The sequence below is a fragment of the Podarcis cretensis genome (assembly GCF_951804945.1).
Source record: "Podarcis cretensis genome assembly, chromosome: 11".
Classification (NCBI taxonomy): domain Eukaryota; kingdom Metazoa; phylum Chordata; class Lepidosauria; order Squamata; family Lacertidae; genus Podarcis; species Podarcis cretensis.
Window position 1 is genome coordinate 46943869 of NC_137180.1, and position 127912 is coordinate 47071780.

At 44.0% G+C, this 127912-nt stretch overlaps 4 protein-coding genes across 4 annotated transcripts; 3 read left to right on the forward strand and 1 right to left on the reverse strand.

The window, feature by feature from the left end:
* Positions 1 to 9769: 9769 nt before the first annotated feature.
* Positions 9770 to 46182, forward strand: LOC307226203 (complement component C6-like). The gene is made up of 18 exons (XM_079994768.1): positions 9770 to 9821; positions 11773 to 11960; positions 14229 to 14385; positions 17451 to 17595; positions 18832 to 18973; positions 21604 to 21742; positions 22328 to 22528; positions 25959 to 26199; positions 27992 to 28114; positions 29732 to 29898; positions 31276 to 31501; positions 32250 to 32421; positions 33551 to 33662; positions 38946 to 39078; positions 39368 to 39559; positions 40708 to 40798; positions 41963 to 42204; positions 43812 to 46182. Exons 2-18 carry the CDS (start codon positions 11809 to 11811, stop codon positions 43985 to 43987), a joined length of 2811 nt encoding a protein of 936 aa, XP_079850894.1. The 5' UTR covers positions 9770 to 9821; positions 11773 to 11808; the 3' UTR covers positions 43988 to 46182.
* Positions 46183 to 48109: 1927 nt separating this feature from the next.
* LOC307226202 (complement component C6-like) lies at positions 48110 to 71225 on the forward strand. The gene is made up of 17 exons (XM_079994767.1): positions 48110 to 48255; positions 49942 to 50098; positions 50619 to 50763; positions 52233 to 52374; positions 53297 to 53435; positions 53858 to 54058; positions 54794 to 55034; positions 55867 to 55992; positions 57134 to 57300; positions 57691 to 57916; positions 60237 to 60408; positions 61082 to 61193; positions 61955 to 62087; positions 62676 to 62867; positions 63301 to 63391; positions 65320 to 65561; positions 70946 to 71225. Exons 1-17 carry the CDS (start codon positions 48113 to 48115, stop codon positions 71125 to 71127), a joined length of 2811 nt encoding a protein of 936 aa, XP_079850893.1. The 5' UTR covers positions 48110 to 48112; the 3' UTR covers positions 71128 to 71225.
* A 664-nt stretch (positions 71226 to 71889) lies between these two features.
* On the reverse strand, positions 71890 to 113786 carry C7 (complement C7). Its single transcript, XM_079994800.1, has 18 exons — positions 113547 to 113786; positions 113131 to 113186; positions 110314 to 110386; positions 107301 to 107442; positions 106419 to 106572; positions 104299 to 104437; positions 102311 to 102445; positions 101198 to 101441; positions 99378 to 99491; positions 98343 to 98509; positions 89159 to 89387; positions 86235 to 86406; positions 85075 to 85162; positions 84154 to 84286; positions 81879 to 82070; positions 77113 to 77209; positions 75710 to 75894; positions 71890 to 73237 (listed from the first exon to the last, which is right to left on the reverse strand). The coding sequence occupies exons 1-18, from the start codon at positions 113550 to 113552 to the stop codon at positions 73050 to 73052; spliced, it is 2514 nt and encodes an 837-aa protein (XP_079850926.1). The 5' UTR covers positions 113553 to 113786; the 3' UTR covers positions 71890 to 73049.
* A 6296-nt stretch (positions 113787 to 120082) lies between these two features.
* Positions 120083 to 123977, forward strand: RPL37 (ribosomal protein L37). Its single transcript, XM_079995175.1, has 4 exons — positions 120083 to 120230; positions 122114 to 122249; positions 122925 to 123009; positions 123872 to 123977. The coding sequence occupies exons 1-4, from the start codon at positions 120228 to 120230 to the stop codon at positions 123939 to 123941; spliced, it is 294 nt and encodes a 97-aa protein (XP_079851301.1). The 5' UTR covers positions 120083 to 120227; the 3' UTR covers positions 123942 to 123977.
* Positions 123978 to 127912: the final 3935 nt, after the last annotated feature.

Genomic DNA, 127912 nt, shown 5'->3' on the forward strand with positions numbered 1-127912 from the left:
AGCCCCCCTTCTTTACCTCTGAGCAAGACCCATTGAATTCAATATGATTTACCTCTGAGTAGGCAGGATTGAGATTACACTATCAGTTCATGGCCCCTGGCAGATTGACCATGAGTCAACTGTGGCCCTCAGCTGGAAAAGCTGAGTCATCTTGAGATATCTAGATATAGATAGTAAATGTGTAAGTAGATAAGGTCAATACCAGCAGGGAAACAGGTAATGTGGAAGTATCCTATATTGCATTCATTCATTTCAGGATGTAATCCATGAGTTTCAATGCCTTTTTTTATTAAACCAGTTGGACGATTCAGGAATATGTGGCATATTGATTATGGTGTCAGTTTCCTTAAAATCAATGGGGCAAAGCTCGCTGAGCTGCTTGCCTGATGGAAGCTTGAAGCTACCTGAGTATATTGACTTTAAACTATTCCAATGGGTATTTGTGTTTGTTGCTTTTGATAGAAGAAGACCTCCTGAATATCTAGTATGCTGGTGCTCCCTAGTGGTGGAGTTTGCTTTGAAGTGTAGGATATTAATTTTTCTCACAGTTATGCAACCAAATATGTATAAGTAGGCAATTATGCATTTTTAAAAACATGACATGAATTTTGCATATTTGCAGATCTGATGCCTCACTATATAGCAACCAGAAGACCTTAGATTTCAAACAGTAGATAGCATTCTGTCTTCCCCCATCAGCAAAGTGTTACCAGCCTTCTTTTTTTTTTTTTTTTTTTTTGCTATTCCTGAACTTATATCCCCTACAACAGAAATTGCCAGTCAAGCAGTTTTTCCAGGTATGGAGGTAAACAATGAGGAATGCTTAAATTTCTGTGTGTCAGGGTGCTGTTAAAAATACAGAGCAAGTTTTTAAAACCTGGAAACCTTATAACTGAATGAAGAAACTATTATTTTTGTTTTCTCATTTAGACCTGCATGATACACAGAGATGGTGTTAAATTATTAAAGCCTTATCTATACATAATGTATACATTGATGATTAAGGATGGGGGAACCTGTGACCCTTTAGATGTTGCTAGACTAGACGTCACATTGTCCCTGACTATTGCCCATGCTGGGTGGAGCTGATGAGAGTTGGGAATCTTTAGAGCTCAGTCTTTAGATGTCAGTGAAGGGGATGTATTTCGTAGAATCATAGAACTGTAGAGAGTTTTTTGCTATTCCTGAACTTATATCCCCTACAACAGGAATCTCAACATGTGGGGAGGAATGCAGGAATCTCAACATGTGGGGAGGTCCTATCCAATTTGAAATCATATTGGACCCTGCTTAGCTTTTTTGCATGCAACACTGTTACTGTTCCGCTGCAGTTCACCTTCTGCAAAAAACTACCAATACTTTGTTTATCTCTGTCTGCTGTGGCAAAATTATGTAATTTAATTACGTAATATATTTTTAAATTTGTTTCATACAATTTATATAAGTGATGGCACATGTAAACATTCTGTGTATCAGGGTAAAGATAAAGGGACCCCTGACCATCAGGTCCAGTCGTGGCCGACTCTGGGGTTGCGGTGCTCATCTCGCTTTATTGGCCAAGGGAGCCGGCGTACAGCTTCTGGGTCATGTGGCCAGCATGACTAAGCCGTTTCTGGTGAAACAGAGCAGCGCACGGAAACGCCGTTTACCTTCCCACCGGAGCAGTACCTATTTATCTACTTGCACTTTGATGTGCTTTCGAACTGCTAGGTTGGCAAGGGACCGAGCAACTGGAGCTCACCTCGTCATGGAGATTCGAACCGCCAACCTTCTGATTGGCTAGCCCTAGGCTCTGTGGTTTAACCCACAGCGCCACCCACGTCCCTCGTGTATCAACTTAGGCTGGCCTAAATAAAAATGTTTTTAACAGGTACTGACATAAGTTGCATACATTATCTTTTGTTACAGTGGTGCCTCGCAAGACGAAAAGAATCCGTTCCGCGATTCTCTTCGTCTAGCGGTTTTTTTGTCTTGCGAAGCAAGCCCATTGACGGCTTAGTGGATTAGCGCTATTAGCGGTTTAGCGGCTTTTAGCGGTTTATCAGCTTAGCGGATAAGCGGCTTAGCGGCTTAGAAAAAGCGGGGGGAAGGGGGAAAAAGTCGGAAAAACTCGCAAGACATTTCGTCTTGCGAAGCAAGCCCATAGGGAAATTCGTTTTGCCAAGCGCCTCCAAAACGGAAAACCCTTTCGTCTAGCGGGTTTTTCATCTTGCAAGGCATTTGTCTTGCGGGGCACCACTGTATATTATTCCACACCATAGAGGCAGATGGGGCTCATCAATCTGGGAAGATGACCCATCTAGGAGAAGGGAAACTCTGGTCCTAAACCTCCACTCCCTTGCGGGATATCTTTTGGAGAAGAAAAGACTAAGGATAAACACTACACAAATCTGGAGCGGAGTCCCTAAGGTGGTTGGATGGTGTCTTGCATGCCTCCTTCCAGCAACTCCTGCTGCCAAGGGGAGGTTGCTTTGATGCTGCAAACGCAGCGGTTAGGCTTCACCCCCAGAGGTGCACTCCATTGTCTCTTGAGACAGACAGATGCCAACAACAACAATTCAACCCCATTCTTTACAATGCAAAGGAAATGCAATGCAAATGGCAGGGGGGCATAACCTATTATGTACCATTTTCAGACTGAAAGCAACAGTGAATAATGATAATAGTTGCTAGATTGATGTACATTCTGCATGTGGGACAAATGCGCAAACACTGGCAATTTATTCTCCTGTTTTCATTTTTCTGTTGGAATTCTCCGACATCTCTAGTCTAAGTCTAATTCTCAGTCTACTGCACCTCCTTGGCTCACAACCTCAAGCTCACTTTAGAGAGGGTAGTGGTGTGTTAACTCCCTGGATTAGCTGCAAAATGAAACAAAAGTTAGATGTCCTTCCTGATTTCAGCAAAGCCAACTGCAGTTTCCAGTCCCTTGTGGAATCATCAAAACCTGCAGAAATGGGCAAATCCATGAAGAGAGAAGCTCCATCAGTTCAACTCTAAAGCTCCCAAACATTGCGTTTTAAACACCAGTCAGTCTCAATCATACGTATTATTTCAATGCCTGTGATTCATATTTGGCTGAGCCAATATGGCTCGTAAGATTTTTATCTTGCAAGCCCAGGAAATGTTTGGCTGTAATGAAAGGCTTCGGTTATTCTGAATTGGTTTTTCTTCAGCATTATATTAAACTGACGGACTTAAGCACAGGAAAATGCTAATATGTCTCTTTCATTTGGCAGCAGTAGATCTTTAAGCAAAGACTGGTTTCCTTTTTTGAGTGCAAAACCTTGGTTTTTGCTTGGTTACTATAGCAAGTTGTCATAGTAACAGTCACTATTAAAATCCTTTAAACTATTTATTAAAGCGGGGGGGGGGGGAGAGGAGGCGAACAGACTTCTAAGAAATGCCATTTTCTCACTAAGTACAATGTACTTTATTTCCTTTTAGACAACCTCCCCAAATTTGGCCCAAATCTAGTGTGGCCATAAAAAAGGACCAAAGAAGATAGAGATGTGTATGAAATCTGTGTCTGCTAATCTTCTGTATATTTTACTTGGGTGTCTTAAAGAGGTTTTAAAAAGGAAGCATCTAGAGTTAGCAGGAAGCCTTTTAACAGCAGCAAAAATAGTTATAGCTACTAAATAGAGATTATTAACCCATTGCTTTAAGGTGGGAACGCTCAAAGTGTGGTAAATATAGCTTCAGCGATCACCTTTGTGGTTCCCTTCCAACTCTACAATTCCATGATTCTATGATTCTAATTAGACCATGAACTGTCCTACGGAAGAAAAAACATCAGTGGAAAAAACATCAGAAAAACATCACCCCAAATTCTAGCAGGTATTCCATATAGAGGTCATGCTTGCAACAGAAATGGTTCCTTTAGAAACTATAGATTATGAGTAGACACATTATTGTAGCTCCTGACTACATATACAAATTGCGGGAGGCAGAAGCGGCAGCTTCTCAGGGTGATCAAGGAGATTCGATGTTCTGACATCTTGTGCACGACGTCGCCAGGAGCCAGCGGCTGGAGCTGAATGCCCTCTGAACATTGAGGGGGCCTGACCCCCTTGGGGAAAAAAACTATTGCCCCCCAAGTGCTTCAGCCTCTGGGAGCCAGCACCTACAGTGGGAAGCAGCCACAGTTTAATACAGTGGTACCTCGGGTTACAGACGCTTCAGGTTACAGATGCTTCAGGTTACAGACTCCACTAACCCAGAAATAGTACCTCAGGTTAAGAACTTTGCTTCAGGGTGAGAACAGAAATCGCATGGCGGCAGCAGCAAGAGGCCCCATTAGGTAAAGTGGTGCTTCAGGTTAAGAACGGACCTCCAGAACGAATTAAGTTCTTAACCCAAGGTACCACTGTATGATGCTAAATACAGTATGTGTAGGGACCCACAGGAAGCTGCCTTAATATACTTGACTCTGGACAGCTGTGATCAGTCAGGGCAGCGCAGATAATACAGAGATAATACCATGGTCTGAACTTTTAATGTCCCTCTGTTCACTCATAAGTACAAGAAGCAGCCCTTAGGCTGCAATCCTAAACACACTTTCTAAGCACAGCGTTCTGAGTAAACATCTATAGGACTGCATAGTTGCATGTTTATATTCTGAAGATGTCTGCAAACGAGACATGAAGGCAGGCAGCATTAACCCTGCCATGGGGGAATCCCTGCCAGACGACCGCAGTGCCTGGAGACAATCAGTCAGGTTGTGCATCCATAGCAGTGACCAGGGGAGGAATGACCACTGGAAGGAGCAGGGAAAGAAGAAATGCCTGCAGCAGCACAATCAGATGCCTTCATCTGCCCCAGCTGCAGCAAAACATGTCTCTACAGCCACAGCAAGTGCTGGAACCTTCCAAAAGTTTGACTTCACCCCCAAAGGCACACTCCTCCATTGTCTCCCAAGACAGATGGATGTCAACCAGGCTTTGAATGGTCAGGACTTATTTCTAAGTCCACCTTAGGTAGACGCCAGGTGGGGATGGCAAGTCCTTTAGGAACAAGCTTTTACAATTCTGATTAAAAGCAAGGTTCTCCAAACTATGCAGTAAATGAATTAAGAGTCCTAATGACAAAAAAAGAGAGACTGGAGTCTTAGCAGTCCTGTAGAATTCAGCAAGCCCAAAAAATTCACTCAGTGGCTGTCCAGAATGTTTTTGACTTCCTGTGGTCGAAATGCAATTAAATTCTTATTGAGAAAATATATGAACTCCTTTCTTCAGAGTCGCAAGTATGGAAATGTCACTCATACAGGATATTTTCATCTAGGGAAGGTTGATTTTTTTGGTTATCAATGTTTTATTGAGGATCGTTCACCATGGCAGACAGAAACATTGACAATGTAATATAACGTGTTCACCAGATCTTTACATAAGTTGATTCAGTTCAAATGGCCTGAAAACATCCATTAACACAATCATGAATACGTCCACAATCTTGAAACCCTGTTATTCCCTGGAATTAGCGATTGCAGTAATAAATAAGTAATCTACCTGAGTGTACCTTTAAACATCACATAATAAGCAGTGAGAAAAAACAGACGAAAAGGGAAAGCGCAGTGGAGTCAAGAAAATATGCTTTATCATCCCCATTTGACCATGAGCCTTTCCTGAAGGCATTCTCTACCTAAATGCACCCCCTATTTCAAGAATGGGGTAGTGGCACCCGCCCTGTGGAATGCCCTCCCACCAGATGTCCAAGAGAACAACAACTACCAAACTTTTAGAAGGCAGCCCTGTTTAGGGAAGCTTTTAATGTTTGATGTACAGTATTACAGTGGTACCTCAGGTTAAGTACTTAATTCGTTCTGGAGGTCCGTACTTAACCTGAAACTGTTCTTAACCTGAAGCACCACTTTAGCTAATGGGGCCTCCTGCTGCCGCCGTGCCGCCGGAGCATGATTTCTGTTCTCATCCTGAAGCAAAGTTCTTAACCTGAAGCACTATTTCTGGGTTAGCGGAGTCTGTAACCTGAAGTGTATGTAACCCAAGGTACCACTGTATTGTATTTTAATATTTGGTTGGAAGCGGCCCAGAGTGGCTGGGGAAGCCCAGCCAGATGGGCGGGGTATAAATAATAAATTATTATTATTATTATTATAATGGGGGACCTTTGGCCTTGCAGATGCTGCTTGAAATATACTTGGAGTCGAGAGTGGATTCAACTCAGTACATAACACTGCTGAACTACCACTCCCATCAGCCTTAGCTGTGGGGGGCAGCCAGCACAGAACAGGACCAAGTAAACACTGAAACTACCCTCTGATGGTTAAATAAATGAAACAACATTGTCTGATGGAATCTGATCTCAGTCCTTACTGGCACATTTGAGAGAACATCACAGGGAGCAAAGGGGAAGTCGCACCCTGAGTCTGGCAGAGCACCAAAGAACATGGACTTCATGAATATTTTGATACTCAATCAGGAAGTGATTGCCTTACTTTGCATTAGAAATGAAAGAGGAAAGGCTGAGTATTTCCCCATCAGGGAGAAATTTTACTGCCTGGACTAATCCTTAAGCAATAGTAAACATTAAAGATACATGGGGAAGACTGAAGTGGTTCCCAGCCCGTGCAACTCTACCTCTAAACCATCAGTTGGTTAATCAATAACAAATTTTAAGAGCCTTAGGAAATTGGGGGGAAGGGGAAACTTTTCCCATTTGATGTTTTGTTGAATGATCAATCTAACTTTCTAACCTTTGAGCTTGAACTGATGCTGAAAGTTTAGTTTCGCACGACTGCAGTCACCAGAAAAATGAATTAGCAGCACATGTCAAGAAAGTTAGAAAATAAGTTAGTGCAGAAGTTGGGCAATGAACACGTTCTTGTTCTTGTGTTGCGTTGGTTGATTGACACAAGAGGCAGGAGTGATGCCAGCGTCGACCTGTAGGAACTTCTGTAGCAAAAGGATCCTGCCTCCGTTGCCTGTTGAACTCCTTGACTGCTCCTTTAGAAGCACCCTGGTAATGTAACAGATGTCAACCATGCTTTGAATGGTCAGGACTTATTTCCAAGCCCACCTTAGGAAGATCCCAAGTGGGGATGGCAAGTTCGAAAGCACGTCAAAGTGCAAATAGATAAATAGGTACCGCTCCGGCAGGAAGGTAAACGGCATTTCCATGCACTGCTCTGGTTTGCCAGAAGTGGCTCAATCATGCTGGCCACATGACCCGGAAGCTGTCTGCGGCTCCCTCAGCCTATAGAGTGAGATGAGCGCGCAACCCCAGAGTAGTCTGTAACTGGACTTAACGGTCAGGGGTCCCTTTACCTTTTAAGGAAAAGCAGAGACATCAGCTTGTCGACAAAGATCTGTATAGTTAAAGCTTTGGTTTTCCCAGTAGTTATGTATGGAAGTGAGAGCTAGACCACAAAGAAGGCTGATCTGCAGCTCTTCCCCTGTGGTCCAAAAGCGTGTGTTTGAAACGAACAATGACCATGCATTACCAGACAGCAACCCTGCTATTGGTACTGCATGCTGCTTATATGATGACACCAACATGTGCTGATACTGCAACACTAACACAGCGGAATGAATTTGGATGCTACTGAGAGGTCACAGAACAGAGGGCTTATTCAAGTGCATGGCAGTTTGCCATGCTCTGACTGTCTATAACCTAGGGAGTGTGAGATTGACAGGTGAAAAAGGAACTTTAATAAACACCAGGTGTCATCATGTCATTATACAAATCCAAGGTGCGCCTTCTCCCCACCTGCTGCCCTGTTACTATAGCAGATGGGCATTTGCCTGTGAGCTTGCCTAAACTGGCAAGCTAATTCTGTCTTTGTGTTCATGGCTTTTCACAGAAGATACTACATTTAAGCAAAGAATGGCAAGCATGTCTGCATCTGTTGCAAACATTCCTTTCCACCTAATTCATTTTTGTATGTTCTTTTCATTAATATAATTTGCAAGTACGCATTTTATGCACACGTGACCTTAGTATATGCATTTTTGTGCATATTACTTGACACTGCAAAATTCAGAAAAGTGCACGTTTTGAAGGATGCCTATAGAATCATAGAATTCTAGAGCTGGAATCTATATTTTTGGTTCACAAATTGTTTGGGAAAGTGTGATTTAGGTAGATTCACCTTGAATTGTGAACCACTCTAAATTTCTTTATCTATTCAAAATGTTAGACTTTTCGGAACCCACCTTTCAGCTTTCCTGAAAAGCAGCTTTATAAATTTCACCTGACAGCACCTCTTTCAGAATTGAAGAGCAGTGTCACACACAAACTCTGCATCCCTTCTCCTAATGAAAGGAAAGAAGGCAGACTGAATCTGCTGAAATCCTTGGATCTGCTGAAGTCCTTTCAGGCAAAGTTTCTTGAAAGTTTGAAGAAGAAATTGAAGAAAAAATGGAAGAAAAAATAATGAGCTCTCAATATACATATACTGTATATATATTTAACTTCAGTGAATCTGTGGCTTAATTATTTAAGGCGTGAGGCTCTGTGTGTGCCTATATCTATAGCAGCTGTTGTAACATTAAGCTCTCCAGATCTAGCTGAACTACACACAAACAAAAACACAAGTTTGCAAGCGCGCGTGCGCACACACACACACACACACACAAAAACCCACACATATTGGCTTCCAGTAATGGATTTAGAAATGTTACAGGAAGTGGTTGTGGTTGCAAGAAACATGTTCCGGGAAAGTGTAGCATTCCAGGTGTTCTTTATTTAATGAACAAACAACCCTGGAACTATGCAAAACCTGCCCTGAGAAATTGCACCGACTCATCAAGGTTTTATTTATATGCAGTTTTGTTTTCCCTCAAAGTGCCTGCAAAGTCTGTTTTCTCCATAGCAAAATAGCATTCTACTTACATAGCTTCTTAATGAAATTTTATATCCCACCCTTCCTCCCCCAAGGAGCCCAAGGCAGCAAACACAGTTGTGATAAAACATGTTCATTAGAAATAAAAGAAAAACATATATGGAACAATTTTATTTTATTTTTAAATTGAAAGCACATAAAAACATTTGATAACATTGCAAGGCAAAAGTTGGGGTTGTGGGCAGTATCCAGCGAAACAGATCTACACAAAGGAACTTCTCCTCTCTCTCCTGATCCCATGCACCCCACTGTGTCACCCTAAATCTGTTCTGGGGTTTTCCCCAACCTTCTGGAGCAGATCTAGAGATGGCACTGGGGCATTTGGAGAAAGGAAGAGCAAGAGGAACTTTGTATTCTATCAAAAGTTATAGCCAAATAACCAGAAAAGGGGAGCACAACTTGCTTAGGTTGATAGGCAGTAGCTTTCCTTCATTTGAATGTAGCCAATGAGCATGAGCGTTTAGAGAGCCAATCAGGTGTTATGAGCCATCAAACCTTGGAAATACACTTTCCCCAAAAGGTTTCCACAATTTTAGCCACTAGTGTATTTAGAATCTATTGGCATATGAACTCATAGCAAGAAAGGTAAGGTACACATCCGGCAAGTAAATAAATTCCACTGGTTTACTTATTCATTGTTGTTGTTGTTTTGTTATGGAAGCTACAGACACATATGCTACTGTTGTAAGTACAAGTTGCAACTATGTCTACTCATGAGTCATGATACAGCACAATGTCAATGAGACTTGCTCCCATAGTTAAGCAGGTTTAGGATTGGATCCCTGGGTTACATTTTAATTGAATGCAAACAAAACCTATGAGTTGCACCACCGCTGTATAAAGACTCCTGTTCTGATGGGCTAATGTCCACATTGCATTTAGGTTAACAGATGCCGCCAAAGGGATTCACGTTGCATGCAGAAGCCTTCTGTGAATTATTATTTTCACACAAATTGCACAGGTAAGTTTTTGCTGTATTTGTATGCAAGGTGACTCGTGGTTACTGTGAATAAACCTACACAGCAGATCTCCAGTTTGGGTGTCTCTTCTTGAAGATCCAATTGCTTTCCTCCTAGTAAAACAAGGAATGCACCAAAAATGCTTTATGGGGGTGTGGCAAACCCCTTCAGGTCTCAGAGCTGAAAAAACCTCTAGGGAATAAGATATGTTGTTAATCTGGTTCAGCTGCTAATGAGGTGTGATTTCTGCTTCCTGCAGGGAATGCTTTGTCACAGAGGAGAACTTTGAGAATTATTTTTTGATCCCAAGGACTGCAATTACGAGCTCTGTAGGAACTGATTTATAATGCTATTTGTTGAGTATGTGAAATAGGGGCTTAGTTAAAAGGAGTGAAGCAAGTATCTTGAATGATAGATTTGAAATTCGATGGCAGTCCTTTAGCAACTTTTGGAAGAACAGTGGTGTTATTCATGGCACTGATAATGTTGTTCTTTGGGTTGTGACCTTTTTATTTCCCTGTTCTGCTCCTGCACCTTTAAAAGAGTCCTGATTAATGAAAATTAAGCCGGTAAAACTGTTCTAGCATTGAGGCAGGTCTGGAGCTTTGCTGTTTTTTCTGGTCGATGAAGAAATAGGTAGCAATTCTAACAGATATGGACAAAATGTTTTGAAATGTTGTAAACGGGGATAAAAATGGTTAGAAAATTCTGTCACATCATGTGAAAGCTAAATATATAAAGGATCAGGGGGTTGTTTTAAAAATGAGGTGAATATTATCATGAATTGGGAAGTTTAATGATGAGAGGAACTGTTGCAATGTAATTGTGAAAATGTTTATAAGGTTCACAACTGTTTTGATACTTTGTGCGCTGCTTATGGGCTGTATTCAAGAGGAATTAGAATTGCAGAGATATTTCTTGAGGAGGCTAATTATTCTCGGATGTGAAAGAACATTGAAAGCTCTTTTATTATTCCTTTAAGAGTCCGTAAAAGATTCCTGGTTCCCAGAAAGTCATGTGCTTTAAATGTGATGACTGAATGTTAGTATCAGGGGGGAAATGAAAAAATGAGGGGCTGTATGGCTCCTTTTTCAGCTTGGGAAAGGTGGATGTCTGAGTGGAAATAATGTGTGCACGAGAAGGGTGGGGCAGAGCTTGCATGCAGCTGCTGCCCCCATCCACACTTTGCTCATAAATATGCCTTTGTGGAACAATCCTAGGCATGTCTACTCAGAAGTAAGTCCCATTGAGTTCAGGCAAGATGGTTTAGGATTGCAGCCTGAGTTCTTCTCACTGCTTGTTCACAGTGGCAGGGGTGGAGCAAGGTGAGTGCGGTGGATGGGGATCGCCCCGGTGTCATTTCTGAGGGGGGTGACATTCAGCCCGCCGCCTGCCTGCGACTCCCCATCTGTCTGGGGAAGGGGGGGGGGAGCTGCAGCGTTCCTTCCTTCCCCCTTCGTTTTGACAGCCCCGCACTCCTGGGCTGCTGGAGGAGGCATACTGGCATGTAGGGAGAGGACGCGAAGGAGGCAGGTGAGCAAACAAGCCGAGGGTGGAGGGAACTCTGGACCCAAACCCTGGAATCCCAAAAAAGTTCAACAACTTTTGCCAACCCCCCCCCCCAAAGCAATGGGTAGATCACAGGCAGTCTTTTTATACTGTGAGTAAATCGCAGTCTCTTGGGAGTCCAACTAGATTTCATGGGGGGGGGGTGACAAGAAATTCTCTGCACCAGGTACCACAAGACCTTGCTACGCCACTGCACAGTGGTATGTATTAAAGGCTTTGGGGTCCCATCCTGCTTTCACCATACACTTCCAGTGATTATCACAGTTTGATTCGGCTTTTGTCATTCACTGCAGGGCACCGCACAGTAGATTAGCTATTAAGCTGCCATATTATAGCGCCGGATGTTGAGCTGCTCTAATGACAACTTCTTTTTCTGCATTGCAAACTTTGCTGACTTTTGCTAACTCCCTGCCTATAGCTATGGAGAGAAAAATGAATTTCATCCCCCTCCTCCTCCTACTCCTCCATGCCACAATTGACAGCTGCGTGGGATGCTACTGTGACCATTACCCATGGTCTCACTGGTCTAGCTGCTCAAGGACTTGTAATTATGGAACTCAAAGTAGGCAAAGGTAGGAGAGACACAACACCTCTGACTTCACAAACTGATACCTTTTTATCTTTCAAGTTGTCTGTTAGGAATATGCCTAGACGAAAATGTTTTCAGCAGGCATTGAGAAAGGATAGAGGGAAGGTGTTTGCCTGATGTCTGTAGACAGGGATGTGGTGATCACACAGGGTCCCCGGACGTTTCACCGTCTATTGATCCCTGTGCCACCACTTTATTTCTCGCTGCCACCACCCAGGCCCTACCTGGTACAATACTGAGTCCAGTCAGGGTTAAATTGGAACATAAACTTCTGTTTATTTATTGCAGTTTAACAAGCGTGTGGTTTCATAAACAGTATCGGTCAATTACAATCATGGGGTGCCTGTCCAGACCTATAACTTCCACTACCTGCTCTCACTCACTAAACTACTCTCGGATATTTATTTGTCTTTCTAGCCCCTAACTGTTCCTGACACAGCTTATTTAGCTACACTAACTCAACCTACCCACAGACTCTCCCCAATTCACTCCCACTCCAACCAACCATCCCACTTCCAACGAACTCCTCCCTTCACCCCTCCCAGAGCTGGTTTTATAGTCCCTCTGACTCCACCCCCCTGGGTTGATTGGGTAACCTGTTTAACAATTTCACCTCCAGCACTCTAATATGTTAATGTGACAAGGGAGTTCCAGACTAGATGACACTCATGGTTGCTTCCAACTCAACGATTCTATGATTCAGTCTAAGAGTGGGTGTTGCCACACTGCAGAATCAATTTCTTGCAAATGTAGAACGAGTATAGGCAATGACCAGTTGATGTGCTACTGGACACCTGTGCATCGGGGTGACCCGGAAGTGTAATGGGGGGCATGCGTGATGGGGGCAGGGGAGTAACAGGGCATAATGGGGCATAATGGGGGGGGGGTTGGCTTATGTGCCACCAATGGGAGCCGGTGTCATTGCCTGTATTATGTGGCACTTGTAACAGTGCCAGTTCCACAAATCAAAGTGGTCAAGTGGGTGTATATGGCTGTCAGAGCTGCCCGAGGTCCCAGCTCACAAAGGACCAACGCCAGTTCGTTGCTATATACAAAAGTTTTTATTGAAGTTCAGTTTCGATTTCAAAGCCGCGGCACGCAGCTCTACGTCTCAAACTCTAGACCGCTGAAGCTCCGTCTGAATCTCCTCCCCCCAGACACCAGTTTAAGACTCTAGCCTTGCTCCACCTCTTCCTTTGCTCTTTCCTCCTCTGGGTCCGCCTGTCCGCTGGGGTCTTGCCCTTTCTAGACTCTTCTGACGCTGAGTCCCCTGAGTCTTCCCCCTGCCTTCGGCGGGCTTTAGGACCTGGTTCCCAATCTGGGTTTTCTGCTGTCCCGCGCGCCTGTACATTCGAACTTGGCGCGCGCGCCCAGACGGCAACCTTTCTCCTGACCGTTACACTGCTCCTGTCACTGCTTCCCCCTTCGGGGAGGCTAGCTGGACCTGACTTCCCCTCCGTTCCCTCACTCTCCGATAGAGGCGTGGTCAGTCCTGACTCATCTTCTCTCCCTGCTGGAGGAGACGCTGGCCCTGATACATGGGACTCTTCCCCCCCACTACGCTCTGGTGGGGGAGCTGGTCCTGATCTCCCGCTGCTGCTTTGGGAGTCCCCGCTGGCCCCTTGCTTCTGGTGTGTCCCCCCTGGGACCCCCCTTGCCCTGGCCATCGGCGCCCCCCTCTGGGAATCTTCTGAATCGCTGGAGAAGCTCATGGAATCTCTCGGGCCACTGTCATACTCCCCTACGCTGCCCTCAGATTCTTCCCCTTCGCTCTCCATTTCCTCTCTCCCCTGTGCCTCTGCTCCTGAGTCCCTGACAATGGTGTAAGGAGATATTGCAGGTAAACTGCCCCCAAGCTGTTAAGAGCTTTATATACTAACAGTAACACATGTTGTTTCCCCTTTATCTGCCAATTCCTGCCCCTGAGACTCACTGCTAATCCTCCTCCCCAAAGTTTTGGAAAACCTGAACTGCTTCAAATATTTTTTTTTCTTTTAGTTTTTATCAGCCCTCTGTCAGACAAGGCAGGCATCTCAATCCCCCATCCCTTGTGGCAGAGGCAGTGTGACTTGCAGCATTCCAGGTCCATTCAGGCGTCCTTGAGACAAAAGGCTTCCTTGCAGCAACTAATTGCACATTAATTCATCTTCATTTGTCCCCTTTGGCCGGCAGGTTCCAAGGTGGGAATTATTTTGCTTCCCTTGACAGGAACCCTTTGCCACGAACATGTTTTTTTCCCTCTGTATTCTAGGCAAATCAGGATGGATGACTATTATATCAAAAACCTCTGTGGCCAACTCTGCACAACTCAGGAATCTAGGGCCTGCAACCAGCAGATGTGCCCTATTAATTGCCAGCTTGGAAACTTTGGTCCCTGGTCAGAATGTGACCCCTGTGTTAGAAAACAAGTAAGTGCAAAAATGGAAGGGAGGTGGGCATGAAAGGAAGGCAATGTCAGGGACAGTGCTGAGGAGGGCTGCACTGAGGAGGAATGGTGGGAGCCTCCCCCTCCTCCATCAGGATCTTGAATAGATTTGGAACAGTGGTTTGCAGAGGGACATAGTTCAGAAGGCAGAAGCTGGGAAGTACTGGGTGAGGAACAGCTAGGAGGAGGAGAACTGGGAGAGAGAGAGTTAACAGACTCACTGTCATTGGAAAGCTTCCAGCCCAGGCATAGGCAAACTCAGCCCTCCAGATGTTTTGAGACTACAATTCCCATCATCACTGACCACTGGTTCTGTTAACTAGGGGTGATGGGTGTTGTAGTCCCAAAACATCTGGAGGGCTGAGTTTGCCTGTGCCTAGTCCAGCCACTCAGCCCAAGGTCAAGGAGAGCAGATAAGGTGGCAGCACAGTGGTTGCGAGATCAGGATGCAAGATGTGGAAGTCACCGGGGGGGGGGGGGGACTAGGGAGGAAGTGGGTGGAACCCTTACTTGGGAGCACCTTCATTCCTTGGAAATGGATTCTTTGTTCTCTAGCTGTGATCATTAAAGTTCTAACTGGTAAGAGACTCCTTTCTCTTTGTTCTGCTTGTCTTACGAGCAAAGGGGGGCGGGAAGGAAACTGAGTCCCTGAAGCCTGACAGGCAATGAGAAATGCAAGTGAGCCTTTTGTATTATTTTGATTCATTCAAAGTACAGCTCACTATCCATTCTGAAAGTTCCAGTTTCAAGGCTCAGCATTTCCAGGTAAGGCTGGGAAAGATTCTCCTTCTGAAACCCTGCAGAGCCTCTGCCAGTCATTGTAAGCAATAATGAGCTAGACTCAGTCTAAGGCTCCTTCCTATCTTCCCACTAGCTATTCAACACAAAGCTAGCACTGTTATTTCTTTAAATTTGTCTGGAGAGGGGAGGCAAAATCTCACTGCCCTCTCCTCATACTCTATTTTCACTAGTGGCACCAGTGTTACGGAATGCTCTCCCTGCTGAACTACAATAGACCCCCATCAGTATTGGCATGCTACCGGCTTATAAAGACACTGCTGTTATACAAGCAGTCCTCTGATCTCCTGGCCTAAAGCTCCTGTTGTAACTGTTAATTGCTGTTCTATTTTAATGGGCTTTTTATTTATTTATTTTTATAATTTTTTTATTAAGGGTTTTTTCTTTAAAATACAAAAAAAAAAGAAACAACATATGCAAATAACAAGAACAAACATAATAATTAGCATCATGTAATAACCAACTTTTCTTCATCTTTGGACTTCCTCACATCTCCCGCTCCTGCATTCCATATTTAATAAAACTTTAATCAGCAATTTGTCACCTTATTTCCATTCTTATTATACACCTTTTCAATAGTTTGTCCCTAACTTTGAATATAATCTAAGTCTTAAATACCTAATTTTAACATATTATTTGTTCAAAATTTATTATTCTCATAGAATCCACTCATTCTCATACTCTTTTCGACTAACTTTATGGTGCCTTGTTGTTTTCAAATCTCTCATCCTTATTAACATTCATATAGTTTACAGTGTCTTTGTAAATAGTCCTTAAATTTCTTCCAATCCTCCTCCACTGTTTCTTCTCCCAGGTCTCGGATTCTGCCAGTCATTTCTGCCAGCTCCATGTAGTCCATCAGTTGCATCTGCCATTCTTCCAGCGTGGGCAAATCTTGAGTTTTCCAATATTTCGCTTCAAGTATCCTTGCTGCTGTTGTTGCATACATAAAAAATGTTCGATCATTCTTTAGCACCCTCTGGCCGACAATGCCCAAAAGGAAGGCCTCTGGTTTCTTGGGGAAGGTATACTTAAATACCTTTTTCAGCTCATTATATATCATTTCCCAGAAGGCCTTAACCTTAGGGCAAGTCCACCAGAGGTGAAAGAACGTTCCTTCAGTTTCCTTACATTTCCAACACTTATTATCTGACAGGTGGTATATTTTTGCTAGCTTGACTGGGGTCATGTACCACCTATATATCATTTTCATAATATTTTCTTTCAAGGCATTACATGCCGTAAACTTCATACCGGTGGTCCATAACTTTTCCCAGTCAGCAAACATGATATTATACCCAATGTCCTGTGCCCACTTTATCATAGCTGATTTAACCGTTTCATCCTGTGTATTCCACCTCAGCAGCAAGTTATACATTCTTGAAAGTAATTTAGTCTTAGGTTCTAACAGTTCTGTTTCCAATTTCGATTTTTCCACCTGGAATCCTAACTTTTTATCCAGTTTAAAAGCCTCTTTAATCTGAGCATAATGTAGCCAATCTCGCACTTTATCTTTTAGTTTCTCCATACTCTGCAATCTCCAGTTGTCTCCATCTCTTTCTAATATTTCCCAATACTTTGGCCATTTGACCTCCATATTAGGTCTTTTCACTGCTTTAGCTTCCATAGGTGATAACCACCTCGGGGTCTTATTTTCTAATAAGTCTTTATATTTTGTCCGGACATTAAACACTGCTTTCCTTACAATATGGTTCTTGAAATTCTTGTGAATCTTAACCTTGTCATACCACAAATATGCATGCCATCCAAAAGCATTGTTAAATCCTTCCAAATCTAAAACATCTGTGTTTTCAAGAAGCAGCCAATCTTTCAGCCAGCAAAAAGCTGCTGATTCATAGTACAACCTTAAGTCTGGCAGGGCAAACCCCCCTCTTTCTTTAGCATCAATTAGTATTTTAAACTTAATTCTGGGCTTTTTGCCCTGCCAGACAAATTTAGAGATATCTCTTTGCCACTTCCGGAAACACTCCATTTTGTCCACAATCTGTAAAGTCTGAAAAAGCCCTATTTTAATGGGCTTTTTAATTGCACATTTGTATTGGGGGTGTTTATTTTAATGTTTTGGTGGAATGGCTTTCTGTGTATTTTAATAATGTGTGTTTATATTTTTTGGTCATGGGTTTTATACTCGTAAATGACTTAGAAGCCATTTTGGCAATTAAGCAGAATATAAATTACGGTACTTGACGGTGGTGATGATGATGGTGATGTCCTTGTTCTGCCTTTCAGTTTCGTGTCAGATCCATTATCACACCTTCTCAGTTTAAGGGGCAACCCTGCAACGAGCCACTGGTAGATTCCCGGAGGTGCTACCCAACCAAACAATGCAACATAGAGGAAGTAAACTGCGAGAATAAATTCCAGTGTGAAAATGGTAACCCATATTTGTATCTTGGTTCCTCCAATCTAGATGCGCCATAATTTTTTTTACAACCATTTAAATATTGAAGCAAGTTCCAGGTGTGCAGCTGACTGTCTCCTTCCCCCATGCACCCCTGCACTCCTTTCCTTTAGGAGTATAGCATCTAGATCAAGGGAAGTAATAGTGCCACTGTATTCTGCTCTGGTCAGACCTCACCTGGAGTACTGTGTCCAGTTCTGGGCACCACAGTTCAAGAAGGACACTGACAAACTAGAACGTGTCCAGAGGAGGGCAACCAAAATGGTCAAAGGCCTGGAAACGATGCCTTATGAGGAATGGCTAAGGGAGCTGGGCATGTTTAGCCTGGAGAAGAGGAGGTTAAGGGGTGATATGATAGCCATGTTCAAATATATAAAAGGATGTCACATAGAGGAGGGAGAAAGGTTGTTTTCTGCTGCTCCAGAGAAGTGGACATGGAGCAATGGTTCCTAGCTACAAGAAAGAAGATTCCACCTAAACATTAGGAAGAACTTCCTGACAGTAAGAGCTGTTCGACAGTGGAATTTGCTGCCAAGGAGTGTGGTGGAGTCTCCTTCTTTGGAGGTCTTTAAGCAGAGGCTTGACAACCATATGTCAGGAGTGCTCTGATGGTGTTTCCTGCTTGGCAGAGGGTTGGACTCAATGGCCCTTGTGGTCTCTTCCGACTCTATGATTCTATGATTCTATGACTCCAATCTGCTGGGGGAACACACAGTGAATTTGGAGGGTGTGGGGGAAACAGAAGGAACAGAAGGAGGGGAAGTTCCATTGCATGAGTTGAAGCTGCTCCACTTGTGCAATAACTTTGTTGGATACAGCCCTATTTATTTATTTATTTAGGCTCTGACACCATATTGGCAAAGCGAACCTCTCCAAGCAGTTTTCCATTCCAGATTAGTATCTGTATCTGGAGGGCCATGCAGATGTTCCCCATCCTTGACTTAGTGAAATAATACATTCTTGGTGTGTGTGTTTAATAGTCTAAAACAATAGCTTCTAACTCTTAAAACTATGGTGTGAAAGGCAGGGCCCATGCCTACCAAATCTATCTTGGCAGGCATCTTGATGGGCTGGAGGGCCACTAATGTGGATAGCTTTAAAAGTGAACTAGATAAATTTGTGGCCAGTCACTGTGTGAGAACAGAGTACTGGCCTAGATGGGTCTTTAGCCCTGATACAACAGGTCTTTTCTTATGTTCCTGACAACAGGTCGGTGCATCGGCCGAAACTTGGAATGCAATGGTGAAAATGACTGTGGGGACAATTCAGATGAAAGGAACTGTCGACGTGTGAAGGCTGTGTGCAACAGAAGGCACGAGAGCATTCCTAGCGTGCAGTTAATAGGCCATGGGTAAGGAAGGTCCCTGCTCCTGCCAACCTAGCAGTTTGATAGCACATCAAAGTGCAAGTAGATAAATAGGGACCACTCCGGCGGGAAGGTAAATGGTGTTTCCGTGTACTGCTCTGGTTCGCCAGAAGCGGCTTAGTCATGCTGGCCACATGACCTGGAAGCTGCCTGCGGACAAACGCCAGCTCCCTTGGCCTATAGAGCGAGATGAGCACGCAACCCCAGAGTCGGTCACGACTGGACCTAATGGTCAGGGGTCCTTTACCTTTACTTTTAAGGAAGCTATTCTTAGATGCCTTTTGCTTGCTCTATTAAATAAGTTAAATAAGTTAAAAAGAACACCTTACAAACAGAATATAAATATACCATCCATGTATGGTTTCTGCATGCACTATTATCACTGTGGTTTCTTAAAAATTGTTGTAAACAGAAAAATATATTGATTACCATAACATGACTGATAATTTAACTTGTTTTAACTGATTTTAATATTGTATTTTTACAATTTTTACTGGACAGGCAGAGAAAGGATTAATCCCTCCCTCTTCTACAAATTGCATCCTCTTGCAGTTGTTAAGCAGTGACTGGATTTCCCAAATGTCTAGTTCAACTGCAGCAGACATCCTTACTGCCCCCCCCCCCCCCCCGGTATAATGAAGGCACTTGCCTTCACACTTTCCACACCACAAGGTGGAGCAGAGCAAACTGAAAAATCTTGCTAATCCCATTTAAATTATTTTTAAGATGTCTCAAAATTCCTACAAAAGTTTCACTTGATCAGAATAACCCACGATCTAAAACCCAGGCTTCACAGCAGTTACCATACTATTTTAAACAATTGTTGCGTGCGCGCGCACACACACACCCCAGAATCCAGGGAACTGTAGTTTGTTAAGGGCACTAAGAGCTGTTAGAAGACCCCCTATTCCACTCACAGAGCTACAATTCCTAGAGTTCCCTGGAAAGAGGAGTTGATTTTTAAACAACTCCAAAAGCTGTGGTTAACTTTCATGCCAATGAATTGTGTTAACTCTGAGAAAGACAGAAGGAGCTGATTGGAATGATGGTAAGGCTGGTTTCCGATTAGCTGGACATGGGTGGTGCTGTGGTCTAAACCACCAAGCCTCTTGGGCTTGTTGATTGGAAGGTCGGCGGTTTGGATCCCCACAATGGGATGAGCTCCTGTTGCTCTGTCCCAGCTCCTGCCAACCTAGCAGTTCAAAATTACACCAGTGCAAGTACATCTGAAGTACAGTCCAGTATATCTGAAGGAGTGTCTCCACCCCCATCGTTCTACCCGGACACTGAGGTCCATCACCGAGGGCCTTCTGGCGGTTCCCTCACTGCGAGAAGCCAAGTTATAGGGAACCAGGCAGAGGGCCTTCTCAGTAGTGGCGCCTTCCCTGTGGAACGCCCTCCCACCAGATGTCAAAGAGAACAACAACTACCAGACTTTTAGAAGACATCTGAAGGCAGCCCTGTTTAGGGAAGCTTTTAATGTTTGATGTATTATAGTATTTTAATATTTTTTTGGAATCCGCCCAGAGTGGCTGGGGAAGCCCAGCCAGATGGGTGGGGTATAAATAATAAATTATTATTATTATTATTATTATTATTATTATTATTATTATTATTATTATCATTATTATTATTATTACTACTACTACTACTACTACTATTACATAAATAGGTACCGCTGCAGCAGGAAGGTAAATGGTGTTTCCGTGCTCTCTGGCTTCTGTCATGATGTTCCATTGTGCCAGAAGCAGTTTGGTCATGCTGGCCACATGACCCGGAAAGCTGTCTGTGGACAAACACCGGCTCCCTTGGCCTGAAAAGCGCGATGAGTGCCGCAACCCCAGAGTCGCCTTTAACTGGACTTTACCTTTACTTCTGCTTAGCTATGAAGGAGCAGGTTCTGCTTTTATAAACAGGCATTCTTAATACATGGGAAAGGTCGGACTAGGGGTGGATGAACCTAGTCGGTTTCAGTTTCTCTTGGTTTCTCATTTTTCCAATATTATGCTCAGTTTGCCCCATTCCCACTTCAGTCTGTGATTTATTTTTTGTCTCCATGCAAAATTGTATGGATTTTCATATTCTGTTCTCCTAATATAATCATTTTTGTACACAAGTTTGCCTAATAGAAACATTTTTGTAAGCAGTCTTCCTTGATATATTGCATTTTTTACATTATTTTCACAAATGTACGCATCTTTGTGCACATTTCTCACATTTCCCTATGCTTCTCCTTCTTTGGTTGAAGAACTGCATTGCTAAATTTGCAAAAGCTTGAATTTTGAAAGATAGTTTGTGTTTTTGTTCCTGTATTGGTTTGGGAGGTACACATTATGTAGATTCACATTACAATGTGAACTAAACAATTCTCTCCCCCGTCCCTAGCTAGGATAGACATGAGCAGTGGACAAGTTGAGAGGGATAAATTTATACTCCAGCGTAGCTACTCAGAATTAAGTCCCATTGGTTTTCAGGCTATTCCTCCCAGTAAGTATGCATAGGCACACAGTGTTATTTATTCAGTCAAGTCATTTATCCATCTTATTTGACTGACAAGTTGGCCCTTGGTGCTTTTTGTGACCAACCAAACTTTCTGAAATCTTCCCTTTCTCCAGATTTCATATTATGGCACAGGAGAACAGAGGAGAAGTCCTTGGCAATTCTTTCAATGGAGGCAAATGTACACTTGTGAAAAATAATGATACACGGAAGACATTTCGGGTTCCTGCAAACTTAGAGATGGTCAGCTTTCAGGTATCAGTCACAAAATACAAAGCACCAGATCTTGTATACAGAAGCTCTACAAATTATATCATTCTTTAGCAACAGAGGACTGGACGTTTTCCAGAAATCTATGTATCTTTGAGCAATATTCATCTTGTTCTATTGGGATTTGAGGCTTGCTGGGTAAGTGGAAGCAGGCAGAGCAGGTAAATCAGGATCCTGGACAGTTCCCCACTGTTTGAGCTATGGTAGATGTTGTCGCAGCAAAGGATCTGATCATCTGAAGGTATTTTGTGGTTCTACCCTCTCTGGGAGCTGTGCAATTTTTTCCTGCAGTTTCGTGTGGCTGCGGAATTGCAGACACTACAGTGGAGTCATCCCCAGTGTCCAAAGATGAAGGGGAAACCATGTTTTTAGGCCAAAATGATGGAGAAAGTGCTGCTGAAGGCTCCCTACCCCCCAAGTGGGGTAACTTTTGGGACATCTGAACCTGAGTCCTTCTTGGTGACATGCTGATCTGGATGTAGTAGACATAATTTTTGAATAGAACTATGCCTTATATTAATTGTGGGTGCATATCATTAAAAAGGGTGTCTCTGTTTTCCCTCTCCACAGACAGAGAATGAAGAGGACGATGTGGCATCTGATTTTTACAGTGATTTAATTCCTCTAGAGTCTTCTTCCTCTGGAAGCAGCTCTTCTTCTAGCTCAGGCAGACGATCTTCTGGAATCCCATTGCTCTTTTCCAGAAAGACTAAAGTGAAGGTCACATCTTCATCCTCCTTCAGAGAGGCTGTGCAAGCTTCATATAAAAAGGTACTCATGTTTTTGTTCTCTCCTTTTTTTCAGTCTCTGTCCACCAGTGCTGAATTCAAGTCTTGACCAGCAGAAGCGGAAAAGGATATGGTTTATTTTCCAGGGAACACAAAACCTTTCCTCTACTGAAGTATCTGTATTGTGAGAGAGCAGAAAATTGTATCATAGGTCTGAAAGTGTTGATCAAAGCAGATTAGTTTAGAGTAGTCCATTCAGATCATTGAAAGGGAATACAGAGACATTATATTTCATATACAGCTTATATGTTTTTCTTTTTAAATGTCTCCTGATGGGTGAAATTAGACTTTTTCTAAGCCCAATGAAACCACTACAACACAACTGGAATAAAAGTGATGTTTTCTTGTTTATCAATGTCTGGTGGTGCAGGAAAGACAGATAATATTAGATACATTGCAATCAGCGCTGGGGGAGAAACACTACCATAAAGTTTAAGGCGTGTCTTTTGAGAATGTATCTGTACTGAGATTAAGGATAGTAGACCTGATTGCATGAATAGACTTCGGTTCTATTCATTTGTGTTTGAACAGAGACAATGCTTTTCCTGTTTCACTACAGCTGTTAGTTTATGCAGCGATGCTGAGATGAATCTATTTTTATCAGGGAAGATCACCACGCTCATTTTGCATACATTTATGCAATTAACCGCAGACTGAGCTTTTGCATTCCATTGCTATTTAATACCAACTTTTACACACCCACCCTTTCAACAACCATGTGTATTAAACCTGACCACCAAAGACCACTGGAGCAAGTGAGGCTTGCAACAAAATGTTGTGATGTATCCTCACTTCCTAGCAGTGGTGTTCCTGTTCAGGGTTCCTGACACCCAGCCATACCCATCTCCAGGATAATATAAATGTAAGGAACCCAGGAAGATGTATTGCATTTACCTGCAATACCAGTTTTCTGTTTCCCATCTGACCATCAATGTTCTGTGGCTGCTGAAAATACTCAGCCCTCACTGGACTGTAATTTTGATGTGTGTGTGTGTTACTGTTTGTTTTAGGTTTTGTGTACCTCTGCCAAAACTGAAGTCCCCCTGAGAATGCTAATATTCTTGTCTCTGCGACTCCATTTTTGTTGGCAGTCACCGCCTGAGGTTGCTATTGAAGGCTGTGATGCTGGTTTAGACTTTTGATCTGATCAAGCAAGGCAATTCTTTTCATGTCTTGACAAAAAAACGAAGGGAATTTACTTCCAGACCAATTATATTTATTCTGCACTAGGGGAAAGGGGAGAATTTAGATCTGAGTTGCATTTAAAAGCAAACATCCATACTTTTTGAAGCAATACAAACAGAGCCATTTTTTGAAATTTGCACTTGTCTGAATTTTGCAATGCACTTCCCCAGTCAAGGAATGTGAACAAAACTGCATATACTAGGATAAAGTGTGCATATATTGGTGGAAAATAGCAGACTAATATGCATCATAGCAAGGGAGATTGTCCAGTAAAAATATGTATCTTTTTAGAATTTTACACTAAAATGCAGATAAGTTTTCAAGATTATATATTTTTTTAAATGGCAGACTGCTGTGGAAATGTGGAGAACTAGATAAGGATAGGAAAAAATGGCAGAAACCAAAAATGACAGATTCACCCATACCTATTCTGCACAGATATCACTGGTGCTAAATCTAGATGCCTTTTTGCAGTAATATCTCTGGCAACAGTTAAGATGAGACCTAGTGTGGTTCAGGGACTAAAGTGTTGAAGTAGATTTCAGGCAACCTGGTTTTAACTTGCCACTTGACCAGGAAGTTCACTAGATGACCTTGGGCAAATCATGACATCTCAACCTAGCCTACCTCTCAGGGTTGTCATGAGTATAAAATGGGAGGGAGGATCTTTTGTACTGTGGCTTGAATTCTTTAAAGGAAAAGTGCCATATAAATGGAATGAACAAATCTCTATTTTTTTCTGGAAAGCGTATTCTGCATGGTGAGTTGTTGTTTTTTTATCATGGTGCAACATTTGTCCTTTCTTTCTAATGTACACTTGTAAATTCTAAATGAATTCATAATAGTCTATGTTTCAGTAAAAGTGTGGGTGTTATGGGGTATAATATTTATTTTTTAAAATAATGTTCTTGGTAGCATATGATTAATAAGTAAAAAAATTCTTTTCCCAAGTGAAACAAATATGAACATAATTACTTTAGTGTCTGCAGTGTAGAGATATGCTTTTCTCTTAAACCAGTTTATTTATTTATTTATATACTGTATAAAACATCACAGTAGAAACAGTGGCCAGGGATTGTAAATGGGAAAAGATTTTAGAAATAAATAAATTGTTGGTGCCGGAGCTAGTGATTTGTCCATTTACTGATAACATGTAATAAATAGAACATTCTGGACAGAATTGTTGTAATTTGCAATTAAAGGAACCAAAAACCAAGAAAGAACTAAAGTTTCTCACCAACAAATTCATCACCATAAGATGTGGCGCAGGTGGCTGGTTTTATTGGTCTTCAAAGGTGAAGAGACATAATCATGGAGGGAGAGTACTTTTGGCGGCTATTAGCCATCACTCCCACTTATGGTGAACTCAGATGTTGAGTGCTGACACAGATTCAACCAGAATTGGGCAACTGATAAACTAGAGGTATTAGGGTGTCTCTGTGTGTGTTGGTATGTAGGTATTCACCTGTAACTGCTCCACTGTATTCACATACCCTCCACCTCTTTGAAGCCCAAGTCCTGGACACTATCTTACTGGATGCCATCTTCCCCATTTTTTATCATGAGAGCACGGCGGCCATTTTGGTTGCCATGATCTTGCACAATTTCACACCACAGTTCCCCCCAGGCAAAAAAAATTGCTTTTTTCAAGCATGGCACCCAAAAATGTGTGTTTGGGGGCACCACATGATATCATGGCCCTCCCAAAAGTGTTAATTATGGGGGCATTGCACTGTAAGATCGCAGCAAGCAAAATGGCTGCTGTTCTCTTGTGATAAAAAAATGGGATGTCCAAGTTTTTGGGGGGACACATGGGGTATGTATTCAGCCCTGAGAAACACTACAATTCAAGTGACAGCAGCACATGAGATGGTTTTCTCTGTGGTGGCTCCAAGGTGTTCTGGAATGCCCATCCATTTCCAGGTATATCTTGTGGCAATTGATATACTTTTTTGGCCTTCGATCAAGGTGCTGTCCTAGGCATTTGGATGAGTAGCAGTTTCCCCTCCTGCTATTTTATGTTGCTGCACTCCTGTTTTGCCGCTCATGTGATCTTGTTGAGCTTTGTGCTTTTAATTCATGGTTTTAATGAATTTTATGTTGTTTTAAAGCCATTGTCATTTTATGTAACCTGCCCTGGGAGCATTTGGTGAAGAATGGCCATAAAAATAAAATAAGTGTCTTATTAGCAACTGGAACAGACTCTAACTTTAATTCTTCCATTTTAGAACTCCAACTTTATTAGAGTCCATAAGGTGATTGCTGTGTCGAATTTCACAGTGAAACAGTCAGGCTTGTACCTCTCTGGAGTTTTCCTACAGGCCCTCAACAGCCTGCCTCTGGAGTACAACTATGCCCTTTACAGCCGGATATTTGATGACTTTGGGACTCATTACTATACTTCTGGTTCAATGGGGGGCACATATGACCTCCTCTATCAATACAGTGCTGAAGAGCTGAGAAATTCAGGTATGTGGCAGTTAGCTAGGGAAGATAAGCCCACATCACCATTTTAACAGCAGTAAATGGCCCTGTTTGGGGGGGGGATGGGAGAGTACAGTGGTGCCCCGCAAGATGAATGCCTCACAAGATGAAAAACCCGCTAGACGAAAGGGTTTTCCGTTTTTCGAGGCGCTTCGCAAGACGAATTTCCCTATGGGCTTGCTTTGCAAGACGAAAACGTCTTGCGAGTCTTGTGAGTTTTTTTGCTTCCCCCCCCTTTTTCTAAGCTGCTAATAGTCACTTAGCCGCTAAGCCGCTAATAGCCGCTAATAGTGCTAATCCGCTAAGCCGCTAATAGGGATGCTTCGCAAGACGAAAAAAACGCAAGACGAAGAGACTCGCGGAACGAATTATTTTCGTCTTGCGAGGCACCACTGTATATGCAACAATTTCTTTTTAAAAAACCAAACTTTTCCAGAAGTCTCTTTAGTGATATAATGAAATAGGATATGCATGAGGGAATATTGTACCAAATGTTTGGGGCAGGGGACCTGATAATAATAATAATAATAATAATAATAATAATAATAATAATAATAATTTATTTATACCCCACTCATCTGGCTGGGTTTCCCCAGCCACTCTGGGCGGCTTCCAACACAATATTAAAATACAGTAAAGCATCAAACATTAAAAGCTTCCCTAAACATGGCTGTCTTCAGATGTCGTCTGAAGGAATGTTTAGATTATGGACAGTGCAGTTCATCTCTTATGCTTACTCTGACCAATGACATCTTGGGTAACTGAGTAAATTTGGTTGTGTGTGTGTTTGTGTGACATTTCCTTGGTTCCATGCTCTCTGCCCCAACAACATCTCCCTATAACTCCCAGTGTTCCTACCACAGACCTGTAAATCTTGCCCTTGCAGGAACACCATGGCAGCTAGGTTTCTGAACTCTGGCATGCTTCATCCTCTCACATCCAGTTCTGGCAATATAGAAATGAAAAATGTATAGACTTTTCCTTTGTTTGAAAAAACATACTTTAAAGTTTGCTGCACAAGACTCCTGTGGATTTATCTGCCTAGATTAGAATTTGGCAAGCAATCCATTCTGGATGGGCTGCTGTACCTACAAATTTCATCCTCTCTGCCAATTTCATCCTCGTCTAGAAAAAGGCAGGTGGGGGCATTTTTACATCATCCATTGTAGCTAATTGGGTGGATCCAATTTGGTTCTAAGTGATTTGCTTTGGAAAGACAGAGAGCACCATTGAAACAGATCCTACTGCTCCCTAAAGCTGCACATACAGATGCAAGTTGAATCTTGTGGTCAAAGCATACCCCTAGAACTCATTAGGGGCTCAGCTAGATTGGTAAAGAAAAAGCGTTTTATATGCGTTTTATATGCATTTATAACACTGTGACACCAATACGATTTCTCATACAAAGTTCACAGTGAATTTTCCTGAAACACTTATTTGATGTGTCTAGAACCAGCCTAGGTTTGTGTTATTTTGTATTATTTAAGATTTTGGAATTCTGATTCCAAACCAGGCACATATTGTTATTTTTCTGTAATAGCAGAATGCTGCCAGACATGCGACTTAGGAGCTGCTCCTTTCTGCTTACTCACTAAGATGCACTGACCAGTTTCAGCCAGTTCTGATGAACAACATTTGCTCTCCACTTCGGAAAGAGACAGTGAGCTATTCCCACAGTGTTGTTTGCAAGGCAGAACAATAAGTAAAAATAACATGAATACTAAGTTGCTTTGCGAATTTTAAAGTACTGGGGAAATGATTTATCTCCCCGCTATAGGTTTAACAGAGCAAGAAGCAAATGAGTGTGTCCGGACAGAGACAACGAGGCGTGTCTTTTTCAGGAAGAAAAAGAAAGTGCGTACAGATTGCATCAACAACAGAATGAGTGAGAAGCATGAAGGTAGCTATAAAGGATAGTGGATTTCTAGCGATCCTATTGTCTCAGAGTGTGTCGTGGTGAAGAATAAGCAATAATCTCAATATCCTTTGTTTTTCCGATGGCAAATACTTGCAGGGAGTGCATCATGTTGATATCCAGGGATTCAGCTGTTTTCATTCTTTAAAAAATAACCTTCATTAAATTCTGCACTAGAATAGTCCAAATGTTCATGATTTCAAAGCACTGTAAGGGACTATGTGGCGCTGTGGGTTAAACCACAGAGCCTAGGACTTGCTGATCAGAAGGTCGGCAGTTCAAATCCCCGTGATGGGGTGAGCTCCCGTTGCTTGGTCCCTGCTCCTGCCAACCTAGCAGTTTGAAAGCATGCCAAAAAGTGCAAGTAGATAAATAGGTACCACTCTGGCGGGAAGGTAAACAGCATTTCCATGAGCTGCTCTGGTTCGCCAGAAGTGGCTTAGTCATGCTGGCTACATGACCCAGAAGCTGTACGCCGGCTCCCTCAGCCAATAAAGCGAGATGAGCGCCACAACCCCAGAGTCGGCCATGACTGGACCTAAAGGTCAGGGGTCCCTTTAACTGAAGCAGACATGGTCAAGGAATTTAGCCCTTTCTCTGCTGCTGTCCTTGGAAATCTCATTTTTTCTGTAGCTGCTATTTGCATTAGGAGGAAATACCTCCCTTAGCAGATGCTATTTGCATATTTATTTATTTATTTATTTAAAAAGTGTCAGGTGCATTTTAACTCTAGTTTGATCTCGACAGTTTCAGCTGACAAGTGGCTAATAAAGGAAGAAACATAAGTAAAGAAATGAAATGTATCGTGGAAAGCTCCATCCTGCATCTTGCATACACTATGTAAATTAAATGAACTTACATCTCCGCTACCCAGTGACCTTCCTTGGTGAATAAGTCTCTTTTCTTCTGGTGCACTGATGTAATACTGCAGTCTGCACTGCTCCTGTTCAGGACAAGCTTATTCCATTCCCCCTCCCACCCAGTTTTCTGATTACTTCGCCTCCAACAGTCGGTCAGCATTCCGCAGCCACTGACCTCACTGGACTACTTAGTGGGTTTTTCTCTTATTCTCTAAGGTGGTATTCAGTGATGTTAGGTAACCCATTTTTCTCTGCTCGCAAAGTTTGGGATTAAACTGTGGGGGCAAAGAAACAGCATTTCTGCAAACAACGACAATCAACTGGCAAGTTGCAGGGCATGGCACTTGTCAATGTTCAGATGATAGTTGGTGCATGCAAAGCCCTGTGTCATCACAAGTGCCAATAATCATGCCAGCACTTGCTATGTAGCTCAAGCACTGACCATCAGAGTTGCCTTCAAAACAAACCTCATTTTCAGCTAAGCTGACTCACGCTTGACATAATATATGATGACAGAAACAAGCAGGTGGGAATGGCTTGGTCAAAATGGCTTCATGGACCAAATAGAGAGACCTAATAGACCTAATTATGCCCATGGGCTGGAGGTTTGTCGTAGCCGGTATATCATTCATTCTTTCAGGTGGTTTTCTGCAAACCACCGTCTGTGTCGATTTTGAATAGATGCTGTGAATTTGAGCATTGCTCTGGTAACAAAAAACCACTCCTTTCAAATCTGTTCCAGGTTCTTTTCTTCAGTCCTCTGAAAAGTCTATCTCTTTAGTAAAAGGAGGAAGGTCTGAATACGCTGCAGCACTTGCCTGGGAAAAGAAAGGATCTTTCCCAGAGCATGCCGTGTACACAAATTGGCTGGAATCGACCAAAGACAATCCAATCGTTGTTGATTTTGAGGTAGGAAAGCAGAAGCAATGAAGCAATGTATCCTTTTAGCCCACAAAGAGATGAACATAGGTCCTTAGTTCACACTGGGGAAAGCCTTTATTAATCTGGTTGTGGATAGTCTGGTCACAAAATAAAGTTAAAGAGATAGGTGAAGAGCTGTGTAACTCAGTGGTAGAACATCTGATTTGCATTCAGAAGCTGCCAGGTTCAACCCCTTGCATCTCAAGCCGGGACTGAAACCAGGCAGTGTTTCCTCAACCTTTTGGGAGACCTGTTTCTTCATCTTAGGCCAGACATCTGCATGGTGGTAGAGTTCCTCTTGGCACTTGCCTTGGATCCAGTATACCTGAAGGAGCGTCTCCACCTCCATCATTCTGCCCGGACACTGAGGTCCAGTGTCGAGGGCCTTCTGGCGGTTCCCTCGCTGCGAGAAGCCAAGTTACAGGGAACCAGGCAGAGGGCCTTCTCGGTAGTGACACCCGCCCTGTGGAACACCCTCCCACCAGATGTCAAAGAGGAAAACAACTACCAGACTTTTAGAAGACATCTGAAGGCAGCCCTGTTCAGGGAAGCTTTTAATGTTTAATAGGTTATTATATTTTAGTGTTTTGTTGGAAGCCACCCAGAGTGGCTGGGGAAACCTAGCCAGATGGGTGGGGTATATATAATAAATTATTATTATTATTATTATTATTATTGGATCAGCCCACAACTCAATAGGAGGCACCTACCCACCAGATGAAGACCAGTGGTATAGACAATTGGTGGGTATATACTGAGGTGGGTAGAACAGTAGTCCAACTTGGTTTAAGGCAGCTCCCTGTGTCCTTCTAACTTTGTAAAGCACCTAAGGAGAGATGCAATTCCTCAGGTGTTGTTGGACTCCAACCACATTACTATTCTCTTTGCAAACCACTCTGAGTTGTCCCCTCCCCCCACTTTTTTAGGAGTTTGGATTTGATATCCTGCCTTTCACTCCCTTTAAGGAGTCTCAAAGCGGCTAACATTCTCCTTTCCCTTCCTCCTCCACAACAAACATTCTGCGAGGTGAGTCGGGCTGAGAGACTTCAGAGAAGTGTGACTAGCCACAGGTCACCCAGCAGATGCATGTGGAGGAGCGGAGACGCGAACCCGGTTCCCCAGATTACGAGTCTATCGCTCTTAACCACTACACCACACTGGCTCTCTAGTGTTAGAATTTAAACAATCAAGCACTGTATAAATTTTATGAACTAAACAAATAGCTCCCATCATCCTGAACACTGCAAGTGGTGATGAGTGTTGGCTTCCAACAGCATCTTGAAGACCACATGTCCCCTGTTCCTGAGATAAAGATGCACAGCACTTGTTAGGACTTGATGTTACCACAAGGCTCTTTTCATTTAGCTGGCTTCCATTTTGGATCTGGTGAAGGACTTCCCGTGTGCGGTGACTAAATGGCGTAACCTCAGGAAAGCTCTTGCGGAATATGCGGAGCGATTTGACCCGTGCCGATGCACTCCCTGCCCCAACAATGGCAGGCCTGTGCTCTCCGGAACCGAATGCCTCTGTGTGTGCCAGGCTGGTACTTATGGCGACAACTGTGAGATGAAAGCACCTGATTACAAATCTGGTATAGTCCTTCATAATTTTATTTGCATGCTGCTTTTCCGCAAAAAGAATCGGGCTCAAAGAAAAGGGATGCACCTCATAGGCAACCACCGCAAGAACAGTTTCATAATAACATATTAAAACAGCAATGCCATAGCAAATACAACAATGTGCAACAACCCTCCGCACAACATTTCAGCTTCGCATGGTCCTGATACCATGGCAGAAATGCAGGGAAGTGCAGATACAACTATAACACCTAGATGAAGAATTTTTGTGTGACAGTGCTCACCAGTACCATCACCTCTTCTTCTTTTGCTGTCTGTGGTAGCCATTTTGTGCTGGCACCCACGACACTCTTAGAAAAACATAAGTACCAGTGTTGCATTTTTAAAAAAAATAGCCAAAGGGCCTTCTCCGTAGTGGCTCCCACCCTGTGGAAAACCCTCCCATCAGATGTCAAGGAAATAAACAACTATCTTACTTTTAGAAGACATCTGAAGGCAGCCCTGTTAGGGAAGCTTTTAAAGTTTGATGTTTTATCGTGTTTTTAATATTCTGTTGGGAGCCACCCAGAGTGGCTGGGGAAACCCAGCTAGATGGGCAGGGTATAAATAATAAATTATTGCTATTGTTATTGTTATCATCATTTATTATTATTATTATTAGCACTGGGTATAGGCATATGCTGCTCTCACCTTGTGTAACATTTCAGTGAACCTTGTGGTTATTCCAGGCTTGTTAGGGGTTTCTCTTTTCATCTGTTTCAGTCGCCGTGGATGGTCACTGGAACTGCTGGTCTCAATGGAGTCCTTGTAATGCTGCCCATAAGAGATATAGGACCCGCGAGTGTGACAATCCTTCACCGCTAAATGGAGGGAAACCATGTGAAGGTGAACGGGCCCAAGAGGAAGAATGCTACCTCTCCATATTTGCTGACAGGTAAGAGTGAACTAGGGGACGCAGGTGGCGCTGTGGGTTAAAGCCTCAGCGCCTAGGGCTTGCCGATCGAAAGGTCGGTGGTTCGAATCCCTGCGGCGGGGTGCGCTCCCGCTGCTCGGTCCCAGCGCCTGCCAACCTAGCAGTTCGAAAGCACCTCCGGGTGCAAGTAGATAAATAGGGACCGCTTACCAGTGGGAAGGTAAACGGCGTTTCCGTGTGCGGCTCTGGCTCGCCAGAGCAGCGATGTCACGCTGGCCACGTGACCCGGAAGTGTCTCCGGACAGCGCTGGCCCCCAGCCTCTTAAGTGAGATGGGCGCACAACCCCAGAGTCTGTCAAGAGTGGCCCGTACAGGCAGGGGTACCTTTACCTTTACCTTTAAGAGTGAACTAGAAGGGCTAATTGTGGGAAGGGCTGTAGCTCCATTGATTTCCATTTGTCAGGATCCTGCAGTTTCCATATTTGCAGAATTTCAATGAAAATGGAGCCAAGAGTGGAAATTGCCAATGCTCACTTAATTGTTCCATGTCTGGTATAGAAATAAATCTGGTGCATATGATTGGTTTTGTTGCTACTTTCATTCCACAAACAATACATCATTTAATACACACACAATTTGCATCGTGTCTCCTTTGCACTGAAATTAAAAGGTAGAATAATGTAATTACAATGCCAGTTACATAAACTACATAAATAATTAAGTCAGATAAGTCCACCACAGCAGGCAGCGAGGCAAACAATGTAGTCTTTGGCAGAAGATGATCTATAGTGGAACGGAAACAGTGCTGCATGTGACAAATAAAGAGACAATGGAAAATGATGCCTTTTTACATCTCAGATTCGATCCCTGGTATCTCCAGACAGAACTCCAGAACCCTGAAATGTGATTGCTCCTCAGTGAAGACAGTATTCTTATGTCCACCCAAATCTCTGAGCAGTGAGAGGATTTTTTTGGCAGGAAGCACCTACCTTGTTTTTGGTTTCCTTAGAATGAAGGTTACTGGAGACTGGTGTGACAATTATTTAAATTAATATTTAAGAACCTGGAAGAGCCCTAGAGTCTTTCTGGTGGTTCTAGTAAGCAGTAAGCAAATAAAGGTTGCATGTATTCAGTGGTTCTTTTCTTCTAGGGGGGCCTTGTGTCTCAATGATGGTGACGAGAAAAGGGAGAGGGATATTTTGGTTGAGCAGCCTGACTCTGGATGCCTCAAACCAGACCCTCCAGAACATGGGTTCATCAGGGTGAGTGTTGGAGCTTGTCTCTCTCTAAATGGGTAAACGCCTTTATCTCAATGCCTACCTTACTCTTGATCCTGTCTTCAGCAAAGAGATGCCTGAGAGGCCTCTGAAGGGCCCCTTGTTGCCTTAGTGGACCAGTTTGGGATTTCTCTCTTTTTTTTTTAATATTTATTAAGATTTTTTAAATACAAAAATGCAAAAGTGATAAACAATATAACATATATCGTAATGTATTATCAAAACTTCTTTGGACTCCCTCACGTCTCCCGCTCCCACTTGCATCATTACAAAACTTTTTCCAGCAATTTATCAACTTATTTACATTCATTTAATTTAGTCTGATGATTCTCCAAAAAAATTATATTTTCCTCAGTCTCATTTATCATCCAAATTACGTCTAGTTTAGTGGTGCTCAATTGTTTATGATCTGGCATCCTTCTTAACATTCAACCAAATTACAGTGTTTTTGTAAATAAATCCTAAATTTCTTCCAATCTTCTAGTTTGGGATTTCTCATCCATGTTAGCAGCAGGACCAGCAGTGTTCCATGAGCAGCTGAGAGCTGCCATTTTAATTTCCCACAATTCTTCAGAATTGGATAGAGAAAAACCTTTTCTCCCTCTTTCATAACTCTAGAACTCCTGGACATCCAATGAATGTTGGGAGATTAAGGACAGATAAAAGGAAGTCCTTCATGCAGCGCATAGTCAAACTGTGGACCTCACTCCCACAGGAGGCCGTGATGTCCACCATTTTGGATGGTGTTAGAAGAGGGTTCCCCTTCATGGATCACTGCCTTGCCGTGGTGAAGGGGCTTGAAGAACTCAGAGAAGCTATGAACTATGCCGAGCAGGGCACCCAAGATGAACAGGTTATAGTGGAGAGTTTTGACCAAACGTGATCCACCTGGAGGAGGAACCGGCAAGCCACTCCAGTATCCCTGCCAAGAAAACTCAATGGACAAAGACAACAGGCATATAAAAGTTATGACGCTGGAAGATGAGCCCCTCAGGTCGGAAGGCGTCCAACATGCTACTGGGGAAGAGCGGAGGGCAAGTACAAGTAGATCCAGAGCTGATGAAGCGGCTGGGCCAAAGCCGAAAGGACGCTCAGTTGCGGATATGCCTGGAAGCGAAAGGAAAGTCCAATGCTGTAAAGAAAAATATTGCATAGGAACCTGGAATGTAAGAACCATGAACATGGGTAAGTTGGAGGTGGTCAAAAATGAGATGGCAAGAATAAATATTGACATCCTGGGCATCAGTGAACTAAAATGGATGGGAATGGGTGAATTCAGTTCGGATGACCATCATATCTACTACTGTGGGCAAGAAACCCGTAAAAGAAATGGAGTGGCCCTCATAGTCAACAAAAGAGTGGCAAAAGCTGTACTGGGATGCAATCTCAAAAATGATAGAATGATCTCGATACGAATCCAAGGCAGACCTTTTAACATCACAGTAATCCAAGTTTATGCACCAACTACTGGTGCTGAAGAAACTGAAATTGACCAATTCTATGAAGACTTACAACACCTTATAGAAGTGACACCAAAGAAGGATGTTCTTCTTATTATAGGGGATTGGAATGCTAAAGTAGGGAGTCAAGAGATAAAAGGAACAACTGGCAAGTTTGGCCTTGGAGATCAAAACGAAGCAGGGCAAAGGCTAATAGAGTTCTGTCAAGAGAACAAGCTGGTCATCACAAACACGCTTTTCCAACAACACAAGAGACGACTCTACACATGGACATCACCAGATGGGCAGCATCGAAATCAGATTGATTATATTCTCTGCAGCCAAAGATGGAGAAGCTCTATACAGTCAGCAAAAACAAGACCTGGAGCTGACTGTGGCTCAGATCATCAGCTTCTTATAGCAAAATTCAAGCTTAAACTGAAGAAAGTAGGAAAAACCACTGGGCCGGTAAGATACAATCTAAGTCAAATCCCTTATGAATACACAGTGGAAGTGAGGAACAGGTTTAAGGATTTAGATTTGGTGGACAGAGTGCCTGAAGAACTATGGATGGAGGCTCGTAACATTATACAGGAGGCAGCAACGAAAACCATCCCAATGAAAAGGAAATGCAAGAAAGCAAAGTGGCTGTCCAATGAGGCCTTACAAATAGCGGGGGAGAGAAGGCAAGCAAAATGCAAGGGAGATCGTGAAACATACAGGAAATTGAATGCAGATTTCCAAAGAATAGCAAGGAGAGACAAGAAGACCTTCTTAAACAAGCAATGCAAAGAAATAGAGGAAAGCAATAGAATGGGAAGAACCAGAGATCTGTTCAAGAAAATTGGAGATATGAAAGGAACATTTCGTACAAAGATTTCCATAATAAAGGACAAAAGTGGAAAGGACCTAACAGAAGCAGAAGACATCAAGAAGAGGTGGCAAGAATACACAGAGGAATTATACCAGAAAGAAACGGATGTCTCATATACCCCAGGTAGTGTGGTTGCTGACCTTGAGCCAGACATCCTGGAGAGTGAAGTCAAATGGGCCTTAGAAAGCACTGCAAATAACAAGGCCAGTGGAAGTGATGGTATTCCAGCTGAACTATTTAAAATTTTAAAAGATGATGCTGTTAAGGAGCTACACTCAATATGCCAGCAAGTTTGGAAAACTCAGCAGTGGCCAGAAGATTGGAGAAGATCAGTCTACATCCCAATCCCAAAGAAGGGCAGTGCCAAAGAATGCTCCAACTATCGCACAATTGCACTAATTTCTCACGCTAGCAAGGTTATGCTTAAAATTCTACAAGGAAGGCTCAAGCAGTATGTGGACCGAGAACTCCCAGAAGTGCAAGCTGGATTTAGAAGAGGCAGAGGAACCAGAGACCAAATTGCAAACATGCGCTGGATTATGGAGAAAGCTAGAGAGTTCCAGAAAGACATTTACTTCTGCTTCATTGACTATGCAAAAGCCTTTGACTGTGTCGACCATGGCAAACTATGGCAAGTTCTTAAAGAAATGGGAGTGCCTGATCACCTCATCTGTCTCCTGAGAAATCTCTATGTGGGACAAGAAGCTACAGTTAGAACTGGATATGGAACAACTGACTGGTTCAAAATTGGGAAAGGAGTACGACAAGGCTGCATTTTGTCTCCCTGCTTATTTAACTTATATGCAGAATTCATCATGCGAAAGGCTGGGCTGGATGAATCCCTAGCCGGAATTAAGATTGCCGGAAGAAATATCAACAACCTCAGATATGCAGATGACACAACCTTGATGGCAGAAAGTGAGGAGGAATTAAAGAACCTTTTATTGAGGGTGAAAGAGGAGAGTGCAAAATATGGTCTGAAGCTCAACATCAAAAAAACGAAGATCATGGCTACTGGTCCCATCACCTCCTGGCAAATAGAAGGGGAAGAAATGGAGGCAGTGAGAGATTTTACTTTCTTGGGCTCCATGATCACTGCAGATGGTGACAGCAGCCACGAAATTAAAAGACGCCTGCTTCTTGGGAGAAGGGCAATGACAGGCCTAGACAGCATCTTGAGAAGTAGAGACATCACCTTGCCAACAAAGGTCCGTATAGTTAAAGCTATGGTTTTCCCAGTAGTGATGTATGGAAGTGAGAGCTGGACCATAAAGAAGGCTGATCGCCGAAGAATTGATGCTTTTGAATTATGGTGCTGGAGGAGACTCTTGAGAGTCCCATGGACTGCAAGAAGATCAAACCTCTCCATTCTGAAGGAAATCAGCCCTGAGTGCTCACTGGAAGGACAGATTGTGAAGCTGAGGCTCCAGTACTTTGGCCACCTCATGAGAAGAGAAGACTCCCTGGAGAAGACCCTGATGTTGGGAAAGATGGAGGGCACAAGGAGAAGGGGGCGACAGAGGACGAGATGGTTGGATAGTGTTTTCGAGGTTACCAGCATGAGTCTGACCAAGCTGCGGGGGGCAGTGGAGGACAGGAGTGCCTGGCGTTCTCTGGTCCATGGGGTCACGAAGAGTCGGACACGACTAAACGACTAAACAACAACAAGAAGAGGGTTAGACAAATTCATGGAGGATGAGGCTATCAATGGCTGCTAACCATGCTGTCTACCTCCAAGGTCAAAGGTATTGTGCTTCTGTGAACTAGTTGCTGGAAACCTCAGGAGGAGAGTGTGCTCTTGTGCTCTGGTTCTGCTTGTGAGCTTCCTGAGGGTATCTAGTTGGCCACTGTGAGAACAGGATGCTGGACAAGATGAGCTTCTGACCTCATCCAGCAAGACTCTTCATTACATCATTGCAACTGTCATTCTGCCTTTAAGATAGAATCAAAGAATTGTAGAGTTGGAAGGGAAGCAGAGGATCATCTAGGTGTCAGGAGTCCAAGTTCTCAGCTTGATAACACAGTAAGCATAGCTAATGAAAAAGGAGGATTTACTGCAAAAACAAACAGATCGCTCTGGATGGCTCTAACAAAGCCTCCGGCACCATTACTCAAGATGACCCTTCTGAAGACTGCTTCCGGTGTGACCAGAAGCAACTGAACTTTATCTTCTTATGTCTTTTGTTTTGCTTCCTGTCTTGCAGCCCTCCCATTTGCTGAGTCCTTGGACTTAGTGTGTCAGCCCCCACCTCTTCCCCATTCTCTGAGAGGCTGTCTCTTAAATCTTTCCCGCCTGTTTGTGCTTCCGGCAAGCTTTGACAGCGTTCTAGTCTGATCTCCTTTACTGTCTTATCAGCTTCCACGTCAAGGTCAGTAGGAGCTGGAGTATGCAGCTGCTGGCTCTCCTCTGTCTGACTAACATCAAAGCAGCCTCTCTGTTCCTGGCTGTTTTCTGCAGTTAGCTGCAAACTTTTGCTTGGAGCTGGCTCATTCCTGACACTAGGTCACCCCCCCCCCCCGCCATGCAGGATTATGCAGCTGCCCCATCAACCTTGGTATCAGCACCACACTATAACCAACTGGGCTATCCAGGAGGAGATAAAACATTAGTTTTTTTGAGATTAGATTATCAGACTAGGATTTGGGAGATCCTTCTGGGAATTCCCACTCAGGCATGGAGCCCATTGGAACCATTGGCTTACTTTCAGCCTCACCTACTTTACAGGGTTGTTGAACAGATAAAGGAACAGTGGAGAACTTTTTGGATACACTAGCTTCCCTGGGAGTACTTGTGTAGAAGGATGGGATGGCATTTGCCCAAATAAATAGAAGGGCTAGTGATATCCTTAAGAAAGGTTCTGTGGAAGAGCTTTCGTGTTGCCAATCCAAGTTGTGATTCCAAAACTTTTTAAAACTTGTTCAGCGAGTAAAACCAATTCTCCCTGTTGATTTCAGAATGAAAAGAACTATTATGCTATTGGCGAACATGCTGAAGTTGTCTGTTTGAGTGGATACAACCTTGTGGGGTATCAGTTCTTTCTCTGCCTACCAGATCAAACGTGGGCACAGAGGCCTGTCGACTGCCAGCGTAAGAGCCAGAAAAATCCTTGCCATAAAGAACGATTCCCCCCTCCTCCCATTGTGTGACCTTTTGTGGGTTCTCCCAACCCCAGCAGAGCCAATTTATGGGGAGGAGGAGAAGGGGGAAAGCCCCATTGTGTTAGTGGGACTTATTGCTCTTGCTTCTGCTAGTGCAACTGTTTAGTTGAATCTGGAGCAAAGGGATAACTAAACATATGAGTGGATCTTTAACTGCATGTTTAACCTGCAGGCTTTTTATCACAAGATGCTTATTTTATTATTTTATTTTGCTACAGCATCCTCTTGTCTCAGACCATCAGCATCTCCTAGTGTATCCATTTCTCCATTTAAAAGTGACTACAGCATTGGAGAAACCATCCAACTTAGCTGCCCTGCAACCTACATCCTAAGTGGCCACAGACAATACACTTGTGGGAAAGGGCCATCCTGGAAGCCTCCTGTTTGGAGCCTGCTCACCTGTGAGAAAGGTAAAGGGAAGCAAGTTGATTCTATGTGGTTCAGTGGCTAGCAATCTGCCAAACCAGGACTGGGGAGATGCAGGTTCAAATTCACATGTAGCTATGAAGCTCACTGGTTGATCTTGGGTCAGTCATTGCTTCTCAGTCTTTGCAGGGTTGTTGTAAAGATAAAAGAGCACAACTACATATGTCATGTCATGTTGTGTGGATGCCTTATTATCGTCTTCCAAAACAACTACTCTATTCTGAACTTAAAAATGGTAAGTGTAATGCTGGTGGTCAACAAAAGAGACTCAAAGACTCTTTCAAGGCAAATCTAAAAAACAAAGTAGTATAAACACTGACAACTGGAAAACAATGGCCTGTGAGCCCTCCACTTGGAGAACAGCCTTTACCAAAGGTGTCATGGACTTTGAAGATGCTCAAACTCAGGACGAAAGGGAGAAACACACTAAGGAAAACCCTCACCATGATCAACTCCCACCCAGAAGCCTATCTCCCCACTTGGAAGGACATGTGGATCCAGACTTGGCCTCCACAGTCACTTATGGGCTCACTGTTAAAACTATATTTATGGAAGACAATCTTACTTGGTTACGAGTGATCGAAGAAGAAGAAGAAGAATGGTGCCTTGAGCTCTCTAGGAGCAGGGAGGAATAAAAATGCAGCAAATAAATAAATGGACACCCACCAAAACCAATTTTTATGCACCTCTCTGATATAGTATGTCCTCCTTTCCATTCCTGCCTTGTGACTTTAGGCTTCATTGCTGCTGTGCTCTCTTGCTTCTAATATATCAGTTCTCCGTATGCGTCTTTTCAAAGTCTTCTTCTCTCATTTCATACCACATTCAAACTTAATCCTTTCAAGTCTCTACGTCTGTCAATGCTCAGTGCAGGCGAAGGACTGCAGCTCCGTGACAGAGCATCTGCCTTGCCTGCACAAGGTCCCAGGTTCAATCCTTGGCATGTCCAGGGAGACACCTCTGCCTGAAACCCTGGAGAGCTGTTGCCAGTCAGTGCAGACAGTATTGAGCTAGACAGACCAAAGGTCTGACTCAGCATAAAATAGCTTCATATGTTATGTTATCTGCAATAGGATTTGTGTTTCCGAGCCCCATGAAAATCATGATTTGCTGGTTGTTGTTTTCCCCCCAGATGGTCACTCTCAAGCTCAAGGCAGTTGCAGGCCAGGCCAAAAGCAGGCTGGATCCCAGTGTGTGTGCCTGTCGCCAACAGAGGACTGTGGGTAAGGAAAGCTTCATCCCCTCCCCACCCACATGTAAGATGTTGAAATATGTATAGCTCTAAACTTCTTTAGCTGGAGTGGGAAGTTTCATTGAGATTTCAAGGCTTGTGGGATTCCCTATACATATGTAAATAAAGAAACAGACAATGGCTATTAAGCAGCATGACAGAGGTGTTGATGCAAACACATATTTCTTTTGTTCCACTGCCATCCTTGGTCAAATAAGTTTTTGAAACACTACCCTGCTGCCCCCCACCCAAAAAAAAAACCCACGACAAAACCTGTTTGGCAGGAGATTACTGTACTCACAGCAAGCAACAAAGCTTCTCATGTACCTCTTTTCAACACTCTGAAGAACAAACAAAGCATCATCTGCCTCCATGTCAGATTTATGTTGGTCTCATAAAGCTGTCTGATAAGCCCAGGGACATTCTAGACTTTAGATTCATTGTCTCCTTGAATCACTCCAATGTGCTGAGCAGGCTTCAGGTTATTTACAATCAGCTGTTCTACAGTCCCCCTTTACAGATGATGGAACCTAGGCTGCCCTTCCTTTCATCCATCCATCCATCCATCCATCCATCACAGACTGGTTCATTCGGGCAAACAGGGCACTGCCCCACTAACCTCAACTTGCCCTCTTTTTTTGCAACCAATTCAGAAGGCGGCACTAGCTGTCAGGTTCCTCCTTTTTGTTGTGTAGTGGGAGGAATATGGGGACAAAACTAGAATTAGCTTCTCCTTTCACTCCTCCTAAGGTAAAGGTAAAGGGACCCCTGACCATTAGGTCCAGTGGCCGACTCTGGGGTTGCGGTGCTCATCTCGCTTTACTGGCCGAGGGAGCCGGCGTACAACTTCCAGGTCATGTGGCCAGCATGACTAAGCTGCTTCTGGCGAACCAGAGCAGCACACGGAAACGCCGTTTACCTTCCCGCCAGAGCGGTACCTATTTATCTACTTGCACTTTGACGTGCTTTCGAACTGCTAGGTTGGCAGGAGCAGGGACCGAGCAACGGGAGCTCACCCCGTCACGGGGATTCGAACCACCGACCTTCTGATCGGCAAGTCCTAGGCTCTGTGGTTTAATCCACAGCACCACCCGCCTCCCACTCCCGTTCACTCCTCCTCCTGTCCACTAAATTCTTTCTCTTTGTGTTTTCACAGCCACTACTCTGAAGATGTTTGTGTCCTGGATGCAGCTTCTGAGCAAACCCTTACAAAGCCCAGCTGTCGGTATTTAGCAAAAAAATGCCTTGCAGAGGATTCGCTCCATTTCCTGCATGCTGGCCCTTGCCTCAGTGACACTGACTTGTGGTGGGCCAAGGAAAGGGCCAAAATGTCCGCAAACAGCATAAAGAAAGAACCTTGTGGCTACGACACATGCTATGATTGGGAGAGCTGCCTGGGTAAGCACGACTCCTCGGTCCTGCAGTGGCTCTGGGCTAATGCTCAGCACTGTGACCGCACTTGCAGCAACTACAGTTGCATCTTTAGTCAATTAATTTGATTGACTGATTAAAACAGAGGCGAGAACCTCTTTGGCTCCATTGGCCAAACCTGGTTTTAGCAGGAGTTTCCATGGCATGGAATTCAGCCAAACTGAGCAGCTCTGGCATAGCTCAGCTGGTAGATTATGAGGCTCTTAATCTCATGGGTTTGAGCTGGGCAAAAGTTTGGACTCCTTTGGGCAGGGGCTGGACTCAATGACCCTCATGGTCCCTTCCAGCTCTACAATTCTGTGATTCTATGATTTAACCCCCTGCACATCAGCTAATGAGTGAGGGGTTAAATTCTGCTCATTTGGCTGCCCAGGAACAGAGGTGTATACAGCCAACCCACCCTCACGGCTGTGAGATGATGTCACTAGTGATGTCAGTTGATGGGTCGGTGGGTGTGGAGAAATGGTTCCATGGGCTAATGTGGACTGGCCCACAGACTTGGAGGTTCCCTACCCCTGGGTTATAGGTTGCTGTACCAACTAAGCTGCAGCAAGTGCCCAACACGACCAACTGCCAACTTCAGCCATGGCCAATAGAGGAAAAGAACATTATCTGTCTTGGAAATCCCAGGGTGGTCCCAGTAGAGCTGTGATCCCCTTCCAGCTCCCAACACACAGTCAAAAGTTCCATCTTGTACAAACAGCAGCAGCTGGGAATGGAAAGTACTGTTTGTTTTATGAAAACGATCTGGTATATTTCTGAATGCGTGCCTGTGCTAAGAAGTGAAATCCCCGTGGGATTGTTTGATCAAGAATTATTGTGCAACGAGGGAGAAACAACCATGGCTTTTCCCGTAAGGTTACGAAATGTTTCTTGGCTGGCCTGTTGCACCGACCGGTTCAGCCAAGAAAGGGAAGGACAATGGCTGTGTGGAGAGAGGTCAGAATGAGGCTGGCGTGTGAAAGAGAATCGACTCTTTTCTTTGAAGTATAATAAGCTAACACAAGTTAGTACATTGTTTCTCAGTGGGTGAGCTGAGCACATCTCCAGAAGACCAGGAAAAGAAGACACCTTTTTAATTTTTGACCTGGCAGCTCCTAATGTCAGTAGTTGTGAACTTCCTGGGGAACCGTCGTAGCTCAGTGGTAGAGCATCTGCTTTGCATGCAGAAGGTGCCATGTTCAATCCCAAGCACCTCAAAGTTGGGCTGGAAGAGACTCCAGCCAGACGCTGTATTTCTGTCTTCCTTCTATAATATTTCCAGCCTTTAACATGCCAGTGTGGTGCAGTGGTTAAGAGTGGTGGACTCGTAATCTGGTGAACTGGGTTCGATTCCCCGCTCCTCCACATGCAGCTGCTGGGTGACCTTGGGCCAGTCACACTTCTCTGAAGTCTCTCAGCCTCACTCACCTCACAGAGTGTTTGTTGTGGGGGAGGAAGAAGGGAAAGGAGAATGTTAGCCACTTTGAGACGCCTTCGGGTAGTGATAAAGCGGGATATCAAAGCCAAACTCTTCCTCTTTTTCTTCTCTGGGTACCATTTGAGTGAAACAAAAACCTATTTCTCTCTTGCAGAGACGCACAATACCTGCTTCTGCCTGATCCCCAGCCAGTGCCCACCAAGTGAGGAGCACCTCTTCTGCCTCAACGTTCGGCACAGAAGGATGACAGCCAACCTCTGCACACTGGGGGCCATGAAATGCTCCAAAATGAACTTTGAAGTAGCACATGAAGGACGCTGCTTGGACTAAGAGCCTTCGGGGGTCACTGCTGGGTTCGCAGCTTCCGTGGCTGCATTTGTTCTGGGCCTCTACATGCAGCTTGGATTTCAAAGACGGAGCTTTCTGATTCAGGGCTATTTCTTCTCACAGCCCAAAATGCTCATGGGGGTTCAAGGCCACGCCAATCCTGCTTTCCATTAGCTGACTTTCTCTGGCCGTGCGTAGAGTGTCCTTCCTTTGAAGGAAGTCAGCTTCTCTACTTACAAGATGCACACAGTCCTAGTGTGGAGTGCCTTTCCTCTCACAAGAAGCCGCTTTATGAAAATCCCATGACAGTGCCTCTCGACATGATTAGAATGCTAAAATATAGAAAATAAAGATAAAAATATTGAATAGTAAGAATTCAGTAAAATTAGGGACGGCAGGCAATGTCAACCTGAGGCATTTTGCTGTCAGAAGTGGTTCACAACTGATGCCTCCCTACTACAGTTTTATAAACTGTTACTTCACTCTTCAGACACTAGGTTTTGCCTTCTTGTCTTCTATCCCCTTCTTAGTGCCCCCGGGAGGATGCTGCTTCAACTGCTGCATGTCAGGGCCGGCCCTACCAGTTGACAAAGGTATCCCTCTATGAGTCTAGAAACAGCTGACATGAGCTGGCAATCTATTCAAGGGGACAGGACTCTCAGGCTCAGGGCGAAATGTGACCCTCCGGGCCTTTCTGTCTCTCCTCAGGCCGCCCCACTCATTGGCTCTGCCTTGCACCTCCTTTGAGTGTTTTTGCCTCACTGGAAGATCAGTGGTCGGGTTGAGCACATATTCTGCATTCTGAATGTCCAGGTTTGACACTCATCATCTCCAATGGAATGAATCTCAGGACTTAGGCTTGGGAAAGGTCTTGGAGAGACACCACCTACTGAAGTGAGCAAGACTGGGCTAGACAGCCCAATAGCACGACTTGGTCTAAGGCAGCTCCACAAATTTACAAGGTCGCCGCTGGCTTTCCCTCAGCTGCTTCCTTGTTCCTCACATGCAGGGCTGGATTTAGGTTTGGTGAGGCCCTAAGCTACTGAAGGTAATGGGGCCCTTTATATGTCCAGCTGTCCTTTGCCAACAACAAATTGTCGCTGTTTTTTGTGTTGATTATATGCTATATGGTAATTTATGGATATAATAGCCATTTGCACATAACAAAATAGGAGCCTACACAAAATAAAACACTGTTGCTGTATGTAGGTTTTATTTTATTTGTTTTTATCTTATATTTTGAAAATGTACATCCAGTTGTTTTTTCTTTAATTTTTGGGGGGCCCTAAGCTATAGCTTGTTTAGCTTATACATAAATCCAGCACTGCTCAGATGCGAGGAATGTTGTATTTGTTTTCCTGCTTATAATGCCACTACTTCTGTCCTATGTTCTAATATTCATTTCACACAACAGAACCTGTTGCATGCTGTGGCTTTTTGACCAGCATGTCACACTAAAGTTCACTCACACCAGTGGGCGTGGTGTGGCCCAACAATGGAAGCCTTTGGACAATGCCTCTACTCCCCTGCCCTTTCCACACATGCCTGCTTCTCTCTTCACTCACGAAAAGGACAGGAAAGAACAGCATGCCAGTATATACCACCCCCAATTCCATCATATTTACTCCTTTAATTTTCTAGGCTAATGAGGTTGCAAACAGATTATTTCCAGAACCAGTAAACTAGAAAATAAGCACTAAACTTCCATTAGATTCTCAGAAGTGACTCTTACATTGTGCGAAAGATCAAATGCAATGTGGAAATTGACAGGGAATGTGGGGAAATGGAATGAGCTGCCATGTGAATGCAGCCTTAGATGTAAATTTGACTTCAGAAGCCAACCAAGAGTGTAGGAGGCCACACTCCAGATATGTCTAGATGATGCAAGCTTTCTCCAGTTTCAGAGAACTTCCCTGGGAAGTCCAGAGCTTCGGAAAGTGGCAGTTTTAGGGCTATTATGTAATTCTGGTTTCACACAATCCCCACTGGTGCATATTGTGATGGTTAGAATCCTGTCTAATGTAGGTGGCTTGGGGGCCATTTTGTAGTACAAGATGTATTTACCTGTTGCCTCGCCATTCTGTGTTCAGCATTGATTGACCATAACCTCGAGTCCACTTGACATACATTTGGGGAATAAAGTTTCTGTTCTGTTAAAACTTAACTAATACAAATAAACGTCTCATCAGAAAGGCCAACCCAGTTTCTAGTTTCGATAGCCAGCTAAAAGAAAAGATAATAATTCAATACTAATTGTGAGTAGACCGGGGGACTGAATCTGCAAATCTGCTCTTTCTCTTTGGCATATTGTGGCTTCCTATACATGGTTTTTGGCCAAGCGGGGTAAGTCTCTTTCTTTGACAGATGCTTGATTCATTGGTATATTGGGCTTTATGTGCATTAATTCAGGGAAATATGCAAATCTACGAATTGCCATGTTGGGTCACATGAAGATGATTGAGATCAGCAACCTCTTTTATAAACAAAGGACATCCAAATGCCTCTAGAACTGCTCCACAGTGTACATTTAAAGCACATTCAATGCTCTTGACTTCCCCCAAAGAATCGCGGGAGTTGTAGTTTCGTCCTCACAGAGTTCCCAGCACCCTTGACAAACTACACTTCCCAGGATTCTTTGGGGGAAGTCATGTGTTTTACACATACGTTGAATGAATATGCTTTAAATGTATATTGTGAATTAAAATGGCTTGAAAATGGCCTTCTGTCTGTTCCTTCTGGACACAGAGATTCCATTTAGTTAAGGTTTTGGTTGGCATCTGTCTGTTTTGAGCAACAATGTGAGTGCCTCTAACACTGCTGTGTTAGCAGACCAAAGTGACCTCTCCAGGACAATAAGCATGGACGGTATGTAGAGAGGTCCTGGGCTGCCCAGACAAGACCTCCCTCTCAGCCTCGGTGACGTGGTCCAAAGGAAAGCAGAGCAATGCTTTTGGCACCTGCTTGGCTGCAGGAGTTGCTGGAAGGAGGCATACAAGGTACCACCCAACCATTTTAGGAAATCCACTCTGGATTTGCGTAGGGTTTACTTCTTAGGCTTTCCTTCTGAAAATATCCCACAAGGCAGCGGAGGTTTAGGATCAGCATTTTCCTAGATGGGTTACCTTCCCAGGTTGATGAGCCCCATTTGCCCCTCACTTCCCTCAACAGTATGTGCAGAAACTGCCTTCTTGACCATTGGACCCACTATCGGTTTCATCCACTCAATCCGCTAGAGCCTGTCTTTGCATGCAGGGGAAGTCCCTAACTCACTGAGGTTTAGAGGCTCATTGGCGACCCTCACTTGGTTCAGCTGGTCAACCAAAGTCATTCCTGAGATGTGGCCACTGTAACATGTTGACAGATTCTAGGAGCCACAGGGGAGAGCTGAGGGCAGTTTGGGGACCAAAGGTGGACAAACTACCCCAGAAGGAGAACAACATGAACCCAACAGAGGTACTACCCTTCCCCTAACACCCCATACACCACACTCTCCCTAATTGCAAATGCAACTAGTGAGTACAGACAGAAATGGAGACATCAAGAAAAATGGTGGAGGTGTCAGCAAGCTCAGGGTTTACAACAACACAGCCCAATGAAGACCCTTAAAGGTAAAGGGACCCCTGACCGTTAGGTCCAGTCGCGAACTTCTCTGGGGTTGTGGCACTCATCTCACTTTATTGGCCGAGGGAGCCGGTGTACAGCTTCCGGGTTGTGTGGCCAGCGTGACTAAGCAGCTTCTGGCGAACCAGAGCAGCGCACGGAAAACACCGTTTACCTTCCCGCTGGAGCGGTACCTATTTATCTACTTGCACTTTGCCGTGCTTTCGAACTGCTAGGTTGGCAGGAGCTGGAACTGAGCAATGGGAGCTCACCCCGTCTCGGGGATTTGAACGGCTGACCTTCTGATCGGCAAGTCCTAGGCTCTGTGGTTTAGACCACAGCTCCACCCATGTCCTTACTGGTGTGTAAAAGATTATCCAGGACATACTATTGGTTCTTGGAAACAGGATAGTGTATTTATTGACTATTCCTACAAGTAAAACAGTGAATTAAATTATTCTTACATTACTACTACTACTACTACTACTACTTATTTGCATATTCTTTGTAACTGGACGCTTTCAGGCGATGGAGAGAACCAGCTTGGTATTCCTTATCCTACTGAGCCTTATAATTAGGAAAAGTTTTGGGTGCTACTGTGACCATTACCCATGGAGCTCCTGGTCCAGCTGTTCACAGACTTGTAATCATGGGACGCAAACCAGATCAAGGTTGGTATTAGCAATCACAAGATCTCCTCCCCACCTTTAGAACACCAGAGGGGGAAAAGATCTCACCTTCATTAATAACAAACTTATACTTAATTTCCAGAAATATGCTATAGAAATAATCATCATCATAGAATTGTAGAGTTGGAAGGAATCCATATCTAGTTAAAAGTTAAAGGACCCCTGGATGGTTAAGTCCAGTCAAAGGTGACTATAGGGTTGCGGCGCTCAGCTCACCCCGTCATGGGGATTCGAACCGCCGACCTTCTGATCGGCAAGCCCAAGAGGCTCAGTGGTTTAGGCCACAGCACTACCTGCATCCCTTTACCTTTACCATATCTAGTCCAACCCCCCTGCAACGCAGGAATCACTGCTAAAGAATCCCTGACAGATGGCCATCCAACCTCTGTTTAAAAACCTCCAGTGAAGTCCACCACCTTCCAAGGTAGTCTGTACCATTATTGAACAGCTCTTACTGTCATGAAGTTCTTAATAGCAATAATTTGAATTTATATAGTCATCCATTCATAATTATTATTTGCTTTGTCTGACAAACCAGAAAGGAGAAGGTTAGGGAAGGAAGCAAAAGCTTCCCACATTAGTTTCTTCCATCAGTAATCAATGCTTTGGCAAGGGCCACATTCAAGAGGGTCCTGGACAAGGAATCCTCTGGGACCACCCCTCCCCAACAGAGCTTTCCAGGGGGCAGTGGAGGGGGCAGCACCAGGGATGGGTGCCATGCAGTAAAGAACCGTGGTGCAGCAATAAAATTTCTAGCACATTTGCAAAGCTAAGCAGGGTCCGGTGCGATTTCAGATTGGATGGGAGACCGTGTGTTGAGTTTCCTGCATTGCTGGGGGTTGGACGAGATGACCCTCAGAGTTCCTTGCAGCTCTGCAATTCTATGATTCTATGACATATATAGAACTTTCCCATGGGAAGGGCATCCTGACAGGCCCAGGATTCCTGCCTCATGCCATGCCTATACACATAAGTGGAGAATTGTAATTGGAGTCCTATACCCATAAGTGGAGAATTGTATAGGGCCCTTTCTCATGCTCCCCATGTGACTGGAGGGGGTGGTCAAGATATCGCATTTTTCACTCCATAAGACACACTTTTCCCCTCCTAAAAAGTAAGGGGAAATTTGTGTGCGTCTTATGGAGCGAATGCAGGGGGAGGCAGTCAGGAAAAGCCCCCAAGAGCCGAACACAAGCTCCACACGGCTCTTGCGGGCTTTTCCCCAGGTGGGAGAAGGGATTGACGCGGCCAGTCAGTCACTTCTCCCTCCTCTTAGAAAAGCCTGCAGGAGCCACGCGCTCCTTAAAGGGTGCGCGGCTCCTGTGGGCTTTTGCGGGAGATGGGAGAATTGCCCGGCCAGAGAGGTTGCGCGCGGCTATGGCAGAAGCCAAGACAGCCAGCAGGATGGATCCCGCTGGCTGTCTTGGCTTCCTTTTTAGCTCTTTGGGGCTGGGGGGAAAATAATATTTTTTTTCTTGATTTCCCCTTATGGTCCAGTGCGCCTTATGGAGCAAAAAATACAGTACTTGTTGCCATCAAGGGAGGGCCCTGTCCATGCCTGGAATGAATATGAGAGGGCTGGGCCTGTATGTAAACCCTCCCCTACCCCGCTCCACCATTTCCCCAACATAAGAAGCAGCACTAATTTGCAGCACCTTCATCTTGCAGGGAAAGCAACTACGATGCCTACTATTATAAGAATTCTTGCGACAGATTGTGCACGTGGAGAGAGACGCGGGCCTGCAACCAGCAAGCCTGCCCCATTAACTGCCAGATCAGTGACTGGGGCTCCTGGTCAGAGTGTGACCCATGCGTTAAAAAGCAAGTAAGCAATTTGATTGCAGGGACACGTGAGAAAACGGAACTCTGTAATCTGCCTTTGTGCCTCAGGCGGCAGACACTGAGGTGCGGGGAGCCTCAGTGAGTACTGTGAGCTGTGAGCATGTGGCCTGCCCTAAAACCCCTATGCTAGCCTGCTGCCATCAAGTGCAGTGGAAGACACCAGTACTAAAGTAGGGTTCAAATGTCACTCCACTGGCTTCTGTTTCTGCCTCGGGAAAGACCCCCATCTTGCCCTTTGGCTCAGGCAGCAAAATGTATTGAGCCGGCATTGGCTACACAGTTGTGACTTCCCCTTCCCAGCTCAGCCGAGATCCAACCCGCTGAGCCAAGCCCGGAGGATCTTATACCATACCACTCAACAATCCTGGTTTCTGATTGGATCCTGAGATGTCCCGTTTTTCCAGCGCTCTGGCATGAGTCAGACCTGCACGTATATGCGGTTGCTTGTGAGTCAAATGGACATAGGTGGGGAGATTCCACCCTTGTATTTCCATCTATTTCAGTTTCGTGTCAGGTCTCTGGTACAGCCATCTCAGTTTGGAGGTCAACCCTGTACTGAGCAGATGACAGATTTCCGGAGATGCTTCCCCACAAAGTTATGCAGGATAGAGGAAGTCAATTGTGGGAATAAGTTCCAGTGTGAAAATGGTATTTTCTGCATTTATACATCTCTCTGTGTTTGTCTGTCTATCATCTATCTATCTATATCTATATCTATCTATCTATCTATCTATCTATCTATCATCTATCTATCTATCATCTATCATCTATCTATCTATAATCTATCATCTATCTATCATCTATCTATCTATCTATCTATCATCTATCTATCTATCTATCATCTATCTATCATCTATCTGTCTGTCTATCTATATCTATCTATCTATCTATCTATCTATCTATCTATCTATCTATCTATCATCATCTATCATCTATCTAGCTCTATCTATCTATCATCTATCTAGCTCTATCTATCATCTGTCTATCATCTATCTATATCTATCATCTATCTATCTATCTATCTATCTATCTATCTATCATCTATCTATCTATCTATCTATCTATCTATCTATCTATCATCTATCTATCTATCTCTCTCTCTCTCTCTCTATCTCTCTATCATCTATCTATCTATCTATCTATCTATCTATCATCTATCTATCATCTCTCTCTCTCTATCTATCATCTATCTATCTATCTATCTATCTATCATCTATCATCTATCTATCTATATCTATCTGTCATCTATCTATCTATATTTCTATCTATCTATCTATCATCTATCTATCATCTATCTATATATCATCTCTATTTCTATCTCATGGATTCTGAACCTCAAGGCCTGTGGTCACCAACTTTTCTGGGTGAGAGGACACATCTGGAAATAATAAACTGTTGTGCCCACCACAAAATAACCAATTCACAGAAGAAAAACTGATGGTGCTCAGAACCACCACCACTACCCCAAAAAGTATTATTTGTTTTATTTATTTCATAAAATGTATATACTGCTGGATTGTAGAAAATACCTCAAAGCGATTTGCAAAAAAAGAAAACAAGTATCGCTAAAAGATTTGCAACCACAGTTTAAACATACAGAAAGCTAAAACTACAATAGGAAAGACTAAAACAAGTTTAAACTCGTACAAACTTTCTAAATATATTTAGCGCCCTCAAAACAAATAAAACAAACAAAAGCAACCCTTTTCCAATTAAAAAAACCACACCTATATATATAGTTGGAACAGGGATTCTATGATGCTGTTTTACTTCAGGGCCTGTCAATTTTGAGTGCTCTTTTGCGGGTTCTTAAACCAGCACATTTCTTCCTGTTGTTAGCATTTTATTATTTATTAAATCTGTATATCGCCCTTCATTTGTGGATCTCAGGGTGGTTCACAACATAAAAATACAATATTTAAAAGCACAAAATACATAATGAAAATAAGAACGAAAAACAACCTCTCTCCCACATATGGTTATGCTCTGTTGAAGTAGTCATTAAATACACTGCTGGGCTGTTCAATTAGTCCTAGCTAGCACAACTTGAGTCGTGCCGTGAGGGAGGCTTACTCGTACCTGAAGGTCGTCATGCTGCTGTTCTTTCTCCGAAACAGGTCGCTGTGTTGCCAGACAACTGAGATGCAATGGAGACAATGACTGTGGAGACAATTCAGATGAAAGGCACTGTGGGAGGATAAAGAACACCTGCCGCCCATCAGTCAAGACCATACCCAGTGTGCAGCTCATGGGCCTGGGGTACAGTCATACCTCATGTTACGTCCACTTCATGTAACGTTCCTTCAGGTTATGTCCCGTGGCAACCCAGAAGTACCGGAAAGGGTTACTTCCGGGTTTTGCCACTCGCGCATATGCGGACGTGCAAAATGACATCACACGCATGCGCAGAAGCGGCAAATTGCAACCCACATGTGCGCAGACGCGCCGCTGCGGGTTGCGCTCTTTTCATGTTGTGAACAGGCCTCCGGAACTGATCCCGTTCACAACCAGAGGTACCACTGTATATAGCTTTCACTTGGGCTTCATAGGGGCAATTTTTGTAAATGTGATGCCACGGGGGGGGGGGGAGGGGTGCTTGTACTAAATCATAGCACACGACCAGTGGAAGACTCGAACACTTTGAAGAAAAATCCGTGATGTCTTCTTCCCAGATGCCGTCTTCCCATTGTTTATTGTGAGAGCATTTTGTATGCCGTGATCTTGCACTATTTTGCACTGCCCCCGCAAAGTACTTTCTCAGGCACAGTGCCCCAAATTGTCTGTTTTGGCTTGCCATGCAAGATTGCGGCCCTGAAAAGACAGCGCAAAATTGCACAAGATCCCGGCAACCAAAATGGCTGCCGTTCTCTTGCGATAAAAAACAGGATGTCTCTGTTTTTCTGGGACACTTGTGGGATATGCTGTATATTTACATTAAAAAATTATGAATTAGGGTAATCAAACTTTAAGCAAGGGCCCCACCAGAGCATCCATGAAGGTGAGACCACCCTGGAGTGCTGAGGTGTTTGTTTTTGTGGGACTTTTCTGGGTGACGTGTAACAAATTTGGTGATTTGGTGCAAATTAGGTGCAAGACAGCAACAAAGGCTTTCTATCATTTAAAGGTAATCTAATCTTTATTTGCTCAATTACAACTTTGCTTAATCTATCTTTCATTCTAGATACCATATTCTGGCAGGAGAGAGCCGAGGAGAAGTCCTGGATTTTTCTTTCTATGGCGGGAGCTGCGTCCTTCTGAAGAGTGAAGACAAAAGGAGCACATTTCGTGTCCCTGCAAACCTTGAGTCTGTTCACTTTCAGGTGGCTTGGCAAGGCCTTCTGTAGGACTAGCAACTAAGGTGGCCAGCGAGCCTTCAATCTCTTCGCCTCTGTGCTATACCAGCACTTGTATATAAAATTGTCCAAAATTCTGTAGACTTCTTGTTGTTGGCATCTGTCTGTCTTGTGAGACAGTACGCCTCCAGGGGTGAAGTCAAATTCTGTATGAACGGTATAAAATTCTGAACAGCACCAATTCATAATAATTTTTTTTCTTTGAAATCCATGTTCATTTTCTTTTCTTTTGTAAATAATGGCTTTTTTTAAAGTAACTTATCACATAGTTTATATTTAAAGCAATTTGGCAAAGCAACACATTTATTTCATTTGGCTGTAGTCCAGAGGCTTTTATTTCCATTGTTCTTCTCCAACCCAAACATGAATCTGTGGCTCTCTCTTGACAGGTGAAGCATCGAGAAGATGACCTGAAAACAAATTACTATACAGATTTAACACCCTTGGTATGTTCTTCTAGCAATATGCAGTATTTCAGGGGACACGGGAAAGATAATTGGGGAATCCCGTATTTATGGGGGTCAACGTCAAACACAGAAACTACGGCATCGAGTTCCTTCCACGAAGCCATCAAATCATCCCACAAAATGGTGAGAATGTGTAGCCCTTTGTGTAGGCTGCTTCCTGTTTATTCATTGTCTGTCTGTTTGCTTTTTAAATAAAAGGTATACACTGATCGATTGTTTTTTTTTAAAAAAAAACTCTCAGCGTGGTTTATGAAAAGAGTAAAACAATAAAATTATTGGTAAAGACAGTTAAAAACAGGTATTTAAAACGGTCAAATAATAATTGAAATCAGTGATAAGATAAACACAGATTTAAACACATGCAAATATTTTACATATCTGCATAGGTTTGCCTAAACAAAAATGCTTTTAGGTGGCACCTAAAAGTGTAAAGTTGCCTGCTTGATGTGGCAGGGAGGGACTGCCACATGTAAAGGCTGATTTCTTGCAAGTGTGGAATGACTATTATGTGGCACCTATAACAGTTCCAGTTCTGCAGATCCAAGCAGTCCGGTGAGCATATATGGTGTATGACGATTTCACAGATAAATGGAAGCTCCGTGCTAGACAGCCTTTGCCAACCTGGTGCCCTACAGAGGTTTTGGACTACAATTATAATCATCCCCAGACAGCATGGCTGTTGGGAGTTGGGGTCCAGCAAACATCTAGAGGGCCACCGGTTTCCCACCCTCAACCAAGCTGTTCATTGTATAGGCCAGAGAGGATAAATAGGGTTGTTGTTTTTAAGGCCAGGGCAGAGGGGTGGAGGAGAGACAACATAATAATTCTCATCATGATCAATCTTTTTCCATTTCCAAGAATTCCAACTTCATTAGGGTCCATAAGGTTATTGCTGTGTCGAATTTCACAGTGAAGCAGTCGGGCTTGCACCTCTCTGGAGTGTTTTTACAAGCCCTCAACAGCCTGCCTCTGGAATACAACTATGCCCTTTACAGCCGGATATTTGATGACTTTGGGACTCATTACTACAAATCTGGCTCAATGGGAGGCAAATATGACCTTCTTTACCAGTACAGTGAAGAGCAGACAAAAAATTCAGGTATGCCTATCTACATCTTGAGACAATAATTGGTACTTTTTCAAGGAACAGAGAATGGAATGGGGAAACATGAGTCTGGGAACATTTCTCTACCTTGGGTTTGTGGAATTTGCTTGGAAGTGAAGTGGGATGGGGTCCTTTTCATCGTGTACAGTGGTACCTCTGGATGCGAATGGGATCCGTTCCGGAGCCCCGTTCGCATCCTGAGCAGAACATAACACATGACTGCGCGTCTGCGCGTGCGTGGGACATATTTCGCTGCTTCTGTGCATGCACATGATGTCATTTTGAGCGTCTGCACATGGGCGAGTGGTGAAACCCGGAAGTAACGCGTTCCGTTACTTCCGGGTTGCCGCGGAGCGTAACCTGAAAACGCTCAACCTGAAGCATATTTAACCCGAGGTATGACTGTATTGGAAAAGGGTAAAATACTGCTTTTCCTCCAACCACACTCAAATGAGGGAGGGGGAGAGAAAAATGGATATAAAGGAAAAGAATTTAGGCAAGAAATGGGTTAAAGCCATAGAGCTGTTTCTTTCAAAGCTCCTTAGCTTTAGCAGGGAAGCTAAATTAGAACAATGGGAAAGCTAAATTTCCTGCACAGCCATGAGATACTGGATCTTCCTCTTGAAAAGGGGAAAGAAAGAAAAACGTGACGTTCTCATAGTGGAAGAATATTTCAAACGTGCCTTGTGGTTTGAGTGTGAGCTGCTGGCCGCAGCCTGACAACCACCAATTTCAAGGATCAGGTGCCATTGCGCTTGATATCGTGGATGCTCAGTTCTCCTTTGTGAAATGTCATTTGCTATTTCTGCTGTTGAATGGTGTCTAGGCTTAACCCAGCAACAAATGGAAGGCTGTGTGCGAACAGAAACGACAAGAACCTATTTTTTCTTCATTAAGAAAACAGATATTCATTACGATTGCGTCAGAAGTAAAATGACCGAGAGCTATGAAGGTAGCTATCCTACCCTAAAGGTAAAGGTAAAGGGACCCCTGACCATTAGATCCAGTCGTGACCCACTCTGGGGTTGCGGCGCTCATCTCGCTTTATTGGCCGAGGGAGCCGGCGTACAGCTTCCAGGTCATGTGGCCAGCATGACTAAGCCACTTCTGGCGAACCAGAGCAGCGCACGGAAACACCGTTTACCTTCCCGCTGGAGCGGTACCTATTTATCTACTTGCACTTTGACATGCTTTCAAACTGCTAGGTTGACCAGGAGCAGGGACCGAGCAACAGGAGCTCACCCCAGGGACCGAGCAACGGGAGCTCACGGGATTCGAACCGCCGACCTTCTGATCAGCAAGTCCTAGGCTCTGTGGTTTAACCCACAGCGTCACCCGCATCTAGGGCTCCCCATATTCTGCATTTAAGATTCCCAAGACACTAGTCCAAGGGTAGTCAATGTGGTGCCCTCTAGGAGCTGTTGAAATTCAACCTTGGGCAGCATGACCAAATGGTCACAATTGTTGGGAAGTGTAGTCCGAAAGACACCACAATGGTTACCACTGGCCAGGTCTGACCAGTATCTAAACTTTTGCAGGCTGCCTCCCACACTTGGTTCTATAGTATCGCCCCCCAGTGCCCCTTTACCCTATGAAAAGCATTATTCAGAATAGTGGTTTGCATGACCCACTAAGAAAGAAAGTAATACAGTAAAATTCAAAACACTAACAATTAACATCAAAGTTTTTGGATGAAAAAGTAATCCAAGCTCGAGTTCTGCAGCCAGTGGGAGCTAGGACAGTTACTAGCCATTGGAACAAGTTGCTCAGACGAGACAGAAAGGGAGGGAGGGAGGGTGGAATAGGTATTGGTCCCCCTCCAATGGTTTGCGGAGTCAGCTGATCACTTTCTGGCTGTGGGGTCAGCTGACATCACTCAAGTCAGTACTGTAGCTGAGAGGCCACTCTTCCATTATGGATCCTCCTCTAACTGACTGGTTCAAAGCCCAGACCAAGAAGGGTATAGGAAGTAAGGCACCTCCAGTTGGCACCCCCAGTTGGCAGCTGGAACTTCCAGTTCATGACCCTTCCTCATCACCTTACTCTCTCTGTGTGTTTGTGTGTTGCATTTGCTGATTTCATATCCATCTTAGGTTCCATGCTGAAGTCATCTGAACGGTCTATTTCCTTGGTCAAGGGTGGAAGGGCACAGTATGCTGCAGCGCTAGGCTGGGAGAAAAAAGGGTCTTTCCCGGGACAAACTATCTTTACCAACTGGATGGAATCAACCAAGGAAAACCCAGTGGTGGTTGACTTTGAGGTAAGAGATAGAAAGCAAAATAAAGAGTAGATACAAGGAAAACAGGTCTTACTGTGATGGTAAGATGCTCACTTCTCCTAGACGAAAAAGAAGAAGTGAGGATTATTATTTTTTCCATTTGCATATGTGCTGATTTATGTAAAATTGTTCCTTGTCTGTGCAAGTCCTGATTCCTCCCATTTCATTTAATCTATGCTGGGGCACCTGGCTGGTCTTCTAGACACCTCTTCCAGTGACATGATTCTGTAATTCAACTGCCCTTGTACAGAAAAAGCAGAAAACACAAGAGAAATATTTGTTTTTTTCTTGGTTGTATAGAGAAGGGCCAAACAAGGCCTAGGGGATTTCACCATGACAACATTTGAGAAACTCTGCATAATTCCTTCTTAGGTGACCCCCATTTTGGATTTGGTGAAGAACTTCCCATGTGCTGTGACCAAACGCAGGAATCTCAGGAAGGCTTTTTCAGAATATATGGAGAAATATGATCCATGCCGATGTGCCCCATGCCCCAACAATGGTCACCCTGTCTTATCTGGGACCGAATGCCTGTGTATCTGCAAAGCTGGAACTTACGGTGATAACTGTGAGATACGAGCCCCAGACTACCAGTCAGGTATTCAGCATGCATATGGTGCCTTGTACCATTTGAGCCTTGGCTACCCATCTGCTACATTTTGTACTGAGTGAAGTAATCATGGGGTCTTCAAAGGCAGCTCCAGGTACAACGCCAATGCAGCAGTCTCACCTGGAATGTTGGTGCTAGTGCTAAATGGTTGAGACACAAGCTGGTGAAAGTAAGAGTGAACATATCAGAATGGTTGGCCAGCAACATTTTTTGCTGCCCCATGTAGCTGCAGGACACAGCCTCTGGGATGTTTCCTGGAGTCCTGTGACAGGTGCTATCTTGGGGGCAGGGGAACTGTGACGTTAACATATGAGAGTGCTGGAGGTGAAATAGTTAAACAGGTTACCCAATCAGAACCCAGGGGGTGGAGTCAGAGGGACTATAAAACCAGCTCTGGGAGGGGCAAAGGGGGGAGTTTGTTGGGAGTTGGGTGGTTGGTTGGAGTGGGAGTGAATTGGGATAGAGTCTGGGGTAGGTTGAGTTAGTGTAGTGAAATAAGCTGAGTTAGGAATAGTTAGGGGCTAGGAAGACAAGTAAATATCTGAGAGGTGGTTTAGTGAGTGAGAGCAAGTAGCGGAAGTTATAGGTCTGGATAGGCACCCCATGATTGTAATTGACCGATATTGTTTATTAAATCACACACTTGTTAAACTGCAATAAATAAACAAAAGTTTATGTTCCAATTTAACCCTGACTGGACTCAGTATTGTACCAGGTAGGGCCTGGGTGGTGGCAGTGAGAAATAAAGTGGTGGCACAGGGATCAATAGATGGTGAAACGTCTGGGGACCCTGTGTGATCGCCATAGGGACAACAGCTGTACACAATGAAAGAGGTTGCCATCTAAAACCCAGTGTTGCAAGGGATCCTGGAAACCCGCCCCCCCCAAAGCATGACTTTGTAGATGGCCGTAAAAAATATTGCTGCCCAAGGAGCTTCTTGAGTGGAATCTAGACACATATAAAAAACGTAAAAATGCTTTTTTTAAAAAAAATAATATTGATAAATATATTGAATTTGCCATAGCTCACCATCGCCATCTAGTGTCACATTTCTACAATGCACTTTACAACATTATTAAAATGTTTTATTTGCAGCTTTATAGCTGAGTCCTTGGTGTGCCTGCATAGTCGGTTATATCTGACCTGCTAATGGGGCCATGGAGTAGAAAAGAAGAGCGACAATGGAAAGGCTGAGAATTATTATTTTGTTAGGTTTTCTGCTCCTGATTACACTTGGCTCAAGGCAAACATGTTGTCTGTCACTCTATAGTTCTCAGCTTTGAAGTGCTCACTTTGTTTTTAGAGTTGCTTTATCAATCATTGTTCTAATGGGACCGTGATCTTTTAAAAAATCTGTTTTCATGCACCATGTCGCCTAGAGAACACTTGTCGGATGACTAATATACAGATTGGTTGAATGAATGAATCATGGAATTGGCTGTGGAACTGTTTTTGATGGTTTTAGAAAGGGGTGAGACAACATTATTACAAAAGGTGTGCTGAGAGAGAGAAAGAGAAAGAGAGAGAGAGACAAAACTCAGTTGCTGCATTGAGACATAGGAAGCTGCCTTATGCTAAGCCAGACCTAACTCAGCAATGTTTACAATGTCTGGCAACAGTTCTCCAGAGTTTCAGAAAAGAGGTCTCTCCTGCTTGGAGATGCCTGGAACTGAAGTGGGGGTAATTTGCGTGCAAAGCATTTACTCCACCGATCCGCAACCTTTCCTCCAAGGATCTCAAGGGGATGGTACATGCTTCATCCCTCTCCTCATTTAATCTCCACAACAACCCTGTGGGGTAGGTTAGGTTGAGAGGCAGCGACCTTGGGGGATTTGAACCTGGTCTCCACACTGGCTTTCCAGAACAATAAGCCAGACTTTCTGCTTATCATGGCTTACTGGGAATGAGCGCTGTGCTTCTGCAATTTGTCCAGTTTCTAAGGCTTTCCTCCTCCCCTGGCATGAGCAGGGCAAACCATCCAAGAGGCCTTGGTGTCCCATTGCATCTGAACCAGAGATCAGGATTTGTTCCTCCCTAAGAAGTCACAACCAGCAAGTCATCTCTTGAAGTTGGCTAGTGTTAGTGGCCTGTTAGGGTTTGCTTATTCTGCTCACACCAGGGGAGAAGTGAAGCTGGGGTGATCGGGCAATGCGAGAGTACACTTCTGCTTGTTCACACTAAACCATAAAGCAGGAAACTGGGATTATTAAATATGGATGCAGCCACTGAGTTTGGTAACAGGCTTTCTGTTGATACCAGTGGTCTTTAGATGAGCTCACATCTGCACCTTGTTGTGTTGAATGCTAGTTGCAGTAGATGGCTTCTGGAGCTGCTGGTCTGCCTGGAGTTCATGTGATGCATCTTTCAAGAGGAGGAGAACTCGGTTGTGCAACAACCCCCCGCCCACAAGTGGAGGAAAACCTTGTGAAGGTGATGGAGAAGGAGAGGAAGACTGCTATATTTCACTGTTTGAAGACAAGTAAGAATCACATCATCCGTGTAGTGCCACCAGTGCACAGAGTCCTTTGCTCAAATTCAAGCTACATATCTTACTGTACCCTAAAGTTTGCCCCATCCCCTGATCCTGCAGTGCTGAGTGATAAAGACAAGTGAGTGCACCAGAGGGAGTGAATGTGCACCGGATAAAAACAAAGCAGTCCCTTTTCAAGGTCACCGTGTAGGTGCAACCCAAATAGTGCTGGCACTAGCATTTTGGAGCCCTCCCTGAATCTGGAGGAGGTGGGTGGTACATAGGAATTCAGGAAGTTTTCTTATACCAAGTTAAGCCACTGGTCTATCTAGCCCTCCAGATTTTGTGGCTGCAAAGCTTATCAGCTCCAGTATGGTAATGGATGATGGGAGTTGTAGTCCAAAATATCTGGTTGGGGAAGGCACTGACTAGAGGTGGCTCTCCAAGGTTTCAGACAAGGGTCTTTCCCAGCTGTACCTAGAGATGCTGGGAGCTGGACCTAGGATCTTCTCCATGGACACTCCCACTCAGTTAACACCACCTGGTGTGTACACAAACAGAAATGAATCTGACACTAATGAAGCCATGCTGATGTGGAGGGGGTGACAGCTTTACTGCACTCTGTAATGTCTTCTCTGTTACTCTTGTTTGTTTAATAAGCTCCTAACTCATGCATTTTCAGAGGGGCTCCTTGCATAAATGACGATGAAGCCGTAAGAGAAGTAGATATGTATCAACCTGAACAAGACTTGGGATGCCTGACTCCAGTACCTCCAGAAAATGGATTCATCAGGGTGAGGAACATTTCACAAACTGCAACAGAAAGGGGTTTTTTTTTGGGGGGGGGGAGGTGTCTCAAACCATCTGGCAGAAGGCTTTGGCTCAGGGCACAAATCCTGGAACATGTTCATGAGAATCACCTTTTTGAAATGGTTTTGTGAGCATGTACAGACTAAAATGTGCCAGAACTAGTTAGACATTCACCAAAACCAAAGATGGAGAGACCATTCAGTAGCAATATGGCACAATTTTAAAAGACCTGGATTAAGAATGTAAGAACATGCTGGATCAGGCCAATGGCCCACCTAGTTCAGCATCTTGTTCCTACCTTGCCCCCCCCCCCCCGATACCTGTTGGAAATTCACTAACAGGACCCAAGCACAAAAGCACTCTTTCCCCGCCCAACCTGTGGTTTACAGCAACCGGTATTTAGAAGACTTGCTGTCTCTAATCATGGAAGCAGAGCATAGCAATCACTGATAAGACTATGAATATAAGACTACCTCCATGAATTTGGCCAATACACTTTTGAAACCATTCAGGTTTGTGGCCATCACTGCTGCCTGTGGGGGTGTGTTGTCCTTCCCCAAGAGGTGTGTGTGACAACCCAGCTTTGCTCCTAATCTTCTCACTGCTGCTTTGGAAGGAGCTGCATGTTATACTTAATTAAGTGTTATTACCTCTCTCCCCCAACACTAGACCTCAGGGTCATCTAGTTTTTATCATTTAGCCAGTGAATCACCCACTTCATGGCTTGTTCTTACCCTGATTGCAGAATGAGAAACCACACTATTCCATTGGAGAAGAAGCAGAAGTCGTCTGCCTGAGTGGCTATAACCTTGTTGGGTACCAGTTCCTCAGGTGCCTGCCGGACAAAACATGGAATCAACACACGGTCGAGTGCCAATGTAAGAAGCAGCAGAATAGCTTGGGTGGAAAGTGGGGATGGGGAACCCGTGGCTTTCCAGATGTTCTTTGGGACTCCACAACTCCCATCTGCTCCAGCCAGCATAGCCAATGGGCAGATGTGATGGGAATTACAGGCCACCAGTATCTAATAGAGGACCACAGATTCCCTGTCTATGGTGTAAAGAATAGAAGTGAAGCTTCTTATCATCTATGGGCAGAATCCAACATTGTGGAAACGGACTCAGACAATGGGTTTTCACATTCCTCCTCCCCACCACCTGCAGCTTCTCATGCACATCCAAAATCTGATCCAGAGGCTGCCCCCCACCCCCACTGCAGAGCAGATTTTTGGGCACAGAGGAATGTGAAGTCCCATTGTGTAGGCAGAAGTGTATTCCACACAGACAGACACACACACACACACACACACACACACACACACACACACTTAAGAGCATTGGGTGCAACATTTATCCCAGTTCTCCCATAACATTTTCAGGAAGTGGGATGTTTCCTACCTCCCACCACCCTTCATCCAATGATCAACTTATTCATTCAGACATCCAAATTTATCTCTTAAACTCCAGTGTCGACTTGTTCCAGACCACCCATCTCCGATGATATCAGAATCACCCCATTTAAATTCCAGTACCGGATTGGGGACATCATCCACCTGAGTTGCCCAGGTGGTCGTGTTGTTACTGGCCAAAAGAAGTACACCTGTGGGGCTGATCTGTCATGGACACCTCCTGTTTTGATATCACTTACTTGCAAGGAAGGTAAGTCCCTACCAATGCCAGTTTCTGCACTCATGACATTAGGCTTCTCATGTATTCACCATTTAATGTATTTTCCTCACCCTGTGCTGAAGGCTTAGCAGGGGACAACCACTGGCTCTCTATCAAACATGCACAAACTGTGAGATGATAAATCAAACACTGTCTGCCAGCCAGGATATGGTGTCCCACTCAGGGCTCATTCAATTTGGCTTGCTAGCCAGCTGGGACCCAATGGGCTGTCAAACCTTCAATAGGCAATGATACAGGGTTGGTGGGCTGTGGGTTGTCCAGGGCTGTGGGTTGTCCAGAACTTCTGTTCTTCTTCCAGACTAGTTAGGATAATGAAACTTCGCTCACCTACTTGGCGGTCCACCATGAAGCCCGTAGATGTGAACCGCCAATATGTGATGCTTGCTTAATTCTTTTTCTTCAGATGAGCAGATGAATTCAAGAGGGAATTGTCCACTTGGACAAAAAGAGGTGGAGTCTCAGTGCGTTTGTATATCTGCTGAGGAGGACTGTGAGTAAGTAAGCCTGATGAAGTTAATTCTGACCATAAACCTGGTCTTGTGGCCTGACGGTTGCTCAGCAATCTTCCTGTAGTTGTAGGACAGCAAAAACAGGAGGGGTGTTGCGTTCCTGGTGGACCACATAATACACATCTGATGTTGTGCATTCTGCCTCACAGATTATGATCTGTGTCAAAGTTTATTTGGTGATAAGAATAGGGGTGTCCTGCAGCTTGTCTTCCCTCCTTCCTTTGTGCACCCATATTTATTTGTTAATACATTCATATCCTACCTTTTGGGTCCAGCAAATTTTGCATAGCCCTAAATAAACAAACACACATGCCATAACCAAAGCTTAATAGTATTTTAAAAAATTAATCAACTGGACCTAATCAAATTAGACAGCAGCAATCAGGTAAAACCAACAGCAAGAAGAAGAAAAGTGACAAAGCAATTTGGCAGAAGATGCTTCACAAAGAAAAACAGCCAGGAGGAAAAACCATCTCAGATTCTGGGAGGTCTCAAAGCTCTCTGAAACAACAACCTGATGTCAAAATGCCAAAGGAAACGGAGTAAATGTGTTGATGCTGTTGTTCTAAAGAAGAGGTTGTCAGCCTTTTACCTTTCGGGGCCTGTGGGCACATTGCAAACCTGTGAAACTTTCATGGGCTGCAAAACTGCAACCAAGCACACACACTGCTACCTGTTCTCTTGGCCTACAATAGACTTATTCTTTCAGATCAAATTTCAATATAGAGAGGGGACCCTGCGGGCATCAGGGAAGGCCACGGTGGGCACTTGTGGGCACGTGATCACCACACTGGCGACCTCTGTTAAAGTGTTGATGCCATTGTTCAAAAGGGTCTGCCTAGGGTAAGCCACCAGCACACACACACACACACACACACACACACACACTATTTCAAATGAGATCTATGGATGAAGGGCAGTATACAAATATAATAAATAAAATAAATAAATATTTTAATGATTCCCTTCAAAGTCCTGACTCCTCTTTATGGTGGCTGTAAACTGATGTTAAAGGTAAGATCAGAACAAGTGGAACAGGAGGGTGGGGGAGCCTGGAGCTCAGTGATCTATGCAGGCATAATTGCACATCAACTTTCTGGAGGACTCTGAAATTCCCAATACCTGCAATCTCATGCTTAAATAAGGACTTTATGGAGAACTAGATGGTTGTGAAGGGAGATGCATTTCTATCCAGTGTAAAACAACAACAACAACAACAACAACAACAACAACAACAACAACAACAGTAATAGTAATTATTTTATACCCTGCCCATCTGGCTGGGTTTCCCCAGCCACTTTGGGTGGCTTCCAACAAAATATTAAAATACAATAATTATTGTGTAATTGTGAGATGTGTAAGATGAATGCACTTGTCAAGAGTAATGATGACTTAATTTTGTCCTAATGCTAGATTAAGGCATGGGTAGGCCCAGGGGCCGGATCTGGCCCAATCGCCTTCTCAATCCGGCCCACAGACGGTCCGGGAATCAGTGTGTTTTTACATGAATAGAATGTGTGCTTTTATTTAAAATGCATCTCTGGGTTATTTGTGGGGCATAGGAATTCATTCATTCCCCCCCCCAAAAAAATATAGTTCAGCCCCCCACAAGGTCTGAGGACAGTGGACCTGACCCCTGCTGAAAAAGTTTGCTGACCCCTGGATTAAGGGCATAAACTGGAGCCCAACACAAGCGCAGATACGAAGCAGCAAAGTCCTTGGCATCTCTTGAACTCTGGAATAGCTGTGAAAAGCCTGTGTACTTCTTTTTTCAATGTAATTTTTTTTAAAGCAGCAAAGGAAGATCAGGTGTTCTGGGGATGCATTAGTCTGTTAAAAGGCTACTTCAGAAAAGCAAGCAACAAACGGTGGGACCATATTGTCTCCCAGGCCTCACCCTTATCTCTTGACAGTCTCTACTCTGAAGAGATCTGTGTGCTGGATGGGGCATCTGAACAAGCCCTTACAAAACCGAGCTGCTGGTATCTGGCTGAAAGGTGCAATGGCTCCGAAGAGTTCCATTTCCTCCATTCTGGACCCTGCCGCCATGACACGCCTTTGAACTGGGCCATCGAGAGGGCAAGCTTTTCAGCAAACAGCACAAAGAAAGAACCTTGTGGATATGATGTGTGTTATGACTGGGAAACATGCTCAGGTAAGTTTATTGACTTGGAAGGATTAACTTTTTAAACGTAAAATGAAAGGCATGTTGAAAAAAGACAGTTAAGTGTTAAGAGAAAATATACAATTTCAGCTAATACATAAATTATGAAAAACTATAGATGCATGCTTCTATCACCAGAATCAGGGCTGGATTTAGGTTTGATGAGGCCTTAAGCTACTGAAGGTAATGAGGTCCTTTATATGTCCAGCTGTCCTTTGCCAACAACAAATTATTGCTGTTTTTTGTGTTGAATATAAGCTATATGGTAATGTATGGACCTAATAGGTATCTAAAGCCATTTGCACATAACAAATAGGAGCCTGCACAACACAAAACACTGTTGCTGTATGTAGGTTTTATTTTATTTTGTTTTTATCTTATATTTTGGAAATGTATATCCAGGTGTTTTTTCCTTTAATTTTTTTTTTTTGGGGGGGGGGCAAGAGAGTGATGCCCTGAGCTATAGCTTGTTTAGCTTCTACGTAAATCCATGACTGGTCAGAATATAAATCCAAGCAATCACAGTGTGTGTGTGTGTGTGTGTGTGTGTGTGTGTAACATATGCACGCATATAGTAACGATTAATTGTATTAATTGATTATCACAATAACACTAATTTTCCTGTTGCTGTTTGGTCAAATTAGCTTGCAACTTAAAGTTTGCCTTTGCATCCAATTCTTACAAACTGTGGTTTGTCCACAATACAGGATTGCAAACTGGGAGTTTGGAACCCTGAACAATTAGAGTTGTAGAATCTGAGGTTGCCTCTGGTTAGGCAACTACACATGTGAAGCCTACTCCCTGCAGACGTTTGTGCAGTAAACTTGAGAATCCAGGAAGGAGAACATGATGTCAGGGTGGGACTAATTGCTGCAAGCCCACTCCTTGCCTCTCTGCCATTTGATATGGGATATATTAATCCCCATATGGGGCTATGAGTCCCCATATGGCTCTCTTCCTTTAAATTCCTGGAAGTTTACCTTAATGAAAACCTCACTTGGAAAAACAATATAACTCAAGTGGTTAGGAAGGCCCAACAGAGACTCTATTTTCTCAGGGTCTTGCGAAAGAACAATATTAAACAACAGTTGATGACCTCTTTCTAAAAAGCTAAAGGAACCCCTGACCATTAGGTCCAGTCGCGGATGACTCTGGGGTTGCGGTGCTCATCTCGCTTTACTGGCCGAGGGAGCCGGTGTACAGCTTCTGGGTCATGTGGCCAGCATGACTAAGCTGCTTCTGGCGAACCAGAGCAGCGCACGGAAACGCCGTTTACCTTCCCACTGGAGCGGTACCTATTTATCTACTTGCACTTTGATGTGCTTTCGAACTGCTAGGTTGGCAGGAGCTGGGACCGAGCAACAGGAGCTCACCCCATCACGGGGATTTGAAGCGCTGACCTTCCAATCAGCAAGCCCTAGGTTCAGTGGTTTGGACCACAGCACCACCCTTCTACCGGTCCACAATAGAAAGTGTCCTCTCATATTGTATCACAGTGTGGTATGTTGGCTTGACAGCCACAGACAGAAAGTCTTTACAGAGGGTGGTGAACACAGCACATGATATCATGAGCTGTCCCCTGAGCCTGCTAGATGACATTGCAAGGGATCGTTGCCTTAAGAGAGCGAGAAAAATTCTCAGGGATGATTCACACCCTGAGCAGCACCTCTTCTTCTAGCTCGGGCAGGAGATATAGAAGTATAACCAGTTGTACCAACAGGCTAAAAAAACAGTTTCTATCCGTGGGCTGTTAGGCTGCTGAACGAAAAATAATATAGTGCAACTGACTTTTGGGGTGGGTGTGTTGTGCGACAAGCACACAGAGTGCAATGAGATTGAGTGTTTGTGTTGGGGGGAGGCTCAGTTAATTTCACTGTACACAGGTTGTACATTGACAATAAAGGTATTATTATTATTACTGTCTTCAATGGATCGCCTTGCAAAGCACATTAATCTAATCTGGAGGTGGTAAGAGATCAACCTCCTCTAGCCACTTCTGTCACTTGGGCATCTAAAAGTGCTCCCACCTTGTCAAGCTTGGTCCAAAAGTCACCTGCCTTTTGACTTGTCTGTTTGCTAGTGGGCGATCAACCTACAACTACTGAAATAATTTTGCTAATGCCTCTGCACTCCTCCACATACTTCCTGAGAAGTCAGTGGCACTGAAATCTAGAGGGCTTATTACTGAGTAGGAAAAAAATGTGGAGATGGTCATGCTGTTTCATTTCCAAGACATTTCAAAATCATATTCTTAAATGAGAGGGGGGGGAGAACATGTGTGAGATCCATGTTTATTTATGGGATTTCAGGGGGAAAGCGGCTGCAAGAAAATGCCTTTTTGGTTAGTAGATCTCTGCAGAAACGAAACCTCGTGTCAATGTTTGTTATGCAACTTGTTGTTCACTGTGCAACAGGGTGATAACAATTGTGGCTTTTCTCGTAAATTGCCTTGGCTGAGAACACATGAATAAGTTTTCTGCCAGGAAAAATATGGTTTGTCTGGTTAAATTCTCCCTTCTCCCCCCTCCCCCAAGACAATCATCTTCCTTTTAGCCAGAAGCAGAAGCAGAACCCACTCTAGACGCTTTCACACCTGAAGCAAAAGCGCACTCACTCATCCTTCCAATTTGGATGAGAACTATTTTTCTTTATGAAAATAACATGTAATGTTTGGAGGCAGAGAAATAATATCCCCTCTGGAATCTGCAGTTACAATCTGACTGCTACAGGCCAAGGCAGCCCTAGGTAGAAGAGCTTGGTCTCAGTACTGTCATTAGACTGTTTCATTGATGGAAGCAACTTCCAGTTGCATCAGAAGAGATTAGAAAAACAAAACATTATATATTATTTACAAGTGGTGGTTCAAAATATTGACAAGGGAGGTGACACCTGATTTAAAGCAGTTAGTGCTAATGATTTCGCATTAGGATTACACATAATAGAAAGCTCTAGTTATGGGGCTGTATCCAACTGAGTCAGAGTCAGGGCCAGCCTACCCATAAGGCAAGGTGAGGCAACTGCTTCAGGTGGCAAGATTCACTGGGGCAGCCAATCCCAATGTCAATCTTTCTTCCCAACCCCCCTGTACTTGATGTAGATCTTCCTTCTACCCTTCTTCCCTGGACGGGAGGAGGAGCCATCCTGGGGTCTGCCCAAGGTTCCAAAATGTTGTGGGCTGGCCCTGCTCAGAGTAGGCCCACTGAAATTAATTGGCAACTTAGTTGAAATTAGTTGACCTTCAGTGAGTTTAGTCTGAGTAAGACTAATGTCTGATACAGCCATGTTATGTAGCAGATGGGAGTTTGCTGTTTTGCCTGTACTCATAGTTTGCTGTCCTGGTTTGTAGCCAAACAAACCATTTCTGCTGGATTTTTCTCTCTCCTTCTCCCGGTTTAGGGTCCTAGCAGAGGCCAGGTGAACACTAGGCACTCACTGATACGACAGAGGTCACATCCCCAAAAGCAAGGCCATAGCAAGGCAAGTCAGGAGGGAGCTACCATGTTCCAACCAGGGGGAAAAGGCAGCTTGTCAGCACCCTGGAGAGCTCACCGGGAAGTATTCACTCAGAGCGTTATTGCCCCAACACCATAGTGAGTTCTTATGAAGGCTGGCTGGCCTCAACTTCCTATTTGCCCCGCCCCTTCTGAGGAACCATATTTTCATTTAAAGACCAGTTGCCCTATTCTGACTTCTATGGCATGGAGGTGCTAAGAGACCCCCGAGTATAGGGTGGTATAATAATAATAATAATAATAATAATAATAATAATAGATGAATTGGAGGGCTGTCCTCTGGCCTGGAAAGGTTTGTTAAAACCTGATAATCTAACTTTGGATGATCTGGGAGCAGGGTAAGGCTGAGCCTGCCTCTGAGTCAGATGTTGTCAAAGAATATAACAGGTTTGGATGCAAAAGCAAACTACAGTTTGTCACAAGCTAGGATCAGACTTTGTTACTACTATTGTTGTTATTTTTGCACCATGTGCAGTGAGAAGAGGGAGGAAGCATAGGACCCTGAAGCTTGTGCTGGCTTACTCTTGTCATGTCAGATCGTGGTGAGGGCATAGTGTCTGAATGGCCCCAAAGGCAAAATCCCAAGTTCTATTAAAAACCTTCTGCTAATGGAGGTGCAACTGATTTATTCCAGAAATAGGTGGTGTGTATTTTAGCTGGTATTCCTAAATTAACCACCACTGCTGGCATTGCAATTGAATGCCCTCAATGTGTCAAAATGAATATGTGATATATGCTTGGAAGGAGGCCTTGTCATGCAAAAGAAGCTTACGGACAGCATTTCCATTATTATGTTATGATGAATTCGAAGATCATATTTGACGTAATCCCCTATTTTTTACACTTTATATAGTGTGTGGGGTACTACTGAGCCTTGGGCTTGCCAATCAAAAGGTCGGTGATTCAAATCCCCGCGACAGGGTGAGCTCCCATTGCTTGGTCCCAGCTCCTGCCAACCTAGCAGTTCAAAAACTAGTAGATTATTAGGTACCACTCAAGCGGAAAGGTAAACGGCGTTTCCGTGCGCTGCTCTGGTGTCGGTGTTTAGTTGCGCCAGAAGCGGCTTGTTAATGACCTGGAAAAACTGTCTGCGGAGCAGACAAATGCCGGCTCCCTCGGCCTGTAAAGCGAGATGAGCACTGCAACCCCAGAGTCGTTCACAACTGGACTTACCTGTCAGGGGTCCCTTTACCTTTACCTCTCATGGGGGACACTGTGCTCCTTGGAGTAATTTGTCCACCTTTGGTCCCCAACCTGCACTCAGCTCTCTCCTGTGGCTCCTAGAAGCTGTCAGCATGCGACAGCAGCCACACCCCGGGAATGGTTTTGACTGGCCAGCTAAACCAGGTGAGGATAGCCGATGGGTCTCAAACCCTCAGTGAGTTAGGACTTCTCCCTGCATGCAAAGACAGGCTCTGGCAGATGGAGCAGACGAAACCAGTAGTAGGTTCAGCAGTCAACAAGGCGGTTTCTACACATGCTACAGAAGGAAGTGAGGAGTACCAACTCAACTCTGAGTACCATTTGATGGGAAAGCAGATATAGGTTAAACCAATAACTAAGCAACAGCAAGAAAAGACTGTTGCTTTTTTTAACTCTCCTGTTTGTGGGTTTCCTATAAACATCTTGTAGAAAACAGGATGATACACTGCATAAACCTTTGATCAGGTCGTGGAGAACCTTTGGCCTGAAAGATGCTGCTGAACTACAACTCCCATCATCCCCAGCCATCAGCCATGTTCGTTGGGGATGATGTCATTTGTATTTCAGCAGCATCTGGGGGACGGAAAGTGATCCACCCCTGCTCTGAACAAGCCAACAGAAATCATGTTCAGCTGACTCTAAGCCATTTCCCATTCACAGAAACGGAATCACGGTGTACCTGCTTGCTTCCAAACCAGTGCCCAAAGGATGAGGGCCACCTTTACTGCATCCAGACCAGAAGAGGGCGTCCAAAGAGGACATACACCCTCTGTGCATTGGGGGCCATGAAATGCACCAAGATGAGGATGGAATCCTTTCATCCTGGGAAGTGCTTGCCTTAAAATAGACGTCAAAACTCCTCTCCTAACGGAAGAACATCCAGATAGACAGACATATTTCGGTAGCATGGTATATTCAGAATAAATATCAATGGACGTTAGTACTTTGGTATCAATATATGACAATCACTGAAATAAGGAGTGCTTTACATATGTCCTAAGAGTAGAGCATTGCTGAAGATTTCAGAACTGTCTTTTTCAACCATTCATTAGGTGGAATGGGGGTGTGTTTGATAAAATGAATCCCTCCCCAAAAATATTGAGGGAGATGAGATGGAGTTGCCATTTACCTTACTTAAACTTAGGATGTAGCTAAAGTTTTTCTCTCTTCCCTTAAGCTCAATGCTCTCTCTGCTGCTTCCCACTGTCCACATTCCCTTTACAGTCATACCTTGGAAGTCAAACGGAATTCGTTCTGGCAGTCCGTTCGACTTCCAAAACATTCAGAAACCAACGCATGGCTTCTGATCGGCTGCAGGAAGCCCCTGCAACCAATTGGAAGCTGCGCCGGATGTTCGGCTTCCGAAAATCATTCGCAAACTGGAACACTCACTTTTGATTGTTCGGGAGCCAAGGCATTTGAGATCCAAGGTACGACTGTACTGTCTTAAGAGTAAGGCAACATCTGTTGCATCACCCCCAAGGCATTCTGGGAAGTTAATTTATATCCCACCTTTCCCCCCAAAGGAGCCCAGGGGGGCAAACAACAAGTGATAAAATAATTCCAAGGGGATTATGAACAGGAATCACACCGCAGCCTTTTTTAAAAAACAAACACAACAACCATTATTTATTGATACAAGATAACCTTTGAGTATTTCAGGATAGCTGACAAAGTCTGGCTCTGTACAGTCCATCTGCTTGCTTTAAGACAATATGAAATAAGTGTTCTGGGTTATTGCTGGCTTGAGACAGCTAAAGACCTACTAAGCAAAATGCACTGCCATACTCTAACACAGTCATCTTCAACTTCTCCAAACCCAGTTTAAGCATCAACTTGCAGCAGAAGGGTCCTCTAGTAATCTCAATCATGGAATTCCTGTATGTCCAACTTCTTTGTTTTCCTCTTTCACTCTCTTTCTTCTCAGTTTCCCCACCCAACCTCTCCGTCTTTCCTCTCTTAAAAGGCAGCAAACCTTTCAATAAATAAGCCAGTTAAATGGTGGAGTTGCCACCTGTGTGATCAGCCATATTGGTCAGTTGACGTCCAAGTGCTCTAGTATCTGGCATAGTCAAGAAGCAGAGCTAACTGTGAGCCTATGGAGATATTCTTGGGCATTTATTAAATTTATATCTGAACCTTCCTCCCAAAGGAGACCAAAGAAGAAGAGGAGGGAGGCCTGGTTTTCCATGTGTGAGTCAGTAAGTGCAGAGAACAATTTAATAGCACATAACTAGTTTCCTCGGATGTTCTCCTTTACTTTCTCCCATACCAATGAACAGTTGCCATTTACCACCACAGGAAAATGTAAAGTGCCATACTTAAGTACACATCTGAAGTATGAACAAAATCTATCCTGTGTTTGACATTGGGCGGGCTGCTCCTCTATGACAGCCATGGGGGGGGGATGCACTCCCCCATATGTCCTTGAAATAAACAAGGCTCTTCTTCCCATATCACCTACAAAATTATGTCCATTTTGCTAGTTTTAATAATCCTCATTCCACTCCTGACCCCTTACTTTTTTATTTTATTTAGAAGAACGTATAAACTGCTTAATCAAATGATTCCTAAGCAGGGTAGATAAAACAAAATTTTTAAAAATTCCAATAATATACAAAGGTAATCAACAAAAAGCAACAAGTATACATAACTGAGTTATATGCCCAGAGAGACTTGGCCAAAGGTTGCAGCAGTAATGCAATACAGTGTATAACACACTGGAAAACCGAGTGGTTATCCTAGTGCAATAAGCAAACATAGACTAGGGATTTTGTACATCGCATGGTCTTATGCTAACAACAGTGATGTTCTCCCCCTGGCACTTGAGGACGCCAGCCTCACATTCAGTCATGGTCTGCTGCGCGACCCTTCCTTCCACTTCAACGCAAATGCTTATTCCTGTGTTGCCGCATTGTCCAGCTTCTTTGCATGTGCACTGGTTGGTTGGATCTAAACAACCGCCACAAATGAGAAAAAATAAACAATAGTGAATGAGACAGTAATTCACCGAACCATCTGGATTAACAAGCAGCTACAGGAAGACCAAAAGAAGCCAACTTCGCAGGCGTTCCTTTTATCCTTCCCAGCACCAATGCAAGGTTTGGGGCTGGTTTGGGGAAGCTCAGCCGCTCAGGCAGATGGTACACAGCCTCAGCGGGACTCAACCATCTCCCAGAGTCTCTTGGAGACAGCTGCTTCTGCAAGGGGGGGCCCTGATGTTTAAACAATGCACCTCTCCTTATCTCAGGTAGATGCCCCTCTCCCACTTTATTGATACAAGATAAGTCATGACCTTTGAGTATTTCAGGTTGGCTGACGAAGTCTGGCTCTGTACAGTCCACCTGCTTGCTTTAAGACAATATGAAATAAGCGTTGTGGGTTATTGCTGGCTTGAGACAGCTAAAGACCTACCAAGCAAAACACAGTCATCTTCAACTTCTTCAAAACCAGTCTAAGCATCAACTTGCAGCAGAGGCGTCCTCTAGTCATCTCAATCATGGAACTCCAAATCTTTAACCATATACAGTGGTACCTCTGGTTACGTACTTAATTCGTTCCGGAGGTCCGTTCTTAACATGAAGCACCACTTAAACTAATGGGGCCTCCCAGTGCCACCGCACAATTTCTGTTCTCATCCTGAAGCAAAGTTCTTAACCCAAGGTACTATTTCTGCGTTAGCGAAGTCTGTAACCTGAAGCGTATGTAACCCGAGGTACCACTGTACTGTATTGTCCAACTTCCTCTGTTTTCCTCTTTCAGTCTCTCTCTTCTCTCAGCTTTTCTCTCAGTTTACCCACCCAACCTCTCCCTCTTTCCTCTCTTAAAAGACAGCAAACCTTTCAGTAAATAAGCCAGTTAAATGGTGGAGTTGCCACCTATGGGATCAGCCATATTGGTCAGTTGACGTCCAAGTGCTCTAGTATCTGGCATAGTCACACAGCCCACTTCTAAGTTCTGCACTGGGGGGGGGCGTTGGGCACTACAGGGGTCGCTAGGGCGGCATGGGAATGTTCAGTGAGGCACGGCAACTTTGATTTCCTAAAAAAAAAGCTCAATAACTTTGGTCCACCCCAGGTGCTGATTTAAAGATCACTCTGCAAATATCTGGCAGAGTGCATTATCTCCTGAAATGATCAGCAAACAAAGCTGGCAGGCCACTTCCTGCAGCTTGCCAGGACAGATCTAGCCCTGAGCCACCCCTACTTTGAAGTGCAGGGTTGCAGTTAAGTTTTGGTTTTGCACAAATTGCCAGTGTATGTGTGTAGGAGAGGGAGCAATCTAGACTGAAATTCATGTGGGGTACAAGGAGCCATCAATGAATTACATGGGTGCAGTGGGTGTTTTGTGTCATATTCTATCTTATTACTGTTGTAAGCTGAGATAGATATATCATTTATTACGGTCAAAGACCAGCTCACATAACATAACACAATAAAAACAGAGTTCATAAAGATAAAATATACAATCGGAGCAGATTGCAGCAATAGCTCATGTGTTAAAATTGTTGTAAGCTGTATTTTATCTGCTGCTCAGTAAGTTGTTCAGCCTTGGGTAAGTTTTACTCATCAAAGCGTTTTAAATGAAAAAGGGTTTTAAATGAAAAACACCCCCTTCTATACAGTGAACATAATTTGTAGTTTGGTTCAAAGAATGTTCCCTAGAACCCTGCAGTGCGGGTGTATTGGTATTCCTCATCAAGCAAATCAATGAGAAAAGTAAGTTTGAAGACCACCATTGTAAACTTCCTCCTACTGCTAACCTTTGCTCTCATCTCTGGAAACAAATCCTAATTTTCCTTCTCCATAGTTCTGAAGCTCTTTGCCAGAAACACAGGAAATGCCCCAGCTAAATCTGGGGAGGGTAACCCTAAGATAGTAAAGGTAAAGGGACCCCTGACCATTAGGTCCAGTCATGGACAACTCTGGGGTTGCGGCGCTCATCTCGCTTTACCGGCTGAGGGAGCCGGCGTACAGCTTCCGGGTCATGTGGCCAGCATGACTAAGCTGCTTCTGGCAAACCAGAGCAGTGCACGGAAATGCCGTTCACCTTCCCGCCAGAGCGATACCTATTTATCTACTTGCACTTTGATGTGCTTTCGAACTGCTAGGTTGGCAGGAGCAGGGACCGAGCAACGGGAGCTCACCCCGTCACGGGGATTCGAACCGCTGACCTTCTGATCGGCAAGCCCTAGACTCTGTGGTTTAACCCACAGCACCACTCACGTCCCAGCCCTAAGATAACTCTGCACTAAATCTAGAAGGTCAACCACATATTTTTTTTCTTTAATCCAAGCTCGTTCCATGCTATTCCCAGTAAATCGCATTTAGAAGTACCGCGGTGGGGTGGGGAGCAAGTGCACCCACAAATTGAACTATGTGGTCGGGAATTTGGATGGGGAAGGATGTTGGGGAAACCTCTTACCATGACATGTCTCCCACAGCTGGCATGAGCCGCAAGGTCTTGTGGAAGCAGCAGGAGTCCTGCAGGTTTCCTTGCTGACCAAAGCATACTGCCTGCCCATGCACTCCAATGCATGTAGCTTGCAGATGGTTAGCCATGTGCTTCTTTTGGTTCTTTGGTCTGTAGCACAGATGTCCAGGGAAGAGCTGGGAGGAAAAGCAGGAAATCACACTATTGACAGGGAGCTGAAATTTACAGCAGGGTTGGGGAATCTGCGGCCTTCCAAGATGTTGTTTGACACCAACTCCCATCAGCCCCAACAAGCGTAGCAAATGATGAGGGATTTTTTTTATTTTTTTGAATTTATACCTCGTAAACGGAACACATTCTAAAAACCAACAAAGCAAAAACTTTTCAAAACAGTTAAAATATTCCAAAAAGAATTAAAAACCTACAAGTTAAAACACCCTAAAAGCAGTTGTGGTTAAAAACCATGATCCCAGGGTTGGCAGGAACAATATTCTTCAGTCACCAAATGCCTGAGTAAACACGGATGTTTTCAAATCCCTCCTGAAAGTTGATAAAAGGGGAAACAAGCACACCTCGATAGGGAGGGCATTCCACAATTGGGGGACCACTACTGAAAAGCCCCTGTCCTAAGTCTGCACCAACCAGCATTATGAGAGTTGAAAGGTGACAGGTTACCTATCCCTGCTTTACGGGGACAGCCTGCACAATTTGTGACCCACAAAGCCAAATGCTTCCCATCAACTAGAATTCTCTACAGTCCACACAGCAAAATAATGATGTGCGGACAGTTCAGTATAAACCCGCCAATGACATGTTGCAAAATACACCCACACAAAAAATACACCCAGCAGTCTGGAAGGGCCCTAAGGAATAAATTTAAAAGAAGCATGTCAGGTTGGGCATATATTACTTGACAGAGATTGCCAGTATCACAGGACGAATTCTCCAAAGCTTCAGCAGAAAAAGGGAATCAAATTACTTATTACTTATCTGACTAGCATCCCCCAAATAAAAACCATCCATTTTTATTTCACATGCTCACTTGCCTTTGTTAGAAAAAGGTCCCTGCAGGATCTAAGGTAACTCGCTGCCACACTTCCAAATCTCCAGAATATATGTTTTTGTCTCCTTTTCTCTCCCTATTTTACACAACCAAAGCCCTCTTTCCCCTTTCTGTTCTTTTAGCCAAGCTATATCTCTACTAATACCAAACGACAGCTCCATCAAGGCAGGTAAAAAGATGAAACGGACTAAAGTGGGACAGGGCTGAGAAAACGGTATTTTATTGCTAGCAAAGCTCGCTTTATTTCTCCAAAGCTTTCTAATCTGTCATGGGCTCATGCCCTTGGAGGGTTTAGCTTTCTAACAGAAATGAGATACCTATGGCAACTCACCCACATTCATACGGCATCTTACACACACATTTTGCCTGTTGGGCTTTCTCCCATGGCTGGCATTCTGGGGCAGCTGGCCCAGTATCTGTGCTGGGAACTGAGGAGAAAGAAGAAACAGACGATAAAGATATGGAATGAGCAGACCGGCCAGAGATTATCTTGATAGCCCTGGCAGAGCCGACAATGTTCCTTCCTGCTTTGTTTTCTCTGGAGTTGGGTGGCGAGGCATTTCCTCTCCTGCCATCTCAGTGCCAGCAGCAGCAAATTTATTATCGAGTCTCTGCAGCCATACACGGTGATAAGGCTTCTCGAAGCGCTCTTCCCTTCTGACAATCCCCAGTCACAAAATGCGCCTGGCTCCTAGCTAATTTCGAACACTGCCCTTTTAACTCTGTTAGCGTGTTCGGTAAGACATCGAGCTCATCCAAGCGTTATGCGGGTTCGGCAGGAAGGGCCACATTTCAGCAGCAGGACATCTGCTTTGCATGCAGAAGGCCTCAGGTTCAATCTCCAAATTTGGGCTGGGAGTATGACCCCTGCTTGAAACCCTGGAGAGCTGCTGGCAGTCAGCATAGACAATGATATCTTTTATTTATTTCATAAAATTTATACACTGCTTGATTGTTTAAAAAAAAAGCACCTAAAAGCAGTTTAAAGGTAAAGGGATCCCTGACCAAAACAGTTTACTAATGAGTTAAAACAATAAAACGATCACTGAGGAAACAAAAATTGATGCAAAACTTTTGAAAAGTTAAAACAACAATAGACTAAAAAGCAGACCGAAATGCACATCAACTTCCTACATCTCTTGATAGGCTTGTCAAAACAATAGTATAATAATAATAATAATAATAATAATAATAATAATAATACTCCACCCATCTGGCTGGGTTTCCCAAGCCACTCTGGGTGGCTCCCAACTGAATATTAAAACACAATACAGCGTTAAACAGTAAAAACTTCCCTAAACAGGGGTGCCTTCAGATGTCTTCTAAAAGTAAGATAGTTGCTTATTTCCTTGACATCTGCTGGGAGGGCGTTCCACAGGGCAGGTGCCACTACTGAGAAGGCCCTCTGCCTGGTTCCCTGTAACCTCACTTCTCACAGGGAGGGAACCGCCAGGAGGCCCTCAGAGCTGGACCTCAGTGTCTGGGCTGAACGATGGGGGTGGAGACACTTCTTCAGGTGGTGTTGTCAGCAGGTGCCAAAAAGAGCACAGTGAAGGTGCCTGCCTGATATCCATAGGCAGGGAGTTTCAAAGGGTAGGTGCAACCACACTAAAAGACTGAATTCTCGCAAATGTGGAAAGGGTGTTACGTGGTACCTGTGTCAATTCCTCTGATCGAAGCGGCCGAGAGGGCGCATATGGGGCAAGGTGATCTCACAGGTAAACTGGCCCCCTGGTTTTTAAGGCCTTTATATACTGATAGTAACACCTTGAGCCTGGCCCAGTTGCAAATCAGCACAGTGAATGAGATGGAGCCAGTAGTCTGACTCGCTATAAGGCAGTGTTCTAGGTTCCTCTCAGTCGGTGGGCTTTGCTGGAAGGAAAGCCGTTTGGGAATGGGGCCTCAGTTTCCCTCTCTTTCCCTGGGCTGGGAGCAAGGGGGGAAGGAGAACAGCCAGCCAGCTCAAAACAAACAATGGTCTGATTTGCTTTCTGCAAGAATCCAGAGAAATGGCACTGGTGGTCCTGCTAGAAACCTGATGGGAAAGGAAGATCGGCTGCGAATGCTAATGCTGTGCACCTTCTAGCCTACACTCAGCCTGTAAACAAAACCATCTATCAGAAAGACGCCATAAGACTCCAGTGACCTTTGCTCCAAGAAGAGATGCGTGCTGAATCCCCACTCCTGAGATTTCTTGGAGATTGGGGGCGCACATTGCAATACAGAAGGACAACCACCAAAGGACCAGGAAAAGAAACTGCACAAATTTGATGCTTGATGACTGGCCTGTTTGTGGCCTTTTCTGTTACTGAACCTCCGGTCCTGAGTTATTTCTACTTGAAATGTAATCCCAATCCATCAAAACATAATTAAAAACCTCCTCCTTTGCAGCCTCTGGAGCGACTAGACCTGTCTTTTCCCTCTGGTTTTACAATGAGGGGGAAATCTATTGATTTTTTTCTTTCACAGTACCGTGACTCAAAAAGGCCAATTATGTTTACTTTAGAAGCTCTCACAAACACAGTTAATGCAGCCCATTCATTTTTAATATACCTGTTTTAAGGCAACTCATTTCTTTTGTGATTTTTTTTTTAAAAGGCAATCTCTTTCTTCATCACTGATGCTTTTCTCTGCCCCCACGGTACTGAAAGGGTTAACAACTGACAACCTTGGGCTGAATTTAACCATCTAGCACAGGAGTAGCCAACGCGGTGCCCTCCAGATGTTGCTGCACCACAACTCCCATCATCCCTGATCATTAGCTATGCTGGCAGGGGCTGATGGGACTTGTAGTCCAACAGCATCTGGAGGGCATCATGTTGGCTAACCCTGATCTAGCAGCAGTCATGGGGCAAATTCCAAAATGAGGAGGGGAGGGGAAGTTTGGAGCCAAATTATAGGTATCTCCTCCTCCCAATATACTTTTGAATTGAATCCCAAACCTTCTGAACTGGATCCATAACTGGAAACAGAGGCAGCTGCCACATACAGAGTCAGTCCATTGGCCTCAGTATCGTTGACACTGAATGGCAGAAACTGGTTTCAAGCTGGAGTCCTTCCTGATACCTTTTGCATCCAAAGCAGGGGCTTTAGCACTGAGTTAGAAGTTCAGAAGCTTCAGGTGGTGCAGAATTCAGTGGCCAAGATATTGCATCCTGGCCCAACTGCACTGACTGCCAATTAATTTCTCGGCCCAATTCAAAGTGCTGGTTTTGACCTATAAAACCTTAAACAGCTTAGGACCGCAAAAGAGCCAGTGTGGTGTAGTGGTTAAGAGCGGTGGATTCGTAATCTGGTGAACTGGGTTTGCGTTTCCGCTCCTCCACATGCAGCTGCTGGGTGACCTTGGGCTAGTCACACTTCTTTGAAGTCTCTCAGCCCCACTCACCTCACAGAGTGTTTGTTGTAGGGGAGGAAGGGAAAGGAGAATGTTAGCCGCTTTGAGACTCCTTCGGGTCTCAAAGCAGAATATCAAATCCAAACTCTTCTTCTACTTCAAGGACTGCTTATCCCCGTATGAATTGACCTGGACCCTGCAATCATCATCTGAGGCCCACCTTCTTGGTGAGAGTTCTAGAGGGTGGCAACATGATAACGGGCCTTTTCTGCAGTGGCTCCCCATTTGTGGAATGTTCTCCCTAAGGAGGTTTGCCTGGTTCCTTTGTTACATATCTTTAGGTGAAAAATGTTTCTCCATAACCAGGCCTTGGGCTGACTGGACTTTTTATGGCCTTTTAAATGTGTTTGGGGGGGGGGGGGTGTCACTGGTTTGTTTTTGTTCTCGTTTTATTCTGTATTTTGTGTTTTCATTTTGTATTTTTATGTTGTGAACTGCCCTGGGATCTTCAGAGGAAGGGTGGTATAGAAATTTAATCAATCCATCATATACCTCCCCCATTCTGTGCTGCATCATTCTCTGGAGTTCTCCCCATCCTCCTCCTCTCACACTGTGCAACTTACCAGTGAAAAGAAGCATGGATTGTTGGGGGCGGGGGCGTCCAAGGAATGCCATAGCTGGGACTGAGGACATGGGTGCTATGGTGCATTGTTGCTGCACAATTTAGTAATGCTGGGAAGCAGAGGAAATGTAGTTCCCCTAGACCCTTGGATGCTGCAGCAAGTGCCCACTATAATGCTCTGAAACTCAACCTTCTCCCATTGAAAATGAGGGAAAGAGAGGAGTTAAGCCTACCAGCTGACTCCAAATTGGTGGCATTGCTATTATTATTATTATTATTATTATTATTATTATCATCATCATCCCAGGGCTTTTTTCAGGGGGAACTCAAAGGAACAGTACATTTCTGAGCACAACCCAAAGTGTTGATGCTGATCTTTAAAGCCCTAAACGGTCCTGGTCCAGTATACCTAAAGGAGCGTCTCCACCCCCATCATTCTGCCCAGACGCTGAGGTCCAGCGCCGAGGGCCTTCTGGTGGTTCCCTCACTGCGAGAAGCCAAGTTACAGGGAACCAGGCAGAGGGCCTTCTTGGTAGTGGCATCTGCCCTGTGGAACGCCCTCCCACCAGATGTCAAAGAGAAAAACAACTACCAGACTTTTAGAAGACATCTGAAGGCAGCCTTGTTTAGGGAAGCTTTGAATGTTTGATGGATCACTGTATTTTAATATTTTGTTGGAAGTCACCCAGAGTGGCTGGGGAAGCCAGATGGTTGGGGTATTAATAATAATAATAATAATAATAATAATAATAATAATAATAATAATTACTCAGTTCCAGCACCTCTCAGGTGAGCACCATTGCCATTCTAAAAGAACAAAGGAGATGTTCACAGTGAGTTCTGGCACCTCTTTTTCTAGAAAAACAACACTGATCCCACACAGGCAAAAGTGACAAGACTTGCCTTCCTTCAAATGGGAGAAGATTCTCTGAAATCCAGTTAATGTCTCTGCACCCAGTGAATAGCTTTTGCGGTGTAGGGTGTTGTTAAATGGCTAAAACTGATCTGGTCTTAACATGCTCAGTTAAGTTTGGATAGTGGAATGCTTCTCTGGAGGCCCACAGGCGCTGCTCTGAAGTTTCCAAAGAAAGATCAGGCTACAAGTGCACCAAAAAAAAAAAGTCCTAGAACTACATACCTCTCCTCCGGCACTGGATATTGTTGATGTTAGGAGACCACTTCAGGGTGGGCTCGCACAAAAGGACAGCTGCTCCTTCCAACTGCGTGTCTTCTGGGCACAACAGCTTTACCTTCTCTCCGATCTGATACAATGGTTTCACTGGGTCCGCACTCAGTCCTCCTTCCAACGCAGGCAAGACACAAGCCGTTTCTAGGGAATAAAGAGGAGAACCAAGTTGTGGGGGCTGGTTCATCAGGGTGAACATTAAGGCCCTGCCCCGAAGATAAACTGGGCAAGGGAGAGCTGTGTCAGGACTATATCCAGAGGGAGGGAAGAATGAAAACACATTTGTATCCCTAGCCCTTGAGGGCTGTGAGGTGCAAACAAATGCTTCCTCTCAGCAGTCACCTAGAAGAAGAAGAAGAAGAGTTTGGATTTGATATCCCACTTTATCACTACCCGAAGGAGTCTCAAAGCGGCTAACACTCTCCTTTCCCTTCCTCCCGCACAGAGGTGAGTGGGGCTGAGAGACTTCAGAGAAATGTGACTGGCCCAAGGTCACCCAGCAGCTGCATGTGGAGGAGCAGGGAATCGAACCCAGTTCAGCAGATTACAAATCTACTGCTCTTAACCACTACACCACACTATTGCTACTCCCTTTCCTCATCTCCTTCGGCAATGGTCATGAACAGCTGCATGACAGAAATTTAAGAACGGCGTCCTTTTCTGGCATAGAATGACCGCTCCCCAAATGGAGGGCGCCCTTTTCGTGCCCATGCACAGCACCCCAGTCCTACATGACTCCCGGCGGAGCGCTCCTGGACCACGACCCCAAGTCACAAACCCTGAGGTTCCCGCCAAACCTCCGTTCAAAGAGCCAATCGTGACTGGGGAGGCAGAGCCAGGTGAGCGGAACAATAAGGATTGGGTCCACTCTTTAAACATAAAGGGGGGCGGAGCCTACATGGGAGCTCTTAGTCAGTTCCAGAGCTTCACCCAGCCTACCTGCCTTTCGTTTAGGCCTTTTATTGCAGGTTAACTTCTTCTTTAGGGACGCGGGTGGCGCTGTGGGTTAAACAACAGAGCCTAGGACCTGCCGATCAGAAGGTCGGTGGTTCAAATCCCCGTGACGGGGTGAGCTCCCATTGTTCGGTCCCAGCTCCTGGCCACCTAGCAGTTCGAAAGCATGTCAAAGTGCAAGTAGATAAATAGGTACCGCTCCGGCGGGAAGGTAAGCGGCGTTTCCGTGTGCTGCTCTGGCTCGCCAGAAGCGGCTTAGTCATGCTGGCCACATGACCCGGAAGCTGTATGCCGGCTTCCTCGGCCAGTAAAGCGAGATGAGCGCCGCAACCCCAGAGTTGGCCACGACTGGACCTAATGGTCAGGGGTCCCTTTACCTTTAACTACTTCTTTACAGGTATGCAGGCACTGCTACAGTCTTTTTTATTTTTTATATTAATGCTTATTTCTTTTTTAAAAATATTTTTATTAACAATTTCAACATGCACACTGTCAAAACATATCATATTCATTATTTCCCCCTTTCCCCCCTTCAAACCCTCCCTCCCCCCTCAAGACTTCCCTCAGCTCCTCTCTCTGATTTCTCAGCACACATTGTTCTCTGCGTGTTATAAAATTATACGTATCCTTAAGTTATCTGTCTATCATGTTATCAACCAATAAATTTGTGCATGTTTATTCAAAACCTGCCAAGGAGTCCAGTTCATTTTGCTATCTTTTTAGATAATTTGTAAAAAGCTCCCATTCTTCCTTAAAGTCACAGTTGTCCTTGTCCCGCAGTTTGTATGTCAATTTAGCCAGTTCTGCATAGCTCATCAAGGCACTGCTACAGTCTTACAATGGTTGCTCTTGAAGAACCAGGAAGGAATTTCCCTGCATTGGCAGCTTTTGCCTTCTCTGTAGCAAAACATCACAACTTTGGCAGTTAAAGGTCTTGGGTGGAATCCTTTAGTCTATCTTACCTAAATTGGGGGGGGGGGGCGTAAAGCGGTGGCACATGCCCCCCGCAGCAGCAATCCCAGCATTCCCCGTTAAAGGGGTTGTGTTGCGGGGGGGACTGGGCCGAGGACTGGGAGGGATAAACGACCAATGCCTAAGCCAAGGTCTTCCTACATCTGAAAGTTTAATAAAGTTGTGGCAAATTTTAATCCCATAACACGTTGTCACGAGTCATTATTCCACCCGAGTGTCGCCTGGGGTCAGGGGGTCTCTGCCTGGGCACGCAAATGTAAATGGTGAATTGTACTTTGCAGCCAGGCTTACAGATACATACTCTGGCAGCTCATCTGTCCAACGGTCCACCTCAAGCCTTCGCCACAGGTCACCACCGGGTCCCCCACAACAGCATATCCGTTATTGCAGGTGTAAATGATGCTCTTCCCCACAGGATAGGATGAATCGGCATCCTAAAAAGTAGAAAAATTGAGGGTCACTGAGTGAAAGGATGCCTCTCTATTCTTACATGCTTGAATAATTCTGACATAATTATTCAAAATATGCAGCGTTATAGAATTATTTGTTTGCATTTTTGAATGACCAGCATTGTGGCCCAGGACAAGGATATTTATGCCTAGGTAAACTCGTTTACTGCCTAAATAAACCAGTGAACCAGCAATGAAATCCATATATGAAATCCATATACAGTGGTACCTCGGGTTAAGTACTTAATTTGTTCCGGAGGTCCATACTTAACCTGAAACTGCTCTTAACCTGAAGCACCACTTTAGCTAATGGGGCCTCCTGCTGCCACCGTCCCACCCCTGCATGATTTCTGTTCTCATCCTGAAGCAAAGTTCTTAACCCGAGGTACTATTTCTGGGTTAGTGGAGTCTGTAACCTGAAGTGTCTGTAACCTGAAGTGTCTGTAACCTGAAGTGTCTGTAACCCAAGGTACCACTGTAGTACAATCAAAGTACAAACATATGGACTCAGAAGTTAAGTTCCAAGTGTTCAATGGGGCTTACTCCTGGGCAAGTGGGAATTACAGGTAGCCTTCAGGTCCTGTTTGGATTATTACAACTCCTATCAGCCCTGACTGCTGCCCATGCTGGCTGATGGAAATTATAGTTCCACAACATCTGGAGGTTACCGCATGGGCTACCTTAGAGGTGCACAGAACTGCAACCTAAATTTTACTACTCTTATCTATGCAGAGAACCTGCATAAGGACAGCATTCCATTGTGCTTCACTTACTTGCACATATCCATTTTCCAAGGGAGGAGGTGGCGGACAGGATTCTGTGCCCAGCGTAGACACATCAAAGCAGTGTGGTTCTATTGAACTATAAAGCAAAACATTTTGAAAAAAACCATGATTATAATTTATTTCAGAGTTCAAGAGATTTGTCACCTTTCATTTCAAAACACTTTACTTCTCAGAGGTGTCTGTTTCTGCAAGGCCACTAAGCTTTTATCAAATTTAAATTATCAGCATCTGGAGAGGGCCACAAACACACTCATGGAAAAAAAGCAGCTTATGGATGCTCACTGACTTTTGTCTCTTTCTTGTCCCAGCCTAAATGAAATGCTCCAAATCCTTGCATGAAAAAAAGTTAGTTTGAGCTAACTTTTTCCAGGTCACAAATAATAAATACTTTTTCCAGGTCACAAATAATTCTCTAATGAGATTGAAAAATTGCAATTTTAAAAAAGTGTTTGTATCCTGATCGTACAACTGGATTTTCCATCCAGAACTGTGCTTGCCCAATTTCTGCAGTGTTGCCATTTCAGGTCCTCCCAAACCATTTGTTGAAGGCACTGAAAAGTTTCATCTTAAGCACTTGGTAGACATTTGTGGTGGTTTCAGAACTCCAAGCCATTTACCCATCTTGCACCCGGCACCAAAAATGGGTCTCCCTGCCTCCATGTTGTTTTATTATTATTCATACTACTTTATGAGCACAAAGTAAAAATGGTAGGATGTGTGGCAAAATCAACACAGAATGCCTGTAATACAACATAAGAAATAAAAGAAGCAATTGAAATACCATTAAAAGCCAATAGGCATATTCAGTGTGATGGATGTGCTGTCTTCTGTCTTCAACCACAAATCCACAGATGTACTGTAGACCACTTGAATGAACCTTGTGGATCACTGGTGGTCCAAAGATCACTGTTTGAGAACCACTTCACTACACCATGTATATGGGCTGACCTCCAGATGTTGTAGGACTACAACTCCCATCAGCCTCATCTAGCATGACCAGTGGTCAGGCATAATGGGAAATATAGCTCAGCAACTTCTGGAGAGCAATACATTGACTCTCTCTTCAATGTATAATTTGCAACAAGTCTCAGGTGACTCCAAGACTTGCCAAACCATATTTCCTCTTAGCAAGTATCATTTCCACCTACCGAAAATGTTGCAAATCCTCATCCTCACACTGGCGGCTTTCGGTTGCTTCTCCAATGCAGGACCTTCCACCGCCACTGGGACTGGGATTATTACAGCTTCGACTTCTTGATTTCCTTCCTCCTGAACAAGAACTCCATGAGGACCAGCAGCTCCAGCTCCCATCAATGACTCCTTCATAATGGCAGGAAAGGTCATGCATCATTTTTCAGTGGATCAGACACAGGATACTATGCAACTCACCATCACAAGATATTCACCTGCACCCTCCTCCCTCCGGAGGGAAGAACTTCAAACCTGGACAATATTAGGAAATTTGACAGGTGGTGCTGTGGGTTAAACCACAGAGCCTAGGGCTTGCCGATCAGAAGGTCGGCGGTTCGAATCCCCGTGACGGGGTGAGCTCCTGTTACTCGGTCCCTGCTCCTGCCAACCTAGCAGTTCGAAAGCACGTCAAAGTGCAAGTAGATAAATAGGTACTGCTCCAGCGGGAAGGTAAATGGCGTTTCTGTGCGCTGCTCTGGTTCGCCAGAAGCGGTTTAGTCATGCTGGCCACATGACACGGAAGCTGTATGCCAGCTCCCTCGGCTAATAAAGTGAGAGGAGTGCTGCAACCCCAGAGTCGGCCACAACTGGACCTAATGGTCAGGGGCCCCTTTACCTTTTAAGGAGTGAGGGCCAACTGCACCCCTGTCTATGCACCAGCCTTCAGTTTCAGCTGTTCCCCTTCTTAAAGGTGAAAATAGCTAAGCTGTTAACGATTACGGTGGCCCTACAGTTCACACATTGTTGCAACTGCACAGAAGACCAACTGATATCATTTGGCAGAGCCCTAGGTGATTTACAGTAAATCAGCAAGAGATCGTGACTCCCAGCTGTTTGACAATAGCAGATAGGGAGGGGGCAGAAATCCTGATGTGCTGATTCCTTATCTCTCAGCACCAGTGTTCCTCACACGTAAATTATGGGTACATAATTGCTTGCTGTTGACTAAGGGCTCATCTGGACTTCCTTTTGCACCATGCTTTCTAAGCACAGATCAGCACTTAAAAGCACTTTTTTTGTCCTAGTACTTTCCCCGGGAAAACCTGCATTTTACCGCTGAATCAGAGCAAACGGCAATTCACAGAAAAGCTGACTGTTGTCCCCCCTGCCCCAGTGAATCATAATTCTGATTCCCAGCTATATTTCGCCCCCCCCAAAAAAAAGCAAGCTTGTGGTTCGAGGACCCGACCACCGCGACGTGAAAAGAAGACACAGGGACACGTGATATAAGGTTAATGGGCTAGAAAAGGCCACAACTTTATTGATTACAGCAATGAAAAGGTATTGGCTTAGGCATTGGATCGCGAAACAAGTGGGTTTATTCACCAGGGGTTCATCACCTGTTGATGCTAATCCAACTATAGGCTCACCCCTGCTGTCACCGAGGGTCGTGCCATGGCCTCCCGCCAAGCAGGCATCGGACAGAATACACGACCGCCAGATTCCTTTAACAGAATACCCCTAAACATTGAAGGCATAGGCGATGGCCACACCTAGCACTTCGACACACCACAGCACATTATTCCAATGCCTCGCCTACCCACCAATACCACAAAAGTTGTGACGATTGCTACGAGGTAGGCAAAAAAACCAAAAAGCCTAATGCCAAATGGAAAAACTCCTACCAGGCCCCCCGTGCAACCGGGGCGACCAACCTAAGGTCCATAGCAAGGCCAATGACCTAAGCCCTAACTCAATGGGAGTGGAGGGTGGGTGACTCGCACAGGACGACGAAGAGTAATGAGGCCGGGGAGAGGCTGACGCTGCAGCATCAAGGCTGCTGGACACGCCCCCCCCCCCCCACGGCACCTGGTTGGACGGCCACCGGGGGGCGCGTGAGCGCCAGCCAGGTGAGCTGGAGGCAGGGGGCTATGCCCCCTGCTAGGGGCGGTGTTCAGGCTCCCACCCACAACCACTCCCCTCTCTTTCAGGGAGGAGAGTCTTTCCAGGACTTGTATAACCTGAGATATGAGAGGAAATGGACAGCCACTATTCTCGTTGTTGTTGTGAGAAACTGGCCTGCTCCCCTTTTCGGTGTTTTGCTTTAAAAATTCCTGTGGATGCCTATGGAAAGCAGATGTGTACCTTCCAGAATGACTTACAAAATGTGGTGGGTTGGTATCTCCAGCTCCTCAGCTATCATTTTTACATCAGATTCTCTTCTCCCTGAACCACTCTTTTGCTTCCAGGTTCAGCTGAAACCAGGTTTACTAGAACCAGGTTTGGTTGAAACCAGGTTTACCTTGAGGTTCTAGTAAAACAAATGCAAGTTACAGAGGCAAACCTGCCTCTGGCGTTGAAGAGGCTAGAGACAAGTGTTGGTCCTTTTGCGCTCTAAGGACCCATCTACACTTTTGCTTAACCCATGCCTAGAAAGCATGAGTCTGGGTGGTTTTCCACTTGACCCATGCTTTGTAGGGAGAGGTCCAAGTGGTATTGCCTTTGCCCCACTGCCCCCCCCCCAAAAGCCCACTTTTTAGCACTAAATCAGAACAAAAAGGCAACTGGCAGAAAACCCCATTGCTGTTTGCTCCAAGTCAGCACTAAATATCACAGGCTTCCTCAACCTCGCCCCCCCAGATGTTCTGAGACTACAATTCCCATCATCCCTGACCACTGGTACTGCTAGCTAGGGATCATGGGACTTGTAGGCCAAAAACATCTGGAGGGCCGAGGTTGAGGAAGCCTGAAATATTAGGTTTCCCTGGGGGTGGGAAAGCTGCGGGAGAAATGTAGTGTGGATAAGCCCTAAGTAACTTCAAATCACAGTAACATCATGTGTGCATGTGTGTGTGTGCATTAGGGGAGGGCCTGTAGTGTCCACACGTTGCACTACCTGCTTTAAACACTTCTACTCTAAAACAGCAGAGAAATGACTTGCCTGGCTGGTCTTGCACAAGAGTTCCCAGTTCGCAAGCTGCTCCAAAAGTATACGGTTTGCAGAAGCATAGGCACTGAGTTTCCACAACAGCCGGCTCGCCGCCATTTTGACACGGGCGGCATTTGCAGGGATCGTTTTCGCTCAGGTACTCTTCGATGGCTCGTTTCAGGTGATGCCTTTTGACGGATGCACAAGGGACCTCCTTCACCAACTCATACAGTGGTGTGAGCTATATATATATAATTAACATGTCCGACTGTTTGTTTGTTTTCAAAGAACATTACTTTTTTCTTACATTCTACTTGGCTCCCCATTTTTTTCTCCATGAGGGGAAAATTGCACTCAAAAATTATTCAAAGGGAAAGAAAACGAAATTCACGTGTGGGGTTTTTGTTGAATTTCCTTTACTTTTGAGTAAGGTGCACATGTTTCAATTAAAACCCAGGAGAAGACACCTGGAGGCAATTCCTCCCATGGTTGTTGTTTTTTTAATCAGTAAGTGTGGGCAGCTGGGGAGGCTGCACAGTGCTGGTCCGATCTTTACTGGAAAGCAGAAACACCTCCCCCATGCCTAGCCACCTTGCAATGATGAGGGGTACACTCAAAACCCCTGAAATTTTAAAGGAATTCTCAACTGCCCTGAGAATTAGGCAGGGGGGAAAATGAAACCTATTTTCTTTTTGCAGGGGAAGAAAACGTCTGTGAATTTGGAGGCCAGATTTTGGCACAGTATTAATGCTACTCTTGCCTCGAGAAACGAAGAGCAATGTTCAACGCAACCAACATTAATACATGTCAGTCCTGTGTGATTAACATGCCTGTTAAAATCAGTGGGACATAAACGAACTTAATTTGTTACGATTGTGATAATAGGGCTTTCAGGTGGTATTTCGCTCAAGAGGTGAGTAGGTTCAGACCTGCTTAAGAGTGACAAAGAATCTGAGCATCCTCAGACCATTCCTTGGACATCACAGTGGAAAACTTCTATTGTTTATTTTTAATTATTTTTTTATCTTTGCCTTTTGACATATTTCTAGAGCAACTTCCAAAAGGACAGCAGCAAAATTAACAGTTGAAAGACAACAATAATGACTAAACAGCCCCAAATAATCAGTAGTTAAAACTATTTTAATTGCCAGTGGAATCCCTTTAAGAATTAAAATTGCATGTGGCGTGTATGCCTCAACCTGGTTTACATTCTTTTTTTCTTTGCATAATCTAAAACAAGTCAATCTTTTGGCAGATAAAATAAAAAAATTCCTTCTAGTAGCTCCTTAGAGACCAACTAAGTTAGTTATTGGTATGAGCTTTCGTGTGCATGCACACTTCTTCAAATACACTTTTCGTGTGCATGCACATGAAAGCTCATACCAATAAGGATTATTTTTATCTTGTTTTGACTACAGCAGACCAACACAGCTACCTACCTGTAACTAGAATTTTGGCGGATACATCATGAAAAAAGTGGGCCGTGTTTTCAGGCGAATAAGTACTGACCTGTGCATCTGTTGAGGTTTTGTCTTTTGGGGAGGGGCGTGTTTCATTCATTAGATGAAATTAGCCAGTCACCCAGGATAATGTCTGCTGTGTGATGCCTAGACCTAACCAAACTTGTTCATGTGGGCTACACAGCTGGCAAGCATTGTGCATATGAATCTTAATTATGCCAAATGCAATAACGCTGAATTGCTTTGCTTAAATCTGACATCTTGAAATTTCTGCTTACTCACTGGATCCGAGCAAACTAGATGCTCAGGCTGAGTATAGGGACCTTAATTAACTCGCAAACAAGGTACAATGCTCACAGGGATTTCTGCTTTTATTTGATTTATTTGACTTAGCAAGCTCAGCAGCAACTTCCTTTCACTTGAATAGCGTTTTTTGGGGAAACTGCAATGAAGGAGAAAAAGAAAGGAGATTTATTTGATTTTTTAAAAAGTGGGCATGAGTAACTTACACTAAATGGAAGTCTTGTCTAGCTCTGGGTGGCAGTAGCCATGTCAGGGACAGTGATGGTAGAGCTGCTTCAGTGATACTGAACTGAAGGCATAAGCCTCTCAGGATGCCTTCCTGTAGGAGTCCTCCTTTTGCACTTATTAAGAAGCCAATAGACATTCTCAGATGGTCACGACTCAAGGATGCTCAACATCATGCCCACTGCCTTGCTCCTGATACCCAAGCATTTATTGTTCCTTTGTAAAAACAGAGCCTCTGAATGCACACATGATATCCACATAAGCTCTCTGTGTGTGATGGGTGAAGCCTGCATTTTGCAGTGCACCAGATCACACCTTAGGGATGAGGGAGAAATTTGGTTCAGTTTGCATTAACTGCAAGCCGATCTAATTCGCAACTCCCAGACTTCCGGAGGCGGCGCGAACGGTAATGGCGGTCCTCTTCCACTAGTGAGGAGGAAGCTCCGCGGAATTGGGTCGTCCGCTACGGCGAAGCGGAGACCCACTTTGGAAACCCACAGGCAGCAAGAGCCTGTGGTCTTGAGACTCGGTGGGCGCCAGAAGCGACCCCCAAAGCGCTGAAGGAACCCCGTAAGGGGTTCCGGAACGTGGAGGGGGTAGCGGCCCTGTGAGTCGTTTCGCGATCCGCGGAGTGAAGCCGCGCTGCTGCTGCCGGTGAGCGCTGACCTCTCTTCCTGAAAACTTCTGATTCGGAAAAGCAACAACCCGTGAGTAAAGAAGGACTTTATAAAATCTGAGACTAAAAACTACTGAATTTGGCTGAAAGCGGAGCGACGTAAAAACAGGAAGTCCGTCTTCCGCTGTCACTGAACTTCAAAGCAAAGAGCTGGAGGAGTGGAGGCAAAGAAAGAAATTTTTAACTTAATTGATCTGAGCACCCATTGAATTTTCCTGTAAGCAAACAAGGACTTTAAGCATTTGATTTATGCTCTTTATCTGCATTGTGATACCTTTCTTCTATTGGAAATATAATTTGAGTAAGAAACCCAGGTGTTGGAGCTGCCTGAGCAACTGAGCTGTCAGTTTGCAGATTTGGTCACTTTGAATTAAAAATTGCAACAATCTGAGGGAGTTTGGACTTGCTACTTTGAAGTAACATTTGGAATACCAGCATGCACTGTCTGAAACAATTGTGACTGCCAATATTAACTCTGCTTAAAATTTGTTATTGAAGGTTCCTGGATTTTAAACTTGACTCTAGTAATTTTACCAGAACTGATCTCTTTCCTAATGACATTTTAAGCTCCCCCTAGAGGATTTGGGATTTATAACAGTGACATCATTTTACTTTCCTTTTCCCGGCCTCCTGTTTGATTGTTAACATCTGGGCTGTTGCTTTCTCATGGGAACAACTCAGCTTGACCTTGACTTTTAGATAACTCTGGAATGAGTGGCGCAAGAAAAAAGGGACCAAAAACCAGACAAACAACTTTAACAACTTTAACTTCAGCCTCACAGACACGTAGATCATCTGTACCTACTCTGCCTTCAGAGGAAGAAGCTGCTTCTCTGCCACAAGCAGGGGAGGGAGAAATTGAGCAATTACAATTGGAAGATATGGCCTCAGGAGCAACTGCTTCTATATTAGAGAAAATTTATGAAAAATTGGAATCTTTGGATAAGAGAGTGGAATCTTTGGATAAGAAAGCTGACGAACAAACAGCTAAAATTGACCAAAACACAGAATGCCTAAATAGATTAACTGGTCAAGTATCACAGAACGTACAAGCAATTGGAGAACTGACGGAGGCCACAGTAGAAAATCGGAAATTGGCTGAGGATACTAGCCAAAGACTTGGAAATTTAGAACAAGAGGTAAGACCACTCTGCAAACAAGTAGGTGAACACCAGACCTATCTCTCTATGATAGAATTGCGAAATAGGGAGAGTAACCTAAGGATAAGGTCGATACCAGAAGCGGAAGAAGGCAACTTAGCTGAGTTTTTGACCAAAGAATTTTCCAAGTTTTGGAATTTAGAGGAAAAGGACTTTAAAATTGTATCAGCTTTCAGGCTTGGAAGACTGGCAAAGAAAGAGAAGCCCAGAGATTGTTTGATAACATTGAGATCAAAGGAGGAAAGGGATAAGATTTTGGGCCTACACTACGAAAAGTCACTGAACATTTTGGACAAAAGAATTGAAATTTATAAAGACATTCCTAAACAACTGTTGGATCTTAGATCTGCCTACTTGGAATTGGTCAGACTGTTGAGGAGCAACTCAATTATCTTCAGGTGGGAATTTCCTCAAGGATTATCCTTTACCTTCAGAGGGAAGAAGGTCAAAATCAGAACATTGGAAGATAGAGACAAATTTCTGATTGCACACGGAGAGGACCTTCAAAAAGGAATTGAATTACCTCCTGGGCCTGGAGCACCGGCGGTACCTGCACCTTCGGAACCGGAAGATCCAGTGAATAAGATACCACCCCCAGGAAATTAACCAGATTTATTCAGGATGTCTCTGCAACTTTTGAGTTGGAATATAAATGGCTGTAACATCCCGGAAAAAAGGAGGAAAATATTTCATATATTAAAAAAAGAACAATTGGACATTATTTGTTTACAAGAAACACACGTGACTAGGCTCCATAGAAAAGTGTTAATAAATAAAAGACTTGGCCAGGAATTTATATCTTCAGACAGAGTAAAGAAGAGAGGTGTGGTGATATATGCAAAAGAGAGCCTGTCACCTAAATTTTTATTTAAAGATGAACATGGAAGAATTTTGGCAATTGAGATACAGCATCAAGGAGAGAAGCTTTTGATATTAGGAATTTATGCACCCAATGAGGGGAAATCGGAATTTTATAAGAAGTTGCATGAGACTATGTTGGATTATCTGGACTACAACAACATCATTGTGATGGGAGATATGAATGGGGTCGTATCAACTAACATGGATAAGTCACAAAGCCAAAACGTCACAAAAGACGGCAGACTACCAAAGACTTTTTTTGAAATGACAGACAATATGGATCTGATTGACATCTGGAGAACAAAGAACCCCGTGGGAAGAGAGGGAACATTTTTCTCTGAAGCCCAGCTGACCTGGACAAGAATCGACCAAATATGGATATCTAGAGGTCTGGCACCCAAGGCCAGAAAGGTGGAAATCTGCCCAAAGACCTGCTCCGACCATAACGCAGTAAAGATGGATATGACACTATTACCAACCGGTTCCTTTAGATGGAAGATGAATGACAACTTGTTTAGAGATCAGGAGATTATTAAGAAGGCCCAAAAAGCCTTGAAGGATTACTTCGAGATAAACATGAACACTACGGTGGAAAAAAGAATTATCTGGGATGCAAGTAAGGCTGTGATGAGGGGGTTCTTGATACAACAGAATGCTGTAAAGAAAAAGATACAAAATGAGAGAAAAGATAAGATCTTGGAGAAAATCAAAGAATTAGAGAAGAAGTTAAGATCAAACCCGAAGTCACAGCCGATTCTGAGAGAAATTAAACCTTATCAAGCTCAATATTCTAAATTGATAAATCAGGAAATAGAGTGGAAGGTTAAACTAATGAAACAAAAAACTTTTGAATCGGCGAATAAATGTGGAAAACTGCTAGCTTGGCAGCTGAAGAGGAGACAAAAACTAAATACAGTTACAAATCTAGAGTTTGAAGGAAGAAACATTCAGAACCCGGCAGACATTAGAAAGTGCTTCCAGAGATACTTCAAAAAATTATACACTCAAGGGCTGCAAGATGAGGTTGAGATTAAATAATTTTTGGAAAAAAATGGACTACCAAAATTGTCACAAGAAAATAGATTAATCCTGAACTGTAAAATAACACGACAAGAGATTGAACAAGCCATTCAGAACATGCAACTGGGCAAATCTCCAGGGCCAGATGGGTTGACCTCCAAGTATTATAAGACATTAAAAGACTACTTGATACAACCATTGATGGAGGTTAGCAATGAAATTTTGGAGGGGAAGAGGGCGCCGGAATCGTGGAAGGAAGCCTTTATCACATTGATACCAAAATCGGAAGCTGAAAAGACACAACTTAAGAACTATCGTCCCATCTCTCTTTTAAATGTGGATTACAAAATATTTGCAGACATTTTGGCAAGTAGACTCAAAAAAGTTCTAAATAAAGTAATCCGCAAGGACCAGGCAGGCTTTCTCCCAGGTAGACATTTGTTCGCCAATACAAGGAACATTATTGACATTTTGGAACTTCTGCAAACAGATATAAATACAAAAGCAGTATTAATTTTTATAGATGCGGAGAAGGCCTTTGATAATATTTCCTGGAAATTTATGAAGGGAAATTTAAAAGAAATGGGAGTGGGACGGGGTTTTGAGAATGGGATTGATGCAATATATTCAGAACAAAAGGCCAAATTGATAGTTAACAATGTGGTTACAGAAGAGTTTAAAATTGAAAAAGGAACACGACAAGGCTGTCCCATTTCCCCTTTGCTTTTTATTTCGGTCCTGGAGGTGCTCTTGAATATGATTAGAGAGGACCGGTTGGTGGAAGGAATTCAGGTCGGAGCGAAACAATATAAACTTAAAGCTTTTGCAGATGACCTAGTTTTGACCCTGCAGGAGCCAGAATCTAGTACGAAAAGAGTATTACAATTGATTCAAGACTTTGGTCGGGTGGCGGGTTTTAAATTAAACAAACAGAAAACTAAGGTGTTGGAAAAAAATTTGACAGATACAGAGTCAGAACGGTTTCAGAGAGAGACAGAATTAAAAGTGGTTAAAAAAGTAAAGTACCTAGGGGTAAACATAACAGCAAAAAATCTGAGTCTATTTAAGGATAACTATGAAAAATGTTGGTCAGAAATTAAGAGAGACTTAGATAGTTGGACAAAATTGAAACTTTCCTTGTTAGGCCGAATTGCTGCTATCAAGATGAATGTATTGCCAAAAATGTTGTTTTTGTTCCAAACACTGCAGATTGTGGACAAGACGGAGTGCTTCCGGAAGTGGTAGAGCGACATCTCTAAGTTTGTCTGGCAGGGCAAAAAGCCCAGAATTAAGTTTAAGATATTAACAGATGTGAAAGAAAGAGGGGGCTTTGCCCTGCCAGACCTAAAGTTGTATTATGAAGCCGCAGCTTTCTGCTGGCTAAAAGATTGGCTACTTCTCGAAGACACTGACGTATTGGACTTGGAAGGTTTCAATAACGCTTTTGGTTGGCATGCATACTTATGGTATGACAAGGTTAAGATCAATAAGGCCTTTAAGAACCATATTGTCAGAAAAGCAGTGTTTAATGTCTGGACAAAATATAAAGACTTATTGGAAAACAAAACTCCAAGGTGGCTTTCACCTCTGGAAGCTAAGGCCCGAAAAAGACCCAATATGGAGGCCAAATGGCCAAAATATTGGGAAATACTAGAAAAAGATGGAGACAATTGGAAATTGCAGAGTTTGGAGAAATTAAAGGATAAAGTGCGAGACTGGTTACACTACGCTCAGATTAAAGACGTTTTTAAAAATGACAAAAAGTTAGGGTTCCAGGTGGAGAAATCGAAATTGGAAACAGAACTGTTAGAACCTAAGACTAAGGTACTTTCAAGAATGTATAATTTGCTGTTAAAATGGAACACACAAGACGAAACGGTTAAATCGGCTATGATAAAGTGGGCACAGGATATTGGGTATAATATCATGTTTGATGACTGGGAAAGGTTGTGGACCACTGGGTTGAACTTCACTGCTTGTAACGCTTTGAAGGAAAATGTAATGAAAATTATATATAGATGGTACATGACCCCAGTTAAACTTGCCAAAATATACCACCTGTCTGATAATAAATGTTGGAAATGTAAAGAAAATGAAGGAACATTCTTTCACCTCTGGTGGACGTGCCCTAAAGTGAAGGCTTTCTGGGAAATGATATATAATGAGTTGAAAAAGGTATTTAAGTATACCTTCCTTAAGAAATCAGAGGCCTTTCTTCTGGGTATTGTCGGCCAGAGGGTGATAAAGAAGGACAGAACTTTTTTCTTGTATGCAACAACGGCAGCAAGGATACTCATCGCTAAATATTGGAAAACCCAAGATCTACCCACACTGGAAGAATGGCAGATGCAACTGATAGACTATATGGAACTGGCTGAGATGACCGGCAGAATCCGAGACCTGGGAGAGGAGAGGGTTGAAGAAGATTGGAAGAAATTCAAGATTTACCTACAAAAATATTGTAATTTGGTTGAATGTTAATAAGGATGCTAGATCACAAACAATTGAGCATCACTAAAATAGTTGGAATTAGGATGATAAGTGAGATTGAGGAAAATATAATTTTTTTGGAGAATTATTAATTATATTTAAATGAGCGGGACATAAGAACGCAAACAAGTTGATAAATTGCTGGCAAAAATTTATAATGATGTAAGTGGGAGTGGGAGACGTGAGGGAGTCCAAAGAAGTTATGAAACTATGTTATGAAATATGTTACATTGTTTACTAATTTTGCATTGGTATTTAAAAATCTCAATAAAATATTATTTAAAAAAAAAAAATCGCAACTCCCAAACCAAGATGCAAATTGAAACCAAACTATCCTTTGAAATTTGCACGTCTCTGAACTTTGCAACGCCATTCTCCAACCAAATAATATGTAGAAAAATGCACATGTCTGGGGGGAAGTGTGCATAAAATTGTGAGCATTCTTTAAAAAATAATAATGCAAAAATGCATTATATTAGGAGAAATTGCTTGCAGAAATGTGTCTATTAGGCAAAATTAGGCATACAAAAATGTTTACATTGGGATAAATGTGCACTAAAACACTGATTAATTTTTGGGAGAACATATAAAGAGGTATTTTGTGGAGAACTGAATGTAAGACTGGAAAAATGAGAGTAGCTGAAACAGTTGCACCTATCTCTAGGGTTCATGCAGCATGCAAGTGGTATGTGTGTAAGCTCTGTGCAGAAGATGAGATCAACATTTGAAGGTTGGAAACAATGACAAAAAGCATGATAAGAACATAAGAATAGCCCTGCTGGGTCAATGCAATGGCCCATCTAGTCCAGCATCCTGTTCTCACAGGGGCTGAACAGCTAAAAGCAGCATTCTAGCACAAGAGCTCTCTCTCCTCCTCTGGCTTCCAGCAATTGGTATTCAGAAGCATATTCCCACTTCATGTGCTAAAAATCCCTGGCATTTAACTGTGTGAGAATGATTCATCTAATAAAAAAAATAAATCACACAAATCAGAGTTTTACCTTTTGCTTAATGACTCTAGGAGAATAGGACACCGATCTAGCCCAGAAGGAGTATCGTTGTGTATTTGCCACAGGATCATTTATGTCCATGTAGCTTAGCCCAGCTACAGCTCCGGGACTTCCTCCCTCTACTAACGGGTCAGCTCGAATCTGATTGCTTCTGGTACCTGGAAGCACAAAAAGAGTGCAGCATTTTTAAAAACAAGCGTTTTATATTGTCAAACAGTTGTGTCATGGCACGTACAACTGACATCTAAATGGTCTTAAGAACATATAAATTAAGTACAGTTGTACCTTGGATCCTGAACGCCTTGGTACTCAGATGTTTTGGCTCCAAAAAGCTGCAAACCCAGAAGTGAGTGTTCCAGTTTGCGAATGTTCTTTGGAACCCAAACGTCCGACGGGGCTTCCGATTGGCTGCAGGAGCTTCCTGCAGCCAATCAGAAGCCGAGCTTTGGTTTCCAAATGTTTTGGAAGTCAGACGGACTTCCAGAACGGATTCTGTTCGACTTCCAACATACGACTGTATAGTATAAGAACATAAAAGAAGAGCCTTCTGGATCAGGCCAGTGGCTGACCTAGTCAAGCAACCTAGTCAAGTACTCAAGTGTAGGCTGAACTCCTGACACCAGGTTAGGGGCCATCATTGGGTCAGGGCTGGTTCAGCTGCAGGTCAGCACAGAGACTCGGAGACAAGCAGTCAAGTTGATTCTTTGCTCAAGGAAACAGAATACAAACAGAGAAACCTACAGCAAGACTGGCTTCGGTTAAGCAGTTGCCAGAGCCTCGCACTTCCCCCTGCATCTCCTCCTCGTCCACCTGTTTCCCCAGCAGTCTTAAACTCCTTCAGAGAAGGGCCCCCATGTGCTCTTTGCTCTGCCTCTTTGTGCCCTTGGAGACAAGGAAGCTGCGAAGCTGAATACAGTAGGACTGGCAGGCTCCTGTTTGCTTTAGTGAAACATTCCAATCGGTTAAGCCGGACGACTGCTATTGATCAGGAAGCCTCTCCAAGAACACACACACACCACTATTTACCTGAAGATTGTTTCAGCAGTTGATCTAGTTTGTTGCATTCTGTTTTCTTCTTCTTTACGAACAGAAAATTCCAGCCTGATGAAGTGCATTTGTGCATGTCCAGCATGCTCAAACCTAGGCCAAGAAATGGGCATTAGCCTTGATGATCAATGAACAATCGATGCAATCATTTCCAATGTGCAGGAAAATGTCCCACAGAACTGGGTCCCAAGGTACCTTGGAATTTCTTAAGCAAGATGGATTTATTTACTGATTTGCTTGTTTAATAAGAGCTGCACCCCACCTTTCTGCCTAAGCGAAAGGCTTCAAGGCAGCCTACACATTTTTTTAAGGTCTCAAACAGAACTGTAAAGGAACCATCAACAGGTGACTCCAGTCTCTGGTTCCATCAAGGCCAAGCACAACTTGCCAGAAATCAGCTAGCAAGCAGAGATGAAGATGCTGACATCACCTATATTAGTAGATGAAGACGCAGATGAATAGCCATTTAGATGGGTAGTGTCACAACCTACATAGGCTAGCTGCATGAATCTTTTACCATCTTGGGGGAGGAAGGCTAACAAAAGAGGTAAGTATCCCAGACTCTGGAAGAGGGAGAGGAAATCAGGTAAAAATGATGAGTGACAGCAGCATCCAAAGGAAGGTGGGAGGAGAAAAACAGGTTTGGATATACCAGTGGCAGCCTGTAACAGGAGATCTGTGGATCATACAGCTAATAGGGGTAAGAAACAGGATCAACGCCAAGGACTCCAGTGATTTAAAGGGGGTCTGAGCTCTTGTAGCAACAACTCCAACCAGTATATTCTGAAGTAAGAGTATAGTCACATTCTGAGGGTCCTCTGGGGGTGGGAGGGAGTGGGAAAACAGAGAGTAAATTTAATGGCTGATACACCGCTGTGGTTTACCACAGAGCCTAGGACTTGCTGATCAGAACGTCGGCAGTTCGAATCCCCGTGATGGGGATTCGACGGGGGTGAGCTCCCGTTGCTCGGTCCCTGCTCCTGCCCACCTAGCAGTTCGAAAGCATGTCAAAGGGCAAGTAGATAAATAGGTACCGCTACGGCGGGAAGGTAAACGGCAGTTCCGTGCACTGCTCTGGTTCGCCAGAAGTGGCTTAGTCATGCTGGCCACATGACCTGGAAGCTGTACGCCGGCTCCCTCGGCCAATAAAGCGAGATGAGCACCGCAACCCCAGAGTCGGTCACGACTGGATCTAATGGTCAGGGGTCCCCTTTACCTTACACCATTGTATCCCACCGGCAAAACAGCGACAGTCTGGAAGTGTACTAGAACTAGATTCTACTCTTGCTTACTAGGTTAAGGGCTCCTCCACATTTCATATAAACAGAGAATAATGTTTTGGGGTTTCTCTGCTGCTTGCATGCAAGAATAGAATGCATTTTATTCCCAAACTCACTCCTTCATACTGTGGTTGGCACTGTGGTCTAAACCACAGAGCCTAGGGCTCGCCGATCAGAAGGTTGGCGGTTCAAATCTCCGTGATGGGGTGAGCTCCCGTTGCTCGGTCCCTGCTGCTGCTCACCTAGCAGTTCGAAAGCACATCAAAGTGCAAGTAGATAAATAGGTACCGCTCCAGTGGGAAGGTAAACGGCATTTCCGTGCGCTGCTCTGGCTTCACCAGAAGCAGTTTAGTCATGCTGGCCACATGACCCAGAAGCTGTATGCCGGCTCCCTTGGCCAGTTAAGCGAGATGAGCGCTGCAACCCCAGAGTTGTCTGCGACTGGACCTAATGGTCAGGGGTCCCTTTACCTTTACCTCACTCCTTTACTATTTGGGAATGAGTGCACCGGTACACTACCTTGTGCTTTTGCACTGTCTGAAGCAACATGAAACAGAACTTTGTAATGTCCTCCCAAAGATCCAGAGTGCAGGAAATGTGTTCCGAACTGTTCAATCAGCCTTCGGTATGCATTATATTCATAGAAGGTGGGAAGGTTAGCAAGCTCTTTCCAAAAGGGCTCAGCAAGATTTAGAAATTCCGGCTGTTTATTGATGAACTGAGCAACTTCCACGCTGTTTTCGATAACCATGAGCAGATTACTCTAGGAAAGCAAAAAATATATAGAACTCAGGCAGTTGTTTTCACAATAGTAGGAAAGTGTTTATAAAAAGAGCAATTTACAGCTGATATCTCCTGGATAAAGAATTCTTTGTTAACTGCTGAATTCCACATGCTGGCTAGCTGTTTGGTGTCAGAGCTCAGCAAACAGGGAAATACTGAAATTTCAAACTACCTGATCCAGTAATGCAGAGGTTTTCAAACTTTTTGGGTCCACGGCTCCCTTGACCAACTACATTCTTTCTGTGGCACCCCTGTGGGGCTCAGCAGCTCTGTTATATCACCCCTTGCCTGCAGAGCTGGCAGCCTCTCACTCTTTTCGAACACCCTCCCTTGTGGAGTGTTTCTTCAGCCTCCTCTCCTCTCTGCTCTGCTTGGGTCTCTGAGTCTCTGAGCTGCTCCACCTGCCCCGAGGCTGCCTCAGCTCCTGGCAACCAACACCCCCTGGCCAGCCCCAGAGGCACCATTTACTGTGGAGTTTGTAGCCAGGGCTGCTGCAACAAACAGCTGTGCAAGCCTCTGAGAGGCAGAGATGCAAGAGGGCATCAGAGAAGGGATAGGAGGAAAGAGGGCCAGTGTTATACACAACACCCCGGACCATCATTCAAGGCACCCCAGGGTGCCATGGCACACTGGTTGAAAACCACTGCTGTAATGGATGATGAGGGATGGGGAAGAAATTCAGTTCTATTCACATTTTGATGTGAATTTGATGTGTAAAACAGAATGCAGGCATAACTGTGTATATTAGTAGACACTGTGTATGAAAGCACACAAATAGTGAAAATAATATTAAAAATGCATTAAATTTGGGAAAATTGCTTGCAAGAAATTATGCAGAACACTGGGTACCTTTGAATGGCTATTTTCAATTGTATTTTTTTCTTCCCGGCGGTAATTTTTTCCAGTTGCAAGCCTCTCTGTGTGTTTTCTATAAGCCCAGGAACTGTTGTAAAATTCAGCGCTGAAGTCATTCTGAATGGTCACCTATTAAAAAGAAGCAAAAGGTATCTATATATAAAATTCTCTAGAAAGAAATAAAATATTGGCAATTATATTGTTTCTCAGCCCAGATACTAGGTACCTCCATGCTAGCTATTTTCTTGAGGAAATGTACAAATTTAACTCATGCCACCCAAAATTGTGTGTGAAACATTAAACCTAAAAATCCACAAACTACACCAAATTTAGTGTATTATAAAGCACCTGTCCCCCTCCCCAGCAATTCTGTCATGACTGCCAGATACATGCTTCCTTTTTAAAGTTATTGTGATGTACTGCAGGTTCTTCAGAGTTGCCTTTCCTCTGTTCCTTCCAGGCAAAGCCCACAGTTTAAAGCTGTGTCTCCAAGCCCCTCTCTTTGCTCTGGAGCTTTCCCTTCAAAAACCGCTCTTTAAAGCTCAATTGGAGTAAACATCCATCCACAGAAAACCCAAACTGACTGCTCCGAATCAGCTTTAAAGAGTAGGTTTTAGTGGGGAAAGTCAAGGTCAAAAAACCACTCAGAGACGGAGCATTTGTGGACCTCTGCCTGGAAAGTGTGGACAAACGCTGTGTCCATGCAGTATAGCTCAACCTGAACCCTAAAGATAATGTAAATTCTTGCTTCCCCCAACACACTTTTGCATTTTAAAAAATGTTGTTCCACTTGTATTTTTAAGCAAACCAACCTAATTCACATCACCACTGGATCTTAAAATAATTATGCTATGGGTTTCACACATTCTACATTGCAATACAGTTCTTAGCTTTAAAAACATACCCAAAATGCATACTGCAGAATAAAGTGCTTTTTAAAATGTGTGCATTGAGATAAAACATTTATATTTGTATACCTATTATTATGATGATTATTATTATTTGTATACCACCCAATACCCGTAGATCTTAGGGCAATTCACAACAACAACAACAAAATCACAAAATCCATAATAAAAAAAAAAAACATGTGAGGAGTATATTTAAAGTTTTTCGGTCCTTTTTAAATTGAGAAAATGAGCTGGCATAGACTTGTGAATGAACACATGAAAAATGGACTCCGACTGGAAGTAGACCGAGAAAGACCGTATACCAGTGGTGGGGAATTTGCTTGCTTGCAGAAGGCCCCAGATTCAGACGTCAGCATCTTCATGTAGGGCTGAGAGAGAGCCCTGCTTGAAATCATGGAGAGCAGCTGCTAGTCAGTGTAGAACAAACTGAACTAGATGAGCCAACGGGCTGGCTCAGTATAGGGCAGCTTCTTATGTTCCTGTCTAGAAGCAGTTTGCAGGGTGGGACAGAAGCACTACACTAGCTTCCATACAGAAGAAGAAGAAGAAGAAGAAGAAGAAGGAGGAGGAGAGGAGGAGGAGGAGTTTGGATTTGATATCCTGCTTTATCACTACCCGAAGGAGTCTCAAAGTGGCTAACATTCTCCTTTCCCTTCCTCCCCAACAACAAACACTCTGTGAGGTGAGTGAGGCTGAGAGACTTCAGAGAAGTGTGACTAGCCCAAGGTCACCCAGCAGCTGCATGTGGAGGAGCGGAGATGTGAACCTGGTTCACCAGATTACGAGTCTACCGCTCTTAACCACTACACCACACTGGCTCTCAGGTGCATTGCTATTGGTTGCCAGGAGGAGCATAGCGGAAGTAGTTCAACAAGGTGTAAATGCACCAGCTGAGCCAATCCAGCTCTCTTGCCAGTGTGTTTGCACTGCACCAAACTCTTCTCCTTGCCAGATAGGCAACAGAGACCCAGCTGCCAGGATGCTAAAGTTCTGCCCCCGCTCAGCCAGTGGGCTGCTTCTGTTCCTATCCTCAGATGATACTGTGACTGAAAAACAAGCAATCAAACACACCTGGAATGTGTAAGCAAGGACACTGTCACTCAGCCGATAGTATTCTCTCTGGTCTCCACTGAACACTTTTCTGCATTGGCCACCAAAGCTCTTAGTATGGATGACTCCACCTCTGCTCTCACCCGTAAGAGCGTCAAAGCTGCAACCAATCAGAGTCAGGACACAGATTGCAAAGTTCACAGGATTTAGAAACATCAGTTGTTAACTAAATGTTAGCATACATCAGCAGACTACTTCCAAAACTAAATTATGCAAAGAACAGGGCACTCTGTAATGAGATTTTGTACTGGCAGAGCTACGATGCAAATCCCTGCCATTGCAAGTTACATCAGGGAAAATAAAACAAAATGTTTCCCCTGGAGTGTGTCAACAGAAAAGAGCAAGCACCTGATAATTCTAATGCATTTTATCTCTATGGCAACTGCCCCTGCTATGTTACATTTCCAGGTAAAATTAATGCAACTTGACAAACAACAATGGTCAATCTCCTTGCATCTTTTTTCTCCTCCTGTGTTCAGCCTGAATTGAGGTCACCAACAAGGCCACGGGGACACATAAAGCCTGTAATTTATTTGCTTTGAAATAATCACCTGCCATTTATGCTGAAGTTCTGGTAAATCCACCGAGAGCTAAGGAATAGCAGCAGTAGTTCATTGTGACCATTCCTATGAGCCATTGCAGGGAGGTGCTAGGGTATACCTCCCCCACCTGCAACATAAAGGTAAAGGTAAAGGTACCCCTGCCCGTACGGGCCAGTCTTGACAGACTCTGGGGTTGTGCGCCCATCTCACTTAAGAGGCCAGGGGCCAGCGCTGTCCGGAGACACTTCCGGGTCATGTGGCCAGCGTGACATCGCTGCTCTGGCGAGCCAGAGCCGCACACGGAAACGCCGTTTACCTTCCCGCTGGTAAGCGGTCCCTATTTATCTACTTGCACCCGGAGGTGCTTTCGAACTGCTAGGTTGGCAGGCGCTGGGACCGAGCAGCGGGAGCGCACCCCGCCGCAGGGATTTGAACCGCCGACCTTTCGATCGGCAAGCCCTAGGCGCTGAGGCTTTAACCCACAGCGCCACCTGCGTCCCATTACCTGCAACATAGGGATTATTATATTGGCCTATCCCACGTGTGTTTTGTAAGAATAGCTGAGGTAATTATTGCATGCTGTTCAACTCTGCCCCCTCCCATGACATCACATGTGTGACGTCAGGATGTCTTGGTGGGCCCCCACAATCAACTTGAGAAGATGGCACTTCTGGTCAGAAGTCTACATGGTCACGCAAGGACCATGCCTCTGGAGCTCAGGGGCCTCCTAGCCTTGCTGTAGCTGCTCAAGCAAGCAGTGACAAGAGCAGCAGTAGCAACCTCTTCGTGCCTTGCAGGGCCGTCTTTACCCAGATGTGCAAGGGGTGCAGGGCACCCGGGAGCTGAATTCTGGGGGGTGCCAAATGTATATTGGTCCCTCTCAAGCAGCGGCAGTGAAAAGCAATGGAGCGAAAGTCCCACCCCCCACCCCCCCCCGGTCGCTCTGTTACTCTGTAGCATCAAATATTCCTGATGAGTCAGGAAACAAAAGCAGCCCCCCCCCACACTGCATTGTTGTTACAGATGAGTGATTTCCCCCCTAAAAAAAGGTCAACTTTGGCTTCCCCCCTCCCCCAGAAAAGGTCAACAACTTTAGCTCCCCCCCCAAAAAAAAAGCTCAATAAAAGTTAATTTGGGGGTGCTGGGCGGATCTTTGCACCCCGGTGGTGCATATGCTAAAGACGGCCTTGTTCTCTCTTTGAAGAAGGCAAGGAAGGTAAGGCTCAGAGGGAGAGACAGGCAAATGGGCAGTAGCAACAACAATGGCAAGAAAGAAATGGCCCTCGTGCTCTGGGAGGAGGGCCCCTTAAGAGCAACTCTCTCCCTGAGGACCTCCCAAAACAAATTCCAAATGGCCTGTCCAAGCTACAATGCTCATGAAAAGATAAACCATATGGCCACGAGACAATGGATGCGAAATACTTTGAAGACCTGGAACTACATAAACGCTTCGCCCTATATAGTAGCTAAATGTTGTTGTTCCTCATAAATAACCAATAATCATTGCAACAAAATGAATAAGAATGACAAAGAACTCACCCTGCTCCTGTGAGCTCTACATTAGGAGGCGGCTTCAAAGGTGGCTTGGTGTTTTCACACACTGTCTTGATCTCATCGCATCGGTCCTCATCAGCGCCATCTTCCTCACAGTCGTGATCTCCATTGCACACCAAAGATTTGCTAATGCACTGCCCTATGGCCATAAAGACAGGTAACACAGGAACGATGAAAAAACTCTTGCACCCACCTAGAGAACAGAACTGATTCCTCTGAGACTCCTCCATGTTTCTTCAAGTGTCTTGGAATTTTCTTTCTGTGAGATGGGTTGCTTTGGTTTGGTATTTGAGACTGAAAGCCAGCCTCCGCCTCCCACTAAGTTTCTGGATTAGTTATTTGTCCTTTGTGACAAGGCAAATCTCCTTGGCAGGCCCTTTAGGGGCTTCTCTGGAAACCTCATGGGCAAGCAAGGTCCGTTGGAGTGTAGTGAGCCCTTCTATCCTATCCTCAAGTTGTATATATGTGTAAATAAAACCATATATCCTAAAGACATCAAGTGTCCATTAACCTTCATTCCAAGGAAACTGTACCCTGGGTAAGCACTGGAACTCTTGGGGTCTCTCAAAGCTCAGAGATTGGGGTGCAGGCAACAATATTTATGTGCTGTTATCTGATGCCTGAGAGTTCTGTTATTTACCAGTGTAGAAGTCATTTACTGTGAGTCCCTCTAGAGACCCTGCGTAAAGAACTCTCTCTCTGTCTCTGTATGAATAGTAAAAATCATAATGAAGAGTTACACTTGCCTTCCCATATCTCCCCCTTTTTGGTCCTATCGGCTTCTGCTGTGAAACAGTCATAGAATAATAGAATTATAGAGTTGGAAAGGACAAAGAACAGGTCGGTTGGATTCTTGAAGCAACGTACCCGATGAACATCTAAAACGATTGCCACATCCATCTTCTGTTGGGCACCCTCTCGTAGGAACACAAGGACGGGATTCAAAGGAACTTCCTGGACATGGCTGTCCACCAAACTGCCCATAAACTGCTACGGTCCGTCTGCGAATCTAAATCCAAAAAGCAATCCTTTAGGCTAGAGGTAGGTTCCGGTGGTGCTCTTAGGGGTAAGGGGGATGATATGTTAGCTCTGAATTTGTGCCCTTCGAAGAAAGGGGAATGTCACAAATTTCCTGTGGAGGCAGGTAGGTCAGTGCTGGGCCTTTTTGCCTCTATCTCCATCATCTGCCGCTCTCAGTGGTCAGATGTAGGGCCATGAATTTCATCCCCAGAGTGCAGTCCTAATTGCGTCACTGGCAACATCACATGTTCACCTGTCTGCAGAACAAGCTGCTGTTGTAAGGCGTAGGAGTAGGACCTGGTTTAAAAGTTGGCAACCGTACCCATGTGTGTTTTATACTGCCGCATATTCAGAAGTGTTGTATTTGGATACGAGAAACCCAGTTTCAAATTGTCACTCAAGCAGAAAACATTATTAAGTTTCCCTGTGTTGGTTACTGTAGGCCAAAAACTCTGTATTGCTAGACCACATGTTCACCATTTATGGTGTGGGAGTTTGCTTAAAGAGAAAATTAACTAATAATCTGGTAAGAAAACTTGGATTGTTCACTGGCGCTGCCTTAATCGAGGAACATTTCAGCCACTCAGGCAATGAATCTTGTAAAAGTAACCAGTGAAGAATATAAACATGGAAATAATTTGCATTTTAATTTGAGAGTTATTGTTGTGGGGGAAACAGGCGGTTCTATTTGGCCACATCAGCAGCAAATGAAAAACAGCGGTTTGGTTTATAGGCTGTCTGTTCCTGGATTTATATATCCTCTGCTAGAGAACTCAGATGCGAGGAAATTAATCAATATAGGAAAGCTAAAGTAGTGTAGTTTATCTAGCTGAGGTTGCAATCCTATACCTTGGGAGTAAGCTCCATTGAGCACAATGGGACTTGTGCCTACATAGGCACACATAAGATTGCCCTGTGAGGCAGCAATCCTATGCACATGTAGTCCCACTTAACTCAGTAGGATTTACTTATGAGTAAACATAAATAAGATTGAGGTGTGAAATATAGGGTGTTTCAGGTGGGATTCAATCACATACAGAGGTACCTCATTTTTTGAACGTAATCCGTTCCGGAAGTCCCTTTGAGTTCTGAAACATTTGAAAACCGAAAACTGAAAGCGGAAGCCTCAGAATGGAAGCCTCAATATTGAGAACTCAAAATGGAAGCTGCATTTCCTGTTCAACTTCCAAGGCGAGTTCGAAAACTGAGGCATTTACTTCTGGGTTTTTGGTGTTCGAGTTCTGAAACGTTTGACTACGGAAGTGTCTGAAAACCGAGGTACCACTGTACTGGCAAATTAACTTTGCACAGTTAGAGAGGCCTTGTAGGGGAAGATGCACTGGAAAGTGTAGGATAACACTTGCTCTGCCACAATCACAGCATCATAGATCTGGAAGAGGCCACAAGGGCCATCCAATCCTACCCCCTGCAATGCCATAGCTGTCAACATTTCCCTTTTTTTTAAGGGAAATTCCCTTATTCCGAATAGGATTCCTCGCAAGAAAAGGGAAAAGTTGACAGCTATGTGCAATGCAGGAATCTCTTTGCCCAACATGGGGCTCGAACCCACGACCTTGAGATTAAAGAGTCTCTTGCTGTAACAACTGAGCTACCCATCACACAATGTTGTCTAATCTTCCCACAAACAAATCAGAATGAATGTTCAAATAGCCAGCATCATTTAACCTTCCCAAGTCAAAATAAGTGAATGAATGCTCATAAACAGGACTTCTGGTTGCACCTGTAGTGATTGGAGAAGAATGACTTTAAGCAATGATTGCAGAAGAAGATCTAGGGCAGCAGTTCCCAATCTTTCTCTTCACAGACCACTTGCAAATGGCAGAGTGTTTTCTTGCTGGACCCTGTAATGGTTTTTCTGCCCAATGTAGCAATTTTAATGTATTGTGGTAGTACGATACTAAGTGTATTTTTATTCCCCCTCCCCAATTATATATTGTATTTCATTGTATTGCAACTTAACATGTAATTGTGGATTCATATTGCCATGAAATACAATATAAGAAATAAAAGAAACAACAAAAATACAATCAAACACCAATTTAATATGATGGATATACCATCTCCCATCTTAAACCACAAATCCACAGATACATTTTAGGTCACCTGCTGGCCTGAAGACCACAGTTTGGGAACCCCTTATCTAGGGCACGATCCTCTGGAAAGTTCTCCTGTGGAAACCCTTTTGAAATAACAGGCTGCGCAGAAGCTCAGCAGTGTTGCTGTGCAGTTCCCATTCCAAGGCACTTGAGCAGGAGAACTTCCCAAACGATTGTGCCCTAGACCAAGGGTGGGCAATCTACTGGTAGATCTTTGGGAGATCTGCAGCAGATTGGCCAGGGTTTCCAATTTTTTAGTCGTTTAATAGTAATAACAAAATGATTTTCCCATCTCAGCAAGACTGCTGAAATGAAGGAAAGCTAAAAGGATTTCCCATGAAAGGGTTAAGCTGAGTTCTATTCTGGTGCTGAAAATAAATCCCCTAGGGTTCAGGATGTACTTCAAAGCACCATGTGTGTGTATATGTGTCATTAAAATTTTAAGTATATGCTATTTGCACCTGGTTCTGGTTGGTAGATACTGGAGTATTAATAAAAGAACTAAGTGCATTACGCAAGTCTGCCCATTCCTGTCCTAGACCTTCATCCGTAACCATCACTTAAAATCAACAAATTACCTCTATAATGCAATTAATTCATGATTATTAATAAACATATGATCCTCAAAATATTGGGTAACAAAATATTGGGTAATATTGGGTAAAATATTGGGTAACAAGATTGCTGTTGTTATTATTATTACTACCCGAGTAGCGTACAAATGGCACACATTTATACTGCACCTGAGTCTTAGTACAGCCGTCACATTCTGACCAAGGACCAAATGGATTCCAGCTGCAATCAACTGGAGAAGTCCTGTTGGATTTTATATGGGGAGAGAGAAAAATGTTGTCAGGGTTTCAACATTGGGAGAAGGACCATAGGCCCAATGGTAAAGAACATGCAGAAGTTCCCAGGTTCAATCACAAGCATCTGCAGGAAGGTCTCTGAAAGATTCCCATTTGATCTTGTAGTTGTCTGTTTTGAAAAGTTGTTGATTTCCTCCATAACAATGTAATCTTGAGGAATCCCAGAGTTAGTGGATGGCCTGCATCTCAATCATCCTGTTCAGCACTGCCCCTTCCAACCTAGTCCCTATATAAACTATGAGTTATAGTCAGTCCTGCTCAGAGCAGATCCAGGTAACAAACCTAAGTTAATCATGTCCATTAATATCAGTGAGACTACTCTGAGAAGGAGTAGCATTGGCTGCAACCCTGTGCTGCTACTGCCCTATGAACATTTCCTTGGGAGAAAGTTCTGAGTAAATGTGGTTAAGATTCCTGAATGGGGTAACTGTGCCCCTGAAGGACCAGGTGCACAGCCTGGGAGTCATTCTGGATTCACAGCTGTCCATGGAGGTGCAGGTCAATTCTGTGTCCAGGGCAGCTGTTTACCAGCTCCATCTGGTACGCAGGCTGAGACCCTACCTGCCAGTGGATTGTCTCGCCAGAGTGGTGCATGCTCTGGTTATCTCCCGCTTGGACTACTGCAATGCACTCTATGTGGGGCTACCTTTGAAGGTGACCCGGAAACTACAACTAATCCAGAATGCGGCAGCTAGACTGGTGACTGGGGGCGGCCGCCGAGACCATATAACACCGGTTTTGAAAGGCCTACACTGGCTCCTAGTACGTTTCCAAGCACAATTCAAAGTGTTGGTGCTGACCTTTAAAGCCCTAAATGGCCTCGGTCCAGTATACCTGAAGGAGCGTCTCCACCCACATCGTTCAGCCCAGACACTGAGGTACAGCGCTGAGGGCCTTCTGGTGGTTCCCTCGCTGCAAGAAGCCAAGTTACCGGGAACCAGGCAGAGAGCCTTCTTGGTAGTGGCACCTGCCCTGTGGAACGCCCTCCCACCAGATGTCAAAGAGAAAAACAACTACCAGACTTTTAGAAGACATCTGAAGGCAGCCCTGTTTAGGGAAGCTTTTAATGTTTAATAGACTATTGTATTTTAATAGTTTGTTGGAAGCCACTCAGAATGGCTGGGGAAACCCAGCCAGATGGGCGGGGTATAAATATTATTATTATTATTATTATTATTATTATTATTATTATTGGGCTGCACATCTTGCTGATGAGAGGCTCATGCATATGGTCATATGATGCCAATAGTAAGCTTCCTGTGCATCCATCAATTCTTCCTTGTCGTAGGAGGTTCTCCTCCAAATCACTGCCTTCCCACACTTTCTCCTTCCTCAATCCAGATTTTCTCATTCCCTCTCCTTTTGGAGTATCCCTGGTAAGAGAAAATCCAGACTGATATAGGAGAAGGTGTGGGAAGGCAGTGATTTGGAGGACAACGTCCTACGGTCAACAGAGAATTAATGGAGGTGCAGGAAGATTGCTATCCCCACTATAAGACTGTATTGAGAAAAGCCATTTGCTCTTCTTGCCTTGCTGCTGGGCTGCTCCAGTTCTCTGCTTGCCTGGCCACAGCTCTTCCCCCTCCTGTTACTGCACAAGGCCATGCTTTTTATGTAGCAGATCATATGGAAGTTTGAAGCAGCACAGCCAGTGGTTGCTGCAGCTTCACCAGCAATTGATTTTACAAAAGTAAAGTGGTACCTGAGGTTAAGTACTTAATTCGTTCCGGAGGTCCGTTCTTAACCTGAAACTGTTCTTAACCTGAAGCACCACTTTAGCTAATGGGGCCTCCTGCTGCTGCCGTGCTGCCGGAGCCCAATTTCTGTTCTTATCCTGAAGCAAAGTTCTTAACCTGAAGCAATATTTCTGGGTTAGCGGAGTCTGTAACCTGAAGCGTATGTAACCTGAAGCGTATGTTACCCGAGGTGCCACTGTACAGCAGCGCTTCCTGGCATTGGGAAATGTGCAGCAGGTATCAAAGCATGTTTATTCTGAAGAAACTGAAGTGGTACCACTTGTTATGCTTTTACAGTCACAGCTTCTGCCAAATAATCTTGGGAACTGTGGTTTGTTTGCAGGGAATTGTAGGTCTCCTGACAACTCTCAGCACCCTTAAAAGCTATGGTTCCCAGGATTATTTGGAGGGAGCCGTGACTGCTAAAGTAGTATAAGTGTAGATGTGATCTGTTAGGGATGTTGGAGTGAGAAGATATGGTCTACAAGGTCTCCTCCAACTCTATGGTTCTATGATTCTATCTTAATATGAAAAATCTCATATGGAGATTGCACATGCAATAGCTATGGGGTTCTTTCCCCCCCATAGAGCTCTTGCAGGGTGGTGGAAATCACAGATTTGAATTTCTAATTTTTGTGCAGCCGTCAATGTCCAGGACTTCTACCTTTAACAATTGCATTAAAAGCAGGAATTCAGTTTGTGTTTCCACCCCCTCCCTTGCAATAGCCTTTGTCTACCTGTTTATACCAGCTGAATTTCTGCCTATCGTGCAGCTGTTAAATGCACAGGAGCCCTACCAGAGAGAGAAAAAAGTTGGCAACCTAGATAAGAAGAAGGAAAGATCACCCTCAATCCTAAACTTATACTAACTACTCAAGCCCTACCGCTGAACAGGGGAAAATAGATGCTGAATATATATGCTCATCCTTTTTCAAAGTGCCAAAGAACCGCTCACCTTGAAAAAGCAGGAAAGGAGCCCACAAATGCCATCAGAACGAATGTTCCAAGGGCCTAAAAGAAGGAAGGAAAGGCTTGGATTATTGTTTGGCTCACATTTGGACTGATTTTCCAAGTATAACAGCATAAGCCTAACCATGCCTACTCAGAAGCGACTTGTATTGACTGCAAGGGAGCTAAATCCCAGGTAAATGGGGTTAGGATCGCATCCAAATCAGGCAGAACTCAAAGGCAAGAAGCTGTGAAAGTTGTGTGGCTGAATTTAAAGGTTCCAGTTATTGCAACTCACCATGTCCCCATTGACACTCCCCCCCCCTTACATCCTGGTAGTTCTGCATCCATATGCCTTGCGTAAATGAATATTGCATTAGACTTGGGTTTCATCTGCAGAAATTGGCTCAATGATTGCCTTACCTTCATGTTGGGAGAAACGCTCAAGCTACACGGCAACTAGCAGCGAAGAAAACATTCCTCCTCTGGGAGAAGAAGGCAATTTAGAACCAGGAAGAGCCGTCGTCAGTCTGTCTGTCTGTCTCAAAACTTCTGGCGACTAAGCCTGCCTGGCGGTTCTGCTTTTTCTTTCACAAGAGAGGCCTTAAGCAATACGGAGGAATGTTAACAATAACCCATCTCCTCTCCTCTAGGGAAACTAACAGCCTGTTCCTGTAACTGCCCAAGTATCTTAAAATAGTAAGAACTAGATTATAAAACAAAGCTTGGCTTGGAGTGGAATATAGCCCTGGTGAATTTTTTTTTTTAAGAGTCTAGGAAGCTGCCTTGCAACATGTCAGACTGTTTATCCATTTAGACCAGCGTTGTCTACGACTTTAACTGGCATCTGCTTTCTGGGCCCTTTAGGGGAGTAGCACAGTGGCAGAGCATCTTCTTGGCATGCAGATCTCAGGTTCTATCCCCAGCACCCCTGGGTAGGGCTGGGAATGTCCCCTGCCTGCAATTCTGGAGAGTCACTGCCAGAAAGTGTAAAGGTAAAGGGACCCCTGACCATTAGGTCCAGTCGTGGCCGACTCTGGGGTTGTGGCGCTCATTTCGCTTTATTGGCCGAGGGAACCGGTGTACAGGGACATGTGGCCAGCATGACTAAGCCACTTCTGGCGAACCAAAGCAGGGCACAGAAATGCCATTTACCTTCCCGCCAGAGTGGTACCTATTTATCTACTTGTACTTTGACGTGCTTTCAAACTGCTAGGTTGGCAGGAGCAGGGACCGAGCAACGGGAGCTCACCCCATCACAGGGATTCAAACCGCCGACCTTCTGACCGGCAAGTCCTAGGCTCTGTGGTTTAACCCACAGCGCCACATGCGTCTGCCAGAAAGTGTAGGCAACACTAAACTAGTGGAACCAATAGTCTGATTCAGTATCAGAACATCCCCTCCAAGTGCCCTGATTTTCCAGGCATAGTCCCGGAATTATGAAAGCTTCTGATTTGATCCGCCAGTGCTGCTGCCACTGAGCTCGGGGTGGAGGATGAGCCAGAGTTTGCCCATAGTGGCAGCAGCAGTGAGAGAGGATCCCATTGTCTCTCCATGGCCTGGTGCTAATTTAGACATAGAGATGCAAAGTTAGATATAACCCTGAAGCTTCCTGCTAGGAATTATGGGTAATGAAATCCCCCAAAAAGTTCAGGAAAGTCTTTATGTATGTTACAGTTGCTGCCAGAATCCTAATCGCAAAAGGCTGGAAGGGAGAAGATATCCCATCTAAATCAGACTGGTAAAACAAAATAAGAGAGTACACCGAACTGGTGAGATTATCAGCAAGGCTAAGAGACGTTACAGATGAAAAAATTATCGGAGAGTGGGATACATACAGAGTCTATGTAAAAGAACATTGTCAAAAGATCAGTCCGTTGGCAGGTCTTGATGGAGCTTCAATGTGCAATTAGGATAATTTTATAAAATAAAACTGATAGTAAGTTAAAGTAAAGTCTAAGTGTGTATTTAAGGAATTTAATTCGGGAACACAAGGGGAAGATCGGAATCCTTGTATAATTTAATCACAAATGTATACACAAAGCAAGTATGAATAATTGTTTATTTTTTATTTCTCATTTTGCCTATAACATCTATTGTACATTTTTGTTACAAAGTTTTCAACCAATAAAAGCATATATACATATAAAAAAAAACAAAGTTAGATATAATCACTAGGATTTTCAGTTGAAACACAACACATAGTGGGGAAGATTTGTGAGAAGGTCTTCAATCAAGGTGACTAAGGCTGTTTTGGTACTGAAACTCTGATTGGTTTAGATAACCTGCTTCCTCTAGGGAGAACCACTTCAAGAGGGGCTGCATCATCGCCTTTTTCAAAGTGGCAGGAATAACTTCCTCCCATAGTGTGGCATTAACCACTCCCTCGATCCATCCTGTCAAGCACCTCTTACTAGACTTAACCAGCCATGATGGGCAGGCAGTCAGGTTCACAATTACAAGCCTCTTGCTCACATCGCCAGGCTGCAACAACATCCACAGTCTGTAACTTGGCAGTGCTCCATTGCTGTCCAACAAGCCTGAACTAATTTTGGCATCGTTCAGCATTGTTGTTGTTTAGTCTTTTAGTCATGTCCGACTCTTCATGACCCCATGGACTAGAGCACACCAGGCACTCCTGTCTTCCATTGCCTCCCGCAGTTTGGTCAAACTCATGCTGGTAGCTTTGAGAACACTGTCCAACCATCTCATCCTCTGTCGCCCCCTTCTCCTTGTGCCCTCCATCTTTCCCAACATCAGGGTCTTTTCCAGAGAGTCTTCTCTTCTCATGAGGTGGCCAAAGTACTGGAGCCTCAGCTTCAGGATCTGTCCTTCCAGTGAGCATTCAGGGCTGATTTCCTTGAGTATGGATAGGTTTGATCTTCTTGCAGTCCATGGGACTCTCAAGAGTCTCCTCCAGCACCATAATTCAAAAGCATCAATTATTCGGCAATCAGCCTTCTTTATGGTCCAGCTCTCACTTTCATACATCACTACTGGGAAAACCATAGCTTTAAATATATAGACCTTTATTGGCAAGGTGATGTCTCTGCTTTTCAAGATGCTGTCTAGGTTTCTCATTGCTTTTCTCCCAATAAGCTTTCAGCATAGTTCCAAGCAATTTTGACTACAAAGTGCTTCGCAAATCTTGTAGAAAAGGTATAATCTTTTCAGGACCAAGTATTTCTTCGGACAATGATAGGACTGAACAGTCTTCCCCAACCTGGTGCCCTCCAGACATTTTGAACTACAACTTCCATCAGTTCTGGCTTGCACAGTGGTTGGAGAAAGTTGTGCTAGTATTTCTGCCTGGACAATGGAACAGCTGAGGAACTTTGAGCTACGGAACAAAGAACCAAGGAAAAGAAAAAGTGAGGAAGATGAGGCAATATGGTGCCATGAGCTTCAGCCTTCCTCAAACTTTTTTGTTCAGTGCAGTAAGTAATTAAAACTTGCTGCACAAATAGACAGTACTGGAACTGAATGTCTAGGGACTAATGGGATGTTTCTACTTCAGGCTACTTCCATCTGTCGTCTAGAACAAAACAAGATACTGCCTAAGAAAGCTTTAATTCTTCTTCCTAAAGCGTTGTAGCATTCCAAAGAGTCTATTGTATTTCTTTATGAGTTTTGGCTTTCTATGCAACAGATATTCAGGTTCCTCCTTAAATTTCAAATGGCTTTGGAGCATAACAACATCACACTCATTAAAATTGATTTTAAGTCATGGATTTTAAGAGGTCCTCTGATCTCGATCTGAAGATTGCAGCTGACAGACAACCTAACTCATCCCTTGATGCACCATCCCTGTTAATGTCCAAATATTCTCCCTCTCCATTCATTATCTGTTATGTTCCCAGATGCCAACCCTTTCTCTCTATTACTTCTACAGATGGTGATGGTCAAATTACGGCTGGCAAGAGAGAGAGAGAGAACATCGGGCTGATATGTTCTTAGCTTGGGAAATTGGCTGTCAGCAAGAGCTTCTGGACTTTCTTCTGTTAGCAAATGTCATTTACTTTTTCTAATTAGCTGTAATTAGCTGGCTCCAAAGTTCTTAAGGTATTTATCACATTTCAGGGACTAATAGAATGAGCCTAGGGACGTGCCTTTTGGAAATGTATCAAACGACAGTGTTTGGCTATTTTCTGCAGCACAAATGGTTCTTTCCCAGGGGGCTTAATGGAAACAAACTTTCATAGGAGCCTAATCAACCTTCTGTTGCCTCCAAGGAAAACAAAGGATTTATTTGCACATTCATGCAGCAGGTTCTATACAACATCATCCACTGTGGACTCAGGGGCACTGAAATTAAGATATGAGTTGCAGAACCATTCCTTGCAGATATGAGCTGAAATTAAGATATGAGTTGCAGAACCATTCCTCTCAACCTTAAAAGTGCAATTTCAGCAACTAACAGTACCAGTTCTGGAGTTCAGGTGGTAAAGAATACCCAGAATTGGCAATGAAGCAATCGTCCACCTGCAGCATTTGGTGTCATCTGTCTTTGTGAGCAGGGTTCTCAACGATAGTGATCCTCAAAGCTAACCCGCCACAAAACCCTTATGTTTAGTAGTAAGAAATGAGTCACGAGGTAGCCTTTCTAATATGACCCCTCCGTGGAATGAAATCTGGAAGAACAAACATGCCCAGATGCCTCACTAAAACCCTTCAGAATATTTGTATCTTGTAGGATTCAACTTTAAAGAAATAGTGGGGCGTCTGACTTCACCATTCTCTTTAATTTGACTTCACTTTAATTTCAATTTCCCTGCTGACCTTTTGAAAATCACAGTAGTTACAATCACTTATTCCCTCCCACCCTCTCAACCCCAAAAATAATTGGGCCGATGCAAGCGGTTAACTGGAAGCATACTGACCTCTAGTGGAAATCCGTGTTTGTGTTGTGCACATTAAGCCTGCACAATGTAACTAGCAGAGCACCAGTTGCTTGACAACAGTCGTATTTTGGCAATCTAAGGCAAGCAGCGAAACCAAGAATTTTATCAATCCCTGATGAGCGTCATACATGACTGTGCTTGATTCGGTGGGGCTCAGCCCTGCTGGCCTCTGCCTGCCTCCAGGATTCCTAACACTGATGTGGAGTTCCCCATTTCACCCACTGAACATGCAGGCAGGCCTAAGTGCCACTAGGTGGATTCTTGCCTGCAGCAGCCACCCAAGCCTCACTGTTGGGGTTCAGCATCCACAGAATTCAAAGCTGGCCCTGCCACCATTTCATGAGGGCATTGGGCCCAATTGTTGCACCAGTTTCAGGCTGTTTTGGGGGAGGGACATTGCTCAGCGAGAGAGCCTCTGCTTTAAGTACAAAAGGTCCTGGGCTCAATCCCTGGCATTTCAAGGTAGGGCTGAGAGAGACATGCCTGAAACCCCAAATGGGCTGCTGCAAGTCAGTGTAGATAATACTGAACTAGATCAGGGGTCAGCAAACATTTTCAGCAGGGGGGGGGCGGTCTACTGACTCTCAGACCTTGTGGGGGGGGGGGCTGGACTATATTTTTTTTAAGGGGGGGAGGGTGAAATGAAGGAATTCCTATGCCCCACAAATAACCCAGAGATGCATTTTAAATAAAAGCACACATTCTACTCAAGTAAAAACACCAGGCAGACCCCAAAATAACCCAAAGTTGGATTTTAAATAAAAGGACACATTCTACTCATGTAAAAACACGTTAATTCCCGGACTGTCCACACGCTGGATTTAGAAGGCGATTGGGCCGGATCCTGCCCCCGGGCCTTAGTTTGCCTACTCATAAACTAGATCATGGGTAGGCAAACTAAGGCCCGGGGACCGGATCTGGCCCAATTGCCTTCTAAATCCGGCCCGCGGATGGTCCAGGAATCTACATGAGTAGAATGTGTCCTTTTATTTAAAATGCATCTCTGGGTTATTTGTGCGGCATAGGAATTCGTTCATTATTTCCCCCCCCCCCCAAAAAAATATAGTCCAGCCCCCCACAAGGTCTGAGGGACAGTGGACCGGCCCCCTGCTGAAAAAGTTTGCTGACCCCTGAACTAGATAGCTCACTGGTCTGAATCTGCTCCTATAAGTGGGGCAGTGATTTGCCTTCACCTTCCTGTCGGTGTATGTTCTGCCCCAGGAAGCACACTAGGCCTCTGATGATACTGCCTTCTAAATGCTTTTTATATACCATATATATATATGCAGACTAAAACTTTAGGCAATGTAATAAGAGAAGAGGTTGTAGCAATGCATTAGAATTGGGATGTTGGGAAAGCAAGCTCCTATTTTCATCTATGAAATTAGATACTGCACAACTGAAGTTGAGCCAACAAAAAAGAATTCACTTTTCAACTCTCAGGATTATGTTCCAAATGGAGGTTTACAGTGCAGCCCTATGTATGTTCACAGAAGTCCCACTGTATTAAATGGGCCTATTCCCGAGTACTGTCGCGAGCTTTTGTTTAAATTGTTCTGTAATGTAACAGCAAAACCGGCATTTGCTAGAATCGGGATCTGTGGGTAAGCCTTACTGGAAACAGCACAGAGTAAACACGCACAGGGTTGTGCAGCAAGGCGTTCCGTGCAAGAGTTTTGCAGGTGGTCCATTTATTTCATAAAATTTATACACTGCTGGGCGGGGTGAGAGAGAAAAACCACACATCTCAAAACAGCTAAGACCAAACAATAAAATCAAGAAAAAATTACAGTTGTTTAAAAACGTACAAGCAAGTTATCGAATACTGTGACCCACTAAAATTCACCGTTTGCTTTTAGATCCCCTCCAAAAAAAAGAAAAAGGAATTTGCAACTCTATGTCCGCTGCCGCCTCCAGGGGTTGTAGCATCGTTATACTATTATTTGTAATTTACTATTTGCAAGGGAGGCTGCGTAGCGCATAGAGAACGCTGAGACTCGGGCCCACCCCCACTGACGTCACTTCCCCCGCCGGTCCGGAGCCCTTTCCTCGTGTCACCCTTTTCCCCTTCCGCTCCCCCTCCGCATGCCTATTCAAGGGAGCCTATTAAGCGGTTGCGCTTCCTTCGCCGGAAGCCGCGGCGAGGATATTGTGGAAGTCGGGGGCGGAGCTAGCTCTCTTTGGTTGTGGCGGCTGAAGGAAGATGGTGAGTGCGGGATTGGGGCGGCGGGGAATCCTTTGCCATCCGTCGCCGTTTAGGGCCCTGCGGCCGGGGCCGCGTAGGGAAGCGTTTCCCCGGAGACTGCTAAAGACGGAAAGCCGTGTATTTTTGGCCCCGTTCCTCAGGCGTTGCGGCCGCTCAGCCGCGGGAGCCTCGAGTCCCATAGCGCGAAGAGAGCGCGGGGAGCTGCTACGAGGAGGCCCGCTTGGGCCTACCAGCGCGCTCCGTCTGTCTCGGCAGCGCCACGGGTTGGTTGCGCGGAGGTTAGAGGGGGAGCCGTGCAGAGGCCCGGGCCTGGCTCGGGTCACCTCCCAGCTCGAGCCACGACCCGTAGTCTTGTTTCTAGCGTTGCTTTAAGGCGAGGAATGGGAGTGTCTAAACGTGTGGCTGCAAAGTTGATGGGTTGCAAGTATACTAGCGTGTTAGGCTAGCATGTGTTTGCTCTGATTTCTGGAGTGAAAGATGCTACTGGACTGAGAAGGATGCAGAATGCTCGGGTTTCTTAATAAATAAAATCACCTTAAAGTACTGTAGAAAAATGAAAGCTCTTGGTTCTTTTAATATATATCGCATACATCATGTTGGATAGCTTATGTGTGCGAGTGTACACATGGTTCCCCTAATACTGATGCTTTGGCCAGTTGGTATTAAAATGCCTAAGGGTGTCTCAGTGAACTTTGTGAATGTTCGAAAATGCTTTACAGCCAGATCCTACCCATGCATACTCAGATTAAAACCTCAGTTTCAATGGGACAGAGGCCTCAGGGATCGCATCACTATAATATTTTATTGGGTTTTGTTGGTATACCAACTGAATCGAACACAACCATAGCAATGGAAAGGTGAACTAAAAAACAAAAAGGTTGGCAAAAGGGTAAGGGGCTTTGGGCACCTTCTGAGGGAGGCTTGCACCCCTCGTTCTTAGAGGGATTTGAAATTCATTTAAAATCTGAAATGCGTTGTCATTTTGAGTGAAAAGCATGCCTTTCATTTAATAATACAGTGGTGCCTCGCAAGACGAAAAACCCGCTAGACGAAAGGGTTTTCCGTTTTGGAGGTGCTTCGCAAGACGAATTTCCCTATGGGCTTGCTTTGCAAGACGAAAATGTCTTGCGAGTTTTTCCGACTCCCCCCCCCCCTTTTTCTAAGCCGCTTATCCGCTAAGCCGCTAATGGGCTTGCTTTGCAAGACGAAAAAACCGCTAGACGAAGAGACTCGCGGAACGGATTCTTTCCGTCTTGCGAGGCACCACTGTAAGGTGGTGCTGGAAAAGAGCACAGAAAATTGACAGTGCCTGTAAACCCACCATAAATTTTCTGTAGTTTTTGTCATTCAGTGGAAATGAGAGATTTGTGATTTCATTTTAGAAATGTTTCACGTCCTTTGTATGGTTAAGCCTTCACCAATCTGGTGTCCTCCTAATTTGTTGGACTGCAACTCCTATTTCCTCCAGTCATGACAGCTGTGTTGTGCTGGTATGGGATGATGAGCATGTATATAGTACATTTCAAGGAAACATTCAAAAAGATCCTAGTAATCCCAACAGTGGGCCAGCATTGTTTCTGTCTTGCTGGGGCAAAGACTGAGGGAGAATTGCTTTTCTGAAACCACAAAGTGAATGGCATAGCAGAGATGGGAGCTGAATATCTTGTAGTTCATACTCTTCATATGCTGTACCAACCCAATAACTTTTGTCCTTATACTATGTATGCAAAGTACACTTGGTTTTTTTCTATAAAACACTTGTTGCTCGTTAATGCTTTATCAAAGTGTAGGATTAAGAATGTTCTACATCTGTTTATTCTAATAATGTAACACTGCATATTATTATAATAGCATTTGCATAAACATTTCCATTTATGTTTTAGACGAAAGGAACATCCTCCTTTGGAAAGCGTCGCAATAAGACGCACACTTTGTGCCGTCGATGTGGGTCCAAGGCCTATCATCTCCAGAAGTCCACCTGTGGAAAATGTGGATATCCTGCTAAGCGCAAGAGAAAGTGTAAGTGCAGAACTTCCCAAATGCAGGAACATATCTGACTTTCACATGACTGGTTCTGTGATACCTTGCTGCTTTGAGTTCCATGGTGTTGCACTATATAAATGCAAATACATAGTTTATTGTGAAAATATTTTGCCTGAGAAAAACAGTGTAGCCAGTTTAATATAACTTTGGATTTAATGACTTGTAGCTATAGGCAATCAGAGGTTTCATGCAGGCAAGTGACTGGGCTGAGGAAGGAGTAACAGGTTGTGCTATCCTTTTTCTGCTTTGATAGAAATTCAGTGTAGAAATTCAGGCTACTAGCTTGAGCACACTAGTAAAAATGGGCAGGCTAATTACCTGTGTGTGTGTTTCACAGTTTTAACATGTGGAGAACAAAGTTTTCACATTTTCTGAGATTGCTATTCATATTTTCCACCCTTGGCCATTTCAAAGAGAGGCAGCATGGGTAGAGTGGTTAAAGTGTAGGGACTAGTATTGAAGTCAACAAGGTTTGAATCCTTACTCAAGCCATGTGTTTCACTGGCTGACATCGGGCCAATCACTCTCTGTGCCTTATCTGTGAGCATAAAAATGGGCAGTAGAACCCGTGGAGGAAAGCTGATACGCAGATCAAATAAACTTGCTTCTTGATTGTAATGCATCACATAATCTCCTTTTTTTGTATTCTAGATAACTGGAGTGCTAAGGCCAAGAGGCGCAATACTACCGGAACTGGCCGTATGAGGCATCTGAAAAAGGTCTACCGCAGATTCAGGTACAGTAGAGTATCCTTGCTATTACAGATAACATGTTCTGGAATGCAATGTGGGTTATTTAATGCAAGATCCATATGAATATATGCTGTAAGCTACCATGGTGGGTTTTCTTTTTAATGGGCAGGGTATAAATATTAATAAATTAGAAGTAATGAGTTCTAGCTAACTAGATTAATGTGCCTGTTAGTCATGTCCATTACAACAGTAATTGGTAATAAAGCAATTATAACTCTTAAATGAGATTAAGCGTCACTGAACTCAGTGAGACTTTCTCCTTAGTAAACTTGTGTAAGATTGCACTGTAAATAGTCTTAACCTGGCAGTGTATTCTAAACAAATAGCAGCCCCAATGGCTGATATATTTCCAGCAGTGCATCTTGAAGTCCATTATACTGTTGAAAACACTACCAGGGTTTTTTAATCTTACTGCTTTAACCCCCATCCCCTAACACACACACACACATACATACACATGCAATGTATATACTTGAAACTGAGGATTAAAGTTCACTCATCTGACAAAGCTGATGCTAGTCCATGAAGATTTATGACATAATAAATTGGTTAGTCTTTAAGACAGGTTTGTGTTGCAACAAACACAGCTACCCCCTGGTGTGTGTGTGTGTGGAAACATTAAAGGGCACTTTAAAATGTTCAGCATTTTGAGAAGTGTTTATTCATTTTAGCAGCTTATCTATGATGCCTACAAAAAACAAAAGTCTGAACATCTGAGTTCATAAGTGATTTCATTTTTTAACTGAGATAAGCTGTTTAAAAAGAACACTAAAATCAGTTAAATGGAAATGTTCGCTCTAGAACACTTGTAGTAATCACTAACTCCACTTCGTCTTGTATACACAGGAATGGATTCCGTGAAGGAACAGCGCCAAAGCCCAAGAGAGCTGCTGTTGCAGCATCCAGCTCATCTTAAGGACTCAAATGTGTTTTTAAAATAAATGGCCTAAACTGCTAAGAACGCTTGTCATCTTTACATGTTCCTCAGTATCTCCTCTTCCACATTGAGACCTTTGTTCAAGCTTGGTTGTTCAGATAGTTCCTGATGGAAAGTAATCTGAAATTTGATGAGATAAATATATAAAATCTCATGTTCAAATATACAACCCCCCCAAAAAACAACAATAACACACACCCAAAACCTTAGTACTGGTTGTATGAAGCTTCATTTTGGTGGTATGGTACAGTTGGATATGTTGAAGATGTGTCATGAGAAAGCTTCCAGAAATTTATAACTTAAAGAATACGTTTTATTGGAGCGTCCACAACTAGCTTTGTATATTCACATATAGAAGATGGTAATTTAGGCTGTAATCCTTAAAGTGCTTGGTATAATTCTCCACCTGCTCCAAAGCAGTCCCAGTGCTGCACCAAAATGAAATTGTTCCAGGAATGTTCTGAAGTGCAATACTGCATAAAGAAGATCACAACTGTACTTTAATGTGGTTAGCAATGGTAAACAAAAACTCAAACTGCATAGAAAAAAATGCACCTTTTCCCGATGCCAAATATTTACTAAGGTTCTTGTTTCCTTGAGCGCTTGTTTTATCACTTTGCTTTGTTGGTCTTTACAACAAGCATTGCTTTATTGTTGCAAAGGGGAAAGACTTGATTTGACAAACATCTCAGCATTTTGGGCTTACCTTCAACATAGCCATGTCAGGTTTCATTTTACTTAGGACTTTCAAATAATGGGATTATATCCACCGGGGTCTTGCCCGAGGTTTGAAATTGGCACATCAAGTGGGGGCTTTCACATCTGAAATTTATTGAAACATTCCTCTGCAAGTTCACTAGTAAAACGATACTAGGAACAGCTTCATTTTGGTTTAATAGAGGTGGAGCTGCCTTTGTAGTCTTGACCTAAACCATCATACATTTTAGCCTGTACAAGTATTTATTACAATTCAAATGTCGAATTTGTCAGAGGGCATGTGCCCTTTATTATACTGCCGAGTTGCCAGTATATAGTGAATTAAAATAAGGCATGTTATGAGATGTTCAGTGTTGGGTATCCTTGACGTAGCAGCGTAGACCCTTTGAAATCAAAATACTTGAGTGTCAGAGATTCTACTACAAGTATGACTAACATTGGATATCACCTACTGTATTTGCATTTAATATACTGCCAAAGTTGTCCATTGTAAGGGGAAAGGTCCAATAAAGTAAGGATTGTGCTATATATGATAGTATTACATGGCCAAAGTTTTGGGCCACATGGGCAAATTTGGAATTTTGAGAGCGCCGTGAGCATTGACTTCTTTGCTTTCTCCACATTGGTCTCCAACACACACAAACCCAAGATAGAAGAACATAGCATTGGGCAAAAAAATTAGGTTTACAAGGCAGGTTGCTCTGAGTATTAACTGCTGTAGTTAATACTAAGCACTAACATGAAATACTATATTCTCTATAATGTACAGAACCAGATTTTTGATAGCTTCAAGAAAAAGCTTTTTAAAGATTTCAGCATAACTGGGACTTTGCACATTCAACAACTCTGGACTACAGAGCTTAAAAGCAACACTTAAGAAAAGTAGCAAAATGCATATTTCTCAGTAATTATGGATTACCTTCTAGATCATTTGTTGGTATAAGATCTGACAGTGTCTGGTCATTGGGCACAGTGAAGTAGGGCCTTGGTGAGATATGCTCTGTAAAGTATGCCATCCGGTATCAAATTCTGCCATAGCTCAAAGGGGGTCCGTCTCTGGTTCTAGTCCGAAAGCCTGCAAAGCTGCTGCTAGTCGGTGCATGCAGTACTGATCTCTAGCAACCAATGGTCTGATTGATGCTCCAGTTAATGCTTAGGCATGTAAAAGATGGGTTTGAGCATACCTAATTGGGAGGAGAGACCACAGTTCAGCAGCAAATGCATTTTTTTCAGTGGAGTTGTAAATCAGATGCAGAAGGTCCCCATCCAGCAGCCATTTTGGCAGACAATCTCCCACCACCTGCATGCAGGTCAATGGAGGTGTGTGCACTTGTTCTTGGGATACTCCCAGTATTTTGTGATTCACTATGTGCCCTCCCCACCATGTACCACTGCAGCAGTTATTTTGTCCCACACCGCAGAAACTGGTCATGTCCACATTTTAAGAAATTCTAGCTGTATCCACAAACCACAAGGCTGTAGTTCCAAAGGCTCCCTTGCACCTTTACGAAAGAGCACTGCTGCCAGAACTGGAGAAAATACTTCATTTGTGTTGCTGATTACATGAGTTGAATTTGATGAGGTGGCTGCTATTTTGTTATAGGCATAGGTGAATCGTAGCCAGTGATTTGCAATAATGCAAACAAAGCCAGACCCAATAGCAGGTACTCATTTGATTGTTCTTTCCAGAGAATGTTATCTCTTTGTTTAATGCTGCAATCCTATGCATGCACACTTAAAACATATACCTTTTAATACAGGGCAACATATTTTTGAGTAACCTTGGAGGGAATCCAGCCTCTCTCTGTGTGAAATAGTGGGTGTGTTTTTATAACGGAAGAGAAGGAGAACTGTGAGTCAGCCTTTCTTCTGCCTATTGCACCTCCCTTGATCTGGCCCTTGGCCAGGTTCATTTCTGAAGAGAGAATCTCTTCTCTGTGTGTCTGTGTTTGAGCTATTCTGGAATACATTTAGTAACTCTTAAAAACTGATTACTGCCATGTATTTTAATCTTAGCGTGGCCTGCAAAAATTAGACAGGTAAATATCTTCCTATCTGCCAGGAAATGTTTGAATATGTTTGAACCAGTGGTCAGCATCACCAGTCTAAAAAGGATAACAAGGAGGGATCCAGTCTAACATCTCTTGGGAGGGAATTCCACAATACTGGAGCAGACACTACTAACCATGCCTCCGGCTCACCTCACTCGACTGGGGGCAGAGCACGTCCAGAATGGTTAGGAGTCAGTGGGCAGCCTTATTCACCATGAATCTGCCTAATCCACTTTGAAAGCCATGCAAGGTGGTGGCAGTCAACCCACCCATGAGGGAAGGTAAGAGAACTGCCTTGGGCAGCAGGATTCACTGGGGCAGCAGATTCAGTCTCCAAGGAATGCAGATCTTAGTCCTGATGTAGATCTTCACTCCCCACTTCTTCCCTGGCACAGGGTGGGAGAGGGACACTTTTGTGGTTTGACTCAGGTGCCAAGATGTCTTGGGCCAGCCCTGCCATCACTATATTCTGTGGGAGCGAGTCCCATAGGGCAACGTGCTGCACGAAGGAGTGGATTTATTACGGTCTTTTAGTTGTGCATGTGCTGAAGCAGACTATATATATATGCACACACATATACCGTATATCATAGAATTGGAAGGGATCTCAAGGGTCATCTAGTCCAGGGATCTCAACTAGATCATAAATGACAGAAGGCAGTTACATGCCTTTCCCCATCGCCATGCACTCAAGTTGGTTCATAGCCCAGGAACTGAATTGTTGAGCTTAATTAAAAGGCTTGCGATCCAAATAGCATCTACCTGCGAAACAAGTCCCCTTGAATTCAACCAGGCTCACTCTAGACTTTCTGTCGTTTCCTAATTTCCCAAACAGGAAATTACATACCCTCCAACATTTCACCAATGATAATAGGGACTTCCCATTCCATAATGATAATTATACTATTTGTCCCCACCACCACATCTTACTGGGTTGCCCCAGCCACTCTGTGCAGCTTCCAACATACATAAAAACATAATAAAACATTACAAAAAGACACAAACACTGATTGCCATCAGTCGTCTGGGGGTCGGATAACTCCATACCTTCCAACATTTCTGCATTGAAAATAGGGACATAAAGCGGGACGTTCCGGGATCCTATCAGAAACCGAGGCGGCTTCTCTAAATCGGGGACGTCCCTGGAAAACGGGGACACTTGGAGGGTCTGGGATTATTTGG

Excerpts from the sequence above, each read along its gene's own strand:
- LOC307226203 (XM_079994768.1), top strand. The coding sequence starts at position 11,809 with ATGGAGAGAAAAATGAATTTCATCCCCCTCCTCCTCCTACTCCTCCAT. Across the intron at positions 26,200-27,991 it reads TGAAGAGCTGAGAAATTCAG|GTTTAACAGAGCAAGAAGCA; the intron begins GTATGTGGCAGT and ends TCCCCGCTATAG. Across the intron at positions 32,422-33,550 it reads CTCTCCATATTTGCTGACAG|GGGGGCCTTGTGTCTCAATG; the intron begins GTAAGAGTGAAC and ends CTTTTCTTCTAG.
- LOC307226202 (XM_079994767.1), top strand. The coding sequence starts at position 48,113 with ATGGAGAGAACCAGCTTGGTATTCCTTATCCTACTGAGCCTTATAATT. Across the intron at positions 62,868-63,300 it reads ATCACTTACTTGCAAGGAAG|ATGAGCAGATGAATTCAAGA; the intron begins GTAAGTCCCTAC and ends CTTTTTCTTCAG. Across the intron at positions 65,562-70,945 it reads TGACTGGGAAACATGCTCAG|AAACGGAATCACGGTGTACC; the intron begins GTAAGTTTATTG and ends TCCCATTCACAG.
- RPL37 (XM_079995175.1), top strand. Across the intron at positions 122,250-122,924 it reads TGCTAAGCGCAAGAGAAAGT|ATAACTGGAGTGCTAAGGCC; the intron begins GTAAGTGCAGAA and ends TTTGTATTCTAG. Across the intron at positions 123,010-123,871 it reads AAGGTCTACCGCAGATTCAG|GAATGGATTCCGTGAAGGAA; the intron begins GTACAGTAGAGT and ends TTGTATACACAG.
- C7 (XM_079994800.1), bottom strand. Across the intron at positions 89,388-98,342 it reads CTAGAGTCATTAAGCAAAAG|CTCACACCACTGTATGAGTT; the intron begins GTAAAACTCTGA and ends ATATATATATAG. Across the intron at positions 85,163-86,234 it reads GAGGATTTGCAACATTTTCG|TTCAATAGAACCACACTGCT; the intron begins GTAGGTGGAAAT and ends TTTGCTTTATAG.